Source organism: Gorilla gorilla, chromosome 1 (genome assembly GCF_029281585.2).
Source record: "Gorilla gorilla gorilla isolate KB3781 chromosome 1, NHGRI_mGorGor1-v2.1_pri, whole genome shotgun sequence".
NCBI classification, from domain to species: Eukaryota; Metazoa; Chordata; class Mammalia; order Primates; family Hominidae; genus Gorilla; species Gorilla gorilla.
Genome location: NC_073224.2, coordinates 150,228,284 through 150,367,246, shown reverse-complemented (window position 1 = coordinate 150,367,246; position 138,963 = coordinate 150,228,284). Strand labels below are relative to the sequence as shown.

General features: G+C 39.6%; 1 protein-coding gene, 1 long non-coding RNA gene and 1 pseudogene across 3 annotated transcripts; 1 reads left to right on the top strand and 2 right to left on the bottom strand.

Moving 5' to 3' along the window:
* Nucleotides 1-22,972: 22,972 nt before the first annotated feature.
* Nucleotides 22,973-106,606, top strand: LRRC8C (leucine rich repeat containing 8 VRAC subunit C). 2 transcript variants are annotated; one of them, XM_004026106.5, is made up of 3 exons: nucleotides 22,973-23,254; nucleotides 75,670-75,811; nucleotides 99,783-106,606. In XM_004026106.5, exons 2-3 carry the CDS (start codon nucleotides 75,674-75,676, stop codon nucleotides 102,054-102,056), a joined length of 2,412 nt encoding a protein of 803 aa, XP_004026155.1. In that variant the 5' UTR covers nucleotides 22,973-23,254; nucleotides 75,670-75,673; the 3' UTR covers nucleotides 102,057-106,606. The 2 variants fall into 2 exon arrangements, with proteins under 2 accessions (XP_004026155.1, XP_063553213.1); XM_063697143.1 differs by lacking the exons at nucleotides 22,973-23,254; nucleotides 75,670-75,811 and adding an exon at nucleotides 75,952-78,163.
* LOC101134741 (cytochrome c oxidase subunit NDUFA4-like) lies at nucleotides 51,050-51,296 on the bottom strand (annotated as a pseudogene).
* LOC129524796 (uncharacterized) lies at nucleotides 105,430-109,967 on the bottom strand. The gene is made up of 3 exons (XR_008668728.2): nucleotides 109,676-109,967; nucleotides 109,442-109,544; nucleotides 105,430-105,514 (listed from the first exon to the last, which is right to left on the bottom strand). It is a non-coding gene; the product is annotated as an uncharacterized lncRNA (long non-coding RNA).
* Nucleotides 109,968-138,963: the final 28,996 nt, after the last annotated feature.

The following is a 138,963-nucleotide window of genomic DNA, read 5'->3' as shown; positions in this document are numbered from 1 at the left end:
TCCTTGGAACTGGCAGCCCGGCCCTGAGGCTTCGAGTCCTCCCTGGTTTGAGGGTGGGGCTTCACTAGGCACCAGTCCCCTTCCACCCAGGAGCCAGTTGGCCTCCTGCTACTGTTCCTGACACCCAGGCTGTTCATGCCAAGGGACACCTGTAGGCCAGCACCGGGCTGTGCTCAGCATCCGCCTCGGCATCCCTCCCCACTGTGCTTGTCAGTGCCCAAAGTCCAGAGGGGGCTGAGGCGGCAGGGGCCTGGCATGTCAGCACTGCCTCATGTGTGTGTACACCCAGCCCGGCTGTGACATCGCCCACACTTGGCCTCAACTCCACTCTGTGATTGGAGCCAACAGCAGGGAGAGGCCAGGCAGTGGAAGCAGACACCTTCAAGCCTACGGGGGCTAAGAATGGGGATTCCCAGGTCCCCTGAGAGTGCAGAGATGCCCGGGTCTGCAGCTGCAACCTGGGCGGCCGTAGAGGCGCCTGGGAGGGTGGGGCTCCTGCCTGCTCCTCGCTCCTGCAGGCTCCGTGGAACGCTGCACCACTCCTGGCCCAGCTCCACCTCGGGGCTCCTCTCTGCGTGCCCTTCTGTGCCCAACCATGCTGCCCCCACACCAGGGGGCAATTCAGCCTGGCCCCATCGTGGAGGCTCCCAGGGCAGCAGGCTCCAGGGGGCTCCCAGGGGCAGGCTCCTCCGGGAACTATCCACCTCCTCCCCACACCTCGCACAGAGGGAGTAGGCAAGAGAGATGACACGGGGCCAGGGTAACAGAGTGGCAGAGGCTCTGGGCCTGGGAGTGGGTCCCGCCTGGCTGCAGCCAGTGCAATGGCAGCGGCTGCTCTGGATGGCCCACCACTGCCATCAGCAGTAAGATAGAAAAGGGCTGTCAACTTGCCTGCTGGCTGTTGTTTTGATGTGGTAAATGTGAGTTTTTCAGATTGTATCTCCCTTCCCTTCCAAGTGCATTCAAAACAACTAGCAATTCAGCTACTTTCTGCCCTTCTGCTTACCTGATCTCTTTTGTCCATTTTGTAGTATGGAAGTCACTGGGCTGGAGTTTTTGATACCAGTCAGACCTGCCTCCTCAACTTCCCAGCTGTGTTATCTTAGACAAGTCAGGCAACCTTTCTACAGCTCCGTTTTCTCATCTGCAAAATGGGGAAGAATAATAACCATGTTTCAAGGTGATTAAGAAAATTGAAACAACATATATAAAATTCTTAGTCATATCTGACACCCAATAGGTACCTATCACCTTATCTTCCTTCCCTTGAATCTTCTTCTTACCCACTTCTCACTCCCTATGCCTGATTATTGAGCCTTCTCTGGGGTCCTTGGTGAAATGATCACTAACAGAATCAATGGCTAATGGAGCCTGTAAGAAAGTGTCCCTGGGGAAACAATATTTCTAAACTAACATTCTTGTTCCAGGTCTTATAAACACTTGGGGTTTTGGGATATTTCAGTAAAAACAATAGACTCCTACTAGATATAGTTGCTAATTTAATATCTTAAGGTGCGTGTATGTGAGCTTGGATAGTCACAGAAAGTCTCCAGTTGATGCACAAAAAAAAAAAAAAAAAAAAAAACCACCTGGTAACATCGTGTATATTTTCTCTGCATATCTTTTTGTATTTTTTTGAATTTCGTACCATGTGCATGTATTCCTATTCAAAATTCAATTACTTTAAAAATGCTAGTGATGTTGGAGTACGTTTTTGCTAGGCATTGTAGTAGGAGCTCCCTAATGACCTGAGCCTGTTAATATAGGCTCCAAAACTTTTTAGTATACAGAGAAGAAAAACTGTAGTCCTTCAAGCTGAAAACCACTGTCTGAGCTAGGAGAGGAGGTTCTCACTTTGTGGCTTCCTTGCCACAGAACGTTTGTAACCTCTTCCCTCAAGATTTGCTAAGTAAATCTTGTTATTTGTCATCAGTAACAGTAGTGATCTATACTGAGAGCTTACTATGTGTCAAGCACTGTTCTGTGTAGCTTCTCAATTACCTCAAGTTAATTATCACACCAACCTTGCGAGGTGAGTTGTATTTTTATTCTATATTTTATATTTTTAAACGTTGAGTCTCAGAGAGTCTCCTAACTGGCAAGTGACAGAGCTGAGATTAAGAGCTGTTACTGTATAGGTTTGTGATAACAGACATGGGCTGTTATTAAAGCTAAATAAATTCATACATATGAAGTGCTTAGAAAAGCATTGGCTGTGGTGCCCTCCCTGTTAAGGGCCAGCATTAACATTTCTGGAGTTAGGGAGGGACTTTGTAAATTAGAAACATAATTGAGTCAGTGAAAGTACCAAGAGGTAATTTTAATCAACTAAAATGTAAATTAAGGTTCCATGTATTCTGTAATAAAGCCTAGACATTTTTCAAGATAGTTTTCCCCTTGTTTTTATTTTCTATGTGTGCCATTTCCTAGAAGACATCCTGCCACCAATTCCAAGTTGTCTGTGTCCTACTCTCAGCTTTTTTATGCTTTTTCATCACAGAGAGATTTTTAACATAAGATAACATTTTTGGCCGGGTGCAGTGGCTCACGCCTGTAATCCCAGCACTTTGGGATGCTGAGACAGGTGGATCATGAGGTCAGGAGTTCAAAACCAGCCTGGCCAAGATGCCAAAACCCTATCTCTACTAAAAATACAAAAATCAGCCAAGTGTGGTGGCACGCCCCTGTAATCCCAGCTACTCAGGAGGCTGAGGCAGGAGAATCACTTGAACCCGGGCAGCAGAAATTCCAGTGAGCCAAGATCACACCACTGCAAGCCAGCCTGGGCAACAGAGCAAGAACTCTGTCTCAGAAAAAAAATAAAATAAAATGACATTTTTAAATGTAGCCATTAGAATGACTACCCATTCAAGCAAACGTTTGTAGGTACAATATTGTTGGTATTATTGAATCTTTCGTTGGTGGTTTTTACTGAGTGATGTTTCTACCTGTGGGAGGTGAGAGCAAGTGGAGCACTAAAGAAGTTTTTGATCCTCTGTCTCCAACATGTTCAGGACTAGTAGCCACATAATGGCTTGCTATATAAAGCAAAAGAACAAGTAGTATCTGAACCTGATGGACAGAAAACACACCATGTGTCAGCAGTCAAATATCAGACTCAAAAATATAAAGCAAGGAAGAAAAATACCCCCCAATTGCCTGTAGGACTGCCCTGTCCAATGTGATCACCGCTAGCCACATGTGGCTATTCAGGTCTTGGAATGTGGTTTGTTTGAATGAAGATGTTCTATAAGCATGAAATACACACTAGACTTCAAAAATTGGTTAAAAACAAAATAAAATAGATCAATATTTTTATTTTGATTACATGATAAAAGGATATTTTGGCTATATTAGGTTAAATAATATATATTATTAAAATTAATTTCATTGATTTCTTTTTACTTTTTAAAATATGGATACTAGAAAATTTTAAATTACCTCTATGGCTTGCATCTTATTTCTACCAGGCAGTACTGCTCTAGAAGAAAGTCTAAACTTTACCTTGACCTGACCCTTAAATCTTCAGTACCATAGAAACATTAAGACATAAAGTCACTAAATTCAAGTCTGGAAATAGGGACATTTATTATGTACCTACTAAGAGTACAAAGATTAATAATTACCCCTTTTCCAACTCCAGCCTGTAACTACTGTTAAAAAAAAAAAAAAGGGTGGAAAGAGGGGTGAGGGATGTGTACTTTCTATATTATTTATTCCAGTGCCAGGACTTTTTTTATCTTAAATTTGTGAACCTTTGAAATTCCATTAGATCGACTGCAAGGAAATAATAGTGTCCATGCTAGAAAAGCACAGAAACTGAGTTATTTACTTCTCAATCAGCTCAGCTTCTCACCATAAAGCATCAGGAGAGATTACTTCTATTTTTCTCGAAGACAAAAGCAGAGTCTCACTCCTGTCACCCAGGCTGTAGTGGCATGATCACAGCTCACTCCAGCCTCAGCTTCCCAGGCTCAGGTGATTCTCCCACCTCAGCCCCTGGGACTACAGGCATGTGCCTCCACACCTGGCTAATTTTTCGTATATTTAGGAAAGACAGGGTTTTGCCATGTTGCCCAGCTGCTCTCCAACTCCTGAGCTCAAGCATTCCGCCTGCCTCGGCCTCCCAAAGTGTTGGGATCACAGGCATGAGCCATTGCACCCAGTCTGGACTTCTAATTGGCACCTCAAACTTAACATGTTCAAAGCACAATTCCAGATTTTCCATCCCTTCCACCTGTTCCTCTTAAACTATTTTACATCTCAGAAAATTAGCATTCCTTTCTTCCTAGTAACCAGGCTAAAAGCTTTGGAGTTATTTCTGACTCCTCTCCCTCTCTTAACCCACATTCAATCTGTCACATATTCTTAAAGCTCTACTTTCAAAAGAATATGTTGACCAGAATTCGGCCACTTCTCACCACCTGACATCAATTACCCTGGTGCAAACCATTATGGAGTCTCCCTTTGATGACTTATAACATCCTAACTTTGTCCCATGCAGTCTGCTCTCACCACAGCAGCCAGAGTAACCCTGACACAACTTAGATCACGTCACCTCTGCTCAAAACTTTCCAGTATGAGAGTGACAGAGACTACAGCCAAATTCTCTTTGGTGTTGCCCAAAGCTCTGCACTCATTGACTCCAGCCATATCGGACTCCTTGCTGTTCCTCAAAAACACCAGGGAGTCTCCCAACCTTAGGGCCTCTCCCAAAATGTTCTTTCTCCAGTAGCCACAGGCCCACCCTCACACCTCCTTCAGGTCTTTTTTCAATGGCCTCTTCACAGCGAGGACACTTCCCTGCTCAGCCTTTTAAAAATTTGTCATTGCCTTGTCCAAATACTCCCTTTCTCTGCATTATTATTCTTTATAGCGCTTATCACCAGCTGACATATTATGTCTTCTACTCATTTTTTATTATTTGTGTCCTCTGAAATAGAATATAAACCCCACAAAGGTGAGGATTTTATTTATTTATTGCTATCTTTCTAGTTCCTAAAATAGTACCTGGCCCAAAATATATGCTCAATAAATATTTGTTAAATGAATGAATGAAATTTTCAGATGAGGAAAAATGGGCAGGGCCTGGTGGCTTATGCCTGTAATCCCAGCACTTTGGGAGACCAAGGTGGGCAGATCACTTGAGATTAAGAGTTCAAGACCAGCCAGGCCAACACAGGAAAACCCCGTCTCTACTAAAAATACAAATATCAGCCAGGCATGATGGCATGCACCTGTAATCCCAGCTACTCAGGAGGCTGAGGCACGAGAATCGTTTGAACCTGGGAGGCGGAGGTTGCAGTGAGCTGAGATCATGGCACTGAACTCCAGCCTGGGTGACAGAGTGAGACCCTGTCTAAAAAAAAGGGGGGGAAAGAAATGACATAGGGAAGTTCAGTTTTAGCCCAACACCAATGGACTAGTAAGGTCAGGTTGACTCCTGAGGATTAGAACTCAGGTCTGACTGACTCCTGAGCCTGTGCTCATTCCAACTCTCTGTCTGGTTCAGGAGATAATAGGGGGCTCCAATATCCAACTATGAGAGCTGACAGGCTGTAAAGGGCCATGGGGGAAGCACACACCAAGGTTCAAGTGTAAATCCTGCTAGAAATACTGAGCTAAAACAGAACAACACTTTTGGCAGCATTGTTGACAGTCCCTGAGATGAAGGAAAGTAATTTGAGGGCATCTGCTGAAACTTTCCAGTTTTAAGACTGGCTTTCATTATTTTTCTTTTAGCTGTAGCTTTCTCAGATAATGAATGTACCATATGTCTCTATCTCCAGGTTCCCATACAAATTAGGAAACTAAATGCCAGATGATTAAAACAGATTTCTGCTTGTTTCCATGGGAAATCAACTGCTGGGAGCCCTCAAGAAATGAGAGGAAGAATGTTCAGCTGAAGGTGTTTGCTAGTGAGAACATGCACTCTGCTTGCAACCCAGGTACCAGTCCACAGACTGTTCAAAATTTTGGCCCAGGTGAGACACCATCCTGAGCTGCCTGCCCTGCTGGTGGCCAAGTGAGACCATGGAGATCATTGTGCCCTGTCCTACTCCCTTGTGCCTCCACCACCAGGGGGCTGGGCACTGTATGCCAGGTCCTTCATGTTAGGTCCCAGCCAATGGTGCCAGGAAGATTTACTAATGACAAACAGACAGTAATGCAGGGGCCCTAGCCTCATCAACCCAGTGTGAGTTCAGCATATTTTGAGCCCACTAGCAGGTCTTCTGGAAGACAGGGGGGATGTACTATCAAGGATTCTTGCTAGAAGGGTCACTTCTGGCCATCTACAACTAGACAGAGTTAATTCAGGGGCGTGGGAACAGCGTTCTGTAAAACACAGCCAAGTGTGCCCCAGGCAACTGTGCCAAGGATATCTCTAGGAGGCTGTGATTATTACTTGTTCCTGCTTGCCCCAGAATTAGCTCCAATTTGCCTGAAAGAGATAACATTGAGGAAGGAGTTTGCAAAGAGATTTCATTATTGTCTTGACAGTGAAAATCTCTGATTTGTCTGGGGAAAATTGGTTCAGGAGCTGACTCTAGTCTAACTTGAGTGTCGATAAATCTCATCCCACCTCTTGCAAATTTAGGGGGAAAAGACAACCTTTCTTGGCTTTATTAAACCAGAGTGTGACTTGGGCATGCCATAAGGAGGCTCAAAGATGGAAACTAGGCAGTAAAGGAGAGCATAAAGTTTAAATTTGGATTCAGACAACCCTGAATGCTAATGCTTGTTCTTTAACTTACTATGAGATCTCAGGGAATTCTGAGCCACTATGAGTGCCTACAAAGTGAGGATATGAATACCTACTCCTCAGGGAGGTTATGTCTTCATAACTTACGCTATATGTGTCTTCATAAGCTTATGTTAAATAAGCTAATGCAAATAAAAGCATTTGTTCTGAGCCTGCTAGGCAGTGGATACTCAATGCCTTGTGCCTTCTCTTTCCTTTCCCTCTGTTGCTATGTTTTACTGCCAAAATTGGAAACAGATAGCTTACTGAGCAATAAATAGGCAGGGCCCTCCCTCTCCCATACACCACTATCACCAGTACCAGCAACTTGATTTTTCTCAGAATTACTATCTAGGATATAGACAGAGCAGAGAAATCCAAATCTTCACACATAACATACCCACTTACTTATATCTTATCATCTAGGCTTGGGTATTTTTGCCTAGGTAGAATATTTTTCAGAGAAACTAAGTGATGAAGGACACTCATGTTGTCTTCTGCCTAAATAAACCATTAGCAGGACCCTGTGAAATTAAAACCACGGTTCACAATTCAGTCCAAATGCCTTGCCCTAAGCTAGTCAAAACTATGTTGACTCCTCCTGTCTTCAGACGATTCATGGGCATGATTCCTTAGCATGAGGCTATCCTAACATGTTCTAGGTAAGCCAGATTAGAGGAAGCAGTTTAATCATTTTGTGGTCCTGGGCAGGCCATTAGTAAATCAGTTTTTCCATTGCAGCTATGCTATACAATCATGCTCCAGTGGCTTGATCTACTTCTACGGATTCCAGTAATAGCTATTTAATACTGTCTGTGTTCTGTTTCCACCTGAACTGAATTCTGACACTAACTACCAGAATTGGCACAGATTAAGGGGCAGTGTCCTTCATGAGACTGCCCTCACTTAGGATGCCAGTCATGAGTCTCAGGAGGTCCCAAGGCCACTCACACTTCTGCCTAACTGGCTTCAAATTTAATGACTCCTATGACCCTCTCAGGTTCAGTCACTCACTAGAACAACTCACAGAACTCAAGAAAGCACAGAGTTGATTACAGACTTTTTATAAAGACTGTATCTCAAGATGAGCTAAATGAAGACAGACATAGGGCAAGGTCAGGGAGAGACCATACAGCTTCCACACTCTCACCCCATGGACCCAACGCACACACTATCTTGGTATAACTATATGTTCACCAATCAGGAAGCTCCCCTGAGCCTTAGAGTCCACAGTTTTTATTGGGCTTTCATTGTATATATATGACTGATTAAATTATTGGTCAAATGATTAAACTCAGTCTCCAGCCCCCTTCCCCTCCTGACTAGTTGAGTTTTTAACTCAGGTCAGGCTGGCCCAAAGTTTGAGCACGCTAATCCCATGGTTGGTCTTTCTGGTAACCAGCCTCTGTCCTGAAACTACATAGGAGGCTATGGTCAGACACGTCATTTGCATAACAAAGAGACCTCTATCACTTAGGGAATGCAGAGGGTTTTTAAAGCTTTGGAGTAGGAACCAGGGAAAAAGACCAATATAATCTTTATTATACCACAGTCTCCTACTGAGATTTACAAACCATGCAGGATTCAAGTTTAAGTTTTTCCCTTTGGACAGTGGGGAGTTACTTAAAGCAAGGGGAAATTGTTATTGAGCAGCTACTCTGGGCCAGCCATTCATTATATATGTGTTGAAAGCAGCACTTTGGGAAGATAAATCAGATGATTTCATGGAGCTTGAACTGGATAAAACTAAAATGGGAAGACTGGGAAGGAGACAGTGGCCACTAGGTAGGCATAAAGTGATGAGAGCAAAACTAGAGGAGAGACGTAGAAATGCAAAGGGAGGAAAGGAAGGGTTTGAGAGATATTTTGAAGTAAGATTTCATCTTATCTAAAGTTTTGTCACCATTACAAAATACTACACAATGGTTAGAGTAGTTAAAACTGCTTGAAGAGTTAAAACTACTTTCTAAAGATAGCCACGTAATATAGATAAAGTGGCTCCTCTGATTTACGAGACCTTAGTATTTTATCTCAAACAAACTTCAGGACCCGTGTCTTAATTTTTGGTGGCATACTCCCATTGGTTTCTGGACAGAAATATTGACACCTCTTGTTTTCAAATGGCTGAACTGTTTCTGTTTTAAAATTAATATTGCCCAATTTTACATTTCAAACAGCCTTTTGAAGTTTGTTTGCTTTAGAGTACGAGGCCCTCCCTACTCTGTAGATCACAAATTTATGAGGGATTTGAAGAGATCTTGAGATGTATCCCTTTATAGATCATGTAAAAAAGAACACATAACACTGGTGTGTTAAAACTAGCTATTTCTTCCTGCATGCGATTTCAGTAAACAATGAAAGTCTTTTTTCAAAATTATTGGTGTGTAGCCATTTTTCTATATCAGTAACTAGGACATTGACTCATTCATATCCACAGAAGTTCTACAATATGACAGATACTTTAGATAAGAATTTCTCAAAAATACAATTTCCTGTGTTTAAATTTGGGGTGGGGGAAAGAAATGATGATTTTAGTGTATCATGGGTGATATATTAAATTGAAATAAAAATGTAGAAACATTTGGTTATATTAGTTTTATATTTATATAAAATTTACCAATTTTAATAAATAAAAATAACAATTTATTTACATAAATGAATACAAATTTAAATAATCAAATAAACTTTTTATATAATAAATATATAATTATATGTATATTATATGTAATATTAATTCAAGTAATAAGTATTCATTATGTTCACTTTTTAAACATTTTATTATAACTAAGCTAACTTATAAGAAAACTGTCAATTAGTAACTCTTTACAATATAATTAAAAATTTGAAGAAAGATTCCCTTTGGCATTATACTATACATAATTAAATCAAATCAACAAATTTTAACCTCTACCATATGGAAAATAGAAAAAAATGGAAAACTTTAAAATAAGGATGCAATTAGCTGTTAAATATTAATAAAAATTAATGTTTGTCACATGCTTACAATGTGTCAGGCTCTGTTCTAATATTTTATATGTATTAAATAATCTAACCCTCACAACCAGACTATAAAGTAGACACTATAATTACCCCCATTTATTTCTCAGGAAACTGAGGCTCAGAGAAGTTAAGCAGCTTATTTAAGTTCTCATAGGTATGGAAGGTAAGAGTGATGATTAATGACTATAGAGTGGTTTAGTCCCTTTGGACTGCTGTGAAAAAATACCTTAGACTGAATAATTTATAAACATTTATTGCTCTTAGTTTTGGAGGCTGAGAAGTTCGGGTCAAGTCACCAGCAGATTTGGTGGCTGGTAAGGGCTTCTCTGCTTCATAGATGATACCTTTTTGCTGTCTCTTTGCTGCATCTTCATATGGCAAAAGGGATAAGCTCCCTAAAGCCTCTATCATGAGGGCATTAATCCCATTCGTGATGCTGGAAATCTCATAGCCTAATCACTTCCCAAAGGCCCCACTTCTTAATACTATCACACTGGGAATTAGGTTTCAACATATGAATTTTGAGGGGACACAAACATTCAAACCATAGGAAAGCATTTACAGAAAAGAAAGTGTGAGAAAAACTTTATGAAGATAGAATTTGAAGTGAACATTTAAAGACTGATGGAATTTGGAAAGAAAGAGAGTATAGTGATAAGGAGAAAAAGGAAGTAAGAAATTAGAAGATGATATAAAGACACATGCAAAATCAGGGAGGCAGTAAAGAACTATAAACCCATCAGAGCCATGTGCAAATTTGATTAAAGAACTGCAAAGTTCGGGAAGATGATTTTTCAAAAAAAAAAAATAGGCGATTTCCTACTGGGTCTACAGAAATTCAGTCATCATATATGTTATAAAAAATGCCAATGCAGGTTTAAATCCAGGTAAATTCAAATACTTCCAGTTAAAAAATGTCAATACTTCCTTTTAGCTACTTGAGATCTCACAAGATCAGGAGATTCATACTTGTTTCTCTTAAACTTCTTAATTCACTCTAGACAACAGAAACAGAAAGTAAGTTCCACTCAACTCTGTTCTTCAGGGTCTTAACAGAAAGACAGAAAAATATCCACCAATCTTCACAAAAGTTTTTCAGCAAAGACCATGACGACTCCTCATTTTCTTGTGAAAATGGTTGCATGGGATGCTAGAAGTGAAACTTGCTTTTGCATCTGAAATGTGTATCATACTATTTGTCTTCGGTAGCCAGGACACTGAGTAGATATAACGTTGCAGAGAATTTTGCATGAAGCCTTTTTATTGCTATTTTTTAGAAATCATTTTGGAGTTTTGAGAGGCTAGGCAGCAATCTATAAAGGTTGCATATTAAATGATTTCCTCATCATCCTAAGAAATAATCATAAAAGAGTTTAAAAATTCCTTTTGGCCAGGCGCGGTGGCTCACGCCTGTAATCCCAACACTTTGGGAGGCCAAGGCGGGCAGATCATGAGGTCAGGAGATCGAGATCATCCTGGCTAACATGGTGAAACCCCGTCTCTACTAAAAAAAAAAAAAAAATTAGCCAGGCGTGGTGGCAGGCGCCTGTAGTCCCAGCTACTCAGGAGGCTGAGGCAGGAGAATAGCGTGAATCCGGGAGGCGGAGCTTGTAGGGAGCCGAGATCGCGCCACTGCACTCCAGCCTGGGCAACAGAGCGAGACACCATCTCAAAAAAAAATTCCTTTCCCCTTAAAGCACTCAGAAGTCTTGCACCACTCCCCACCTCACCCTCCTTGGGAAACTGGAGAGGCTGAGCTGCCAGTCTGATCTGAGGAAAAGTATTGTGATGTGACTTGTAGCCTAGGCAGCATCACAATGTGCCCACCTGGGGAACCTGGAAATTGGGCAATTTGGGGCTGGCAGTAATAGTCTTTATAATCATGAAAAATGGAAACATCTCCAGGTAGAGAATTAGTAACTTTTAAAATATTGTTGCTCTTTCCTCCCTCTTTGGATATAGACTTAAAGACACTCAACATCTCTTGGTATTTGTTTTAGGTTACTAAATGATTTTTCAAATGCATCTATGTTAGGAGTCTGGGATACAGCAAAACCTTATGTGAAACATTTCCAAGTGGCATAACTAGAATGTCTCCCTACTCAAAATGGGCTATACAGTATCTTTTTGCTCAGTCAACATGGGCTGATGCATACCGATTCACCCTTAATGGTCCTGAAATATATTCACTGTAGAGAAATGAAGATCAAAAACATCGTATATGTGAAGATAATTAGGTATGAAACTCCAGATAAGCAAGACTGTTTATTTTTGTTTAGCACTCTAGGGGGAAAAAATGACATTTTCCAGCAGTTTAAAATACTGTGATGTTTTAAGATAGAAAGGGTGTGATAAGAGTGTGGGCTTTCAAGTCAAGCTGTCCGGGTTATACTCCTGGCTGTGCCACTTACTAGCAGCATGAGGCTAGGCAAGTGACATTACCTGTATGTGCCTCAGACTCCCTATCTGTGAAATGGGAATAGTAAGATTACCTGTTATCCTGTTGTTACATGGATGAAATGAAATGATACATGTAAATTTTTTTTTTTTTTTTGAGACGGAGTCCCGCTCTGTCGCCCAGGCTGGAGTGCAGTGGCGCGATCTCGGCTCGCTGCAAGCTCCGCCTCCTGGGTTCACGCCATTCTCCTGCCTCAGCCTCCCGAGTAGCTGGGACTACAGGTGCCCGCCACCACGCCCGGCTAATTTTTTTGTATTTTTAGTAGAGACTGGGTTTCACTGTGTTAGCCAGGATAGTCTCGATCTCCTGACCTTGCGATCCGCCCGCCTCGGCCTCCCAAAGTGCTGGGATTACAGGCGTGAGCCACCGCACCTGGCCTACATGTGAAATCTTTAACATCATGCCTGACATAGAGTAAATCCTCAACAAATGTTAATCAGCTACCTTGTCTGTATCATTCAAATCACTGCAGCAAGTTGTCAGCCTACCTCTTACAAATGTGCAGACCTGGTTGCTCTCAAATCAATACTGTTATACTTTAAAGTCTCTGACAATTTTTCAATGAAAAAGTGTTTGTTTCAAAGCAAATGATCAGATATATTATTATAGAAGGTATAATTTTGAATTTTGGTTAAGCCAATAAAATGAACAATTAATATAAAATGGTATCAGATCAGATGTAAATAGCTATTATCTGGAGCATTTTACAAGCTAAAGAATATTCGAGACACTTAGGAGATCAGAGATGTTTTCAGTCTCCTAAATGAGACCACAAGCTGTTTTCATGTTGTGGTTAAATGCTCCTCCTTTTGGTCACTGCAAGCAGTTCATCTTATCTGAACCCTAGTGTTTTCATTTTGGAAGCTATCAATGCAACTAACTCAGACACACACACACACACACACACACACACACATGCACGCACACACACACACACATTCTTTAATGTAACATGGTAATTCCTTTTCACTGAGAATTGATTTTTAAATAATTTTTCAAAATAAAATAGAATATAAAATATTGTCTCATCATTGTAATGAAATGTTATCATGCTGGACTTTAAATTAATGGTGCCTTTTCTTTGAAATTCCTTAATCAGAGTACATCACTTCTAATAGCTCTCTATTGAATCTTCCTCAGAAACAAGGATGGAAGGCTATCATAAATGCCACAAGAGAGGCTGGGCACAGTGGCTCACACCTGTAATCCCAGCACTTTGGGAGGCTGAAGTGGGCAGATCACAAGGTCAGGAGATCGAGACCATCCTGGCTAACACGGTGAAACCCCGTCTCTACTAAAAATACAAAAAATTAGCCGGGCATGGTGGCATGTGACTGTAGTCCCAGCTACTGGGAAGGCTGAGGCAAGAGAATTGCTTGAACCTAGGAGGCAGAGGTTACAGTGAGCCGAGATCGTGCCACTGCACTCCAGCCTGGGCAACAGAGCTAGACTCCATCTCAAAAAAAAAAGAAAAATGCCACAACAGGCCTAGAAAAGCATTCATAGGAGAGAATATTCATTAGGCCAGGAATGATTCAGAGAGGGAGGGTAGATAAGTATATCAAGTTATCCCATCAATTTCCACCTAGTAGAGAGGAAAAAGCTAGTTGTAAAGAAATGTGGAGGGTCTGAAATTTTCTTATCCTTGGAAACTAAAATATTAGCCTGCTACACTTTCTGGGATGGTGGTATAAGACGTGAAAAGTCCTGGGTCAGAGACAAAAGAAAGTTTACTACTCACTTCAGTAGCAGTATCCAAAGTATCAGCATTTTTATATCAGTTCCTGGAGACCCACTTCCCACAGGGAGATGCAAAGAGAGCGAGAAAGCACCTAACTCCACAGTGGATTGTGTTATAGGAGAGAAATCCTGAGCTAGGGAATATCAACCTTTTATGAGCAGTACGTATGCTTCCCATTTGCTTTGGAGAAAAACATTATCTTTATTATACTGGACAGTAAACATGTCTGGCTTTTGCTCCAGAGAAAGACATTATCTCTATCTTTCAAGGCTGTTCACTGTACAAATATCCTTGAACATTTATTTTGGAAGAAAGAGTACAAAAACACTAGAGACCCATAGAGAACTGTCTTCCAACAGTCACCAATAATAGACTATTCTATGTCATCTTTTTTGTGCTCAGAATATGTGCGTGTTCTATATCAGTTTCATCTATTTCTGAAAGGATGTCATGGAACCCAGAGGCTAACAAGAGTATGTAACAGCCAGGGAACTATTCCTCAGTGTAACAGAACAAAGCTGCACTATTACCAATGAGAATGGATACTCTTTGTCCTATTAAAGATGACAGGCACTCTATTATGACTGATGTTTGTAAGGAAAATAGCTGAAGAAAACATCTACCAAGAGGGCTTATCTTGACAGATATTCATTAAATGAGTTATAGAGGCCACAATTCCCTTCTCTTTCCAACAAGAAAAGTCTTATGAAGGCTCTGCAGTCTTTAACTCAAAAATAACAAAATATTCTATTCTGAGGAATTTTATTCTTTTGGAATGTTGATAGGTGTAATAAAGGAAATAGCTCCATGGCCAAGTGAAGTTAAAGAAATGCTAGGTTCAGCAAAGTTTAACAAGCATTTTTAATACAGGACTTCTCAGAGCCCTAAGCATATTAATATGCATTGTGAATCTTCAAGGAAGATATACTACTTTCCAAACAATAGGAACCATAGATTCCTATTTCTCAGGATGTCTCAAGGGGTAGAGTTCAATGGACAGCTGCTTAGAAATGCCTCACTAGAGGAACGGCTCTCTCAGTGGGATGGATGGTGGAAGACCAAGGTACTTCGGGAAGATACTGGCTGACTGGTCTGCCCTGCCTGTAGACAGAATTCCTGTAGATAGCAGCTAGCAGTGATGGATCACTTCCTGCTTCCTTGATTAAATGCTGGTGGTAATATCCATTACTGACTGAAATCTAAGGAGGATAAACATGTATAATTTTAATATCTATGTATAAAATTCTCACACCAAACAAGCCCTAAGAAGACATCTTTCCCAATCCTCTCATTTTCAAATGAGGACCGAGGATATAAAGATATTAAGAGATTTCTCCCAAGTCACAAAGTTGGTCAATGAAAGAAATATGACTGGAATCCAGGTCTCATCAATTCCAGCTTATGTTCTTTTCACTAACAGCAAAAGTGCCATTAATACATCACTGATACTGAGAAGGGAAATCAGGCTTTGTTGTTGCTGATGTTGTTTCCTAAAGAGACAAAAATATGAGTGGATTCAGGAAACTAAGAAGCTCCAAAAACGCTCAAAAAAAAATGCATCATACCTCAGGATGGGTGGTGGCTTTCATGGACAGAGCATGTGGGCATGGCTATGGCATTTCCTAAACATACAAAGCACCGTCTACAATAATTTTCCAAAGAGAGAATCATGTTTATGTGAGTAACAAGAGCATCTTCAATTTCACTGCCGTGATAAGGTTTCCTGAGCCATGGATCTTCATGCCTCAAAGAGAGGACAGCTTGTCATTCAAAACAAAGAAACAATTGCTTAGACTTAAAATTAGATGCTTCATCAGGGCTGATGCCACCGAAATTTGAGGCAATTCAATGTTAAGTTGTGATCTGACAGGCTCTATGGCATATTGTGTATGCATAATAAAATATGGTGTTATGAAAAGACTGAAAAATTTGAGCCCTGGAAAAAAATCAGTCACATTCTTTAGGAGATATTATTAATGTATTTTTAATCAAAAAATTTCTAAACCATTTAAATGTTCCATTGTCTTTAGAATAACTCACTTCATGGGTACAGCCAGTCATTTGTAGATTTAATTAATAGGTTAACACATGCAAACTTTTTAGAACAGTAGCTGCAGGTGCCAAATACATAAAAGCAAGCAACTATTCCTTAGTAACGCAGTTATAGCATGATATTTAGGTGCAAAGAAGTCACTCCTGACAATACAAAACTTTTTACTTTAAACTTACACTACATATGTATATAGCAAAAAACTCCTATATGCTACTACTCACATCAATACTTTTAGCCACCAAATGTGTGGGTTTTTCCTCACAATAATTCAGTTCTCCAATGGACACTGACTGGTATCCTATAATTTAACTCAGTTCTAATATTACCTGAAGATAGCATTAGACCCCACAGGCTAAGGGCTCAGTCCCACCAGACTGCTTCCCCATCCCCCAATTTCACAAGCCAATCATAAGTGGCAGATTCCCATGTTATATTAGGATATATACCACTTCTGTCCAACTTGTCTACAAATCAAAGGTTCCCATAACTCCTCCTCAGGTTTAATCATTTACTAGAATGGCCTACAGAGCTCAGGAAAAGTTTACTTTCTAGATTACTAGTTTATTACAAAGGATATATTAAAAGATGCAAATAAATAGCCAGATGAAGAGATATATAGGGTAAGATCCAGGGTCTTGAGTATAGAAGGGTCTTGAGTATAGAAGCTTCTGTATCAGTGGAGTTTTGGGGTACACCTACCCCTACAGCAGGTGAATGTGTTCTTGTTCATCAACATGGAAGGTCTCTGAACTCCATCCTTTTTGGTTTCTATAAAGGCATCATTACATAGGCCTGATTGATTAAATCATTAGCGTTGGTAATTAAGTCAGTTTCCAGTTCCTCTCCACTCCCAAAAGGTCAAAGGTCCAGGTGGGGCTGAAAATTCCAACCCTCTACTCTAGACACACACACACACACACACACACACACACACACACACACACGTTTAAGTTTCCATAGCAACCAGCTCCCATCCTGCAGTTATCTAGGGGCTTTCCAAAAATTGCTTCATTAACATAAACCCAGGTGTGGTTGAAGAAGACATCTTATGAGTAATAAAAGACACTTTTTTCACCTTTATCTGGAGCTATTTCAGGAACTAAGGACAAAACCCAAATATAATCAAAAATGATCCTATAGCTCTAATCACTTAGGAAATTACAAGAGTTTTAGAAGCTGTAAGCCAGGAATCATAGACATTGACCTATATATATATATTTCTTATTATATCATAATATAATAATATTTCTCATGTGAAAGTTACTTATCTATCGACCCATCTGAACAATGATTCTAAGAATGAGACTCTCTGTCTGGTTATAGTTCATGTTGCCTTAACTCGGAGCTACGGACACATTATGATCTTTCATTAAGAAGTTTGCTTTCAGTCGTAAAGTGCTTTTCAATTAAAGAGTAAGCTGTAAAACCAGCTCATGAAGGCACATATGGGATATGAGTACACTAGTGGAAAAAGCACAAATCAATGCAATTTTTAAATACTGAAAAAGTACATTATTAACCTTATTGAAATAACTGATGGGTTCCATTTAAAAATAAATACTCCTTTCCTATAGGATTAAGTAGTGAGTAAGCATGAGAACCCTGAAATTGACTTGCCTAGGCCCAAATCCCAACTCTTCTACTCACTGATTATGTGACCTTCGGCTAGCTACTGGATTACAATGGGCCTCTGTTTTCTCATCTGTCAATATGAGAAAATAATACTGCCTGTGTAATGGATAGCTATGGTGAATAAATGAGACAATGCATATAAAGCTAGTACACATTGAGCATCCCAAATCTGAGGTGCTCCAAATTTTCTGAACACTGACATGAGGCTCATAGGAAATTCTCATTGGAGCATTTTAGACTTTTGAATTTGGTATGCTCAACTGGTAAGTAAGTATAGTGCAAATATTCAAAATCTGAAATCCAGAACACTTCTGGTCCCAAGGAATTTGGGTAACAGATATTCAACCTGCATTTAGCACATAACGTGTACCTCATAAGTGTTTATTCTTTACTATTTCCAAAGAAAATTTCACAAGTTAGTGGAATCAAACAATTCTGTCTTGGGGTGGTAAAATAAATAAGGTTTGTTTTAGAAGAATCTGATTCCAAGTTTTATAGAATCCTATTTTTAGGTCCTTGGTACTGTAGGGAGCAGAAAGGGGTGATTCCTTTCCTTCCTATCATAAGAGTAACAGTTGACACCTCTCTAACAAAGGCAAATTAACAAGAGAAAAGCATAACAAATTTATTTGATCATAGTTTTATGTGACACAGGAGCCTTCAGAATGAAGACCCCAAGATATAGGGGCAACTATTCCTTTATTATTATTTTTGATTTAGGGTCTCACTCTGTAGCTCAGGCTGGAGTGCAATGTCCTGATCATAGCTCACTGTAACCTGTAACTTCTGGGCCCAAGTGATGTTGCACCTCGGCCTCCCAGAATGCTGGGGTTATAGGTATGAGCCACCTGCTCTTGGCCCATTTTTATGCTTGGGTTCAATGAAGTATGGAAAGCTGTGTAGAAATATGATTGGACAAAAGGGGTATGATCCAGTGCTAATAGGCTGAATGGGGGAAATCCAGAAAGGCCTGTCTGTTCAGATTTCTTCTTGGCCTTTCGGTATGACATTCCTTCCTCCCAGGTATGGGGTAGGACCCCCCTGGAATGAGGGTCTTAATTTCTTTATGGCCAGCAGTTAGCAAGAAAGAGAAAGGGAAGGGAGGGAGAAGATTAGAGTAAAATTTTTAGGCTCTAAGGCTGGTTTTGGGGAAAAGGTTCTGGTTTATATGACCCACCTCGGGGAAGAAGGATTCCAGTTTCTATGGCTTGCTTCAAGGGAGAATAAGAGGGTGAGAGACAGGAGGGCAGGAGAAAGCTAGACAGAGACTTTGCTTCTGAGGCTGCTTTTTATTCCTTCATTTTGGGGTGTCATTTTTAGCCCCAATAGACCACCGTCTCCTCTGGTACAAATTCAACTGCCATTTTGGGGTCAAGTCCACATTTGACATTACCTCTCAGGCAACTTTCTGGGCAAAAGAATTTTCTAGGGAAGGTTTTATTTTTCCCTGTCTAGCATTTTTAATGGCACAGAGTCAAGGATTTCAAAACTGTTGCTAAAGGTAGCATTTATCTTGCAGGTATTAATTCAGAAAGTGCTAATGGTTGAAACAGTCTAAACAACTGAAACTTAAAACAACAACGTTTTCTTTTAGTTCAGCCTCTTCCCACAAAGCTCAGAAATGGTATGGGGAGCAGATGTGCACACGGTGGACAGAGAATGCAGCGTAAAATCCTGCTGGTGGTTTTGGTTTAGAATGTAGATTTTACTTGCACTCTTACCAGGTGGGATCAACTGAAATCAAATGCAAAACAAAACAAGAATAGCAGGTTGGTCTGAAAGAACAATCCCAGCATTGACATCATCAAGGTTTAAGCAGATACATATACATAATACATAAATTTAGTATGAATTATTTATGAGCTAAAGGGTTCAGGTTTTAGAGCCTGTAGTATAATAAGAGTTATACTGAAAGTCAGAACCAATACAAGAAACTGAAACACTTAAAAACTCATTATTTCAATATTTAATATCAGGTCCTGTGCAGGGTATTGATAATGGACATAAAAGTGAATCAAGATACAGCCCTGCCCTGGAGAGGCTCCCAGACTCTGTAGTGAAGAGGCATGTAAAGAGACAAATGAGAGCATGCCATGGTTAAGTGCTGTGGTCACACAAGGAAGGAAGAGTTATACTTGCCTAGAACCTGTGGAGGCTTCATAGAGAAGGTGACTTTTAAATTATGCCTTCAGGCCAGGCGTGGTGGCTCATGCCTATAATCCCAGCACTTTGGGAGGCCAAGGCGGGTGGATCACCTGAGGTCAGGAGTTTGAGACCAGCCTGGCCAACATGGTGAAAACCAATCTCTACTAAAAAAAATAAATAAATACAAAAATTAGCTGGGCGTGGTGGCGGGCACCTGTAATCCCAGCTAGTCAGGAGGATGAGGCAAGGAGAATTGCTTGAACCTGGAAGGCGGAGGTTGCAGTCAGTGAGATCACACAGAATGAGACTCTGTCTCAGAAAAAATTAATTAATTACGCCTTCAAGGAACAACTCAGCCCAGCCTGAGTTTTCTTACAGCTAACAACAAAACAACAATGTAACATAATTGCTGTTACCATACAACCCACTAGAGGGGTTACAGATATTCTAAGTCTCACCACAACCCTAAAAGGTAGTTATATTCCAATAGACGGATAAGGAAACTGAAGTTCATAGCTAGAGATACAAGATTTAAGCCCAGACCTGTTTCATTCCAAATCCCTTACCACAGCCCTGCACAGCCCAGAAATATCTACTTCTGCTTCTACCACCAACCTGTACATGGTTAACTTGTAATTACATAGTCTTTAGTGTGGGAACTACTAACTCTGGAAGTCCAATTAGAATGTCAAAATTTAGCCTAAAGAATTGGGTATAAAGTGAAAGGCCAAGACAGAGTCTGTGCACCCAGTTCATCTAGCTCACAGTACCCTCTCCTTCCTGGAGATGTGCTGAACTTCAAGCACATTTGCTTCAAAATGGTTTATTCTGGTTTGTGTGTATGCATGATTCCCATGAACTATGAACACCCTGAAGTCGGAGAATAAGCCTTGTACTTCTTTAAGACCCTCACTCAAGTTGACTGATTGCTAATTCTACCAGTCCTTTACAGAGAGCTTGCTAAGTGTGGATGTTAATGTGAATTAGGTGGACTGAGGTGAGATCACTAGATTTAAGGTTTACATGCTACAAAATAAGAAAAGGTGAACTAACCAGTGTAGCATAGTTTTTAGACTAGTGGCTTTCAAGCATTAATGTGCATGTGAATCACCTGCCTACACGTGAAGAACTACCCAGTTGATCCAATTAGAAGGCAGACACAAGAGTAGCCAAATGTATTGCAATAAAGCAACTTGGGGTGGACTCAACTTGCAGGGGATTCAGATCCCAGGTTTCCAAACCTTTTTGCTATTCCTGGTTCTTTTCTTTCAATGAAGAGTAGTTAAGTACAATAGTAGCTCGCATTTACTGACTACTTACAAAGTGATTGGCACTGTTCTTAGTGCTTTGAGCATATTAGCTAATTCTCACAGCACCCTGTAGTACTATACCTATAGGGATGATAAGGGGATGTGGGTGGGGGGGAGGGGGCAGATAAAAAGAACAGTAAATTTCCTAAGTTTAAACTGGAAGAATAGGGATTTAATCCTGGTTCACCTGAGTACAAAGTCTAAGGTTCAATGATTCCTTGACACTGGGTAGCAAGGGAGCATTTCAGGGATGCCTAAGCTTGTGGTCAGCTGCCAACGGTACAAAGATAGAAGTATGTCAGAGAGCCCTTGCAGAATAAGGCCCTCCACAGGAGGGTTGTGACCTTGGTACTTGCCTCACTGTGTTTAAATTCAGGTAAGGTAAGAGAATTGAAGAGGTAAAGCTACCTTAGAGAGTATTGCTGCATCTACCCTGGTGACTTACAAGGTACTTGAATTTTTTTTTTTTTTTCTAGCAAACTGCTAAAGTTAGCCTTTGCCTTTTTCCCAGAGACTCTCTAGGAATTTTTCCCATCTGCTGACTAGGAGGTAAGCCGCGACCTAAATTTTTGTCTTGCTGTAGGCTAATTAAGACTGGTGTTAGATTCAGCTCCTAAGGCCTAAGAGAATTTAAGGTTGTCTTCTGGGAAGGACACCCAACAGCAGCACTGGAATTGGAAAAAAAGTGTAGGATTTTGCTGAGTGAGCAGGGGGAAAGCAATGTAAAGCCCAAGAGAATATCTTTTGAACAAACGTCCTTTTCATTTTGGTTTAGAAATAGAAACGTGGTAAAAGGAGGCGACTGCTTTCTGAAGGCTTGTAGCATGAAAACAGGCCAACTGGCAAGCAACTAGTTGTCTATCAGTTTCTCTACTCACATACATCTGCCTTTTCCAGACTGCCAGCGCGGAGCACTAGTTTGACTTTGGGTGCTCTTCAAATAGCTGGCATTGATAAGGCATTCCCAGAAGACTGTGTTACTTAGTAATCTTGTCGGTACATTTTTTCACTAGGCAGAGATTTTCCAAACAGAGAGCTGCCAGCTTTCAAGATGTCAGAGTGCTTTTTCATCCTGAAATTGGGTGGGAAAATGGGGAGAAGAAAAGCACGGTTCAGATCAATCAATGAGAGAGAACCCCTCCCTCCATACTCGTTAAACAACAGGTGGTTTTGCTGTGCACCGTCAACTCCTTTATGCGGGAGCTGTAGGCGGGGCATTCCAACTGAGTCGCCCTGGAATCTGCCCCTTAGCCCGTCTTGCAGGGGCGGTGCAGTTGGGGATTCCGGCCTGAAAGGAGACTTGGTTGTCAAGGGGCTCAAGGGCTTCATGATCCAAGGATATTGGGTTTTGCTTTTCTCCTTCTCCATCTTCCTCATTGTATCCCACCGTCCCCTCCCCACCCTTCTCTTAGGAGGCCTTCGCTTCTCCTGTGGAGGGGTTATCTTCATCCTGACCCCGGCCTTCGGAGGGGTTCCCAGAAGGGCTATTTTTAGTGGTGGCTGCTCCCCTCTAACTTACCCAGGGGAGGAGCTGCTGTGGCTGAGCCGACGCTGCGCGCACAGCCGCCTGTGGTTTTCCGCGCATTGTGAGGGATGAGGGGTGGAGGTGGTATTAGACGCAGCCGAATCCTCCCTCAGAGTCCGCCAGGTGGGCGTCTCAGGGGTGGGAGTGGCCGCGTCGTGAAGCGGAGAGAGGATTTCTCTCCTGGTCCTGGAGAAGGCCCCCGGCGGCCGGCGGCATCCCTCGCTGGCGAGTCCCGGGAGCGAGGTGGTCTCTGCAGGGGAGGAAGTTCCCGGGCGGCGCGGCTTGCGTCACAGCGGGGCTGGCACCGCGGAGTCGACTCGGCGGGCGGTGGCGACCCCGGGGCCGGGCGCTGGGCGGCGCTGGCTGCCGCTAGCCGGGCTGCGTGCGGGGCGGCGCTGGAGGCGGCTCCGTCCGCGGCCGGGGAGGCGGAGGGGAGGAGGGCTTGCGGGGCTGGGGCGTTAGCTGCGTCCCGGCTGGAAGCCCGCGAAGAGAACTAGGAGGAAGGCGCCGCCGTGGCCGCGGCCGCAGTGCTCGGGCGCGACAAGCCATGAGCAGCGACCCCGCCGTCCCTGGCAGCCGCTGAGCCCGACCCCCAGGCAGCTCGCCGCTCCCTAGCACCTTCTCCAGTCGACACTCTCGCGCCCGGAGGTAAGGGCGGGGGATCCGCGGAGGGATGGAGAGGGGCAGCCCGCAGAGGGCCACCCGCTCGGTCCGCTGGGCGCGCCGGACCGGGACTCGCCCCGCCTCACTCGCGTCCCTACCTCCCCCCGGCTCTCAGACAGACAGAATGTGGTTGCCCGCCCGGCGTGTGGTGGCTGGGAACCTTCCGCTACTGCGGCTCAGGAGCCCGCCAACCCCTACCCCACCCAATCCACGCTAGCCCGAGCGGCCGCGCGAGGATCTCAGCCTGGCGCCCAACGCCGCGCCGCAGCGGCAGGTCCTGCGGACTGGGCGCGGGGGTGGGGGGGCGGTCCGCGAGGGAAAATGCGTCCGTGGCCGGGGCGATCGTTGTTCTTTCCTACCTCGAAAATCTGAGACCCCGGGGCCAGTCCTTTCCGGTCTATCACCCCCCTGCCACCTCCGAACCCTTGAAGTTAGCACTTTTGGGCAGGGAAAGGAATTGGAAGGTTTCTCGAAGAAACGTGAGAGCACCGTGTGCTCACCTGCAGGACAGGAGGGAAGGGGTTCAGCTTGATCGGGCGGTCCCCAGAAGCCAGGTGTTTAGGCCAGCGGTTGAGGCCAAAACCGCTGCCTTCATCCCACGCCTAGGCTAGCTGATCGTTCCCTTTCCAGCTGGTTCCCACCAATGAGATGATTAGGGATGGAGTTAGCAACTCAGGAGCCTTAGATGTGTTCTGTGGACACGAATGCCTTTCTTTTCTCCCTCAGCCGGTTCTTCCCTCCCCAACCCCCACGCCTGCCCGGTATACAGCAAAGTCCAAACAGTTTCTTCCAAACCTCGCATCCTCCGTAGTTTTGCAATAGCCGGACACCTAGCCCGCATCCTAATGCGGATATTTCAGAGTGTTACGGCTAAACTTCCCTTGGTTTCAAATTCCTTAAACATGTTAAAGCCTCAGCAAACGTTAGGAAACATTTTCAGGTTCCCATCCTCAAAGTAAAAAATAAGAACCAATCCATCTTTGTTGGAGTGCCGGTGTTTGGCGCGGGGAGGCTTGAATTACCTCCATTTAAAGCAGCCTTTGAAGGAAGGAATAGGTAAAGGAAATCGCAGCCGTATTTAAGTCACATACATCTTTCGCGGTAGTGTGAGAAACGTAGCCTTAACCAACACTCACATTTCCCGACAGGTATGTGATGGTTTCCCAAAGCATGGATGAGGCTTCAGCGTGGGTAGGTCATTAAGATGCCATTTAGACGAAAAAGGAGTAAAAGTGGAGTAGTTCTCTTGGTTAGCACAATGCTGCAAAATCGCCAGAGCCAATAATTTTTATACATTTATAAATTCTGTTTATTTTTAAATAATTTGTTGAAAACCCAAAACGTAATCTGAGCTGCACAAAACTCGCTCAATTCATAAACAATGTGTTGAGTGTGTAAACAAACATTAAATGTATACAGCTCTAGTCTAGGATATTTGCATTTCTTGTGACTTGCTTTAACAGGGAAGGTCAAGGCTATAATTGGTTTGCTTTACTCTGGAGTGATTAAGTTCTGTCTTGGGGTCAGTTTGTTTCCTTTGAGGGGGATGTAGGGCAGTTTTGCAAAGATGGATATTTGCCATGGTTCACATAATAGATTGGCCACAGACAGGACCCATCAACCCAACAATTGTATCAGAGATACCAAGCATATTTAACAATTTTCTTATTAATAAAATCAAGCCTTTATTAATAGTACTAATCTATTATTTCTCAGATTAAGCACTTTAATGAAATGTGTTTTTAAAAGGGAATGCTTTTAGTGAAAATAATGCATTAGGAGCTGTAAGATAAATGAATGAAAATGTTGCACTTTATTTCCATGAAGTTTATCTTTTAAAAAACAATACAAAGTTAGAAATATGTTTAACTCCCAAGTGTTCAATTTTTACCAAATTGTTATGATTTTTTAATACTGTATAGTATTATTAAGTTATAGTCACCTATGACATTATAATAGAGCGAGCCTAAGTTTAAAATGAAATGAGGTGGAAACTATATTTATTTTGCCAAGAATTGTGTTAATGATCTAATATGGTACATTGCTATAACATAATCTAGCTGCATGCTAGATACCTAATACACATTATCTCAGGTTCTTACAATGAACCCCTAAGGTAGATGGTGCCATCCACATTTTACATAAGAAGGAAGTTCAGAGTTTCTGATTTGGCTGAAGACTATACAGCTAAGTTAGTGCCTGAACGAAGCCAAGCCTCATTAGTCTTAATGATATACTTTTTTTTTATTATCCAAAGCTGCTTATTTATTTTTTCTATATAAATTTGTTGTTAACTCACCATAGTGACTATATGAGGAAACAGAGATTGTAAAGTTTTCTGCCCAGCGTTTTCCATATAACAGAATTCCAATTTTGAATCAAGGCCATCTGTTTCTAAAACCCATGTTCTTGCCACTGATTTCTCTTAAACGACTGATCCAGAGCTTAACCGTATGGACAATTTACTCCTGCCAATCAGCTATTATCACTGACATGACAATGATGGTCTCATGGGCTGTAACACACTCCCAAGATTTTATACTTCATTTCTGGAGTGTTGACTGTATCTCCAGTTCCAGATCACTCATAAAAGCATATTACAACGAATGAGGGTTACATAACCATGGAGGTATCCTTGAATCTACTTGATTCCTTTTGAACTATAAATCGTTCTGGTTTGGCATGGGGTAAAGAGAATGGCCTCCAGAAAAAGCTGCTGTCAAATTCGGACTCTACCACGCAGTAGGAGTGCAAATGAGGTCAGATTATTCAACTTCTTTGAACCCTGGTTTCCTCTTGTATAATGGGGTTAATAAAGCCTCCCTAGCTGGATCACTGTGCAGATTACTTGTAATAGTGCATGTAAAGGACAGCTCTTGTCACCTAGTAGGTGCTCAGTAAGGATTAACACCAGTGTATCCTAGCACTGGTAGAAATTTCTGCTGTATTTCACTTTATGTATATTTTACATGCACGTAGTGATTAGTCATTGCTATCAGTGATTCACTCTTTATGTAATTATACAAAGGTCTAATCTGATTCTTAGCATCTTTAACTTTTGAATCACATCCTTTTTTGTTGTCTTGAGTCAGAAACATATACTCACATTCTATAGTTTTTCCTTTGCTCTTACTCTTTTATTTTATTTTTACTTTACTAATATGTCGATGGATCGGAATTTGTATTTTTTGGCAAACGTACTTTCCTTTTTTCTGCCTCTCCTGATCTCTTAGCCTTGTATATCACTCAGGGTACCATGACAATGCCAGTCTCTCCCCACCACACACCTCACCCTTGACCAAGCCTCCACCAGCTGAAATTCTGCATCTCCTACAAGGCTCAGCATAAAAGCTACCTCATTCATGAGCCTGCCTGTTTCTCTCCAGATCCTTGTCAGTTCACTTATAATTCAGACAACACGTACCCCTCCAAAAGTGCTGAGATTACAGGTGTGAGGCACAGCACCCGGCCCACTCCTAAAGCTATTTTAAAATTTTTTTAAATTCTTATTTTTCCAGGTAATATATTTGAAAGACTATAAACTCTTTGACGTCAGGGATTTTTTAAAAATTTCTTTATATTTTTGCTTGGGATAATACACAGATGGTTTCTATTTCCTGAATGAGAGACAAATCAGATATTCTGAGATCCTTACAATAATTAGGAAAGACACCCAAATTGTTGGTGGCACCTTCTTTGTTATCTTGAGACTTGTTCAACCGAGGCTTCTCCACTGGTTTAACTGGTATTACATTTGCTGGAAAGCTATCATTCTTAAACAAAGCCTTGGACATTAGGTACCATGTAAGATAGCTATGTTTCATTAATAAATTGCTTCCATGGTGATATAATAACCTCATTAGGTTGCAAATATACCGAGCATGTCAACCGTATTTGAGTAGTTTGGTAGTTTAGATGGGTAATGGTTCAAATGTATTCTTTAATAATAGAATTTACTTGAGAGGAAGGAACACCTACCTCAGAGAAGAGGTTGAGATAATGAGCAAGGAGGATTTCAGACTGCTTTCGTTGAAAATAAAACTCATCATGGCACAGTGTGGAGGCTACAACCAGAAGTGGCCTTCGGAGAGAGAATTAGCACAAGCAGAAGACCCACTATAAATATGACTCACTATAAATATGAGGGGTAGAAAAATAAAATGGAAGAGGTAAAATAAAGGAAGCATAACTATAATACCTTATGACTGAGGCCTGCTAGATATTGGTCATTCTTGGACTGTAAAAGTAGGAAAGAGACTGTGGGGTCAAGATGGGCAAGAAAGAGAAACTAATGTCGCCTTGGACATCTAGCACGGCAATAGACTTCCACTTGCTCCAGGGCCAGCACAGAGCAACAAGAGTGTAATCTCAGAACTTTGTTTGAAATACATAGTTTGGCAGGAATATATTGAAACTTTCCTGATGATTACAAGATAGAGAATGTCTAAGCTCTTTTCCGATATCAGGCATAAGACAAACAAAACCTTAGACTCTCTACTTAGGAGTGTAACATACCATCACAAATTTGAGGAGTGAATTTAGGATCATTTTCTGGTATTCGATGGGTGTTCTTTTAAAATACGGTTCTAAGTCTAAGTCTAACATTCGGTGTATCTAACCGAATGTTAATTGATGGAGACAAGGTGATACGGGTTCAGAAAATAGAATTCAGAAAAGAAAAGGAAGAATTGGTAAAATTCAGAAATCAATTTTAAGAAAAATATGTTAAAGCTTAGGGAAGTAACTGAAAATGTTCCAGATGACCAAAGTATTTTGAGTCAAAGAAATCCAGGAGAGCTATATGTTCTTTAAAGAACCTTTCTAAGGACTCAAGAGAATAAAAGCTCTTTCCATACCAGAAGAGGTTGTGAAGGTAAAACAAGAAGGAAATTAGTTTGTCTAAAACAAAAATCCATCCAAGGGCCGGAAACACTAGAGAGAACATAGTGGAGCTAATTTCATTTCTCAACCTTTTTTTGATTATTAACCTCAATCTGTGAACCTTTTCTCCATAAGTTGTAATAACACAGATACACTGTGTATCTGTTTATGTACTGTTACTCTTCAGTGGATCACAAACCATTATTTAAGGTTTTGTTACCCCGCCTTCACCTCAATCAATTTTTCCTAGGGGCAAGATTGTCCCCCGCATTGAGAACACATGGTGTAGCATGATTCTATATCATGTTTAAAATCACAAAAGAGCCATATAAAACTTAAAGACATGAAAAATAGTCAACATATCTATAAATTTTTATATGAATATATACAATACCTTAATTTACACATCCTCTGGAATTAAATTACTTTTTTTGCAAATAAAGCATACTTTATTGACCCTTCAACTGAAATTTACATGTAAAAATGTAAGGTTTCTAGTCCCAATTTTACATTGACAAAATTATTAAATTCATAAAGTTGTCTCTCAAAAGCCTCCCCTACCTGTATCCTTTTATTTCCTGGAAGGGAAGCCCTCCGCAAACTTCAGACATTCAACATCCTTTATATATTTCTGTTATGCTGGAATGCTGTGGTATTATTCATTCTTTTGACTAATCAATTGTATGAGTATAAATTGTTGTGTCTCTATTAGAGAATTTATGTTTTAAACTATAATTTTTTTATTTTACTTATTATTTGTTATGTTATGTTATGTTATGTTATGTTATGTTATGTTATGTTATGTTATGTTATGTTATATTTTAGACAGAGTTTTACTCTGTCTCTGTCTCCAGGCTGGAGTGCAGTGACGCCATCTTGGCTCACTGCAACCTCTGCCTCCTGGGTCCAGGCGATTCTCCTGCCTCAGCCTCTGGAGTAGCTGGGACTACAGGCACACGCCACCACGTCTGGCTAATTTTTTGTCTTTTTAGTAGAGATAGGGTTTCACCATGTTGGCCAGGATGGTCTCGATCTCTTGATGTCATGATCCACCTGCCTCAGCCTCCCCAAGTGCTGGGATTACAGGCGTGAGCCACTGCGCCTGGCCTACGTATTTATAATTATGAAACACTGCGTTCCATAACTAAGAGATTTCAGTTCACAACAAGTAGATCTGGGGGGAGGAGAGGGCCTCTGAAGAAATTCTTGGCTTTCTCATGTTTAGTGCCTTGCTCAGGTTCTTTAGGTAGCATGAGCCTATCATGGCAGCTGTGAGGACTGGAGGAGCTTGTCTCCTTTATATATTGGCTGCTTTCAGCATCTGGAGCCTGGCATGCTCCCTTCCCCCACAACAACTCATCCCTCATCTCCTCCAGCTTTTATTTAAACCATATTCTTTTCCTTTACCCTCAAACCTCCAGAAATATATTTGTTTTTCCACACATTTTCTCTGTTTGATTTTTGGAGCTACACTGAAACTGCCACAAGGGCAGAGGCCCTATCTGTCTTGTTCACTGCCATATATCTACAGCACTTGCAAAGTGTCTGGGGCATAGCTGCTCAATAAATAATCATGTTATAAATATATAATGACATAATTTACAGTAACATTTCTTACCTATTTGGAGTATATCCATTGTCTTTTCTACTATTTTAGATTCTGATGATGAAATTTGAAAGTATACTTAGAAGTCATACTTCTTAATAGGGACATTAAGAGACATGTAAATATTTCTATATGTGATTGAAAAGCAGGAGAAAGTATATAAATAATTATAAGTTAGGAGAAAGTATATAAATAATTATAAGTTAGGAGTAAGCATATAAAATATGAGTTAAGACATCAAAGTAAATCCTAGGTAACAGTCACTAAATAAGCTAAAAATATGAAAACTCATGCATCTTGTCAGTTCTCCTTATGTATTTTTTTTTTGAGATGGAATCTTGCTGTGTTGCCCAGGCTAGAGTGCAGTGGCACAATCTTAGCTCACTGCAACCGCTGCCTCCTGGGTTCAAGTGATTCTCCTGCCTCAGCCTCCCAAGTAGCTGGGATTACAGGCGCCTGCCGCCGCACCCAGCCAATTTTTGTATTTTTAGTAGAGACACGGTTTTACCATCTTGGCCAGGCTGTGCTTGAACTCCTGACCCCATGATCCACCCACCTGAGCTTCCCAAAGTGCTGGGATTACAGGCGTGAGCCACCGCACCCAGCCTCTCCTTATGTGTTTTAAGAATTTATCAAAATCAACAAAAATTACTAACTAGTCTTTTTCAAATATCTTAGAGATTTATGAAAACTAGAAACTGGCTCAAATATCTTTTTAATATGAAAGATATATCCTATAAATGTAACTTCTGGGAAAATACTGTAGAGAAATTACTATGAGAATGGCTTCATTAGCAAAACATTGTCAGGCTAATTTATATTATCTCTTGATATTAGCAAGGTTCAGTATAATATGCTTATCAGTAAAGTTAGGAGATACTGTCCAGCACACATAACTTTCTAGTTAGTGCACTGCTATGTGGATAACTGTGACCAGAAAGTGATTATCAACTGAGGAAGTAGCAGCTGGAGGTATGTCCAGGGTTTGGATCTGAGTTGGGTGTTTTAGAATTTTATCTGAGGATCTGGATGGCATAATAGAAAACATGCAGGTGATATTTATATAAGTGACTTGTGGTGTATAGAGTGCCTTGATTTTGAAGCAAGAATTTGAAATGAGTTTGGCAAAATAAAATATATAAAATTAAAGTGAAAGGAAATAATCGAAGATAAGCAATTAAATTCATTTAAGGAAAGTACAGGGTGGTACATTGAATAAAACCAAGCAAATGACATAAATATACTACATTTATATTTGTTTTGTTAAATTTGTTACTGTAGTTTCCAGTATTTAGAATAGTATATGACATGAAGCAAATGTTTAATAAATATTTGCTGAACAAATATATGAATACAATATAAGATGGAGGAAGACAACATGAGATTAGAGCAAAATTAAGATTATTCCTAAGGGGATGGAAATGCGTAACTACTAAACTGTTAGAAAAACTTTTTGGACAAATAATTTCTGAGCATGTGTTAAAATTTTATTTGTCTTACGTGTAAAATGTTTCTGGTAGATGGATTCAAAAATTCATTCTTAGGGACATTTGATAAGAAAAGTGAATGGTCAGATATAGCTAACCTAGATTTTAAAAATGTGGGTTCAAGGTCACTAGACTTTTCACTGACACCTAACAATTTAACTGGATGGCTAGGTAGCTGGTTTCTAAGAACAAGTGTTTCCCTATTAAACTTAATCAGAAAATTGCTTAATTATTAGGAATATGTGTTTCTTCATAGAAGGAGATTGTGAATTCTACTTCACAAATAGGTTCTGTTCCTGATCAAGTTAGAACCTTTTTTTTTTTTAATAGTCTCTCAATTTAGACAGTCTTTACAGGTCTGTCTTGGTCAAGGAAAAGTCTATCCATCTCATTGCATTTTTGCATTAGGGTCATTGAATGTGTTACCTACTCATTAACTTTTAGGTTTCTTTATTTACACTTTGCATCCAGAGTCACAGTTACAAGCACTATTTATATAAACACTGATAATACTTTGAACTGGTTTTCTATACCAGGGAAGATTTTCAAAGCATAATCTAAACTAACATAGTTTCAGTGTTATCTACTTTATATAATTTATGGTCCTGGGCTTCTATATTTCTGTGTTCTGTTCTACTTAGCATGCTTTGTTTTAAAATGTACCACAAGAGGAGCTTATTAATCCGTTTAAACGATCTTTTTGTGTGATCAAGGCATTTGCTGCCATATGATATTGCACAACCAGTAAGGCCAATGACTTAACATCTTTGTGGAAGCTTTGTGAAATCCCTGAAGTTATGTTTTTTATTGCTACTTTCACACTAGAAGTAATTTTTATAGTACTTTCCTCTCAGCTTGTCTACTCCAAGGCCAGAACTCAGGGAGTATCTAATTTATCTCCATCACTTTTTGCCTCTAGTACTTGTAACTGTGGTAACCCTATTTTCTTGAGGACGCTTTTTTCCTCCTCAGATTCTTATCCTGCTAGATAGTTATATTCCGTACTGCCTAAAAAGTTGAGATTCTTTTGACCGTAGAGTAGATACCAGACTAGTATCCAGGAAGGATGTTCTGTGCATTGCTACAATTTATGTAGTGTAGCATTAGTACCTTAATAGGATTTTCATGTCAAACTAAATTTATCTCTAAATGTGACACTTTGGGCACAGCATGTTAGAAATTAGGTTTATTCATGGCTGGGTGCAGTGGCTCCTGCCTGTAATCCCAGCACTTTGAGAGGCTGAGGTGGGTGGATCACGAGGTCAGGAGTTCAAGACCAGCCTGCCCAAGATAGTGAAACTCCATCTCTACTAAAAATACAAAAATTAGCCAGGCATAGTGGCACGCACCTGTAATCCCAGCTATGTGGGAGGCTGAGGCAGAGAATTGCTTAAACCCGGGAGGTGGAGGTTGCAGTGAGCTGAGATCGTGCCACTGCACTCCAGCCTGGGTGACAGAGCAAGACTCCATCTCAAAAAAAAAAAAAAAATACAAAAATTAACTGGGTGTGTTGGTGCGCGCCTGTAATCCCAGCTACTCAGGAGGCTGAGACATGAAAATCACTTGAACCTGGGAGGTGGAGGTTGCAGTGAGCCGAGATCACGCCACTGCACTCTAACCTGGGTAGCAGAGTGAGACTGTGTCTCAAAAAAAAAAAAAAAAAAAAAGGTTTATTCAATTATATACCAGTAGGAAGGAGGATATATTCTATTCTTTTTTGTTGTTTGTTTGTTTTTGAGACAGGGCCTTGCTCTGTCATCCTGGCCAGAGTGCAATGGCACAATCTTGGCTCACTACAACCTCTACCTCTAAGACTCAAGCCATCCTTCTACCTCACCGTCCAGAGTAGCTGGAAGCACAGGCACACACCACCACACCCAGCTATTTTTTGTGGAGACAGGCTTTCATCATGTTGCCCAAGCTGTTCTCAAACTCCAGAGCTCAAGTGATCCACCTGCCCTGCCTCACAAAGTGCTGGAGTTACAGGCATAAGCCACCATGTCCAGCTGGGAGGACATATTCTTAATGAACCTATACAAATAGCTACATTACCAGGAGCAGTAAAGTGTCTCAATGTGTATAGTAATGACTACCATTCTGCATGGTTTTGTGGACTAGGCAAACCTATTTATGTCACATTTTATAGAGAATTGTAGATTCCATGATAGTGGAGTTATATACAAAAAGTTGTGTTGCTTTTAAGTATGGTAAGAATAAGTAAAGCTTATGTAAATGATCATTAACAAAAATGAGTTGTGTTTTTATAAGTTTACCTCTTTAAAATTCAATTTTGAAAGGATTTTTAGGTTCTCCTGGGTATTCACTAGTTTATTGTCACAGCTTTTCCTGTTATTTCATACAGGATGTTTTCCTTCATAGTGATAGAATACTAGAAATTTTGTGAGTTCCAGAATTCTAAAGCATGTGCTCGTGCTGTGTAGTATTCTGAAGAATATAGTCCCTCACCCTCTAAAACTGGGCTTCTGACATATACGGTACTATTTGATAACATAACAATCAAACATTTGAATTTTGATATAGCTATAGGCATAACCAATAATCAGAGATGTTTAAGTTAGAATTTTTTTGTTTCAAGTTTTTAAAAAAGGTAACCTACAAATGCACTGAAATAACCTACTATATTAAGGGTTAGAGATAATAATCTAAGAAGAAAAACAGGGGCTTATCAAATACCTTTCAAAAAATAAAACATCAATGATAGGATAGCTTTGTATCAATTAACTCTTGAGTTTATAACAATTATAAACTGACCAAAATATAAAACCCCACTATTTTTTATTTAGTTGATTTATTTAGTTGAGACAGGGTCTCGCTCTATTGCCCAGGCTGGAGTGCAGGGGCACAATCTCGGCCCACTGCAACCTTCACCTCCCAGGCTCAGGCAGTTCTCCCACCTCAGCTTCCTGAGCAGCTGGGACTACAGGCACGTGCCACCGCACCCGGCTAATGTTTTGCATATTTAGTAGAGACAGGGTTTTACCATGTTGCCTACACTTGCTGCCTGCTGTGGCCTCCCAAAGTGCTGAGATTACAGGCGTGAGCCACAGTGCCCAGAAAAAACCCCACTATTTAAAGGCATGGGAATGCAACCAAAGCAAGTAGAAATGGAGGGGAACTGATCCTTGACAGAAAGAGACTCCACTGGGTGAGATTTGAATTATGACTTTTCTCCTGAAACCAGTACCCAGTCCATATGGTCTACAGCTACTAACTCTCATACCTGACACTGCAGTCATACATAGTCCAAAGGTAGAGTTTGAGCCTTGCTCTGTGGTTGGAAAGTGAAGGGGAAATCCTAGGGGGAAAAAAGTCACATAAAAGAGATTGCCCTCAAATCTGCATATAAACTCTTATCAAGTCTTTGCCTGACCCCAGAAGTGCTCATGAGAGGAGTTAGGCTCCATGTAAACCTAAACCCCTGAGCAGCAGGAAGCCTAAAATGCTTGAGCAGACATTTTAGCTGCTGCCCACCTTAGAGAAGACAGTTTAGTTTCAGTATAACCGAGTCAATGGCCTGCTAAAGCTAAAAATCAGTACTTTTCAAAGGGAAATAGTAGACTACAGAGCTTCCATAATATGTCATCCAGAATATCCAGGATAAAATCAGACTAGTAGGCCTGAAAATGCACGGGAAATATAACTCATTATCAAGACAAAATACAGTCAATAGAAATTAACTCCAAGATGATCCAAATGTTAAAGTTAGCAAATAATAAATTTTAAAACTGCTATTATAGTATTGTGAAAAGAAAATATAGTCATAATGAATTAACAGATGAGAACTCTCAGCAAAGAAATGGAAATTATAAAAAACAGTAAAATAGAAATTCCAGAATGAAAAATCCACTGGATGAGCTTAACAACAATTGGAGGTAGCAAAGTAAAGAGTAGAGAATTTGAACATGTATCGATAGAAATAATATAATTTGAACAATAGAGAGAAAATTATTGAAAAAAAATTGCACAGAGCCATAATGGCATGTGGGAAAATGTCAAGATAAGAATGTCCTGGAAAGAGAAGAGAGGAAAAAATGGAGGAAAAAAAGAGAGAAAAAAAGTGAAGAAAGAATGGCTGTACACTTCGCAATTATGGTGAAAACACATCAACTTACCAATCTGAAAAGCACATTATACCACAAGCAGGTTAAGTACAACAATACCATTCCTGGGTATATTACCACAGTCTAACTACTGAAAACCAAAGATAAGGAGAAAACTATAGAAGCAGCTAGAGAAAATTAAAATACATGTCATACAGTATAACAATATGGATGATGAGTGAGTTTTTTCTCAAAAAAGGACAAAACATTATTATTGAAATATTAGAGTGTTTTCTCTGAACCCAATAGAATTAAATTAGAAAATAGGAACAATAAGATGTTTAGAAGAGCCTCAAATATTTGTAAATAAAATAAGAAACTTCTACATATCTTATGGGCCAAAGAAAAATTCAGAAAGGTTAAAAATATTTCAAACTGAATGATAAAAATATAGCATTGAAATTAATGGGAAAAAATAATGAGCTAGCTAAAGCAGGGCATAGGTAGTTTGGTAGGAAGATGATTAGATAGATAGATAGATAGATAGATAGATAGATAGATAGATAGATATGGTTACTTAGAACTTGATATTCTATATTATGAAACATTTAATATTAATCATCTTAATTTCCACCACAAGAAGCTGGATTAGATTCCCAAAAGCATAGAAAGAAATACTAGATTTAAGAACAGAATAAATGAAATGGAAATCAGATGAGTGACAGAAAAATATTAAATAAGACAAATGTTGGTACTTTGAAAAGATTAATGAATCTAGCCAAACCATTAAAGAGGTGAGGGGGAGTAGGGGATGGAGAACCCAAATTACCAATATCAAGAATGGAAGAGGGGTATCACTACAGACCCTACTGACATTAAAAGGATAGCAAGGAAATATTGTGAAAACTATATGCCAATACATTTGACAACTTAAATGGGAAAAAGTTTCTTGAAAAGCACAATTACCTGACAGAAATTTTATTTATAACCAAAAACTTTCCCATAAGGAAAACTTCAAAGGGGATTTAATCCCAAGAATGCAAGGTTGGTTTAACATTCAAAAATCAGTCACTGTAATTCATCATATTAAATGATCATATGGTTTTTCTCCTTTATTATTTCAGTAGATGCATTCAATATTTTCAGCATCTAGTAATGATAAAGATTTTCAAAGATTTTCTATCAATCTCATACACATTTTATTTTAAAATAACCTACAGCTAGCATCATACTTAATGGTGAAGTTTTGAATGCCTTCCCCTTGAGATCAGAACTAAGCAATTATATCTTCTCTCATCACTTCCATTCAGCATTATACAGGAGGCTGGCCAGTGCGATAAGGATGAAAAAAATTAAAGATTAAAAGAAAGAAGTAGAACTACTTTTCTTTATAAGCTTTGTGGTTAGAAATTGGGATTCCATATTCTAGAGAATCTACAAAGCAACAACTAAAAATAATAAGTGCCACACTAACTTGTAATCGACATGAAGATATGTAAAATTTACCAAAAAATCTTACCAGTAAATCTGTTGACAATCACCATGTCAGTCAGCCCTTGTATGTGAACATGAATATGATTTTACTTACTCTGAAAGGGTATTTAATAACATGATAACATTAATAATATTTTACCTGTTAATTTATCTTTATCTGACAGCTTTCCCCATAATGTGAGTGCAATAAACAGAACTGCCTACTGTTGACCTAATTGAAGATTAAGGAACAAATCAATTAAAAGTAATTATTTCTAGCCTCTCTTTCTTGTAAGTACCATATCCTGGATTATAGGAGACAAAGCAAATCTTCAGTGCTACCTAGATGCTATTATGTATCAAACATGGAATGGGGTATCAAAGTGTCTCCTCCTTTTTATATAGCTCCAAATTAGGAACATGATCTTAAAGGAAGGCAGCATTTTAACATGTTGTCAGATAAGAATGCAGATGCCCAGGGAATTGAGAAGGTCATAGTATTGCCTAGCTTATTTACTAATAACTATATCAGAAAGTACATAAGAAATGTTAGAATTTTAATTTCTCTAGAGGCCAGGAATCTTTATTATTCTTGTTTCATTTCGGTATTTTGAAATACTAAAAAGCAGCACAAAAGCATGAAATCGACTTGCCGCTTCTGAAAGAACACATTTGGGTTGGGTGAGAAAAAATATATAACTTTTACTCTCTGGGTACAATATATGGTAAGTAAATAACTTTACAGATTTATTTCTAGAAAAGGCCATCTCAAAAATAATTTTTCATTTTGAGTTACCAGTTATCTATCCTACTTAGCTACTTCAAAAAACTTAATTTTATCTCAAAATGTGTTATTTTTCATACAAATCACACAGGCCAAACAATGGTGTGTGACAATTTTTAGTGTTAAATGTTAGTTTTTAAAATAAAATTACTAAAGTGGGAGGATCACTTGAGCGCAGGAGTTCAAAACCAGCCTGGGCAACATGGTGAGACCCATCTCTACAAAAAATAAAAATTAAAAAAATTAGCCGGGCATGGTGGCTCATGCCTATGGTTCCAGCTACTCTGGAGGCTGAGGCGGGAGGATGGCTTGAGCCCAGGAGACTGAGGCTGTGGTGAACTATGTTTGCAACACTGCATTCCAACCTGGGTGACAGAGCAAGACCCTGTCTCAAAAATAAATAAAATTAATTTTATAAAGCATGTTATGAAATAAGATTATAGTCTTATTTGAATATTATGAAGAACAAAATATGTTTATAAATCTAATACATAGGTTAAAACTATTGTGTAAGTATTTTGCCAAAGATTATTCATTGAATTCCTAATTTTAATATTAGCCCCTGCTTAAAATTAATTATCTAAAATTACAATTTAAATTACCATTTAAAATAATTACTGTTCGTATTCAAAGCCTATAAGAGAAATACAACATCCCATGATTTAACATTACTGCAACATTGCCTAAAATTTACAACCATTAAAGAACAGACACTAGTTATAATTCATTGTTGTTGGGTACATCTACAGTCTTAAATTTTTAGTATAAATAATAACCAACCATCTGACCTATGAAACAAATATAAGGAAGTTAATATCTTCTAGTTTAATACACATTGTATCAGAGAACAGACAGGGTGAACCAAAATACATGAATGAATTGCACAAACTAAAATACATTTTTAACAGCTTTATTGAGATATAATATACAAACCACATAATTGTTTACAGTATACAATTCAATAGCTTTTATCGTAATTATAGAATTGTGTAACTATCACCATAATCTAATTTTAAAACATTTTTATCACCCCAAAAAGTAACATCTATACATTAGCTATTACCCCTGCTCCCCATCCTCTACTCCCACAGCCATTACTCTATTTTTGTCACAATAGATTTGCCTGTTCTGGACAGCTCATGTAAGTGGTATCAAAAATACGTGTTTTTTGTGACTAGCTTCTTTCACTTAGCATATATTTAAGGTTCATTAATGTTGTGGCATATATCAATGCCCCACTTCTTTGTCAAATAATATTTCATAGTCTCAACATACCACATTTTGTTTATCCATCCATCAGTTAATGGGCATTTTGGTTGTTTTCACCTTTTAGCTTTTCTAAATCATTCTTTTATGAACATTCATGTATATGTATTTGAGTACCTGTTTTAAATTCCTGTGGATATTCCCCTAGGAATAGAATTTCTGGGTAATATGATAACTCTGTGTTTGACATTGTGATGTAAATGAGGTATAATTTTTGCATCCTATCCCTAACTAAAATAAAATCCATGCTAAGGCATTTAACTGTCTTTTTAATGATGTTTAACAAACTAATTTGTCTAAGCATTAATCATTACTGGAATATCAATTGAACTTCAAATTTTATATAATTAATTCATAGTTGTTTGCAAAGTACTATTAAAGCACTAGTAAAGCTCTTTACATTTTGGATTAAAAGTTCTAGTTAAATATGGAAAGAGCTGCTGAAAGCTGACAGGGTAGCTAGTTGCATTTTTGTTGTTCTTGTTCCTTATCCCTAGTGACCTGTACGTCATCTATTAACTCCAAACATTCCTTCTGTGCATTTTTCCCCTCCTTTTGTTGTGTGTCCAGGAAAAGATTTTTTTTTTAAGATTTTCTTATTCTAGATATAAATAACTGCTATTAGTTTCTGTCTAGAAAATGTGAACTCCATCTATTTGAAAAACTTCACAGTCATGCTAATTTCTCTCTGGAAGGAAGTAATTTTACCTCCTGGAGGTAAATAAAACACCTTTCCTTGAAACATTCTTTCAGGCACTATTCTTTTGCCCAGGGTGGTGGAGGAACTATCTTGACAGGCTGTAGATTCTATCTGTTTTGGTCTATTTAGAGATATTCTTTTAATTCACTGTCACCCAGACTTGGCAGAAATTTCCTTTAACTCTTTCTTGTCACACACCTGTGAAATCACCCAGGCAGATTTCCCCTCCTCTCTTCGTTTCAAAGTGAATTTATTTGTTTAATGAGATGTTCTTCAAAACACAGGACAAACTTTTGTGACCCCTTTAACTTTCATTCTTAGAGGCATTCCAAGCAAATGAGAAGCTCTCATTCTAGTAGTTGAGTCCTAGGTACTCAAAGCACTCACTGACCAAAAATATAGAACACTGTAAGTAACTGTTTACAGACACAGACAATTGTACAGGAAACCTCTGAACCCATTCCTGTAGGATACAATTTTAACTCTTCGACAAATGTAAATACTGATACAAATATATACACAAACCCACTGCAGGCAAAACACAAAATAACTTAAGATTTCTGTGAATGTTGTCATAGGATAATTTTCAAAAAGTTAAACATGACTCTTAAATATAGAATGAACAGTCAAAGATTTATTTAACTCATAAATGAGGGAGCCAGCAGGATGGCAAAACTGGTGCAAAGAGTGTTCAAGGAATTATTTTTGAAAGGAATGTTAGAATAACATTGCTAGATGTAAAACTAGGTAATGTCCTTCAGGAAAATAAAACCCATAATGTTTTTAGTTTTCTTTTCTACCAGCCAAAAATCTACAAGACTGGAATTTAATCAGTAGAAATTAGTAAGTAAAAAAAAAAAAGGTATATTTCCCCAAGTAATCCATGGGTGGGCCAATTAAATAATTATTCAGTATTACATTGAAAGGATATATTGCTCTACCTTTCCCTCACTTCCAAGTTTTGAATACTTTTTGAAACAATGTACACTTGCTCATCCTAAATGTTCTTTTTAAGGGCTTTGGTTGTTTCTTAGTAATATAGTAAACTTTAAGCCGTAGAATGTGTCAAATACATAACACCGGTGGTGGAAATCTTCAAACTTAGAACATGGGTTCTAGGAACAGAAGTTTTGGGTTCTACACTTCCACACTTACATCCCTCCAATATCAAATACTGCTCTGATTTCACCCTGGGGGAGGAGTCCTGTTTTAACTCCAACCCCAAGTTCAACCACTTCTTAGAGCTCAAACAGCTCTCCAAGCTCTCAACTTAGATGGCAAGTCATTTTAAGCCCAGTAGAATGGGAGTCCCTTCAGATGGCCATTAGACATTGACATTCAAGTGCTCAAATTGCCGTATCTCAGAAAAAAAAAATCCAGCGATCAAGAAGCATAACACAATGGGTAACAATAGCATATATGCCATGAAGTACCTTGATCCAGAGGCTGACAATAACTGTTTCTCTTGAGGTGAGCAGGTCTCCGAGGGAGTTCTGAGAACCATTGCAACAGGAATTGACAAGCTGTGGCCCATGCAGTTTGAGTGAGTGCAAACTGTTTTGGTATGGCCCACTTGCTGAGATTGGCTTTTCTATTTTTAAAGGATTGTTTAAATTTTTTAAAAAGAATATGCAACATAGGCCAGGCGTAGTGGCTCACGCCTGTAATCCCAACACTTTGGGAGGCCGAGGTGGGCAGATCATGAGGTCAGGAGATCGAGACCATCCTGGCTAACACGGTGAAACCCTGTCTCTGCTGAAAGTACAAAAAATTAGCCGGGCATGGTGGCCGGCGCCTCTAGTCCCAGCTACTCGGGAGGCTGAGGCAGGAGAATGGCATGAACCTGGGAGGTGGAGCTTACAGTGAGCTGAGATCGCGCCACTGCACTCCAGTCTCGGTGACAGAGCGAGACTCTGTCTCAAAAAAAAGCAACATAGACCGCATATGATTTATAAACCCTAAGTATTTGCTTTCCCTCCCTTTATAGGAAAAAGTTTATGGATCCTTGCATTTTAAAAAAGATTGACAATTTACTTGTTAGTGTGTGTTAAAGCTTTGTAATAAACTTGCTGTAAGGGAGGAGTTTGTTAGTAGGCTACTTCAGAGATTTGCTCTTGATAGGGACATTTTGTAGCAAAAGAGAATGGTTAGAAAAATTACTAGATTTGACATCAAAATAAAACAATATTTTGTTAAAGGTCACTAAATTCTTGGTTGACAGCTGGTCAACTGCATGGGTCATATCTAATTTCCCAAAATAAGTCCTAGTGTCATTAAAGTTCATGAGAATCAATTACAGAAGCATTTTGTCAGGAACACTCATTTCTTTCTGAGAGGAGGTTGTAAGTAATATCACACAAACAGGTTTGGGGCTATTTTTCTTTTTCAAGGCAATGTAGTATATTTTTAAAAGCATACACTGGAGTGCTGGGGTGCAGTAAAAGAAAAGTAAAACTGTAGGAATCTTTTGATGCCACACTAACTCATACCTTGTTGGAATTTAGATACACAATGAAATATGAAGATAAAACAATGGGAAAAGAATCAGAAGACCATCACAGAGTGGGTTAGAGCATTGAAAACAGGATCTGTGTGGGAAAGATGAAAGGAATTGAGATATTGCTGCTAAGATGGGGTCCAGGAAAAAGTTAGTAATTATTTCCAGGGGTATGAAAAGGTCTCTGAATCTGAGGAGCAATTTTGCATCTCTTCTGAAAAGAGATGAGTTTGACCTGCTGCACAAAGATTTTGGTGGTTAAGAATAATAATTTTCAAGCTTCAAGTAATCAACCTTTTCACAAATTTGCATAGTGGCTGGGTCTCTGGGATATCTTAAAAATAGAACAGAGTTGGGGCTCTCTGTCATGGGTTTAGTGTGGTCTTGCCTGAAGGTTTAGTCAGATAACCCCTTATGATCAGTCTTGCATTATCATTTAAGACCACACTAGGTATGAGGCTCTCAGCAGTGGATCAAAGGGAAAATAAAAGAGGACCACACTGGGTGCAGATCACCAGATCCACTGGCTTTCTAGGGGATTAAAAAGAAAGCCACTGTCCCAGAGGACTTACTCTATGACACAAGGATAGGGTAAACAAATATACAAGTGGCAAGTTATGGGGTCGCAGTATCACAGGAGAAGGGGGAATCGTTGCAATATATAAACATCTGAAAAGGGACACAATTAAAAATACAGCTCATAAGGCAAAGATCTGGAGGAGATGGGGAGACACAGATATCTATGGAGGAGAGGTCTGAGAAGAGGGGACAGCAAATATAAATATGTTCCCCTGGCATTATGGAGGAACAGCAAGAAGGCCAGTGTGGGTGCACAGCTCTGAACAATAGGGAGAGTGGTCGTTAAGAGAGGGTGCTGTAGGCTCATGAAGTGTCTTGTCCACCTCTACTCTGAATGAGATGAGGAACCATTAGAGAGTTCTTAATCTGACTTGCGTTTTCAAAGGATCACTCTGGCTGTGGTAGAGCAATCATTAGCTAACCTTTTGGTCTCAGGGCATTTGTACTCAAATTATTGAAAATTCTAAAGAACTCTAACCCCTAAGAGCTCAGAAATGTAAATCTGATTATTTATTTATTTATTTTAAAATAACAATAATGCCACTGAATGTTAACACAAGTAACATATGTTTTGAAATTATATTTTCCAAAACAAAAGAACAAAAAGATGTCAGTGTTTAAGTTTTTGCAAATGTCTTTAATGTCTGGCAATCAGTCTGTTCACTGTCATGTATCATGTAGCCTCTAGAAAGCTTCACTGTGCAGTCACAAGACAATGAATTTAAAAGGCCAATAATGTTTAGTATTCTTGTGAAAATAGTTTTGACCTCACTGATTCCCCAAAAAGGCACACTGTGAGAAACAATGGTAAAGAGTAGACTAACTGTAAGAGACAAGGATGGAACCTATTATAATAAATGAGACATGCTGGTGCCTTGGGTTATAGCAGGAAAGGTAGGGAGAACCGGTTAGATTCTAGATAGATTTTAAAGATTGAGCCTACAGGTTTTGCTAACAGAATAGACCTGAATGTGAGAGAAAAAAATTAAAAATTGACTCCAAGGTTTTGACCCAGAGGACCTGCAAAGATGGATTTCCTATGTACTGAAATATGGATGGTTGTGGAAATAGCAGATTTGGAGTGAAATGAATAATTATTTTAGACTCGTTAATTTCAATCCAGCAGTATCACTACTAGGTATCTACCCAAAGGAAAATAAATCATTATATCAAAAAGCTACCTGTACTTGTATGTTTATTGCAGCATCATTCATAACAGCAAAGATATGGAATCAATCTAAGTGTCCATCAATGGAAGACTGGATAAAGAAAATGTGGTATATATACACAATGGAATATTATTCAATATATGCACAATGGAATATTATTCATCCATGGAAAAGGGTGAAATCATGTCTTTTGATGGATAGACATGATAGAACATGGATAGAACTGGAGGCCATTTTCTTAAGTGAAACAACTCAGAAACAAATAGTGCATGTTTTCATTGAGAAGTAGGAGCTAAATAATGTGAACACATGGACATAGAGTGGAATAATAGACATTGGAGACTTGGAAGGGTAGAAGTGAGGAGGCAGCTAAGGGATGAGAAATCACTTAATAAGTACAATGAACATTATTCAGGTGATGGTTACACTAAAATCCCAGACTTCACCACTACCCAGTATAGCCATGTAGCAAAATTGCACGTGTACCCTTTAAATTTATACAAAAAAAAAGAGAAATGTCTACTAAACTTCCAGTTGGAAATGTCAAGTCGGCAGCTGGATATTTAAGTGTCAATTCAGGGGATGGACGTCTTACTCCCTTTATATTCCTCAATGCTTTTCAAGGAGAGAATACATAAAAATAAATTTTCTGTGTCCTTCTATGTCTGAAATACACTGTTTATTCTACTCTCAAATTTGAAAGTTAGTTTGGTTGGGTACTAAACTCTACATTGACAACCACTTTCACTAAGAATTTTAAGGCTTTTTACAACTATTTTCTGGCATACAATATTGTTGGTGAAAAGTGTAATACTGATCTGACTTTTGTTTCGTTGTATGCACCCTTTTACCCTCTCTATTTGCTGCCTCCTCCAAGCTTTTAGGATCTTCTCATTATCCCCAATGTTCATAACAGTATGGGTCTTTATTAATTCATTGTGTGCTAGCACTTTAGTAAGCCTTTTTTTTTTTTTTTTGATACAAGGTCTTGCTATGTTGCCCAGACTGGATTTGAACTCCTAGGCCCAAGTGATCCTCCTTCCTCAGCCTCTTGAGTAGCTGGGATTACAGGCATGAGCCACCATGCCCAGCTAGTCAGCAGCCTTTTTAATATGAAGTCCCATGTCCTACAGTTTGGGAAAATTTTCTTGCACTCTCTTCTTGATACCTCTGTGTCATTTTCTCCTTTCACTCTTTAGTTAATTTCCATTATTCAAACATTGAATCTGGTGTCTGTATATTATTTTTCCCCGTCTGTTTTTTTTCTACTTTAAGATGAATTTCATCAACATTATCTAACCGTATGCTGATTTTTTCATTATCTTATTTTTAATTTCCAAGTTTTTTTTCAGTGTGTTTATTTTATAAATACAGTATCTCTTGCTAGCTCTCTGAGAATATTAATTATAGTTAGGAATGTTTTTAAGTGTGAACTCCTGCTCTCTGCTTTACTTTTGGTTTTAGTGTGTCTTTATTTGTTCCTTTGATTGTGTATTTGTCTTATTTATATCTGTCTTTCTGTTGGAGGCATTCCTCAAATGACTGATGATCTATATCTGTATCTTCAAATGTCTTAGTTAGTTTTGTGCTGCTATAACAGAATACCAAGACTGGATAATTTATAATGAATATAAAATTTTGGGCTTACAGTTTTGAAGGCTGGGATCCCAATATCAAGGTGCAGGCATCTGGTGAGGGCCTTCTTGTAGCATTATCATATGGCAGAAGGCATCACATGGTGGAATGGCAAAGACCTAGAGAGAGGAAGAGCTAGAGGGGGCAAATCCACTCCCAAGATAACACTAATGCATGCATGAGGGCAGAACCCTCAAGACCTAAACAACTCTTAAAGATCTCCTTACTGCCCTTGCTAACATATATCCCTTACTTGTCTGTTGAGGATGATTAATACTAAGCCTGCATCCCATCTCAGAGGTGGGGAGGAAGGTATATGGAGGGCTCCTTTAAGGACACAACTCCAAGTTGAGTTCATCTTTTCTGTTTATATGCCATTGGCTAGGACTAAGTCCCACACCATACCTGCCTTCAAGGGGGCTGGAACATGTACTCTATTGTTACGTAAAAAGGAGAGGCTAAATACTGGAAAACAAGCAGCTGTGTCTCGACTGTGATGCTGCCATCTTACAGCGAGAGGTACAAAGAGCACAGGGACATTGTAGTAGCTCACAACAAAGATTCAACATGAGGGCTCTTTCAGTAACCTTTCCTGAAGATTGTATGACTCACCTTCCAAGAACTCTCCCTTGAGGGGACATGTTGATCTCACAGATTGCAGCTAGTTTCCTCAGCCTCAGCTGCTAACCATCCTGTAGACCCTATAAAGGCAGCTGTGTTTCTGGATCGCAGTGGTCAGAGGAACAGCCCTTCCATAAGCTGGCAATCTCCACATCATCGGGTCTAACTGCCTGTCAGGTGTGGGGTGGGGATGGGCCCTTGCTCTTAAGCACCTGTTCATTAACTTTATCATTATTGGTATTAGCTATCGAGGCTTTCTTAAAACTTCGGGTCATGCTCCAGAGATGCTAGGTACTGAGCAAGCTCAAAGAGTCACATAGTCAGTGGGGAATCTAGTAGAAATGCACATTTGAGACCTCTGGGTTTCCAGGCATGTAATTCAAGAATTGGGGCAGTTTGGCATTTCACAGAGTTTGGTTTCTATATATCCATGCAACAAGCATAGGTAACACATGGAGTTACAGATAATTGATTGGGAGGAATTGGCCTTGAGGCAATTCTTGAGGCAGTGGAAAAAATAGCAAATGTTTTCAAGAGGACACCACAATTTGGGGGTACTGTTCGGCACTTTCCATGAACAGAAGATATAGTGGAACATACAGTAAATTGGATTTTTTAGAATCCAGAAGATTCCCAAGAGAGAAGCCTAGCTATTTTTTTATTCAAAGTTTATTAAACAATACAAACATTGTTCTAAAAAGCAAGAAGTCAGGAAATATGTTCTTAATTAAATAATGTAGTTGACAATTTTCACATTTACTGCCAGCTACTTATCCAAGTGTGCATGATTCAAAGGGGTTAAATAACCTGCCCAAAGTCACTAGCTAGTAGCCATAGAGCTAGATTTCAAACCTAGGTCCTTCTGGCTATAAAACATACATTGTAACTATTTCATTATATTATACAAAATGGTGAGTAGAGATGGCTTCCTTTTATTTTTATTTTTTAGATTAATGTGACCACTTATGACTAAACTTAGAATTCTGAAAATGCAGATGTCCAATGAGGTAGCAGTATATACATCTAAGGCAAAAACAGGAGTCTTTTTTGTTTGTTTTACTGTTGACATATATTGCCTTGGACTAAGGACTTCATATCACCCTAAGTGTACAAAACTGTAATCAGTTCATAGGAAGAGAATTTGTACAAAATTAAAATTTTGTATTAAAGTGCTATTACTATATTGTTGGTATCCTAAATAGGAACATATCGTGTCTTTATGAATGGTTTGCCTAACGTGGTAGTGGGCCCATGAAGTAGTGACCATTGTGGTTTAGAAGATGCTTAGTATGGCTGGGTATGGTGTCTCACACCTGTATACCCAACACTTTGGGAGGCCGAGGCGGGCGGATCATGAGGTCAGGAGTTCGAGACCAGCCTGGCCAATATGGTGAAACCCCGTCTCTACTAAAAATACAAAAATTATCTGGGCATGGTAGCGCACGCCTATAGTCCCAGCTACTTGGGAGACTGAGGCAAGAGAATCGCTTGAACCCGGGAGGCAGAGGTTGCAGTGAGCTCAGATTGCACCACTTACTCCAGCCTGGGTGACAGAGCGAGACTATGTATCAAAAAAAAAAAAAAAAAAAAAAAAAAGATGCTTAGTATAATGAAAAGTTACTAAGAATTTCTGAAAAATTTTCAGGGGACCTATTCTTCAAAAGAAGGGAAAAATTTTAAACCTGAACTGGAGTCATGTACATATTAGAATATTTTATAAACAAAAACATAGTTGATAAGATGTGTCATTAATGTTAAGCAGCAGATTTACTTCCAGAGGATCTCAGGAATGAAGTGTATGACTGTGTGTAACTTTACATTTACTCAGCTGGACTAAGATTTGTTTTTTTATTGAAATATACAAAAAGCCCCCTTGTGCCACATCCAAGAGCAGAATAGGTTCCTTATATAAGGAAACCACAAATCTTGAAAACAGCAGTTTCCCTTGATGTTCTTTGGCCACACTACTGTTTGGTTTAACTAGCGTTTCTGGTATTGGAGTTGTTTGAGTCTCAGAATGACTTTGCTTAGAATTTTTATATTTCTGCCTGACCTCTTCCTGTTGACATATTTGAACTGAATCAAAATTATTTGAGTGATCATACAAGCATTGTTAAATATAGCTTTTGAAAACAGCCTAAGGGTCTGAAATATTAACTTATTCGGGTGTGTTTGCTTGGAAACCTGGAATGAAGACTGTTTGAAAATATATTTGTTTTTAGAATATAATCTAAAAAAGGCTTTAAAAATTCTGAGGCTCAGTAAAGTTTTAAAATAGTAATTATTCATATCTCAACATCTCAGACGCCAAGGCATTTTATGTAGTGGAAATGGGGAAGGTGGTAGAATCACTACATTTTAAAAATATGCAGCTATGTCCTCATCTTAAGGAAGATTATACCTAAATACCATTTCTATTTTTATATCAGGATCACCTATGAACAGGATTTAGGAAATCCTCATTATCTTTCCAAAACTACACAATTGATATAAAATTTAACATTTGTGTCATTATTTTTCATTCTGAGTGATAAACTATAAAATGTTTCTTGAAAATATGTATGTACCATATGCTGAAAACAGGCACATTTCTGACAGGGAAATGAACTACCTGTACTCTCATTTAGCTATTGGGTGAAGTGTAGATTCCACTGTTTAAATTCTTTAAAGTTTATAAGCGCCTGACCAAGAGGCTGTAGAGCTAAAAGATTTATAGCCAAAGAATTAGGAGCCACTGCTAATGGAAAAGCAAACAAATTTTTTAAAAAAGTATCTGAGTATGTGTATATTACACTCTAAGTATGATATATATTTTAAAGTGTCTCTGATATTATAATGAGAGTTAATAGGAAATTTTAGGTTGTGTCTTCTCCAGGTTTTTTTTTGTTTGTGTGTGTGTGTGTGTGTGTGTGTGTGTGTGATGAAGTCTTACTATGTTGCCCAGTCTGGTCTCAAACTCTGGGGCTCAAGCAGTCCTCCCGCTTTAGCCTCCCAAGTAGCTAGACTGTGTCAGCCCAGCTATCCCAGTTTTTATGAAACACTTCTGTAAAGGAAAATACCCTTTCCTCCTAACTAATTCCTATATTCATTCAAGAAGGAATTCAACTCAGTTTTCAATTGTTTTGTTCTGTTGTCTACGGAATGTTAGGTTTAGTGACTTAGATTAACCAATTCTAAAAACAGATTACCTGGGTTGTATGCAGGCCCCTCTGCTTACTGCTCTGTAACCCCAGGCAAGATACTGACCTTCCTAAGCCTCCATTTCTTGAGTAAGAGTAGGCTTATAGTACCTGGAGCCCAGAGATATTTGGGCGTTAAGTGATGTAATATGTATGATGCTCCTGACACTTCTAAGTACACAGTAAACCTTAGCTCGTGTTATGATGGAGGTGGGGTTTTCCTTTATACATAAAGAGAACTTCATTTTACAGTAACAGTAATTAACTGTTACTGTTAATAAAACTGTCAATAAAATGGTAATGAACTGTTACTCTAAAATAAAATGCTTATAAATATGGACCCCATCAGAACTACAGTTTTAATGTTCAAAGGATCATCTACATTGAGAAACTGTTTTGAGAGGTAAATCATTGCTGTACATGTGGACTAGCTCTGTGTCATGCAAAAGTGTTACTGCTCAGACAACTAGGTCAGGGGCTGGGCATGCCAAAATGAGCAACCTGGTCTCTGCCCTTACAGAATTTACAGTGTGGGAGTGGAGATAGTTGAGAATATAAATAACCCAGGGGAGTGAAGGGGTGAAGAGAGCAAGTAGGAAAGTGTTGATCTTGGACTGCTTATGAAAATACTCAGCCACGGGCTTCCAAAATAGGACACTGCAGCTGTGGTCTGAGACCCCTTCAAATATTATCCAAGCAGCGTGCTCTTCTTGAGAGAGGGTGGGCTGTGTGGGGAAGCCTGACAGTCCTGATGTGGTGATCTGGGAATGCGTGGTGTCCGGGTAAGTATTAACCAAAGATGTGATATTAAAATATAAATTCATGGAGTACTGAAATCATTTTAAGTGAGTAAACCCTGCCTTTGGTAGGCCCAGATAAAGCTCTGGTTTTTCCCTAAGACCTCACTTAGTGCGTAGCTGTACTTTTTATCACAAACAGAAGAAACAGATGTTTTGGGGGGAATAGGTCTCAACCTCACCTACATGTTGGAATCACTTGAGGACCTTTAAAACAAAACAAAACAGAAACCTCATGCCTGGGCCCCACCCCAGCGGTTCTGATTTAACTGCACCCAGGCATCAGTGTTTTTAAAACTCTCCAGATGATTCCAATGTGCAGCCAAGGTTGAGAGCCACTCTTCCTCCCTATCCTAGGTTTTATTTCCCCCCAGATGCTCCCTAATAAATTTCAGGAGACTAGCTCAGCCAAATTCTGTCAACAAGTTTTCCAATCAGAAGTTATTAATTTAATACCAGTCCATGTGTTTTCCCTTTGAAAACATGTGCACTTTCTGCATTTCAGTAAGTAATGTTGGCTCCTGGAGAAATACTCATCTTAAGCTCCTAGTGGAGCAAAAGAACCTTTCTCATCCAGCACCCTGCCTCCAGACAGCAAGCTCACCATCAAAACATGATTCACTGTCCTATTTTTCACATCTCCTTGGCATGACCAACCCTCAGATTTCGTCCTGTAACCATTTATTTGGTCATTTAACAATGGGTTGTTTCTTCCTAAATCTCTCATGCAGCAGTTTAAAGCCTGTAATGTGCAAAGTTGAAACATTTTGTATTTGGCACTGAAGTCTATCCATGGACATCCAGGCTCTGGACTCCTGTGGTAACCTTTTGTATTCCTTTGCTTGTCTCAATTTACATAGTGTTTCTTTTTGTTTTGTTTTGTTTTCCAAGTTTCAGTTATTTACTAATCAGTGCAATCGCCAATAGATTACATCAACATGATTTCATGCATTTAGAAGAGAAGTATTTCCTGGTTAAGCGGAAAATTGTGTGGATGGCTTCTGGAAGACCTTCATTCTAAAGCAGCTTTATAGTGAAACACTTGTTAGAAATCTGGACCTTCTTTCTTCAGTTTGCTGTAATCCACATTTACTGAGTAGAACTTGTATTGATCATTGGGAGCCAGTTTGTTCCAGGGCTCTGGATTATTCTTTCTGTCCCAACTAACATCTGGATTGAACAATGCCAGACAGGAGATACAGTGCTGCTCCAGTACCTCCAGCTCCAATGAATACAAAGAGGGAGATCAAGCTTAGATGCTTCTTGGACTGAGTGATGATCTGGTGGAGCATGTTTGCTGAAGAGGCCTCCGATTGGAAAGGAGAGAACCAGCCTAGCCACCAGGCTCTGGGCTAAGTAGTATCTCCATAGTGTTTCTTTATAGGTTCTGTTTCTACCACTTTACTCTTCTAATTAACAGATATCTAGTGAATGACAAATATGGGCCAGACACTCTTCTGGGCATTAGGGACAAAACATTTTGCAAATTGGGCAAAAATTTCTGCCCTCCTGGGACTTGCATTCAAGTGGGAGGAGAGAGAAAAGGAAATGCATAATTAGCTAAAATATATATAGTATGTTCAAAGGTGTTAAGTGCTATGGAGAAAAATAAGGCAGGGCAGGAGGAAAGGGAGTGCTATGGCTGAGATATGGTGTGATATTAAATAGGCTTTGCAGTATTATCTAAACAAGAGGAGGGTGAAGGCTTGGACCAGAGGAGTAGGGATAGAAATGGTGAAAAGTGGTTGCAATCTGGGTAAATTTCAGCAAGGCCTAAAGAAGGTGAAGGATTGAGCCCTGCAGATACCAGGAAGATGAGAATTCCAGACAGAGCTGTTGCAAATGCAAAAGCAGGAGTGAACCTGGGGTGCCAAGAAACCACTCTAACAGGGGCATCCGATCTTTTGGCCTCCCTGGGACACACTGGAAGAATAAGAATTGTCTTGGGCCACACATAAAATACACTAATGATAACTGATGAGCTAAAAGAAAAAAAATCACAAAATCTCATAATGTTTTAGGAAAGGAAAGCTTGCAAATTTCTGTTGGGTCATATTCAAAGCCATCCTGGGCCACAAGCGGTCTGCAGGCCACAGATTGGACAAGCTTGTGCTAGAAGGCCCAGTGTGGCTGGAGCAAAGCGAGTGTGCAGGAGAGGGCTATGAGACTGGTGTGGGGTGGGAGTGAGATTGCAGAGGGCCTTTTAGGACTTTTATAAAGATTTTGGCTTTTTCACAGAGTGAGATGGAGAATTATTAGAGGATTTTGAATGGAGAAGAAACCCAGGATCATTCTAGTTGCTCACTTGAGACGACTCTCTAGGGGTCATTGGTAGAAGTGGAGAGACTAATCAGGAAGATATTGCAATAATCTTGCAATAATCTAATTGAGAGATGATGGTGGCTTGGATCGGGGTAGCAGCTAAGATGGGTCAGAAATCGTTGGAATCTGAATATATTTTTGTAGGTAAAATTTTTTGCCCTTATGTCTATGTAATATTTTTTGATATTCCTCTTAAAATAGAGCCCTAAACTCCAGTAAGGGACCTGAATAATGCTAGTTATAGCAAAAGGTTAATAACTGTCTAACTCTTGAATACCACAAATTTAGTATTGTGTTTTCTGCCCCTGCCATGGGGTAGATATTATTTTCCTATGTTTCTTTTTTTTTATTATTATACTTTAAGTTCTGGGATACATGTGCAGAACCTGCAGGTTTGTTACATAGGTATGCACGTGCCATGGTGCTTTGCTGTGCCCATCAACCCGTCGTCTACATTAGGTATTTCTCCTAACGCTATCCCTTCCCCAGCCTCCCATCCCCCGACAGGTCCCAGTGTGTGATGTTCCCCTCCCTGTGTCCATGTGTTCTCATTGTTCAACTCCCACTTATGAGTGAGAACATGCAGTGTTTGGTTTTCTGTTCTTGTGTTAGTTTGCTGAGAATTATGGTTTCTAGCTTCATCCATGTCCCTGCAAAGGACATGAACTCATCCTTTTTTATGGCTACATAGTATTCCATGGTGTATATGTGCCACATTTTCTTTATCTAGTCTATCATTGATGGGCATTTGGGTTGGTTCTAAGTCTTTGCTATTGTGAAGAGTGCTGCAATAAACATGTTACATGTGGCCGGACGCGGTGGCTCACGCCTGTAATCCCAGCACTTTGGGAGGCAGAGGCGGGCAGATCATGAGGTCAGGAGATCGAGACCATCCTGGCTAACACAGTGAAACCCCGCCTCTACTAAAAATACAAAAAATTAGCCGGGCATGGTGGCCGGCGCCTGTAGTCCTAGCTACTCAGGAGGCTGAGGCAGGAGAATGACGTGAACCCAGGAGGCGGAGCTTGCAGTGAGCCGAGATCACGCCACTGCACTCCAGCCTGGGCGACAGAGCGAGACTCCATCTCAAAAAAAAAAAAAAAAAAAAAAAAAACATGTGCATGTGTCTTTATAGTAGAATGATTTATAATCCTTTGGGCATAGACCCAGTAATGGGATTGCTGGGTCAAATGGTGTTTCCGGTTCTAGATCCTTGAGGAATTGTCACACTGTCTTCCACAATGGTTGAACTAATTTACACTCCCACCAACAGTGTAAAAGCGTTCCTGTTTCTCCACATCCTCTCCAGCATCTGTTGTTTCCTGACTTTTAATGATCGCCATTCTAACTGGTGTGAGATGGTATCTCATTGTGGTTTTTATTTGCATTTCTCTGATGACCAGTGATGATGAGCTTTTTTTCATGTTTGTTGGCTGCATAAATGTCTTCTTTTAAGAAGTGTCTGTTCATATCGTTTGCTCACTTTTTGATGGTGTTGATTTTTTTCTTGTAAACTTGTTTAAGTTCTTTGTAGATTCTGGATATTGGCCCTTTGTCAGATGAATAGATTGCAAAAAATTTCTCCCATTCTGTAGGTTGCCTGTTCACCCTGATAACAGTTTTTTTTGTTTGTTTGTTTGTTTTTTGCTGTGCAGAAGCTCTTTAGTTTAATTATATCCCATTTGTCAATTTTGGCTTTTGTTGCCATTGCTTTTGGTGTTTTAGTCATGAAGTCTTTGTCCATGCTTATGTCCTGAATGGTATTGTCTAGATTTTCTTCTAGGGTTTTTATGGTTTTAGGTCTTACATTTAAGTCTTTAATCCGTCTTGAATTAATTTTTGTATAATGTGTAAGGAAGGGGTGCAGTTTCAGTTTTCTGCATATGGCTAGCCAGTTTTCCCAACACCATTTACTAGATAGGGAACCCTTTCCCCATTTCTTATTTTTGTCAGGTTTGTCGAAGATCAGATGGTTGTAGAGGTGTGGTGGTATTTCTGAGGCCTCTATTCTGTTCCATTGGTCTATATATGTGTTTTGGTACCAGTACTATGCTGTTTTGATTACTGTAGCCTTGTAGTATAGTTTGAAGTCAGGTAGTGTGATGCCTCCAGCTTTGTTCTTTTTGCTAAGGATTGTCTTGGCTATGTGAGCTCTTTTTTGGTTCCATATGAAATTTAAAGTAGTTTTTTCTAATTATGTGAAGAAAGTCAATGGTAGCTTGACAGTGATAGCATTGAATCTATAAAATTACTTTGGGCAGTATGGCCATTTTCACGATATTGATTCTTTCTATCCATGAGCATGGAATGTTTTTCCATTTGTTTGTGTTCTCTCTTATTTCCTTGAGCAGTGGTTTGTAGTTCTCCTTGAAGAGGTCCTTCACATCCCTTGCAAGTTGTGTTCCTAGGTATTTTATTCTCTTTGTAGTAATTGTGAATGGGAGTTCACTCATGATTTGGTTGTCTATTATTGCTGTATAGGAATGCTTGTGATTTTTACACATTGATTTTGTATCCTGAGACTTTGCTGAAGTTGCTTATCAGCTTAAGGAGATGATGATGGGGTTTTCTAAATATACAATCATGTCATCTGCAAACAGAGACAATTTGACTTCCTCTCTTCCTATTTGAATATCCTTTATTTCTTTCTCTTGCCTGATTGCCCTGGCCAGAACTTCTGATACTACGTTGAATAGGAGTGGTGAGAGAGGGTATCCTTGTCTTGTGCCGGTTTTCAAAGGGAATGCTTCCAGCTTTTGCCCGTTCATTATGATATTGGCTGTGGGTTTGTCATAAATAGCTCTTATTATTTTGAGATACATTCCATTAATACCTAGTTTATTGAGAGTTTTTAGCATGAAAGGGTGTTGAATTTTGTTGAAGGCCTTTTCTGCATCTATTGAGATAATCATGTGGTTTTTGTCATTGGTTCTTTTTATGTGATGGATTATGTTTATTGATTTGTGTATGTGTAGGCCTAGGTTAGTATACATGTTGGTGTCTTCGTTTTTAGTTAAAAAGTTTAAAAAGCAAAATATAATAATTTAGTAGCAAAAAACTTATTGAATAAGGAATAAAATATATTTTTGCGCAGCTATAAAATGTGTTTGTGTTTTAAGCCAAATGTTATTATGAAAGTGTCAAAAAGTTAAAAAGAATGTTTAAAGTTTAAAAAGCAAAAAAGTTGCAGTAACCTACAGCTTATTGTTGAAGAAAGAAAAATATTTTTTTATAAATTTAGTGTAGCCTAGGTGTACAGTGTTTATTATAAAGTCTATGGCAGTGCAAAGTAACATCCTAGGCCCTCACATTCACTCACCACTCACTTGCTGACCCATCCAGAGCAACTTCCAGTCCTGCAAACTCCATTCATGGTAAGTACCCTCTGGTGTACTATTTTTAATCTTTTATACATTTTTTATTGTACCTTTCCTATGTTTCGATACACAAATACTTACTATTATGTTGCAGTTACCTACAGGATTCAGTACAGGAAAATGCTGTACAGATTTATAGCCTAGGAGCAAGAGGCCAAACCCTATAGCCAAAGTGTGTAGTAGGCTATACCGTCTAGGATTGTATAAGTACATTGTATGACATCCACACGACAAAATTTCCTAATGATGCGTTTCTCAGAACATATCCCCATTATTAAGCAACATATGACTGCATTTTGACCCAAATGATCAATGATTGCTATTGCACTGCTGTTGCTTAATAAACATGTACATTCCCTTCTTGCAGTCTTTACCTTATTCCATGGTAGGTCCCTGGAAGTTGACAGAGGCCAGCAATGTGAGTAGAGGAAAAAACAGGATACTGTTAATAATATAAAGGAGACGAGTTAACGGGTGCAGCACACCAACATGGCACACGTATACATATGTAACAAACCTGCACCTTGTGCACATGTACACTAGAACTTTAAGTATAACAAAAATATATATATATATATAAAGAAGCCCATGATTCAAAACAAATGAGGCCCAGGACAGTTCTTGTCCCACTCCTCTCCTTTGTTCCTTCTCCCAACTCTCTAAATAAGATAGATTTGTCCTTTTCCAGCTCCATGCAGATCTCTCAGGTGGCCTCTTATGACTTCTTTGCTTCCTCTTTGCCCCTAAACAGGGTGCAGGTATCATGAGAAAATGCAGAGTAGTACAAAAGAAATCTGGTGTTCTCTTCCCCAAAACCAAGTGCACCTTACTCTAATTTCTGTTAGTCACATAAACATTTCTGTTATTCATTTTAATAACTGGAAGAATTTCAGATTAAGTAGATGCTCATTTCTCATTTCATTGGTTCAGCAATTACTTATTGAGTACCTTTTATGTGCCAGGTACTGTTCTAGGCTCTGGGAGACAAGAGTGAACAAAACAAAGTCCCCATTTCTTAGGGAGCTTACCTTATGATGCAGCAGAGAGACAGAAGTACAACTAACTGAGTAATACCTGTATAGTACATCTGATAAAGATAATGCTATTGAGGAAAGCAACTTAGGGAATGAAAAAGGGAGTGCTGGGATGGCATGCTCTTGCTTTTGGTGAGTTGGTATTAATATTTTCAATAGGGTAGCCAGGAAAGGTGTCTCCAATAATGATATATGTGCAGAGACCTGAAGGAAGTGAGAAAACAATATTCCTGCCAATATCTGGTGGCAGAACACTCCTTGCTGCAGGAAGTCCTTAGACCGTTTTCTCCTCTCTATATGCTGCCTAGGTGGTTTCATCCTATCACTTTTTATAACCCTAATGACTCCCAAACTTCTATCTCTATCCCAGATCTTTCCTATCTCTAGTCCAGTGTATCCAGCTGTTTGCGGAGCCCCTCCACTTGGGTGTCTAGTAGACATCTCAGATTTCAGATGTCTCTATCCAAACTCCTTATTCCCCACTCCCTAAACCTACTTTCTGTAGCCTCTCACTCCCTTTATAAAATGGCAACTCCATTATTTCAGCTTCTCAACTTAAAAATATTGGACTCATAATGATTCTTCTCTCTCAAACCTCACACCCAATCCATCAGCTAGAGCACGAGTTACTTATATTGGGAAAAACTAAAAAAGGAGTAAACCTAGGGCAGTGGGAGGAAGAAATTAAGGTAAAATACAAAGCAGAGCAGTAATAGAGCTACTTGCTGGGCAGTGTTTGATGGGATGAGGAAAATCTAAGCTGAAGGCATTTGAGCCTTGGAACTCAGGTTGCTGGGAAATCACACCCTAAGCCACATTCCCTTAAAAGAGCTAAAACTTTAAAGTGGTTTGCTATGTTTTGATATGTCTTAACATCAAGAGTGAGTTAGTTGGCAAAACTCAAGCTGTCAACCCATGGGTTAGAAAGAGACTTTAGGTACCCGTGAGAATATTTTACATAAAGTTTACCTAAAGTATTTTCCATTTCCTGCTTCTGGAAACATTGTGGGACCTGAATGGAGAAGCCAGAAGTGCAAAGTCATAATAATAATTTTAAAAAACAGTGAGCATTTGAACCAGTCGTAGAAAAATGAACGTTCTTTGTTGGCATATCTACAATAAAGCAAAACACTTAGCTGAAACATCAGGGAAAGGAAATGATAAATGTCATGGGGTAAAAGATGGTTAAATACTTAAGTATCTTGATTATATTAATTTGAACAATGAAAAGGAAGTAAGTAGTCACTGTCCTTCTGTTTTGATTTGGTATACATTTCCCAGCATTCAAATTCTCAGCACAGAAGGTTCTTGCTGTTTTGCTGCACCAAGTTCTTGGAAATCACATACAGATCCCCCTAAAGGAGATTGGAAGAGTGCAATATTTGGGGACTGCGTTCTCCACCCAAGGATTTAGCATCAGATGAAAAACAGGTATAACCAAGAGCATAACACAAAAGAGCTTCAGTGGCTCTGGTAAAATTTTATTTTTTTTAGCTATTTATTATAGAAGGATAAGTTTCACCCTAGTGACTCCTTCATGGACAGAAGCAGAATCCTTTATAACTTCTAAAAAGATCATTCCTCAGACTGGATTTCTCTCAGTGTCAGATTTTAGGCTACAGTGTTCAAGTCACAAATATGATTGCCCTGAATGCAATCCTGAAAGAGGTGAATTTCCAAATAGGTCCTTTTGCCAATGGATATCAAGTCAGAATTTCCCGTAAAGGAGATTGTTAGAGACTAAAATAATTTCCCTCTTTAAATGAAATGAGCTTGGACATTGGAATCTGAAAGCCCTGAGGTGGAATTTTTGCTATGCCCTTCACAGGCTTTCCAATCTTGGAGAAATTATTTAATCTCTCTTTGTATGTTTCCTCTTCTGTACAGCAAAGATAATACCTACCTCGTGGATTTAATATGGAGGTTCAACAGATAACATGTTTAATGTCTGGCAATTAGTAAGCATGATAACATTATATGTCAATTATATACCTTTTATTTCCTATTTAACCAACACAATTTTTTTAAGTTTGTTTCTTCTGTTTTTATAAATAATTCTATTTTAGTGTGGTACCTCAAATTAGGATAGAAGTCTCCAAACACCGATAAATTCTTATTCTCAAAAGTAAACTTCATTATTCACAATAACCAAGATGTAAAAATAACCAAAATGTCCATTGACAGATGAATAGAAAAAGAAAATGTAGTATATACACACAATGGAATACTACTCAGCCTTTAAAAAACAGGAAATTCTGCAATATGTGACAACATGGATGAATGAGGACGTTCTGATAAGTGAAATAAGCCAGTCACAGAAAGATATATGATTCCATATGTGAAGTATCTAAAATAGTCAAATTAATAAAATCAAAGAGAACACTGGTGGTTGCCAGGGGCTGGGGGGAGGGGGAAATGGGGAGCTGTTAATACTAACCAATGGGCATAAAGTTTCTGTTTGCAACATGAGTAAGCTTTAAAGATCTGCTGTACAACATTGTACCTATAGTTACCCAAACTGTATGGTATACTTAAAATTTTAAGCAGGTAGATCTTATATTGTGCTCTTACCAAAATAACATGTTTAAAAATCATAAAGTCATTATCATAGCTATCAAATTTGATTGTCATCTCTATTGCTCATATTAGTAGCTGTCATCTATTGAGTGCTAATTCCTTCCCAGTACCATGATTAGTGTTTGCCACTCTTACATGCTTCCCCAGCAATCCTGTGAAGCAAGATACTATTCTTTTCCCCATTCTCAAGATGAGAAAACAGAAGGATTAAGTAAGTTTCTTGTGGTCACCCAGCTTACAAGTGACAGAGCCGGGATACAGACTCAGGCACCCTGACTTCAGTGCCATGCTCCCAACCACTATGATTCTGAAGTATTATTTTTATATTCTAGTACTATATTAATATGATTGTCTGCCCTTGAGAGGAGTCATTTATTGCCTTAATAACCAATGACAGATCTCCTCCAAAAAAGTAGAGATTGGACATGGAAAATGTAACCTAGGAGGATGTTTCTATTTCTTATGTTTGTTTCTTTTTTCTTTTGCCTTTTCCTATAATAAAACCAGATATTTGAGTGGAGATTCTATGTCATTTGCAGAAAAGTGAGTGGGTGGAAATAATCCATAATGTTTAACTTTTTTAATTATTTAAGATTATATATCACCGAAGAAAATCTCATTTGATCCCTGCAAACCCTTTCCCATTCCCCTTATTTAATTCTGTGAGTCAAAGAAAAGAAAGGTCCAGAATAGTTATTAGATCAGCTTAGTTCTTATTATTAATACCATGCTTTCACTCCCTTGGATATTTTCTGTATTTAATCCGTTTACATGTTTTTTGCATGTTGCCATGGTAAAGCTCATTCCATGATGTGAGAGACCTTAGTGCTGAAGAAGGTTTTCTTAGCGTTAAACCTCGCATTTTCGTTTCCGCATTTTATCTTGGTGTTACCAGGGCAACCCAAATAATTTCATTTTCTCTTCGAAGTTGATGCCCTTAGCCTGTTATACTCTCATGCTGACTCATTCATGTTCTTGCCATTTTTTTTCTAGTGTAATTCTGGTAACTACTTTCTTTACAACATATGTTTTCTGCTTTTCTTTCTATAATCATAGCAGCTAATGCATTGTTGGAGTAGTGGTTAAATATTTGGAGGGATTACAAATCCCACTGAAGATTGGAAAAGAGCTGTGGACTTTCTCTTCAGAAAAATGTCAATTTAAAAAATAATGAAAATATTGAATATATAGAAGTTTATTCAAGTATCTCTTTACAAATCTATTTGGTTCTTAGCTTTTGAATAGCAAGTTGCAAGAGTTTATACAGCAAGGAATTTATCAAAAAAACTATCTGAATCTATTCCATCTTTAAATTTAGATTGTGAAAGTAAAGGTACCTGTTTATTTCTGTTTTCATATCTTCATCCCAGGGCAGTCCCATGCTTGGTTTTATACCCTGTTTGTCTCTGGCATGTCTCTTGGCAAACCACCTGCAGGAGTTAAAAAGCTAGTTGGTATGCATCTTTTCCAGTGCTGGCCTGGCTTATGCAAGCCCCTTGGGTTTGAATCAGTATAAAGAGCTGAGGAGCAAAGAAAGGGGATAATACATGTTTTGGTTTCCTTGTTTATAGATCTGTTACTCACATATGCTCTTTTTTTTTCTTTCTTTTTATTTTTTTGAGATGGGGTCTGGCTCTGTCACCCAGGCTGGAGTGCAGTGGCTATTCATGGGTACCATCATAGCTCACTGCATCCTTAAACTCCTGGTCTCAAATGATTCTCCCACCTCAGCCACCCCAGTAGTCACATACTCTACTATAGCTTTTTATTTATCTTCTATCCCCAGTGCTTGGCACTTAGTAGTTAGGTAAAATGTGTTGAAAAAGGTTAGGGAGGGAAGAAGGTTAGAGAGGAGGAAGGGAGAAAAGGAAAGAGGAAGGGCATACTCAAGGAAGGGAAGAAAAAGAGAAAAGTGAAAAACAGATCAAAGGAGACTATCCTCTGAGCAAAGACTATCTCTGTGTATAGCTCAGAAGTCAGTTCCTAAGGAGGAATTCTAGGTAGATTTCGAGTGAGGGGCCCTCATGGCGGGCTGACACACATTTGGATAAATGCAGGAGAGTAAAGACATGGTTGACCCATATGTTGCTGCGTGTGTTCAGTCTCAGGAGATTGTTGAGCAGCCCATGACCGGTGATGACCAGCCCACTGAGATTCTAACGGCCTTCAGTGCCTGTCATGAGAATTTTGTGAACTTGGTACAAACATAGGCTATTGAGCCAGATTTTAACATGGAATTGATGTTTACGCTGAATTAATGTGGAGGCATTGTGTGGAGGATGACCAAGTATAGGTCAGAGTCAGTTTGCATGTTCTAGAAGGCAGTTTTCTCCATTTAACAGCCAGATGCAAGGTGAAGCTGTGAAGCTTTACATGAATCTACAGAAAGCATGGGTAGATTTTCACACATACCGTACAAAACAACTTTTGGTGAATGAGTCTTGTGACTTTTTGCCAGTTCCATCTAAGAGCATGTCATGTGTTGCCCTCCTTGTCTCAGATCATCTGGACTGGCTCAGGCTACCCCTATCCTTATGTCTCTACAGATAGAAAATGACAGGGCCCAACCTTATTCAAAATAAACAGAAACAAAACATTTATGAGTAATGGATAGCAAAGTGAAACATTTTAAGAGGGGAAAAACAAACAACAAAAAAAGCTATTACGTTGCAGACCCTTCACTCTGTCTGAAATGTTCTCCTGGCCCTGGCCTCCAATTTTACCTAGCTAACTGTTACTACTTATACTATACTTCATACTTCCATGCAAGCATCACTTCCTAAACCCCCAGTAGTTCAGGTCCTAATGTATACTGTCAGAGTGACCTACACTTCTACTTCATCATGCTTGTCACAATTGTGATTAAATGGTTGTGTGTCATTGTTTACTGTCTGTCTTTCCACCATAATGCATGGTTCATGAAGACGGGGATTATGTCTCTCTTACTCATCACTTTATTCACATTAATGAGCTCAATACCTTGCAGGTAGAGCTATTCTAATACTTATAGAAAGAATAAATAAAGTTCCAAGCATTGTGGTAAGTGCTAGGAATATAAAGCTTTCAAAGACACTGCATCTGTCCTTTGGAAACGTTGTATTCCAGTAGCTATCTCCATTGATAGTCTATTCAGCCTCTAGAAACAGAAAGACCAAGGATACATTAAGATCCTAGAACTTTCTCCACCCCCATTCCCCTACATCCCATGTCTTTCTCACGATAATCCCAAGACTGGCCGTGCTTGTGTCCAAGGATGTTGAATAGAAATGTACCAACTTATCTTTCCACCAATTTCCATTTCTCCATTGACTGGATATTTGTTTATTTATTTATTTATTTATTTTTGTAGAAACAATTTTAATTTATATCTGTGTTACCTAATGTTTTAGGTTTCTAAAACATTAGGCTGTGTTAAGTTTTTAAGATGGGTCATTGGAAAAGAAGATCAAACATTACAAGAGCAAGTAAAAACAAACATCCCCACAGTTGTTTCATAAACCCTGTCCTTTCCCTTGGCCCTAAGCCTACTTTCCACTGCCCAAAACATCATCTACTTCATTCCTAAGTCCTTCTTCAGAACTTCCAAAGATCTCTCTTCTTTGAAGTGTTGGACTTTTAAAAGTGTTTTTTCTTCTTTCTTCCATACTTTTTTCTACTTGTCTAAAGTTTTAATTGAATTCCTATGACCTTTCTATGCTATTTTTTATTTTTTAGCATTTGTGATTAATATATTTAAACCTCCCAATTTAACAACTTTTGAGCCAGTTTTGCTCTTTTCAAGCACCCGCAATCCACCTTTTTAATCCTCCTGATGAAGTTGCTGAGAAAAATCAGTTCTGAAATCAGCTTTAGATGTCACCTTGCAAGTTGATCATTACTAGACTTCCATAGGTTTTCAACCGTTTAAAAAAACATATCTGCAAGGTCTAGATATCTTTGAGATGGTTTTCTCAGGAAGACCTCATCTGGCTCCAAGCCAGCTTTCTTACTAATAATAGCAACTCCAAGTGATTTCAAAATACTGTACCGTTTGTCAATGAAGATGGCACTGCTTTTGGTCTTGTTCCAAGTTAGCTGATGAGCTTTATATTTCTTCCTCTACTTTTTTTTTCTGACATAGGATGCAAATTAGTAAATCCAAGGTATTACACTTAGACCATTGTTGTAACTTTCTTTTTAATTGCTCATCTATTTACCCAATAAATATATATTGAGCACCTACTATATGCCAAATACTGTGAAGTGTTGGGAAAACAGTGGTGAACAAAACAAATTATTTCTGCCTTCATGGACCTTATAGCCTAGGGAAGACCAATGTAAATCCAAGAGCACAAATGAATGGAAAGTACTCTCTGACAGGGGTCATCAGGGGGTATCCACAATGAGAGCCTGAAACTCTGGATGTGACGGAGTCAGAGAGATTGGGGACAGATTCCCTGAGCAAGTGGTGCTAGAACCTGGGTCTGCGGTATGCATAGGAGTTAACAAAGCAAGGTGGGTGGGTATTGAAAGAACGATCCAGTTGTAGGATTAGTACCAAAAGGCCCCTGCCACTATTATTTATGTCTTCTTTGTGATGACTTTTCAGGATCTACATAGACTGTTGGCCTTTGCTATCATGCAATGTGTGTTACCTAGTTTCACTATTTCTTTTTGAGGGAGGATAGGTTTTTTATCTTTTTAAATTAAAAAACATATCTATCTTCAGAAACAATGTATTTTAATTAAATGATTCATATTTTCCGAGAATATTTTTCATATAGATGTTTGGCACAATATAGATTTGAGAGACCAGTAACATTTGGCTATTTCCACCTAGAGCCTTCCTATAAAGAAACTTTTCATGCCCTTTCTCAGCTTCTAGAATGTGTGACTCTATGAGCATCAAATGTGTTTGCATTAGATATTTAGCTCTGCTGTGAATAAAGAAAACTTAGAAGAGGGAACTCATAAAATGTCTAACTTGGAAAAGATGGCCATTAAATCAGTATGTTAAATATAGAGCCAAACCCAGCAATTATTTCTCCTTTAGATACAAAGCCTTGCATTAAATATTCATTAGCTGGACAGACAAAACCTAACATTCTGATTTTTAGGTACATTCTTATCAGTTTTAATGCTCCTGAAGGGCCATTTTTCCTGGAGGCTGGAGGACCTGAAATTTTTCCTTCCATCACAAACTTTACTGAGCTCATCCAACAGGAAAGACCAATCAACAGCTGGCATGAGATGGAGGGCAGCCTTCTTGAAAAGCTCCAAAGATAATTAGTCAATCATTAGTGTTTTTCTGCAATTATCAAACTTTCATGGTCCCTGATTCTAGATGGTACATTTTAAAGGTAGATTCCTGTAAAGATTAGCTTAATTGAAAAGGAAGATAAAAATGATCATACTCTAAACCCGTTAGTCTTTCAGTCTCTCACTTTAAACATCAGTCTCTTGGTTTCTGTGCAGTGTTACTTTGTTTCCTAGTTTTTTATGTTTAACCTAGCTGGAAATTTTAAATTTTACCCCTATTTAACAAAAACAAAAAACAAGTGAAAAAGCGTTTGACAAAAAGTTGCTTTAGCTTCCTTGTCACACTTTTTGGTTGACAGTTTGTATAAGTACCAGTCTACCATCTATTTTTATGGAAAGGTATTTGAAAAACAAGCTACATTTCTTGTCAGAACAGAAAAGACAACTTTCTCCCTATGAAATCATTAAGAGTTCAACTCAAAAAAACAAAAACAAAAACAAAAAACCTTTTTTTGAGTATTCTAGGCCCCAGAGCAAGGAATATAAAATAAAAGGTGATCCCTTGCCTTTTCAGAAAACTGTAAATTCCAGAAGTTACAAAATAAGCAAGAAACTTTAGTTTTAATGCTCTCAAGGGCAGGAGTCTTCTTGCCTTCCACACCCTCCTCTCCTTGCTGCCCTTCATCAGAAAGAAAGCAGCATTCCCCGCACATGGCTTTGCCAGCTCCTGTCATGCCTGGGTTTTCTGGGCTGCGCTGTGTGTTCGTGGTGTGCCTGCTGCTTAGAACCCTGTGCCCTCTTTGTTCAAGGGGTAAAACTGGAGTGGAGGTAAACCTCAGTCTCTTTCCGTACATTGAAGGAAGAGATCAATGATCTTCAAACCAATCATTACAGATTTCCCCAGTTGAATTTGACTTAGCTTTTGGATGTTGAGACTGATAAGGTGATTGAAAACCTGGCCTTAACCACAGCCAATGATATTGAGAGTTCAAGGAGAAACACACAGCCTTTTCAAGGGTTTAGAATCCGATTGGGATTGGGAAGGGGTGTATATCCACGCTACCTCATGGAAGAGTGTTTCTAGTTTAAAGGAGACAGAAAAGAAAAAAAAGAAACTGGAATGAAGAGGTGACTAAGAAGGCCAGTAAGATGCAGAGAGCTAAGCCATTTCTGAGAGAGACTATAGGTATACTCAGAATAATAGATATATGGAAAGAAATGACTGACATTTGAGGATAATCGTTTATGAACAGTTTTTGAAGGACTATTAGATCTCAGCTTAGCCTCATTTCAGTAAGGATTTCTGAATTTAAGTGTACTTGAATTGTGCGGAATAGGCATTAAATAATTATTACTATCATATACATATAGCTGAAACTATTTGGCAAAAATCCCAAAGAAATTAAAGCTTTCTTTTAAGATCTCAGTGAGATTTAGAAAAGCAATATTCCAAACCATTATTTTGTTAATAATACTTTAATGTTTAGATTTGTTTTCTATCACCTGTTTCTTAATAGGTTCATGTTCTGACAAGGTAGTCACAACATTTGGCCATTTTCTTGGGTACAAGCTAAGACCTCAGAAGACATTACTGATCAACACATCCTGTTTAGCAGTAGTGACAGAACGTTGTGCATTAAAAATTCAATGATATTTAACTTTGAAATTATAAATTATTCCTGACTTCTTTCCTCATCTCAAACATTCTCTTCAATAGTGGATGTTCTTTGAATAATCATTATTTACAACATGGAGCTATTTGGTAATAGTCTCTCTCTTATTTATTGCAATGTCAGGGTCTATCTAAGGGGATAATAACGTAATGAAAGAGTTGGTCCTTACTACAAAATGCTCGATTGGGTGTGTCTTTATCTGTGTGGGTGATAAGCATGGATAAGTCGATTTCAGTGAAACCAATTTGTATTGAGGGCTGCTTCTAAGACACTGTGCTACTTTCTTGAAGATACAGAGATGAGATATAAATTCTATCCTTGGTAAAATAAAAATACTGTAACAACGTCTTTAAATGCACCATTGGCACAGGAAACAATAATCAACCCCATTTACAAAGGAGTTTCGATTCATATTTTTATAGGAATTTCTTCAATGAATATTCTCCCGTGAGTGTATATGTGGGTGAGGGATTCTCTCAGCACCTAGCACAGAGCCTGACGTACAATTCCTTCTCATGATTTATAGCAAGCACATGAGTGAATGAAAGTGAATTATGCTTGTGAGAGGGAAAAAGCAGCTACTGATCATAGATTTTTAGTGAATTCAAAGGCCTGTGACTACAATAATATAGGTAACTGTGGAAACTATCATGTAAAGCAAAAGCCTTGAAATGTACAGCCTGAAGCACACACAATTAAAAGGATTTTTCTTTAAATATGTGAAGAGCATAATCAGAAAGGAATAATATCGTCATTGTTTGAGAGAACTAAAATTGCTAGGTAGAAGTACTTTTGCCACACCCACCAACACCCTTAGAAAAATAGGTTAAGCTCAACTTGAAGACTTTCCAAATAATGTAATTGGTCCATTAATTGAACATACAATATCATGGAGATATCCAAGGAAAAGATGGAAGTATTCATTGGGTTGCAAGTTCCGCTTACCTCTTAAGATTCCTTTGAGTCAAAAGTTCTATCATTTTATGATGCTATGAGGACAGTATAGCTTAAGAATCATTTAAATGTGTTAATGTTCGTTTATTTTTTCTTTTATATTGTCAAATAAGAAACATGAAAAGAGAAATTTGAGTACAGGAAAAGTTCTATTTAAACTCTTTGTTTCTTAGCACAGTTTAACTTCTTTCAGTTACAGTCAGCATCATGTGGCATTAGCAAAGAGCTCTAGATGGAAAGAAAAAGATTTGGTTAAAAGTTATAGTTCACCATTAGCTGTGTTCCTTGGGCAAGTCACCTAATCTCTCTTGGCTCAGGATTTTCACCCATAAAGTAAGGGGTCTGGACTGGATGATCTCTTTGACCTTTTTCAGGTTCTAAAATTTTATAACCCATTTATGCTTTTCTCATTTAATTAAATACATTTCTACAGAACCATATAATTATGTTCTGCTTCAGTGGATTTTTCCAGAAATATTTTGTCATGAATGCCAAAACTGTACAATAAAACACAATCTACAGTCATGCTCTCCCAAGGGAGAAAGGTATAATTTTTATGTAATTGGGAAATTTTGCCTTTTTTCTCCTGCTTTTTATTTCCATCTTTTCACTGCCAAAAGAAAAGCAATTTGTTTTACAACTGATGTTTTCAGCATATTCTGATGACTTTTTGATTTGTGGAGACTTTGGGTACAACTGAAAAGAACTCATAAATTTAAAATCATGGCATTTCTGTTCGTTACCTCTTTTGCCCTTGTTCACACTGGCTTTAGCTATGCCAATGTCCTGGCCCTGTGTGTGGGATCTTCCTACCATGACAGTGTCAGACATATACTTTGCTTTTAGCTTCAGTAATAAAAATTGCAAAAGCAATTATATCCCACTTTCTTAACTAAAATTACTATGTATTCACCCATTTATTCATCAAACATTAGTTGAGTATCTAATACATGCCAGGCATTATTTTCTAGGTACTTGTAACACATCGATGAACACAGTAGAACTGAAAAATTAAGTTCTGCCATCATGAAACTTGCATTCTTGTGGAAGTAGAGATGCAATACATCAAGAAACACAAGGCCAGGCATGGTGGCTCCTGCCTCTAATCCCAGTACTTTGGGAGGCCGAGGCCGGTGGATCACCTGAGGTCAGGAGTTCAAGACCAGCCTGACCATCATGGAGAAACCCCGTCTCTACTAAAAATACAAAATTAGCTGGGCATGGTGGTGCATGCCTGTAATCCCAGCTACTCGGGAGACTGAGGCAGGAGAATCGCATGAACCTGGGAGGCAGATATTGCAGTGAGCCAAGATCGTGCCATTGCACTCCAGCCTGGGCAACAAGGGAGAAATTCTGTCTAAAAAAAAAAAAAAGAAGAAAGGAAGAAACACAATAAATGAGGGTTTTTTGACAGACTACACGTGATTTTATGAGACAGAGAGGAGTCAAGGATAACTCCAAGATTTGTGGCTTAAGCAACTGGAAAGATAGAGTTGCTGTTTACTGAATAGGAAAGCTGTAAGTGGAGAAGGGTTTGCTGTGGGGATGGGGAATAGGGGACTGGGACAGGAGTAGGTTTTGGACAGGCCAAGTTTGATGTGTCTAGTGGATATCCAAGAGGAGATGTCGAGTACGTAGTGGGAACTGTGAGTCTGGATGGAGATATGAATTTGTGAAGCGTCAAGTATAGTTGGTGTTGAAACATTGAGGCCAGATGCAATCACAAGGGGAGTGAATGCATTAGGGAAGACAAGAGGACCTAAGAGTAAGCATTGGGATGTTCCAAACAAGGGGGTCGGGGAGAAGAGGAGGAAACAACAAAGGAATAGCCAGGGAAGTAGAAGGAAAACCAAAAGTCTGTGGTGTCCTTTAAAAGCCAAGGGAGAAATGGTCAAATTACATGAAGTGCTGCTCATAAATAAGATGAGGAATGAAAGGCTAGGCGCAGTGGCTCATGCCTGTAATCCCAGCAGTTTGGGAGGCCAAGGTGGGTGGATCACTTGAGACTAGGAGTTTTGTATTCGTTTTGATCAGGGCCATTCACTGGGTTACTGACAGGCTACCTACCATCATTTGAAATTGGTTCTTGTTTCCTTGAATGGTATATGATTGTGCTAAAGGTGATACTATTTACCCACTGTCAGAAAAATGTGGAATAAAACAAATGTTAACTCTACCCACCTGATAGCCATAAAACAGTGTTAGCAATCGTGTTGGAATCACACTAGAATAAGTTTCATATTCCTTAGGTCATGGATTGATAAATAGAGCAGAATACATTCTGGGATATTAATTCTAGGCAAGAAACACAAAAATTATCCTGGGGAGGAGGATGGGAACATGTTATTTTAGGAAGAGCCATATAAATAAAATAAACTCTATGTTTGTACCTAACTTTACCAATATTCTTTTTTTTTTTTTTTTGAGATGGAGTCTCGCTCTGTCACCCAGGCTGGATGGAGTGCAGTGGCGCAATCTCAGCTCACTGCAAGCTCCACCTCCTGGGTTCACACCATTCTCCTGTCTCAGCCTCCCGAGTAGCTGGGACTACAGGTACTCACCACTATGCCCGGCTAATTTTTTGTATTTTTAGTAGAGACGGGGTTTCACCGTGTTAGCCAGGATGGTCTCGATCTCCTGACCTTGTGATCCGCCCACCTCGGCCTCCCAAAGTGCTGGGATTACAGGCGTGAGCCACCGCACCCGGCCAACTTTACCAATATTCTTTACCAAAATATATATCTTTGAGAAGTAAAGTTATGTGGGATATGGATCTACTAAAATAGTTTTTTGTAGTAGTTTTTTTTTTTTTTTTTTCTGGTCTGGAGATGGCCACAGGATATTTGACTTGGTAGTTGATAAGTGCCAGGTGTTTCATGCTTTCATGGTTTTTTTTTTTTCTGTTTTGAGATGGAGCCTCACTCTGTCTCCCAGGCTGGAGTGCAGTAGTATGATCCCAGCTCACTGCAACCTCTGACTCCCGGGTTCAAGCAATTCTTCTGCCTCAGCCACATGAGTAGCTGTGATTATAGGTACACATCACCACATCTGGCTAAGTTTTGTATTTTTAGTAGAGATGGGATTTTTACCATGTTGGCCAGGCTGGTCTTAAACCTCTGATCTCAAGTGATCCACCCACCTCGGCCTCCCAAAATGCTGGGATTACAGGCATGAGCCACTGCACCCAGCCTACAATAAGTATTTTAAATAAGGAAATGAATCTGAATGTCTGCAAAAGGTTACCGAAGCAGAGATGTAATAATTTTCATTTTTAAAATTAGGATACCAGAATCTCTTGATTTAATTAAAAATATTATACTTCCAAAGACATTACTAATAAGATAAATTAAAATCCTTTGTAGCAAGTTGAAAATCAAGGTTGGAGGAAATATAAAATAGAAAAATGTTTAACTAGAAATAAAATTATGCTGATCGATCTTTATCTCCCTATTTAAACCCAGTAGTTTATTCAGAAGTGGCTCCCTTAGCTTGAAATGATAACTCTTGAAATTGTCGCAAATCACTTAGAAATGACAGCAGCAATGAAAGAGCAATTGATCAAGTGTGGCTGTCACTTTTTCAGAGGAACTGAAAGTTGTGAAAGAGAAGTACAAAAAAAGTTTTCATTGAGCAAGCAAAGGGTCTATCTACCCTCTCTTTAGATTTGTAGTTTTTTATTCAAGTCTTCCCTTACTCACCTTTTTGCATCAAAAACATTAAGGATTAATGCTGTGTTAGATATTGGTTTGGGGCCTTGTAATATGTTAATTCAATAAAATCTGGTACATCTGTGTTTAGTCTGTCCGCACGCTGCTAATAAAGACATGCCTGAGACTGGGTCATTTGTAAAGAAAAAGAGGTTTAATGGACTCACAGTTCCACATGGCCTCACAATCATGGTGGAAGGTGAAGGAGGGGCAAAGGCACATCTTACATGGTGGCAGGCAAGAGAGTGTGTGCAGGAGAACTGCCCTTTATAAAACCACCAGATCTCATGAGACATTCACTTTCATGAGAACAGCATGGGAAAAACCTGCCCCCATGATTTAATTACCTCCCACCAGGTCCCTCCGATGACACAGGGTGATTATGGGAGCTACAGTTCACATGAGATTTGTGTGGGGACACAGCCAAACCATATCAATCTGTATATATATTTATGTGTAGGATACATGTACATATGTGGACATGTAGACATACATGCACATACGCATATACTCAAAAGAATTTAAATGCGGCTGGGCACGCCTGTAATCCCAGCACTTTGGGAGGCCGAGGTGAGCAGATCACGAGGTCAGGAGATCAAGACCATCCTGACTAACACGGTGAAACCTCATTTCTACTAAAAATACAAAAAATTAGCCAGGCGTGGTGGCAGGCGCCTGCAGTCCCAGCTACTCAGGAGGCTGAGGCAGGAAAATGGCGTGAACCCGGGAGGCAGAACTTGCAGTGAGCCGAGATCACGCCATTGCACTCCAGCCTGGGCGACAGAGCGAGACTCCGTCTCAAAAAAAAAAAAAAAAAGAATTTAAATGCAATAATAGCTGTGTTGTAGCACTAAACTTTGCCATCTTGACCAGCTGATTCCCTATCAAGTCTTATATTCTATCTTATCTAGACTGTGCCAATATTAAGAAGCAGTAGATAATACTTATATTTCTTAGATGCCTTAGTTTGACTTTATTTCCCATATTAAAAGCATGAGGTCTGTGAAGCAACTCAGACAAGGACCCAGAGAACCTCACTTGTTGTGAGTATTCAGGTCTTTGTTTTTCCAAAGGAAGACTTAGATAAAGGAACAGTGACCCTCTACCTCAGTGGTTCTCAAAGTATGGTTCATGGAAGCCTGGCAACCTAGACCTTTTTAAGGGACCCCATGAAGTCAAAACTGTTTTGTAATGCTAAGATGTTTTTTGCCTATTTCACTGATGGTGCAAAAGCCATGGTTAGTAAGGCACCTTCACATTGCTCAAGATAGAGGCACCAGACTGTGCTGAAGGGATTGTGTTCTTCACTGGCACACACTTGAAATTAAAAAACCAGGTTCACTTGCTGTTCTTATTGAGGCAATAAAAATTATTGTTTTAATAACTTTCAACCTTTGACTGCATGTTTTATTAATACACTATGTGATGAAATGGGAAGAATACACAAAGCACTTCTGCTGCATTCCAAAGTACAATGGTTGTCTCAAGAGAAAGCTCTTGTGTAATGGAGTTGAAAGTAGAATGAGCTACTTTATCACATCATATTACTTTTACTTGAATAAAACAACTGATTATTGAGACTTGAGTATGTGGCATATATATCCTCAAAATGAATGAACTGATCCTGACACTTCAGGGAGAACAACTAAAGTATTTGTTGACAGCAATAAAATTCAAACTTTCAAGTGATAATTAGAATTTTGGAAAACTTGTGATCACCACCATGAGCTTGACAGCTTCCCAAGACTTAAACATTTTTCTGATGATAGCAGTGGTGATATTAATGAATGTGATTTTTAAATATTATTACTAAAATGTGTCTTAATATTTTATTATGATGAAATGTGTCAACATTTGGAAGGTTTGGATAACTCAGTGATCCAGTGTTTTCCAAATGACCAATGCATGATGTTACAAAATCATGCATGTGGTACAAAATCATGCATGTGTTACAAAATCATGCATGTGTAAAAAGATCCATTCAAAGTACAAGATAGACTAATTTTTTTTTTTTTTTTTAAGATGGAGTCTCGCTCTCCACCAGGCTGGAGTGCAGTGGCACGATCTCGGCTCACTGCAACCTTTGCCTCCCAAGCTGAAGCGATTCTCCTGCCTCAGCCTCCCAAGTAGCTGGGATTACAAGTGCATGCCACCACGCCCAGCTAATTTTTGTATTTTTAGTAGAGTTGGGGTTTCACCATGTTGGCCAGGATGGTCTTGATCTCCTGACCTCATGATCCACCAACCTTGGCCTCCCAAAGTGCTGGGATTACAGGTGAGCCACTGAGCCTGGCCACTAATTAATTTTAATATAATGAAGTTTAAAAAGTTGTTTGATAGAGTTTCCAGTTTCTATATCACAACTAAGTTAGTCAAGGTTTAGTATAGTATCAAAAATAAATATCTACAATGATATAAAAAGGATACTCGTCCCTTTTCCAACCACATGTCTTTGTGAGGCCATCTTTGGTCCATACATTTCAGACAAAACAACATATCATATCACAATAGATTGAAATTTCAGGCAAAACAACATATTATATCATAATAGATTGCAGAAGCAGATATATCTTCTATTCAGCTGTCTTTTATATTAAGCCAGGCATTAAAGGGATTTGCAAAAATTTAGAACAATTTCATTGTTCTACTAATTTTGTTTTGGAAAATATGGTTATTTTTCATAATGATGTATCTTGATGGATGAGTTTACTTTTTAATAAATTATATATATATTACATTTATTGGTTTTTCACTTCTAGTATGGTAAATATGTATAGATGTAACCCATGTAAACACTTCAGGGTTCTCCTCATTGTTTTAGAGCATGAGGGGTTCCTGAGACCAAAAAGTTAGAGAGCCACTGCTCTATATTGGTGCATTTTATTTCTGAAATTGTTGCTCACTTTTATAAATAAGTCCAATTTCCTCTGCGATGTAAAGAAACCTGTGGAGGAGACAACAACCAAATCTATCAAGGAGCAATAGACTATAACACAGGTTGTTTGCTAATTATCCCTGCCACTGCAGCTGATTAGGGTCACCCCAAATCTGAGTTGGACGAGCATTGCTTCACGAAAAAGCATCAGAATTTATTCAACAGACAGTTGTTACGAGCTTCTTGTTTTTCAGGCAGTATGGCAAGTAATGGGGATGCAAAATAGAGTAAGACAGTACCTTCTGAAGTGGAACTTGGAAGTCAAGATGAATTTGTGCCATCTGTTACTGCCACTGAGACAACTGTGACTATCAAACATTTGGGGCAGTGGGACTGTAATAATTTACTGAGAAAAAAAGAGGCCATCAAGTGTCAGGAAAATCAAAGTTTGGACTAGTCTGAAATTTTAATCACACTAGAAATATACAAAGTAATGTATTGAGCTTTTGTGCAGTTTGCCTGCAATACATGTTTTAAGGAGACACATAGGCAGAACATGTAGATTCTATCCTGAAGAAACTTGTAGCCTAGTGGGTGGTAACAGAAAAAAGTTAAGAAAAGTTGTGTTTCAGTAAAATGAGGAAATTGTATTCTGTATAGATGTCAAGTAGATAGGTCAGAGAGGAGAACATCGCCAGGCCGTTGAAATTTTCAACACCGTGTTAACAGATTCAAAAAGAAGACAAATTATTGTATAAGAAAGTCACAATGCAGCAAGACAGAATAGATAACATTGTAATTGTTGCCAAAGCTGTAATCAAAGAAGAGGCTTTGCTTTTATGTGGGATGTTTATTGTCTATCTAGTTCTTAATTCAGTATTAGGGAAGGAAGGTGAAATTTTTTTGGCCCTCCTTGGCCACCCTTATTCCTTGCCATAAGATAAAGAAAGGATATTTCTTCTCACGGTAGGAGGATGATTGCCATAAGATACAGAAAGAATATTTCTCCTCACAGTAGCAGGATGATTAACCTCAAGTCCTGGGTCACACTAAAGGCAGTGAGAATGAGTAAGAAAGGAGGAGGCAGATCAAGAAAAGAATGTACCTCTTTTTCCCTTTTCCCAGAGCCGTGGGTGCACCCTATTCATTTATCTTCTGTCGTTTGGTTAAAGATAGGAGTTTCCAGACTGAACTGTTGTCTCAGCGGAGAAAATTAGGATAAGTTTGGGGTTCACAGTGAAATGTGAGAAGTACAGGAAACAGAGAAAAAAATCAAGATACAAACATGGAGACAAAAAGGAAACAAGGAAGAAAAATTGAGGCCTCCTCAATCCACCACCATCAATAAGACCTTTCTTCTTAAAAGACAAGGACCACGTGGAAACACTGTTTTCCTTTCCCATGGAACAAGCAAAATGCTTTATAAATAGGGCTCAGTAAAGAATTAGCACAAAAGAATGCTAAAATTACACTTAAAAATAGTTTAAAGCAAAAAAAAAAAAAATAGCTTAAAGCAATAACCCAAGATGGTAAGATAAACAGCAAAAACATTTCAAAGGATGAGCTCTAGTCTTTCTGGCATCTTCATGTTCTGTTTAAGAGAAATGAGGGTTCAGGAAATAACTGGGACTTAGCAAGTGTCTGGCCATGTTCTTTCTGTCCCATCTGGAGCAAAAAGGGAACCTTGTTATTGGACAAGAAAAGGCAAGTACTTGCCTTTTCCATGTGGGTCTCCTTATTTCCTCAACTGGTGTTTTTATTCAGTGGCTCATCAAAACATTGATGTGTCTTGACAGCTCTTGAACTAACTCAGCCCTCTGCTGTGAGGAGTTGGAGCCACATTTGGTAACAACGCAGTATGTTGTACTGGAAGATAAATTGATTTACAAGTAATCTCTCCTTTCTCAGAAACATGATTCCCGTGACAGAATTCCGGCAGTTCTCTGAGCAGCAGCCTGCCTTCCGAGTGCTGAAGCCATGGTGGGATGTGTTTACCGATTACCTCTCAGTAGCCATGCTCATGATCGGCGTGTTTGGATGTACTTTACAGGTAGGTGCCTAGATCCCTGGCAAAATGGGGGCCAGAGCAAAGCACAAGTCATTGAAACCTCTTTAGGGAGCTGGCTGTGTGATTTTTAACCATGTAAGTATTAGTCACTGTTCTCTGTGGATGTATTTGTAATCATAGCAGAGAGCCTGAAACACCTATTTACTGGAATTTCCTCATACGGTAAATATGGTACTTGAAAGATTTCAATGAGCCCAAAGAGCAATTGACTGTAGTCAAGTAATGTCTGATGTCACTAACATCAAAGGGGGCCCCTTATCTTTCCAAATTGGCTTCACAGTGAAATGTAACATATGTCCAGCACCATTGATACTGCCAAAGTGGAACTTTTTGCTTTTATTCATCCTTTACCCTTACCCCTAATAAGATTTTCTGGAAGAACTAAAATTTTGATGAGATATCATTATTTTACTGAATGTTTAGTTCTGAATTTGAAAAGAACCCAATAAAAATTTATGTAGATGCCATGTATTTATGTATTGAATCCAGGTATTTTTTACATAGCTGCTATGTTCCAGGTACCATACTTTGAGGACATGGATACATATAAGTAGTTCATTTCTAGGGGAGAAATAAATAAACTAGCAATCAAAATAACTTGTGTTATACTTTGATAGAGGTGTCCATAAGGCACTAAGGGAATGCTGAAGAGAAACCCTCATTTTGGTTTGGGAATAAGAGAAAAGGTGATGGTTGAATTAAAACTTGGAGAACCAGCTAAAGTTAGTCAAGAACCTCTCCTTAGCTGAAAGTAAGAGGACACCAAGAGGAGAAAAGAAAGCTCTGAGTCATGGATGTGAGAAAGAACATGACATCTTTGGGAAACTGTCAGTAGAACTGGGACATATAGGGTGTTGATATAAGAGCTGAAGCCATGCTTGCAAACGGACTCATCCAGGGAGAATGTGATGAGGAAGACAGTGTCAGTAATAACATTAAAGAGTAAATGGAGAAGGAAGTGGGGCCCTTGAAGAAGACTGAGAAGGGGCAGCCATAAGGACAGGTGAAAACCAGGAGAGAGGCATAGGTCAGAAGCCAAAGGAAGCCATGGACAATGATGGCAGCCAACACAACTAACTCATGGACTAAGAAGAGGAAAGTAGCAACTACGTCATTAGAAATCTTAGGTCAGTGGTTGGAAAAGTGAATGGAAATCAACGTATTATAGAAGCTGTGGGGTAGATGTGATTTTTCGGGTAGATCAGCTGGAAAAGAAGGTATAGGGAGAAAGAGAAATCACTAGAAGTGGTACAGAGCAAAAATAAAGTACTTTTAAAAGTTGGCCTTAAAAATAGTGAACACATACTGCTTCCCATGTGTCAGGAACTCTTTTGAACACTTTACATGTATTTTAACAAATGTCATCCTCATGACAACTCTTATATATAGGTTCTATTACTAGCCTCACTTACAAATGAGACACCTGAGGCACAGAGAGGTTAAGGATCCTCCCAAGGTGAGTATTGAAGCCTTTATTCAATCCAGGTGATTTGGTTCCAAAGTTCCTGCTCTTAGTCCCTCACACCATGCTGTCTTTTATTTGGTCACTGAAAATATCTTGCCCCCTCCCCTCCAACAAAGGGTGCCAGTGAGAAGTTATGGTCTAAAAAAAGGGGCATAAATTCATTCATAAATTAAATAGTTGTTGAAGAACCTACTGCATATCAGGCACTGTTCTACTAAGAATTATCAACAAAGGAGAAAAAAGACAAAAATCCCAGCTTTATGGACTTTAAATTCTATGGGAAAAATAAGCAAAATAAGTAAAATCAATTAGTAAATATGTTAGAAGATAAAGGCAATGGGAAAAAATAAAGCATGCCAAGATGGTAGAAGGTTCCTGCAGGTAAGATAGAAGCTGCAATCTTCAAATAGGATGGCCTGGGAAGGCCTCATTGGAAAGGTGACTTTTGGCCAAGGAATTAAAAGAGGTCCAGGAGCAGGCCAGGCAGATGTCCTGGAAGGAGGCTTCCAGGCAGAGGGAACAGCAAGAGCAAGAGGCACATAGTGAAAGGAAGGCACAGGTCCCTTCCTTTTCTGCAGAAGAATTGGATTTTATGACTTTCTCAGTTTTCTAGTTTGGTTTCCCCGGAGACCTGATAAAGGTCAAATGTTAACTGTGTTACTAAGCAACATTACGGCATAAATGACTGCTGATTGGTCAACTGTTTCTGGGCTGGAAGAGTGATAAATGCCTGGTAGGAAGCTGTATCATTGGACTTCTGTGACTGTAGTGAAACTTGTGATTCAGCATGCTCCTTCACACATCAAAGACTGATCTATTGAGTTATTGGAGATATTGGTTCCTTTGAGGCACAAGGCTTTTAAGCCAGGGTAAGTTCTGAACCTACCTAAAGTGGATCTCTTTCCTTGCACTGGAGATGATATGGGGAGGAGAGGCTCAGGAGGACAGCAGTGTGGACGGCTACATGGACAGTTGTGAAGATTTTCCTAAAGGGGAAAGAAAGGCTGATGTTGCCTTGCTGGTGACTCTAATCTGTGTATTTCTAAAGTGATTTTGGTGCCAAATGAAGTTTATGATAATCTTATAAGTCTGCATGTTAAGGTGAACCTAGAAAGTCCCCTGGACATGTTACAGGCCTGAAGCAGAATTACCTCTATAATGTTGAAGAAAAGCCATGAGGCCAGTGTGCCAGAAAAACGTGAGTGAGGGGAAGAACAGTAAAAGGTGAGGCCCGAGACACAGTGGGTGCCAGATCACGTAGGGCCTTCTAGGCCACTGGAGGGCTTGGCTTTGTTCTGAGTGAGTTAGAACATGTTTGAAGGATTTATGACCAGAAGATTAGCATAATTTATGTTTTAACAAGACCACTACAGCTGTTGAGAATATACTGTAGGGGGTGAGGATGGAAGTGAGGGTGGTATTTGGAAGGCTAGTGCAATAATCCAGGCAAGAAATGAATTAAATGGTTTGAGTAGGGTGAAAGCAGTTGTTCTGCATGTATTTTGAAGGAAAACCCACCAAGATTTGCTGAAAGATTAAATGTGAAATACAAGAGAAAAAGAGAAATCGGCCGGGCATGGTGGCTCACACCTGTAATCCCAACACTTTGGGAGACCGAGGTGGGTGGCTCACCTGGGGTCAGGAGTTCGAGACTAGCCTGGCCAACGTGGTGAAACCACATCTCTACTAACAATACAAAAATTAGCCGGGCATGTTGGCATGCACCTGTAATCCCAGCTACTCGGGAGGCTGGGGCAGGAGAATCGCCTGAACCCGGGAGGCAAAGGTTGCAGTGAGCCAAGATCGCACCATTGCACTGCAGCCTGGGTGACAAAGCAAGACTCCGTCTCAAAAAAAAAAGAGAGAGAAATCAAGGATGACTAAGATTTTTAGACCTCAGCAACTAGAAAAGTTTGTTTGTAAACATGTTAGGTTTGTGATATATGTTAAACATCAACGTGGAGATATTAAGTAATCAGTTGGATGTAAAACCCAGGAGTTTGGGGTTAGTGATGGTCATTTTCAGGAGGAACGAGGTGAAGATCCAGGATCTATGTGGAAGGATTATCCCTGATTTGGGTGGAGGAGGCATCATCCACCAGAATGGGAATGATAGCTACAGATACATTTTTATTTGGTAGGGAGACAGAAAGACAGGCGTCTGTGCCTTATGGCTTGCTGTTTCTCTGTGATGGAGAAAACAACATTTACTGAGAGGTTGTGAGGGTGAGGAATGTAGTAGGAATTGGCAATAAGGAAGGTAGTAGAGCAGGGGTCTCAAGGAGAAGGTTAGATTTGGGGTGGCTAGCTTGGGAAATAGTAGAGGAAGGTGACATAGATTAGCGGGAGCACTATCAACCTGTCTTTATTACTGTGCCATGGCTCAGAGCGCTGCTGCAGGATCTCCCTAACAAGCACACGGAATTGTTTCTCTTGTTTACACATTCCATGGCAGGATGAAAAGAGAAAGAACACAGAAAATCTTTTAGAATAAATAGTTAACTTGCAATGAAATGAATGAAAATAAGAGTGTACCTATGAAAATGTCTATAATGAGCATCATTTAGGAGATGTGCCTGCGGTAAGTTCAGGAGGGAATTCAAGCACAAGCTAAACCTCTTTTCCTGTGTGCTGGTCAGAATCATCTTCCTGCAGCATAGCCCCACAGTGTCTCTCTATGGTCCAGAAGGCTTTTGGGCTCCCTGCTGACCAGCCTTCTCAGCACCACCACTCTTACCTCGCACAATCAGTGGCTCCTGCTCAGACAGGTTAACTAACCTGGGCCCTTCACACATAGGCCTTTTTCATCTCTTCAGCCGTTAAAAAGAAATCTGATGCCAGTTGACTGGGTACAAGAAGTGTTGTCTGAGATGACAAGGTTCTGAGAAAAAATGAGATGCCAAAAGAAATATTGCTTCAGAATATGAAGGCTGCAGGGCACAGAATTCATATGGGGTGGACTACTCAATTCAACAAATAATCCTGTGCATCAGCAATATATCAGACACTCTGTGGGGTGTTAGATGCTAAAAGAAAAACAGCATAGCCCGTGCCTTCAGATTGCTAATTGTCTGAAGACCATAGAAACACATAAGCAATGTTTTCCAATATGTAAATGCCTTAATGGTGCCTCAAGAGCATCAAATATGATGTTGTCATCTCAGTCACTGGAAGTGAGGGACTCAAGAAGATAATTGAGTGAAGTCTCTAAGAATGAATACACAAAACCAAAATATATATTTTAATAAGAGGCATGAAGGGGAAAACTCAGCATTAACAGAATATTTAGTGTGATCATTTTACAAAGCCCTCATGGATTGGCACAGTGACCGGAGGGCCCAGATGGCATTTTTCGGAGAGGGTGGGGTCAGGGATATTAAACATCCTGCAATCGGTGGGACATTCCCACACAGCAGAATTGTTTTATCCAGAATGCTAATAGCACATCCATGGAGTAACACTGGCAAGAGAACCTGTGCTAGAATCTGTATGTACTTTATTTAGTTCCCAGAACAAACCTGTGAAAGTAGATTAGTCCCATTTTTCAGATGAGAATTCCAAAGTGTAGAAGGTTAGATAACTTGCCCCAAAGCCAAGAGGGATGCAGCTGAGATTCCAATCTTAGGCTGATTCTCCATGAGGCGTCTGTCACCCCTGTGCACACTGCTGTCAAATATTATGGAACCATCACAATTGCACAGATTGTGAGGGCAAGGTTTGGCTTATAAAACAGGATTTTCAGTGTAAAAGCAAGTACAAAATGATAAAAAGAGAAAATTGTTACAAAAAGTATCAATTTTTTGAATTACAAATTAAAATTTTAAGGGGCATTCACTATATACCTGCTATTTAAAAAGAAAAATTTGCACTCTATAGTGAGCGTTAACAAAACAAGAAAGAATGCATGGTACAAATTATCAAAGTAAAACTACCTGGGATCCATATAACAAATTAATGTTCCATAGGGGAAGAATTTAAGCTCTTATTTTAGCTCTGCTATGATAATCCACTAAAAATGGCTTAATGACTGATAACTTTATAAACAAAGGATTCTCTGTGAAGCTCAAGTACCTTTCTCATTCCCAAGGTGATGTTAAAATTGTTAAAATATATTTTTATGTCTTGATTTTCCACTTGTAAATTGAACGTGTATCATTCTTTCTGATCTTATTTACAAAGCAAGTTAACTCCTAGATTGGAATACGTGACAAGGCAAAATCTAAGGTGAAGTTAGAAGAACACTCTTTGATGATAAAATAGTAATCCAACAGCTTTTAGAGTAACTATTTTGTAAGTTGCTTTTTTCATGTCAAGTTAACAGTTGATATCTGTTTACTCCTAAAAGATTGTATTCATATAGGTTTAACACTACTCAGCTTGGAAAATACTGGGGGATTAAAGAGATTATTATCTATCAAGGGGATGTTGATTCTTTCTTGCACTTATGTAAAAGGATTAGAACCAGCACTTTTGCCTTACTTGTCTGACAAATATTTATTCATTTCTGAGCAAGTAGCTCTTTTCAAGGCTGCCATGAAATAAGAGCATGTATAAAGAGCATTCCTTAGATTACATCAATCCACATAAGAACAAATATAAACTCACTATAAGCCAGGAGAGTGTAGGAGTATATGTGTCTGTCCTATTCCTGTACAGTCATACACCCTCAAGGACCAGTAGTGTAAACACCCAACTTTGTGCTATAAACAACACTATTCAAAAACTCAACACATTCGACAAAATAGACCATATCCTGAAAGGTCAACACGTTGCTTCCTGGAAAAATAAGATTGCTTTAGATCTCTGCTCAGTGACTCCAGGTTATCTTATTATGACCAAATCCAAAACAGCCCATGGGCAGACCATTACCAAATATAGAATTAGCAGTTAGAAACCAGAAACAGGAACTGGAAGATGCAAGCCCCCTGGAAGCCCTAGGGGACCTGCCTTGTGATTGTTACATAGAAAAGGCATTTCCTGCTTTCTGAATTTGGAGAGGAAAAAAGAATTATTTCAATGACAAAGCCACCTACAAAAAAATCCTGGAAGATTTAACCCAATCACTAGGAGCGAAGTGGCCAGCAGGGTCACACTATCAAAAAGGTTAGGACATGTGAGTTTGTTGGTTAGAGCTGATCCCCGCTTTGATTTTTAGGGCATACTGAAATTAATTTCTACTTCTCTGATTTAGAGCCATCAATGTCAGCTCCATGACAAATGACCTTCAGGTGAAAATGCTCATAGGCAGTTCACTGGAAAGTACAGGCAATCAGAATTATAGATTCCAGAATGATATCAGAAGACTTCATTTTGATAATGTGCCCTGAATTCTTGCTTCTACTCCCCCCATGCAGTCATCTGCTGTATACTGTCTGAGATTTCTAGTAGATCTTTTTCTTTGGCCAAATTTGAATTTTATAGATAGAAGCCCAGAAATTCTTACTTAGAATCAGTAATACTGATTACATCAGAATACTGATGAAATCACAGATAGAAGTGAAGGCTTAAAATCAAGACCTCATCTCAGATATGTTCCTTTTCTTTTATCTTTTCTTCCGTTTTTTTTTTTTTTTTTTTTTTTTGAGACAGAGTCTCACTCTGTCACCCAGCCTGGAGTGCAGAGGCGCAGTCTCACCTCACTGCAACCTCTGCCTCCCAGGTTCAAGCAATTCTCATACCTCAGCCACCTGAGTAGCTGGGTTTACAAGCATGCACCACCACACCCAGCTAATTTTTGTATTTTTAGTGGAGACAGAGTTTCACCATTTTGGCCAGGCTGGTCTTGAACTCCTGGCCTAGAGTGATCCACCCACCTCAGCCTTCCAAAGTGCTGGGATTACAGGTGTGAGCTACTGCACCGGCCCAGTTGTATAAAGTTTCCAGGTACCCACCTGACATCTCCATTCTACTAGGGTCTTTGGGGAATATAAAACAAAAATTACTTAGATGGTGAAAATAATTGTAAAGAGCAACCTTTGTCATCTCTGTGGGGATGGTAGTGAATGGTGTGAAAGAAACACTATTTCAAAACCTCTGTTACATCTAGTATCAAAAATATGCCTTAGTTGGTACCTTCTTTTTATGGTGGTTTATTTGAACTGACACTTTTGATCTTCCCTAGAATTTTACTTCTTGTCATCTATCACCTTGACAATTTTATGTGGACTGAATTCCAATTTTATGTGGACTGTATACAGGGTGGTTATAGGAATACAGGAATAAATTATATTCCAGGGAGAAAAAAGTGATATGGTGTATTACAGAAGATAAGACTTGTGGGGCATGGTAACATTCTACAAATGTCCACTTGGGGGTTTCTAGCAAATAAGGACTTTCAGCTCTGCTTCATTTTGTTTCGTTTGTTTTGTTATTTTGGAGACGAATTCTCACTCTGTTGCGCAGGCTGCTTTGAAACTCCTGGGCTGTAGTGATCTTCCTGCCTCAGCTTCCTGAGTAGCTGGGATTACAGGTGCGTAACACCATGCCTAGCTTCTTTTTTTTTTTTTTTGAGATGGTGTCTCACTCTGTCACCCAGGCTGGAATGTGTGCATTGGCATGATCTCACTGCAACTCCACTTCCCGGCTTCAAGTAGTTCTCCTGCCTCAGCTTCCCTAGTAGTTGAGATTACATCCATGCACCACCACACCCAGCTAATTTTTGTATTTTTAGTAGAGATGGGCTTTCACCATGTTGGCCAGAATGGTCTCAAACTTCTGACCTCAAGTGATCCACCCGCCTCAGCCTCCCAAAGTGCTGGGAGCCCAGCCCATGCCCAGCTTTTTCGTTATAATAGTACTTCCTGTTTCTAATAAAAGTATAAAGACTTTTTTTTTTTTTTTTGATACAGAGTCTCACTGTCGCCCAGGCTGTAGTGCAGTGGCTAAATCTTGGCTCACTGCAACCTCCACCTCCCGGGTTCAAGCAATTCACCTGCCTCAGCCTCCCGAGTAACTGGGACTACAGACATGAGCCACCATGCCCAGCTAATTTTTGTATTTTTAGTAGAGATGGGGTTTCACCATGTTGGCCTGGCTGGTCTCAAACTCCTGACCTCAGGTGATCTGCCCCCCTCGGGCTCCCAAAGTGCTGGGATTACAGGCATGAACCACCGCGCCCGGCCCTATATAAAGGCTTTTGAACATACATAGTGACATTTTTCATCATGTAATGACAAGTTCAAAATGTTAAGTTTCCTAAGAAGTGTTTGAACTACTGGCAGTAATAGGGTCAGCTATCTTAAAATAGAATTGGCGTCTCCCTACTCAAGTTATTTTAGTTCTTAAAAGCTGGTGAGATTCTTTGCACTGATATCCAAAGCTGGGGCTATGTGACCTTAAGTTCAATATGTTAACTTACTGTTTAGGATGTTGATGTTAAATGTTATAGGTGATAGATACTGGACTCAGAAAATACTTAATGCAAGCTGAGATAGTGTTGTAGTGATATTCACTTGTAGAACACTTGTATGCATGATTATATCAGTTAGTCGTCACTTGATTTTATATTTTTAGAATTCTGCAAAGATCTTTTGTCTAATAAATAGGCCATCAACTATCTCATCATTTTACCTTGTAAGAAACCTTATATGCACACTGGAAATAGAAAACCTGGATTTAAAAAAAATAATAATTTCAGCTAGATCAAGTTAATTTAAAGAGAAAAAACAAAATCTTTCCCCAAAACTTCAAACAGAAAACATGGGCTCTCTCATATGCTCTTAGTATGAGTTTAGGTGAAACACATGGCTTTTCTGAGGCCCAGTTTTATAAAATGAGCAGGATAGGCATCACTTCCATTTTACAGTTTTATTGTGAAAAAAATGGTGATAAAATAGAAATGTATTGTTTTTAGTCTCTTTAGAAACTGTAGACCTCAAAATGTCTTCTCTGGGCAATTACTCTGATCCTCCCCAATTGAAAAACAGAACAAAAAACTGCCTTCTCTTCATTTGGGGCATCTTCATATAGTCATAAGTGTGATTAGTTGAGCCTTGACAAACAGAGATTGAGAGAGGTCTTGAATCCAGGACCAAATGCCCTAATTCTGATAGCTACCTACGTCTGTCTCCCAGAAGACTTTGCAGGAGCTATACAGACATAGAGGACAAGATCAGGCAAAAGAACATTTAATTAAAGCTAAGGCTCTGGCCCTAAACCACATTATCAGTTTCCTGGTGAGCTAGGCCACACTTCAGATAAGTCTCAAGCACTTTCTTTGCCTAAGCTCAGAAAAATCTACGTACCTGAAAAAAAAGTGGGGGTGTGGTAGGGAGTTCTGAAAAAAACTCCTTAGCTTCTTTTTCTACACCTTAATCTCTGCTGTGCTCAGGTCAAAGAAAGGTAATCTGAGTAAAGAACAGACAGAGGGGAGAGGGGAAGGGGAAGAGAGAAGAGGGAGGAAGAGAGAGGGGAGAGAGATATTGATTTATTATTGATTCTTCCTAAAGGTCATCTGAACAATCCTCTTCAGGCCCTCCTAGGCTACCATCAACTTCCCAGAGAGAGGCAGCTTCAAACCTGTTGTGTCACATCAGTTTTAAGGAAAAAGGGAGACTTCCAAATGATGACTCCCTTTAGAAGCTCTAAAGAGAGAGTCAAAACAGACTGGTCCCAAGGTAGAAACAACCCCTTGTGACACCAAGGTTCAGTACTTTTCCTTAAAGGTCACCATCTCTATCAAGCCCTCTTTCACCTAGAAAGAAGTAAGGAGGAACAAAGAAGAGTCTTTTCTCCCCAGAGATCAGCCATTATCTGGATGATTCAGAAAAATGGAAAAGTGCATAGATGAAATTCTCCCTCTATAGGTAAAAGACCTGTTTGTCTGAAATGTGTGGAACCCGTCTTATCCAAATTAATATTTATGGAATCCAAATAATCTTAACTTCTAAAAATTATAATAATGATTGAAAAAAAAATCACTTGCCATCCAGCACACATAAATGACTAACAAGTGCCATGACTCTTGCTTTAACTGCAAGCCTTCTATGATGCCATAACAAATTATGGATATTATCTTTTAAGGATGACACTGTCTATTCCTTCATGTAGATTGGACCACAACCTGGCAGTTGATATCATCTCACTTGGGGAGATATTTTTATTTGCTAAAAATAAATAGCAAATTATTTTCTAATTATTGTAGTAAATTTCTAAAATAATCATTTAAAAATATCCTTTTAGAACAGTTTTATTTGCATGCTTCCCATGTTTAGAATTCTGTATCTTTGTCCTGTTCATACATCGAAGATAATCTGGATGATTTATGTTTCTCTTTGAACTCTCCCAATTTCTTTTATTCTACTCCTGCTCACAGATTTATCAGTAAACTGCAGGGTTTCTAGAGCTAAGTCAGCTGAGTACAGAACTGAGGTTTCAGTCCCTGGGCATTGCTTCAAAAAGAGTTTTTCCTGTATTATTTTAAGAGCATAATTACAGATAAATATTTCAAATTTTTCAAACAACTGAAACAAATAGTCTGTTATAAATCAAAACATGTTCTGTGTTTTTATGTATCCATTGAATTTTCTCACATGGTTGTTACTTTGAAATGGATGCTTTCCACATAGATCTTAAATTGCCATGGATCAAATAATTCACTGGTCTTTATGGCTTATGGAAAAATGCCATGAAGCAGAATGAGAAGAAGCTGCTTCAAATCTCACCCACCCCCTTCATTTCTGAAAAATTTTTTTTGTAATTCCTTGTTTGGCCTAGAGAAGCTTTCTTCAAAAGAAGAGGGGAAAAAAAACAATGTGGATACAACCAAGATAGAGGTAATAAAAGCATCCTTGATGGCTGGAAACCTTCAGTTTAATGAAGGGTTAAAAAAATGAACATTAATAGTATGTATTGTCATTCCCACCCTCAGAAAAGTTAGTATGTCAGTATTTACAGTGATAGGAGAATCATATTTACTAAGCAAAATTTCAAAATGTAGACATGATTCTAATGTGGATATGATGGTTTCTTTTTTACCTAGGAATAAACAGACCATGTGTTCCAAATCTGGTACTCTCTTTGTGTCTCTTAAATGAGTTAGCACTTAACTCTGGCTTTAGGAATCACTAGACTGATATCACTTGGCAGTTAGGAGAGTGTGCAAAACGAATTGTTTCATGTCAGAGGAAGGTAGCTAGAGGTCAAATATTTCCAGATGTTCTCTGGCATCTGAATATATGAATGCATATGCTTGCCTTAGCTGTGGTTTGTTCCTCCTTAGGGATATGGGGGACAGTGTTTATTTTATTTGTTCACTTCATATTTATTGCATACCTACTTTGTGCCAGACAATGAAAACTAAGCATGGTGTCTATCTTTAAAGAGCTTACTGGTCCTTATACTGTTATTTGTTCTGTATAATGATTTAAGATATGCTGTAGCTTTTTTAGTGCTTAATCTTTCTATCAGTGACATTTAATGTTCCTCAGGCATTTCTCACGGTGCATAACTCAAGGAGTTTCACTTGATACTAGCCTTTAATTATGTATTAATAAAACCTGTATAAAAGTACCATTATACTTTACCACTGAGAAAATCCATAAGTTCAGAAATCTAAGTTTTAATGAACTTATCTCTTCAATCCCTTGGATTTTTTTCCCCAAGCACTCCATGCCTCAAATGTGCCAAGGTATGATTTTTTTTTTCCCTTTCCTATTGCTGTTGGAGAAATAGGCAACTAATAAAAACAGACCTTTTACTCTGCTCTTGTAAATACCTTAGACTTTGGCAGTTTGCCTTAGACTGGTTTTTCTCTCACTTTACTATATGGGTGTAAACTTCCTCCCTGTACAGTGTGTTATTTCCTGGCCATGATATAAATGTTAAGCATCATCATCATTAAAAATAAGGGAGATTCAGACAAGTCCCGAAGGTGGAAAAAAAAAGAAATTAAAAAAGAGAGAGAGAGAGAGAGAGATGATCCAAGCAATGGAATGCTATATAGTGCTAAAAATAAAAAATAAAAAATAAACGGTCAAGCCATGAAAAGACATGGAGGAACATTAAATGTACATTGCTAAGTGAAAGAAGCTAATCTTAAAGGGATACATGCTGTATGATTCCAACTGTATTATATTCTGGAAAAGGCAAAACTACAGACAGAAAAATATCAGTTGTTGCTTAGAAAGGACAAAGGAGGGGAGGGATAAGTAGGTATAGCTCAGAAGACTTTTAGGGCAGTGAAATGACTCTGTAGGATATTACAATGGATACATGTTGTTATACATTTGTCCAAATCTTTATCCAACACCAAGAGTGAACCCCAAGGTAACTGTAGACTTTGGATGACAGTGATGTGTCAATGTAGGTTCATCGATTGTAACAAATGTACCACTGTGGTTGAGCTTGGTGGTAATGGGGAGGGCTATACATGTATGGAGGTAGGGAGCACATGGGAAATCTCTGTACCTTCCTTTCAATTTTGCTGTGAACCTAAAGCTGCTCTAAGAAAATTTAAAAGTCTTTTTAAAAAGTAGAAGAAAAGAAGAGAGCATGTGCACAGCAAACAGGAAATGATGCCACATACTTGCAGTTTTGCTTTTCCATTTCTGTTGGTGACAAGGACAGTGTTCGTCCTGATGATAGTGATGCAGCATGTGTGGTTCTCATAGATGTCTATTTCTGTGCTCTTGTGGCGATTGCCCCCAAATATGCTAATAGTCGACATAATGCACAGCAAGAGTTGTGAATAAGACATTTGCTAAGAATGAAAGCATTTAAATGTTCACTCCTTCAGAGCCATCTACTCTGCCTTTTCAGTTCCTTTTCATTCTCATTCTCACCAACATTTTTTGTACTTAAAATATTTTCAATAGTTCAGCCTTGAAACACAGTCTACATTTTCAGAGTTAATTCTATCACTGATGAGGGGAATCAATCTCATGCCTTTGGACAATGAGTGCTTTCTTTGTCCTCTAGCATCTTGTATCTTGGGGAAAGTGCTTAGTCAAGTTTGTACATTAACTGATAACTTAGTGACATGAAAATTAATTCCTTTCCCTTCTATTTCTATCCCTTTGCCCAGGATAAATGGGTCTACCTCAGCAAAGAAGAGTGACACTCCATCTTTTCAGTCTTTTTCCCTCTCTCTCCCCAAATGCATCCTTTTGCTCCTGCCTCTGGAACCACAGGCTCTAACCTAGTAGCTTCAAGTCCCAAATGAAGTTCCTTCTACTCCGCCAAGCCTACCCTGCTTACTCCAAGCCTGAGCTCTTACTGTAGATATTGCCATATTTGCGCTCTCGTTTGATTTTTCATGTGGCTGTTTATGTCCCTCTAGCAAGATTGCAAGTGCTTTTAGAACAGCAAATACTGGCTATGCCTCTTTGGTTTTCCTATGACGCTTAGCATGTATTACATTGGCACAAAACTAATTGTGTTTTTTGCCATTACTTTCAACGGCGAAAACCACAATTACTTTTATGCCAACCTAATAGTAGATAGTAGGTATTCAATATGTTTCTGTTGGTAAAGGATAGCCTGCTCTTATCTCTGAACAATCCCTGGAGAATAGATCTTTGGGATGTGATTTTGCTATATCCTTCTTAGATCAACAGGGAAAACTTGATTTGTTCCGTCAGACTGGGGGCAAGTCTAGATGATCAACTTCAGGGTAGAAATCTTTGGTACTACCTATATTTGAATCAGTGAGGTGGAGGGAGGATGAAGCATAAACTTAACTGCCTTATATTGGCCACTTGCCTTTTTGTGGCTCCACTCTACCTGTTTGGATCAAATCTGTCATAACCAAGTTAAAGTACTGTCTTTTTAAAGAATAAGACACAATCTAAAGACTACATCTGGATCACAAGTTAACATATTGGAATGGTACCACCTATTTTATCATACACTGCAAATTTTCTTACTTCCTCTTCCTATAACAATATAATCATAGCTATGTTTTAAAGTCCAAGCTGGTAGCTCATGCCTGTAATCCCAGCATTTTGGGGATCCAAGGCAGGAGGATCACTTGAGCCCAGGAGTTCAAGACTAGCCTAGGCAATACAGTGAGAACCCATCTCTATAAAATATAAAAATAGAAAACAGGTTCAAGCTGGAGAAATAATTTGGGGATTATAGTTCATAGAAAAAGAACAATGGGGCCAGGCGCGGTGGCTCATGCCTGTAATCCCAGCACTTTGGGAGGCCAAGGCAGGCGGATCACGACGTCAGGAGATAGAGACCATCCTGGCTAACACGGTGAAACCCTGTCTCTACTAAAACTACAAAAAATTAGCCGGGCGTGGTGGTGGGCACCTGTAGTCCCAGCTACTTGGGAGACTGAGGCAGGAGAATGGCGTGAACCTGGGAGGCGGAACTTGCAGTGAGCCAAGATCGCACCACTGCACTCCACTCCAGCCTGGGTGGCAGAGTGAGACTCCATCTCAAAAAAAGAAAGAAAGAAAGAAAAAGAACAATGGACTTTATTGTCGAGGATATAGGAAAGTTAAGTATTTTCATATGCTGTTGGTGGAACATGTGTAAAGAAATTCGGCCTTTCTGGTGGGGAGGGAATTTGACATATAAGTTTACCTTGTGTGGCACTACCCAAGCAACACAATTTTTCATAATAATTTGTCTCGACTAATTTTTGTATTAAGATACACACATCTGCGAAAGATGGTAAAACAGGTGTTACAATTCAAAACAGTCCTGTGTTCAATGTGTATAGTCATGATAGATATAAAAAGATAACAAAAATGCATACACAGACCCCAAAGCAAGATGAGCATTTCTGTGGAACACAAATGGAACGCTGAATGGGTCTGAATCAATTGCTGGGCTCTTATCCAAAACTAAGCAGTAGCAGCCAGGAGCTCAGCTCCTGCTAGTGAAGGGAACCATAAATGCACCAAGCAAGATAAGAGACTGGAGCCTGGTCACTGTTTCAAACCAAAAGTCCTCACTCCCAAAAAGAAGCTGAAAAAATATAGCGATTAACTGGATGCTGGAGCCGGTACTTCAGAGGAAAGTGTGCATCTGAGGTGCCTGCCAACCAGAAACTGAGTCAGCCTGTCCACTAGAAACTGAATCAGCCTGTCCACTGTCTTGCAGACTGACTCTGTGAGGCCTGACATCACAGTGGAACATCAAAATACCATGATAAGACCTACTGGTGGACTCTGGGGGGCTGGGGGCTGGGTGCAGAAAACCACCACTCAAGAGAAGCAGTGGAAAACATACACCTACTCAGGATGCGTCTACCACCCAGAACACATGAAAAAAACTATGTTAAGAAAGACTATTAACAAAATTAACAATTGGAACACAGATTCATGCAAAATGAAATTAAGTTTTAACCAGATGACAATGAATTTAAAATAAATATACAAAGAATGGTTAAAAAGATCAAGACATAACATTTAAAAAGTAGGGGCCGGGTACCGTGGTGAACACCTGTAATCCCTGCACTTTGGGAGGCCAAGGCAGGCGGATCGCTTGAGCCCAGGAGTTCAAAACCAGCCTGGGCAACATGGCAAGACCCTATCTCTAAAAAAATAAAAATAAAAAATAAAAAATAAATTTTTTTTCATTAGCCAGGCATGGTGGCACACACCTGTAGTCCCAGCTACATGGCAGGCTGAGGTGGGAGGATCACTTGATCCCAGGATTTTCGAAGCTGCTGTGAGCCATGATCATGCTACTGCACTCCAGCCTGGGCAACACAGCAAGACCCTGTCTCAATCAATCAGTCAATAAAGTAGGTAGATATGACTTAAGAGCTGATATAACAAATTTAGAAATCTTGGAAATAAAGTCAATGAATTATAAAATATCAACAGAATACCTGGACTGTACTCAGTAGCATAAAGAAGTAATGAATTAAACAAGAGTTCTCAGTTTACCCGGAGCCCAGCACAGAGAAAGACAGGAATCAAAACACACGCTCATGAAAGACAGACTGAGAGACACTGACATACATCTCAGAGGAGTTGTAGAAGAAAATAGAAGAAAGGATGGAGCAATATTTGAAGAAATATTTGCTTTAATTTCCCAAAATTAAAGAAAGTCAAGTCCTTAGCTCCAGATATGGAGTAGGATTAATCCACATACATTCAAAATTAAAGTGAACCTGCAGAAAATCCTGAGACTAAAGGTAAAATCTTAAAAGCTACCTTGAAGATAGATTGTGCACTAAATAACACAAACTGACAAAATTAACAATTGGAACACAGATTCATGCAAAATGAAATTAAGTTTTAACCAGATGACAATGAATTTAAAACAAATATACAAAGAGTGGTTAAAAAGATCAAGACATAACATTTAAAAAGTAGGGGCCGGGTACCGGGTGCAGTGGCTCACGCCTGTAATCCCAGCACTTTGGGAGACTGAGGTGGGCAGATTGTTTTGAGCACAGGAGTTCGAGACCAGCCTGGGCAACATGGTAAAACCCCATCTCTACAAAAAAATACAAAAATTAGCCAGGCATGGTGGTGCAGGCCCGTGGTCCCAGCCACTCAGGAGGCTGAGGCTGGAAAATTCTTTAACCCGGGAGGTGGAGGTTGCAGTGAGCCAAGATCACGCCACTGCACCCCAGCCTGGCAACAGAGCAAGACCCTGTCTCAAAAATAAATAAATAAATGGTTTTTTTAAAAGACAGATTTATGGTAGCAAAAAAATAAAATACATAGACATAACTTAATAATGCACAAAATCTATGTGAGAAAACTGTAAAACACTCTTGAAAGGCACAAAATTAGATGCAAACAAGTGAAAACACACACCATAAGGAGGAAGAATCAACATCATGTCAGTTCTTAACTTATAAAGTGATCCCAATAAAAATACTACTAGGGTTGTTTTTCCTGTATCTACGTAATCTGATGATAAAGTTTATTGTGAAAGACAAGCACAAATTTGAGCACTTATCACACTAATTACTGATTTATATGTCTCACTCCTGTGCTTGACTTTGAAGGGCTTTTTGTTCTTGTTGGTATCCCAAACATAACAACTGACATATAGTAGATACTACTGCAGAATGACTTTTCCTGAGGCACACTCAGAATTCAGCATTTATGTTCTACATGTCTGGCATGTAATAGATAAGCTGCCTTTGTTTATATGTTCTGTGTTATTTCAGGCAGTTTCTCTGAAGCTAAGTGGTTTTATTTTGTTTTAATCTCAGCCCCTTGGTGTCTCATTCATGCAAATGTGGTACCTTTTCAACTAGTTATCACAGGTGGGTTCTGCTTTTCACTTCCATACTTTTCTGGCAACTGCCTAAATAAGTGTCATCCTGATGTGTCTTAATGATTCTAACAAAGGACTAAGACTTAAATAACATACATCATACAAAAATGTAGCCATAAATATTATGACTTAAAATAGTGGAAATTTCTATTAAAAGGCCCAAATTTCACATTGACCATTCAAGGTATTTCAGTATGCAATAGAGCATGCACATACTCCACTTACAGTGCATCTCTAAATCTGATTGTTACAATTTAAAACATTTGATTTCTCTTCCTAGATTCGAACAGCATTTTCAGGCAGGTTTGGATGGGTTGTTTCTTTTTTAAGGAAGCTTGAATTTTGGCCTATGCTTCCCTTGAACACTTCCCCTCCCTCAGAGAAAGCAAAAGCAAGAAATTCAGCTTATTTCATTGACCTTAGAATTGAGGAAGGATCTTCAAGATCCTCTTTTATCTTTTCAAAAATAGCTGTTGTGTTTTCTCAACATGATGATTTGCAGATCAGAATTGAAGAATCCAAATTTTAGTGAATCCATTTAACCAATTATTGCAACCCTTGGGTTTCTTTTCCATAAGTACTGCATAGATATTATCACAGTCGTGGAACAACTTTATGTGTACATGTTTTTCTCCAAGGACTTTAATTGGGAAGACTTGAGGAGTATTTTATACTCCTGGATGTCAGTCGTTCCTAAAGATCCAGAGGATAGGCCAGGCGCTGTGGCTCATGCCTGTAATCTCAGCACTTTGGGAGGCCGAGGCGGGTGGATCATGAGGTCAGGAGTTCAAGACCAGCCTGGCCAATGTAGTGAAACCCCGTCTGTACTAAAAATACAAAAATTAGTCGGGTGTGGTGGCACACACCTGTAGTCCCAGCTACTTGGGAGGCTGAGGCAGAAGAATCACTTGAACCTGGGAGGCGGAGGTTGCAGTGAGCTGAGATCGCGCCACTGCACTCCAGCCTGGATGACAGAGCAAGACTCCATCTAAAAAAAAAAAAAAAAAAACAGATCCAGAGGATATTGGGTCACACCCCAGTCTAATGCCCCCAGCAGGTTCCTGGAAGGATTAGGTTCCCATGGTCCCAGTTTCTGCTTCCATGGAAATCTTCAGATTACAGATTTTTACCTAGCCCAGGTAAACTCTGTACAGCTTTGATCCCAGCATGAAATTTGCTGTGATTTCTACAAAATGCATTCATAAAAGGTGTGGCTGGTGTGTGTGTGTGTGTGTGTGTGTGAGTGTGTGTGTGTGTGAGTGTGTGTGTGTGTGTGTAGCAGATTTTACTAAAGATTTGAGAAAGATTGAAAGGTATTTGTATCTCAAAATAGAAATAATGAGCATATACTCCAGCCACCTGCTGTATGGCTTGACCTAATTTTCTTCTTCCCTTCTAACCTGTCCGTGCTCTCCTGATTCACCTCCTCCTACTTCCAAGCCTGTTCACTCCAATGTAAAGTAGGCAGTTTAGCTGTCTCTTTGTACCTTGGCTTAATCTGACCCTTGCTCTCAGTGTCTCATTCTTCTGTGTCCCTCTCCTCCTCCTTCACTTAGACATTTCCTTTCCATAAATGATTTCATTCTAAGAATTCTCAGAATTCTCATAGCAGCTTTTAGAATATTAACTTTTCTCACTTTTATGCATTTTGGATGAGGTTCTCTTGTTCATTTTGATTTTTTTCTTCACTTCTCCCCCCAGTTTCTTCCCCCTTTTTCTCTCCCTCTTCCTGCATAAAGACACCACGTAACTCCATTCTCAAGCCTTTTTCCTCCAAAGGCAGCTGAGAGTTGTCCTTGAAAGAAAATGGCGGAATTGCTCCATGTGATAATGTGTGTGGATGAGCTGCTGGTGATGCACTGAACCTCAAGGCTTTGTAGAAGGGGATGCGGTTGGGCACTTTCTCCCTGTCCCTATTCCAAGCACTCTTTCTTAGTCCTGTACCAACAGCCTGGAACCCTACAACTATTCTTTTGAGATTTCTTTAAGGCTTGTTTTGCACCCTGATCTTTAAATTACTGGGTAAAGAAAAAGAAACGTGAAGTATAGGTCTGATTAGGCAGACTTCTGAAAAGGATAGGACAGATAAAACAAAAATTTCCTAATTCTCACAGGCTGCTGTTACAAAGATATGGCAAAAACACTGTTTAACCTTTTGAAGAAGAAGAAGATGAAGAAGAAGAAGATGACGAAGAAGAAGACAAAGAAGAAGAAGCTGCCTGCCTTATTTTTTTTCTTATTTTTCTCTTTGAAAATACTGATCCTTTTCCCAGTTCTTCCCCACATTGCAGTGTTCAGAAATACAGTTTCTATTTAACATGGAGGGTAACTTCCTCTCTCTTATAGCTATTGCACTGTTTAAATCTTCATACTGTTTACTGTTGGACCTCCTAACCTGGCTATTTATTTCTGTAGTCCTGGATTTGACAGCCAGCCCTCACATTCTTTTGGAATTCTACTCAGAGCTGACTCTCTGCAGGAGTCTTCTTGTGATGTGTTCCCTCAGCAACATGAGATGCTACTGTTCTTAGTAACTGGATTCCAGTATTTTTTTTCTACTCAGCGCTCATTTCTGGGTGATTAACAGCTTTTGGAAAATAGATTACTGTCTTTATTCTCCTGAGATTTGAGTAGGCACACTTCAAAAAATATCTTCATGAAGGAATGAAAGGGAAATATGAAGTCAAAAGAGTGAACAGAACTTCTGGAGATTGCCTGTGGTATAAGCCTCCTACGCTGGGCTGTTCTCTACAAAGCCATCCTAGCAGAAGCTAGGTGAAATGAGAAGAATGTGGGGAGTGGTGGAAGAACACTAGGCTGGAAAGAAAAGACAGGTTTAAATTCCTGTTCTGCCATTTCCTAGCTGCGTGAACTTGTGCAAGTCACTGAAGTTTTCTGAACCTTGGTCAGTTTCTTCTTCTGTAGAATGGAGAGAATGTGACCTACTTCTCCAGCATGGCAGATTCCAGCTAATTAGACATTTTTGTGCAAAATATAAAAACGCAGTTGCACTGTGTGGACATAACCCCAAGTGCACACAGCTGAGTGAGAGGTACACAAGCTAGATTTCAGCCTACACTTGCACTTCACCTGGGCACCCTGGTACAGTGCATAACCTAAAATCCTGTACAGCAGCCAAGTTCCTTAAGTCCACCATCTTTCATTAGGAGCAAGCCTGGGGGAGGGTTCAGGCAGGGGTACAGAAATGGGGCCCACTTGGTTGCTTAGCAGGGACTTAGCACCTTAAGAAGATGCCTCCCTTTTTACCTTCTATTTAATCTTGCTTTTACCTGATTCCTTTGTGTTTTTTTTTTGTTTTTTGTGTGTGTTTTTTTGTTTTTTTTTTGTTTGAGACAGAGTCTCGCTCTGTCGCCCAGGCTGTAGTGCAGTGGCGCGATCTCGGCTCACTGCAAGCTCCGCCTCCCGGGTTCACGCCATTTTCCTGCCTCAGCCTCCCCAGTAGTTGGGACTACAGGCGCCCACCACCGCGCCCGGCTAATTTTTTGTGTTTTTAGTAGAGACGGGGTTTCACCGTGTTAGCCAAGATGGTCTCGATCTCCTGACCTCGTGATCCGCCCGCCTCGGCCTCCCAAAATGCTGGGATTACAGGCGTGAGTCACGGCACCCGGCCTGTATTTTCATCATATCATTAACAATATCATATTAACAATAGTTCAAGGGTGTCAGTCTTGAAGAATGTGCTCAAGGAAGCACATTCCTTTTCCCTGCTGATCTCTGGCCCCCTCCCTCTGCCTACTTCCCAAGTTGTTGGAGCATTAAATGAGATCATGAACAGGAAAGCGTCTGGAACATGATCCCAAGCCCTTCTGTTTTATGTTTCTTCAAGATAGTCTAGTATTTGTCTAGGCTTTCTCCTGGTGGTTTTGTTTGTTTGTTTTTTATTCCAGGGGTTTCCAAAGTATGGTGCTTGAATCCCGAGAAATATGATGAATGCTCCATTGAGATGTGAATAAAAGTGAAAACTTTTCTTTATATTTATTTTAAACATGAAATAAGTTAACTTTTTGATTATTTGACATATTGATTGATGTGGATATGCAGTATCTATAGGAAGACATAAATATAGTGGGTAGGCATACTCAACATTTTCCTGTAAGTAATAGAAATGTTTGAAGACCACTGCTGAATTCTCACATCTCAGTAGCCACCAAATCCTCTAAATGCAATCACATTTGTTGTTCTTACCTGCATTCTTTTGATTTAAATAGTAAATAGTTGCCCCCCTGCTTTATCTTCCCAAGACAGAACTTTATAAATCTTGTGGTGAAACCTCCTCTCTTCCCGCAGCCTCATTTCTTGTTATCTGCATAGGACATGGCAAGCAGTAAGCCTTTTCTGTAAAATGTGACTTGTTTGTGCAAAATAATTTGTTAAGATAAAGTCAAATTGGGATCCCTCTGGCTTAATCCTAGACATTCAGGAAAATACGAATATGGGCTCTGGGTCTAGGTAATTCTGAGCTAGATGACATTAGGCAAGTTACTTAACCTGAGTCCATGCCTCAGTCTCCTCATGTATAAAATGGAAATAATAAGAGTACTTGATGTCATCCGATTAAGATGGCAATTAATAGAATTAATGCCCATGACTTTATGAAAAGACGGTCAGTTGCATATTAAGCACAACAGAAGTTTGCTGCTGTCATCACTATAATCACCATCTTCATCTTCATCCCTAGAAGAGGTGTCCTGCACACCCAGACTGATACAACCCTGAACTAGAAGGACTATTGGCAATTTTGGATTCACTCCCTTTCTCAGAAAATATACACTGGTGGTCTTCCATGTACCAGACACTTTACTAAGTGTTGGGTGCTTCATTCTGTCATCAGCCTCATGCTTCTATATGGTAGGCTGCTAGTTCCCTTGTCACCAGCTCGTGGTCACCTTACTATGCTATAGCAGACCACTTTACAATGGGTTCAGTTTCTATGCCTATAATCAAGGTAAAGGACTTTGATGTTGCAAAATCACTAACCACTGCTGGTGCAGAATCACTAAACATTGTGGATTTTCAGCCATTTGACATTTTAAGGTACAAATAGACTTTCCCTGCGTTATTAATTCCACATGTCATTGCTGAATACTCTTTGGTTATTCTTCCTTTGAAATGTCAACTTTTTGTTCATAGAGTTCTACTAACATAGACCTCCTCCTGAAGATGATTCATCTAGGTTGATTCAATGTGTATTCTGTCACATCCTACCTTATCTTCAAAAAGGGTGCATTCATTCTCTCTTTCCCAAATTGCAATTTTTTGAGTCTGCTGGACATTCTTACAGCTTAATATTCTTTTCAACAAACTGAAACGTTGGTAGAAGGATGGTGGTTCTCAATGTAATATTTTGTGTGTAACGCTAGCAAATCTAAACAATTATTTTACTGTTGAACACTTCTGTATTTTTTTATCTGTCTCTGAAGGAAGAGTTTTTATAAAAGCTTAGCAAAATTTCCATTAAATTCATTCATATTGATCTATACATACAGTCTAGAATATGTGTAGAAAAAGAAGGGGAAAATAAGACAGGAATTCCTTTCATAGTTCCTCCTTCTTATCTTTCTGCTTCTCATACACAGACTGATACAATCTTTGAGGACATCTAACTCAAGATTGAGTCTGAGAAGATGATATACTTCCCAGACTGATGACTGATTCTCCCAGAATCCAGTGAGAGAATTGATAATTTTTTTTTTTGAGACAAAATTTTGTTCTTGTCGCCCATGTTGGAGTGCAATGGCACGATCTCGGCTCACTGCAACCTCCACCTCCTGGGTTCAAGCAATTCTTCTGCCTCAGCCTCCCAAGTACCTGGAATTACAGGTGTCTACCACCATGCCCAGCTAATTTTCATATTTTTAGTAGAGACAGGGTTTCGCCATGTTGGCCAGGCTGGTTTCAAACTCCTGACCTCAGGTGATCCACCCGGCTCGGCCTCCCAAAGTGCTTGGATTACAGTTGTGAGCCACTGCGCCTGGCTGCTAATTTTTTAAAAATACATGAATGTTCCCTAAATATTTATTTTCTTGTGAGTTGTTCTATGACCTGAAAAACCACTGTTTTATGTCGTAACTTAGACATGATAAACAAAGTCAGATATTTCATTTTTCCAATATATGAGCTAAGAATAAAATCTTGATGCTGGAATTGAACGTTGTATTCTCCAGGCAGAGGAAATGGACATTTATTGGATGTTACTGCTGCTTTCTTTGCAGTAATGACATTATGAAAGCTCTTTGAGTAATATAATTTGAAAATATTATTTCCGTGTTTCAGGTCATGCAAGACAAGATAATCTGCCTTCCGAAAAGAGTGCAGCCTGCTCAGAACCACTCTTCCCTTTCGAATGTCTCTCAAGCAGTTGCCAGTACCACTCCACTGCCTCCACCTAAACCATCTCCTGCTAACCCCATCACTGTGGAAATGAAAGGCCTGAAGACAGATTTGGACCTTCAGCAGTACAGCTTTATAAATCAGATGTGTTATGAGCGAGCCCTCCACTGGTATGCCAAGTATTTCCCTTACCTTGTCCTCATCCATACCCTGGTCTTTATGCTCTGCAGTAACTTTTGGTTCAAATTCCCTGGCTCCAGCTCCAAAATAGAACATTTCATCTCCATTCTGGGGAAGTGTTTTGACTCTCCTTGGACCACACGGGCTTTATCTGAAGTGTCTGGGGAGGACTCAGAAGAAAAGGACAACAGGAAGAACAACATGAACAGGTCCAACACCATCCAATCTGGTCCAGAAGGCAGCCTGGTCAACTCTCAGTCTTTAAAGTCCATTCCTGAGAAGTTTGTAGTTGATAAATCCACTGCAGGGGCTCTGGATAAAAAGGAAGGTGAGCAGGCTAAGGCCTTATTTGAGAAGGTGAAGAAGTTCAGGCTGCATGTGGAAGAAGGTGATATTCTATATGCCATGTATGTTCGCCAGACTGTACTTAAAGTTATCAAATTCCTAATCATCATTGCATATAATAGTGCTCTGGTTTCCAAGGTCCAGTTTACAGTGGACTGTAATGTGGACATTCAGGACATGACTGGATATAAAAACTTTTCTTGCAATCATACCATGGCACACTTGTTCTCAAAACTGTCCTTTTGCTATCTGTGCTTTGTTAGTATCTATGGATTGACGTGCCTTTATACCTTATACTGGCTGTTCTACCGTTCTCTACGGGAATATTCCTTTGAGTATGTCCGTCAGGAGACTGGAATTGATGATATTCCAGATGTGAAAAATGACTTTGCTTTTATGCTTCATATGATAGATCAGTATGACCCTCTCTATTCCAAGAGATTTGCAGTGTTCCTGTCTGAAGTCAGTGAAAACAAATTAAAGCAGCTGAACTTAAATAACGAATGGACTCCTGATAAACTGAGGCAGAAGCTACAGACAAATGCCCATAATCGACTGGAATTGCCTCTTATCATGCTCTCTGGCCTTCCAGACACTGTTTTTGAAATCACAGAGTTGCAATCTCTAAAACTTGAAATCATTAAGAACGTAATGATACCAGCCACCATTGCACAGCTAGACAATCTTCAAGAGCTCTCTCTGCACCAGTGTTCTGTCAAAATCCACAGTGCGGCGCTCTCTTTCCTGAAGGAAAACCTCAAGGTCTTGAGCGTCAAGTTTGATGACATGAGGGAACTCCCCCCCTGGATGTATGGGCTCCGAAATCTGGAAGAGCTGTACCTAGTTGGCTCTCTAAGTCATGATATTTCCAGAAATGTCACCCTTGAGTCTCTGAGGGATCTCAAAAGCCTTAAAATTCTCTCTATCAAAAGCAACGTTTCCAAAATCCCTCAGGCAGTGGTTGATGTTTCCAGCCATCTCCAGAAGATGTGCATACATAATGATGGCACCAAGCTGGTGATGCTCAACAACTTAAAGAAGATGACCAATCTGACAGAGCTGGAGCTGGTCCACTGTGACCTGGAGCGTATTCCTCATGCTGTGTTCAGCCTACTCAGCCTCCAGGAATTGGACCTGAAGGAAAACAATCTGAAATCTATAGAAGAAATCGTTAGCTTTCAGCACTTAAGAAAGTTGACAGTGCTAAAACTGTGGCATAACAGCATCACCTACATCCCAGAGCATATAAAGAAACTCACCAGCCTGGAACGCCTGTCCTTTAGTCACAATAAAATAGAGGTGCTGCCTTCCCACCTCTTCCTATGCAACAAGATCCGATACTTGGACTTATCGTACAATGACATTCGATTTATCCCACCTGAAATTGGAGTTCTACAAAGTTTACAGTATTTTTCCATCACATGTAACAAAGTGGAAAGCCTTCCAGATGAACTCTACTTCTGCAAGAAACTTAAAACTCTGAAGATTGGGAAAAACAGCCTATCTGTACTTTCACCGAAAATTGGAAATTTGCTATTTCTTTCCTACTTAGATGTAAAAGGTAATCACTTTGAAATCCTCCCTCCTGAACTGGGTGACTGTCGGGCTCTGAAGCGAGCTGGTTTAGTTGTAGAAGATGCTCTGTTTGAAACTCTGCCTTCTGACGTCCGGGAGCAAATGAAAACAGAATAACTTATTTTTCGTTAAAGTTTGACTGAAACACGCTTCTACCAAATACAGTATAAATAATTAGGTAGTCTTAATGCCTTTCCTATTTTTTTTCCTTTTCACACAAAACAAAATGTACACAAAGATCGCGTAAGGAGTATGTATTTTTAATAAAAATTTAATTGTATTTTTTCAATATTAATATTTTGAAGTTTTATTTGTCTTGAAACACAATGTATCTATTATCTACTGACAGACAGAGATAGTTCCAGTTGGTTTTTTGTTTTTTGTTTTTTAGTTCATTCTTGTGGAAAGGAGGGAATTATAAGTTGCATGCTTTTTGGCATTTTTTAAATAGAGGAAGATATTTTGCCAAGGCCATTTTTAACTTGTTTACACCTGTACAGGGTTCTTATTTTTGTTTTCATTGTGTGTGTATCAAGGAATCTGTGCTAGTTATTTTAATACCAGCTGCCTTCTCCATTGGCCAAGACCTTCATTCAGTGGAACTTCACATAAGTGCATTGTCATAGAGTATTTTAAATGTTCCCCTGCCTCCAACAAAACCCTAAACTGTGTTATTTCATATACCTGACAGTTATTGTTATCCTTAGGCAAGGTTTTTGTGAGTGAAGAAAATAATCTTTAGTGGCTGGTATGTTTGAATTAGGCCTTTATCATTTAACTTATTTGCATTTTACCAACATTTTAAAAATATTTAAAACCTAAATACAGAGGCTCCTCCCACCTTAATCTCAATACTGCTATGTAGTACTGGTGAACAACTTTGGAGAACCTAGATTTATTTTAATATTCTAATAGATAATTAAATTTTAAAATGATAGAATTAGAAGCCTGGTTTTTGAGTAATTTAATCATCTTTCATATCTTGATATGCAGCTGCATCAGATGGAAAAAAATTTACTAAAGCACCCTGTTAAAGAGCTGGTGTGCTCCAGTGAGGCCCTCTCCTTTTCTCAGCACAGTGTGGCAGTGGTAATCTATTCAAATTTTGCCTGTTACACAAAATAATCCACTTATATATACAGTCAGCCTTCTGTACTTGTGGGTTCTGCATCTGTGGATTCTACCAACTGTAGATGGAAAATATTCAAAAAGAAAGTTGTGTCTGTACTGAATATGTACAGACTTTTTCCTTGTCATTATTCCCTAAACAATACAGCGTAACAACTATTTAAATAGGATTTACATTGTTTTAGGTATTATAAATTACCTAGAGATGATTTAAAGTATATGGGAGTATGTGCATAGGTTATATGCAATTTCTGCACCATTTTATGTCAAGGATTTGAACATCCTCAGATTTTGGTGTTCGAGGGCATCCTGGAATCAATTCCCCATGATACCGAGGGATGACTGGATATTAATCGATTTCCCTCAAGCCTGCCCTTGCTGTGAACTAGTGCTACAAGCACGGGAACTCCATCTGCTCTCTGGCTTAAAATATGTATCTCATCTAAAATTGTTCGTTAAAGTGTGAATAAATTGCTAAGTGGTTGTTGCTTAGCAATAATTTTTGCCTGACCATCAGCAGAGCTTTTATTTACCTTTGTACTTAAAATCCAACATAGCATGGGCTCTTGGGCAAAATATTTCACTGACTATTAAGCATGTAGAACAGGAAAATGAAATACACTATTTGTGCCCTTGACCTAGAACCAGAACCACTAATTATGAGAACTTTGTTTTATGTACCAAATTCACATTGACCATTTTCTGAGCTCTAGACTGATCTTAGTAAGTTTTGTGACTTAACAATGAAAGAAAGTAGAAAGATGCTTTGGGTTTTCAAAATGTTGTTTTTTAAAATTGCTCCTTGGGTGAATTTACTCAGTGCTGCTTTGAGTTGTATACAGAAACAAATGATGGGAATTGCTCCTCAGAAATGTGTACCTAAGTTGTGTTTTCAACTTTACATCATGGGGTGAAGCATTAGGGAAAGAGATTCTTTCGATTTGTTTAATAATCTAATTATACAGACCAAAGTGCTTTACGTTTCTGCTCTATGTTAATGTTTTAGAATGGTGATTTTGCTGATTAATTTAGACCTGGAATTGAAATAATGTGCTCAGAATAATAACATGGTTATAGTTCTTGTATGATAAAGTATTCAATTTCAGAATAGTGTTGGAATCCTGAGTTTGAATAATGTGTTGTATTTAGAAACGTAGCCCTATCTGTTTTAAACAAATAATTTGTTGGCCGATTGTCCATGGTTGAGCATGACAAAAATACCTTGTCGAAAGGCAAGCTTAGGTAACTGCTGGCAAAACACTGGGTGCACTATTTTTCTGGATAAAATTTATAGTTATTTTCTATATTACCCTTCAAAAGGGATCTCTTCAGGTTAAAAATCACGCTTATGCTGAAGTCTTTATCTGGTGTTAACTAAAAATCTCATATGGGTTCATAACTGAGGTCACTAATAATTCATTTTTATCACTTGTAAAAATTTGCTCAAAATTCCAAAAAAATATTGATTTGTTTTTTAATGATTTTGCAGGCTGACCCCCAACCTAAGTTTTGATAACATCTAGTAAGTCAGTATAGTTCTGTGACTTCATGTTTTAACTAAGAAGGAAAATTCATAGATATTCCTATTAGATTTTATAAACCTTCAAAAGTCTCAAACTTAATTTTGAGTCTAAATTTTCTGACACTGGCCCTTTTTAATATTGTAAGTTTTTGTTCACTTTCTTAAGTAAAAAAACATTTAATTACTAGTTAGCCCTTAACTGGGAAACTCAGGTAATGAACTGCTGACTTTTCTAAAGTTCTTTAACTGATCAATTCTGTATAGAGGGATATTTATCTAACCACTTTCTGTATTTTACAAGTGCTCTTTCTAAAAAGGAATAACTATTATAGCTCTATTTCCCCAGTCTCTATAGGACTCATGAGAAATTGCTTGTGTAAATATAAAAGCACCATATGTGTTCTTAACTCCTATGGCTTCTTGAAGCTCATGATGAAAAAGTCTTTTTGTCAGTTTTAATTGTTAAGTACAGAACAAACAATTGTTTAGTGATGGCCTGGTTGAAAGAGAGCTCCCAGTGGAACTCACCAAAGAAGACCACACCTCAGAAATTATTGCATTTTCTCATTATGTGTTGGGTTTGATTTGCTTTTGTTTTTAATGCAGCTCTTTTAATATAGAGATTCTTGACACAGTGAAATATCTTATTTCAAGTGTAAGTTATTCTTCACCCACCCCTTCCCCTGCCATTGTATTTCCCATCTCTTTCAAGGAGTTTCAACAATTTACATTGCATCGTATACAGTAGGTACTGCTTTTTCAGAAAGACCTGGAAAACATACCTGCTATGAGTATTTTGTTCAGATGTAGCCATTTACCTGGCTGTCAAGTCATCTTTGTGGAGAGGGTCTTAGACAAAAATCTTCCTTGTATTTACTTGGGTTAAGTGAAGTCCAAATTCTTACAGTATGCTATTTCAGGATTTCTGATATTAAAAAAGAAAAAACAAAATCTTTATATCTCTTATTAACACTTCTCCCAAGAAGGGTTGTGCTGTTATTTATTTTCTATTATAAGAAAAGTTCATTCTTTAAGTAGTTTCTTTTACCTCTAATCTAATTTCATACCAAATACCTGATCAATAGAAATGATATATTTAAGCCGCAAAGATTCCTAATCCATCATTATGAAAAGTGTCAGCAATACTTAGTAGTGAACAGATAAAGTCAATTTGAATATAATTCCACTTTGTTTTTAGAGACTAAATTAAGATTCAATTAACATTCTCCTATGAATTCTGAATATGATAATGTGATTCAAACAGTCAAATTTTATTAAGCTCTTAGTAACTCAGGATAGCATTCCATACTAACCTCAAGTTAGCAAAACAAATTAGTTAAACAGCTTGGTTCTTAGGAGACTGCTTAAAAGATCAAGAAAATTTTCTCATCTTTTCTTTCTACTTAGAAACATTGCAAGAAACCTTGGATAGTCTTCACCAGACCTGCCATGATTTTATAAGATTTAGGCCTCAGTGATATGCTTCTGAAAGTTTCCTGCCAGCCATCCAAACTAAGCATCCACTCATTCCATCTTCCCAAAGTCACTCACCGATAAAGGTAGCATCCTTAAGTTCATTTTTGAAAGGTGGAGGAGGATCTCCCCCTGCCCAAAGGAATTTTTTTATCAGAATACCTTGAAAGGGGGGTATATAAATTTGGAAAACTTAATTTCTTGGCTGGGTTTGATAACAGTTCCTATGCATGGTTTTTAATGTGGTGTAAATTTGTTTCTTTCTTTGGAATACCTCTCTCCACTCCCCACCTTATTCTTCCTCTTTAATGAATATTTTTATTGGAGCTCAAACCCCATGACTTATGTGCTCACTAAGTTTTCTTTTTTCCCCTTGTTTACTCTGTCTGTATGTATGTCAAAAGCTGGCAAAACCTCTAAAACTGTCAAGAAAATGCTTGAAAGTTGATTTGTCATAGTGCAAATTCATGATAAAATGTCTTAATGTTATTTGGATATGTAGTACATAGAAACAGAAAAATAAAGTCATTTTTATAACTTAAAATAGATATTTGTCCCTCTCTTACCCATTTTTAGAAATCATGTTTATCGTTTGCATTTCTTAAACTATTACTAAAGCTCCCTTTTCTCTGCAGGAAATAAGCTGCATGCATTCTTTCACTTTGTGTTGAGCTAGTTTCTGTAATTGTGACTAATTATTTCCTTCCTTAATTCACTCTACTGTATCTACCTAAGGTGCCCCTGGAGTTTCATTTGGGTAATTAGTGCCTTAATATGTAATCTGGAGTGCAATTTCTGTACATTTGCCAGATCAGATTGTACAATGGCTGTCCAGCTCAGCTTTCAGTAAATAGTCTTATAGTAACGACTGTGGTTACTTAAAGGAATCGGCATGATCCTGTACAGCTAGGAGGCCTCCTCTAATTAACCACATTCACTCCAGGCTTAGGGAAGCCCTCTACAAGGAAACTTTATGACCACTTACGCATAAGAAATGATGGGTAATTTTCAAAGTTAAATAGTCCCTTTACACATTTTTATTAATAATAGTGTTTATTTTACTGATCATCAGCCCTCTGGAGAAGGACTGTTGAGATAAGGAAGGGTGGTGAGTGTGATGGGAGAGGCTATGTAAGTGTGAGTAGCACAAATTAGAAGAGATCATGTGAGAGCTCTGGAGAAATTCTGGAAACGAGCTAGGGAATGCAATAGATTAGAGACATCTGGCGATTTCAGTGCAATCTGCACGTACAGAAAAAACTGCCCACTGCCATTCTCCACTGTCCCATCTTCTAGTCCTTTCACTTACACAGAGTATTGAGATAAACTCTGAAAAATTTTAAATTGGTTTAGTTATTATTGGCTAGCAACATAAGCTTTTCGTTTGGGTGAAGAAGTAAATGCATAAAAAGGAAGTTATTAAAGTTCATTTGAGACTCAGTGGAGTATTTACACGGTCAGAGCACAAGGGCCACGTATTTCTGAATGTAAGTTTGAATGTCATCCTAAATTTGCAAGTAGGAAAAAAGTGAAAGCTGTTCATTAACTACATAATTTTGTGTGCGCATAGATATTTGAATGCAGACTATACTGTAGGTTTCACATTTAAACATATTTGAACACATTTAGGGACAAATTATTAAAATAGTTGTATGATCAGGCATATCATAAGTGATAGAATATTCCCAGAGTTTGAATATTTTGCATAAAAGATACAGGGTAGGCAATGATATCAAACATCTAAACCAAATTGGCCATTCCGATTATTTTAATCCAGGGATTTTTCTGTTATAAAGTTTGAGAAGTAGAAAATGGGCTTTCTCCTTATTTTTTAATCCTTTACAGAATTAATTTTATTTCAACTCGAGTTACAGCTGGACTTTTGCCATTAAAAAAATACTGTTTGGTTCAATCCTTATTAGTCTCAGGTAAAAGACATCTCAGGAAAAGTGACACAAAAGAGGCAACCTCTAAGTTTTACATTTTTTATCTCCTCCACAGTTCTTCTAATTAAAAAAAAATCAACTCCCCAGAAGTGATGCTGATATGGCAAAAAAAAATATAGCATTTCTTCACTTTGAATTGGGAAGGTTCTTGGGATTTCATTGTAATTTAACATATACTATGTGTGACAATTTTGTTAAAATCATACTCTAATATTCAGACAGCTTAAAAATCTTTCTTAGGATGATTTAGTCCAAGAATAATGAAAACCAATGCAAAAATGTAAAGATGTACTCCCTATGCATTTGAGCAATAAATGTCCACAAGCTTATGAAATGAGTTCTGTTCATGTCTATTGAGCTGTATGGATAAATTATATCTTAGTAATTTAAATTTCTTTGTGAAAACTAGGTTGTCAAAGTTGCCACTCTTAACAAAATTCTAAAAGGCCATGTACAACAATGATCTCAAAATGAAAACCAAGTTTTATTCAATGGGTGCAGGGCGTTTCTGTGAGCCTTACCAACAGGAAGTCAATTTGTTCAAAATTAGAAGACTATTTTTTCTGAACTCTCCCCCAGGTTCTAGCCTCTGGTGTTGTGACTCATAGACTTTCCTGGTAATCACACTTTGAGCCTTAACAATATCAGCATGCTAACAGATTTAGTAGTTTTATGCATCTAGAAACAAAGACAGGATGTTGACAGCCTTAAGTGATGAGGTATTTAAAATAAATTCATACTTGTAAAACTAAAAACTAGAGATTCCAATCTAAACATTTAGCTACGTAAATATTTTCTTAAGTCCAGGTAACCGCTCAAAGAAACTGATTTCATGTCAAATGGGAAATACAAAGAATGTCAGATTAAACACCTGGTTTATATTAAATAAGGCTGTCATTTGTTGGGGGGCAAGGGGAGAATGGAGCTTAGAAAGCAGACTCCTGATAAGGGGTGCTTAACACACTTTCTAAAATTCAGAATGATTTGTTGCCCTTCAAATTCTACCAGCTTTAAAATAATCAAATCTCAAGTACAGCAAACCAGCTAGGTAATTATTTTCAGGTAACGTTCCCTAACTCAGAAACTACTAGTGACTATTAAGTGCTTCAGTTATAAATCTGATCAAGAACTTGCATCAAAAATGCCAGGAAGTTAACTTCAAAATCTTATGGGAAAAACTGATAATGACATTCTCCATCCCCCTCCCCATCTCCCCACCTGCCGAACCATATCCTGCATGGATATTCCTAATAGCACTGCACTACACTATGGTAAACAACTGTAAGACAAAAGTTGCATTCTGGGTTGTTTTCAAATGTTTAGAATCATTTTTTTTTTCTTATATATACACGGAGGAAAAAAATTATACAAAAATTTATCCAGGATTCTACCAATGCTTTAAGTATGCTCAATAATAAAGGAGTTATACTTACTCTATTTATGTACTTTGATCAGACAGGGGCACACAGAGTATTGGATATTCATAGACATGCCCTTTCTGTTGTCAGTCCGTCCATCCAAATCCAATCTAGGGCCCTGCATGTATTAAAATCCATGAGACTTTTTAAAGAGTTTTCAAGACTTATTTAGACTTTCTCTTAACACTTTCTACCTGCCTCATTATTTAGGACACTTACCACTTGGATTATGGTTGTTTTAGGACTTACCATATCTTTCTTTCCAAAGTTGGAGGCCCAGTGAGTGCAGAAACCAAGACTTCTTTATCTCTGTATTTCTCTGTGGTGCTTACCCTTGTGACTTGTACCCAGTTGGCTCTAAAAAAAACACTGAATCAATCAAAAGGCCTAACTCCATTAACTGAGGGACTTAGAACATGAGGGACCATCATCTCTGTTCAAATTCACTCCTAGGTGCAAGAGTTTCTTAGGGCTACCATGACAAAGTACCACAAACTGGATGGCTTAAACAGATTTATTGTCTCAGTTCTAAAGCACTATGTTTGCAGCAGGGTTGGTTCCTTCCAAGGACTGTAAGGGAGAGTTTGTTCCATCCCTCTCTCCTCATTTTTGGTAGTTTGCTGGCAATCATTGATGATCCTTGACTTGTAGATGCATTACCTCCATCTCTGCCTTTATCTTCATGTGGCATTCTCCCCATGTGTATCTATCTCTATGTCAAAATGTCCCCTTTTTATAAGAACATAGTCATACACCCTAATGACTTCATCTTAACTTGATAATCTGCAAAGACCATGTTTCCAAATAAGGTCATATTCACAGGTCCCGAGAAGTAGGGCTTCAACATCTTTTAGGGGGACAGAATTCAATCCATAACACTAGGCGAGATTCTTCTCTTTCTTGATGAAGCTCTTAAATTCTAGTTTTGTTACAAGCAGAGATTTTGGAGCCATTGAAGAGTAGTTAGTCCAGAGGTTTTCAAATAGTGTTCCAAGAATCTATAACTCTCCAACAAAGTATCTTAGAAGAACTCGGGGAGTGAACAGGGCTCCTGGTTTTATATCTGTTGCAATTAATATTTCCATGTAACAAACCAGGCCAAAACTTAGCGGTGTAAAGCAACTACATTATGACACTCAGATTCTGTAGGTAAGGAATCTGGCACAGCAAAGACCTCTCACTTATGCTCCATGATGTGTGGGACCTCAGTTGGCAAGACTTAATGGCTAGGAGCTACAATCATCTGTAGGCGTCTTCACTCCCATGTCTGGTGTTTGATTCTAGCTGTTGGCAGGAACCTCAGCTGGGGCTATCAGCCATAGCAAACCTTTCCATGCAGCCTGGGCTTCCTCCCAGCATGACAGCTGCAGGGTAGTCAGGCATCTTACACGATAGCTTAGGGTCCAAAACAAGTATTCCAAAAGACAAAAAGGATGCTGCATCATCTTTCATGGCCTGTCCTCGAAAGTCACATTCCTCACTTCTGCCATACTGTTATTAGTTAAAACAGTCATAAATCTTGCCCCGTTTTGGAGCAGCGGCAGAGAAGACATAGAACCCACCTTTCAATGGGAGAAGTGCCAGTGTCACATCTTAAGAATATGTGGAACAGGAGATATCGTTGTAGCCATCTATGAAAAATACAATCTGTCACACAATCTCACACCAAATTCTCCAACCATGGAGCAGCACTTTTAAATGTTTTACATGTAAGGACCTCTAACTCTTTAATGTTTGCTAACATTTATAGATAGGAAATATAGGATGCATAGAGGCCAAGAAACACTCATGAATTTCATACAATCTTTCAGCATATCCAGTAATTATTGTAGAAAAGCAGAAAATTGACAAACCTAGTGTTTTCATTTCTCCTTTTCTTTGGGCAAGCAGGGAGAACCTGGCAGAATGCATATTATGAATAGCTGCAAGAAAGCCATCATTTCATTTTATTGCCTCTTTAAAATCATTATCTTTTTGACAGGATTTCAATGAGGCACTTTTACAAATTTTGGTTAACGCTCTTACTTCTCCTAGTGTAAGCCAAAATTTCCTAAATGCTCAGAGACGGGTGTGTACATACACCTCTTGTCTATGACTTACACAAATGAAAAAGAGGAAATGTCTCATCAGTCTCTGTGGTGAAAATGTGGAGAGACCAGGGGTGGGGCCTTAGCCAAGCCCCTGAGCTTCCATTTTTATCCCAGCACAGAAGTGTGCTCAGGGCTCTAGCTTCCTGCCCTCCCCAGCCTGACCCTAGTGAAGGTTACAAACCCTCCCAGTGACTGCCGGACAGGCAGTGAGGGCGGGTCTCTAGGCTTCTGCCTCCTTGCTTTGTGGCAGCCTTCTCAGTTGGGTCACATCATTCTTCTAGATCAGGAGGAACATTTAGGGGTTGGAAAAAGTTTTCTAGGAAAGAATTACTCATGAGCAAAGGGAACAGAAAAGTCCCAGAGATGTTCTTCAGCAGACAATTTAAACTAATGACTCGCTGCTGGGCAGCCTGCCCTATAATGGCTGATGTAAACTGTGTCTATGTAATGCTGTATTAAGATCTGCGTTCTCCCTCCAGCCTACTAAATCTCCAAACCAAATCATTGAGGGCTTGCGTCACTCATGTTTAATCTTGTAAAATCCACCAACACATTTTGCTTGTTCAGAAAGAATATTCAATAGTTATGATCGTCCATGATAAGGTTGCAGTGCAGATGTCGAACTGGAGTCTGTATGTCCCTTAAGATTTAGATGAAATTGGCTATACCCCCAAGTCCATTGCCCTCCCAAAGGTTTCATAAGTTTCCAATGTGTTTACATTTTCAGGCCACTGACTCTGAGCCTGTCTCTATGGAACACCTTCCATTCATCAGCTCACCATTGCTTAGGTTAGATCTCCATTCTAGAGTTTGATCCCTGTTCTTGAGTAAACCACTGCCCTCTTCCTGGATCTCCCCCAGCACTCACACTAGGTTTTTGTGCATTTTAGAAACTTTATTGAAGGTTTGGAGAGACAGCAGAGCATTCATGAGAGCAGTGCAAGCTACTCTAAAACCGCATGTTTGTGAAAGCCATCCCCATCTTCCCCCTCCCAGCCCTTCCGCCCTTCCGTCTTTTTCTCTGCTTCACAACACCCGTCTCAGGTTCCTCACTTCTGGCAGAGGGCCCACTCACTTTCTCTCTTGTTTGCTGGTCTCCCACTCTCCACCTCCTCACTCTCACCCTTGGCCCTCCTAGTGGCTTACCCATGTATTTCTCTACACACTTCCATCCTGTAGGAGGGATTCTGGTGTCTGCTGTCCAGTTGTTTGATCAGCCTGATACAAATCGTTGCTTGACCTCTACCTCTTTCCTGTCTTTCACAGTCCTCCTTTTCTGCCCTCTGCATATGCCAAATCTTCAAGCTTATCCCTCAGCCTTTTGTACCCCTTTGTCCTTACCCCAGCACTTGGTGGCCTCATTTACCTTCAGGGCTATGTCAGCAGCCTTTCTTTGGCAACTCCCAGATTTCTAGTTCTGGTTAGCATCTCTTTTCCACCTCCCACCTCCAGCTGCCTTATGGACATTTCCTCCTGCCTGTCATCTCAAGCTTCATGTGTTTAGAAGCAAACCTCTTCTAGGCACAACTCTCGTATTTGCAACTGCCTCCTAAATAATTTCGTCATCAGCCACTCCCACTTCCACACTAGACTCTCTCCTCTTCTCCACCTTTAGACTAGTGTTCCCAACTGTAACTCTGACCTTATTGCTCCTCTGCTCAAAAACCTTCCCAGTGTCTTCTTGATATTGTCTGTGGGCCTTACCCTGACTTTCGAGGTGGACCACAAGATAGGCTTGACCTGCATTTCTAGCACAAGCCCTGGAGTCCAAAAGGAGTTCCAATTCTTACTATCCATTTACCTGATGCATGACTTTGAGCAAGTTTATTTAAACTCTCCAGCCTCTGTTTATATTGAAGATATCCAAGTATTGACCCTTCCCAGAAAGTAGTAAAATGTCTTGATGCTGGTCCCACCCTCAGCCAAGTGCCTAATTAGCTATATCATGGAGCAGTTAGGTGGGCTAGGAGAAGAACTGAGTGGAGTTGGGGAAGACGGTTTGTTCCCTTTTCTCTGAAGTTCAGATGTTGACAGGTAGCTGGCATTATAGGCACTAAGGGCTACAGCAAAAACTTTGGCTGCATCAGAGAATCTGAGCCTGGGAGGCCCTGATGTAATGCATGGCCATTACACATTTGGTCCAGAGTTTACATCCCATCTCTGCTGCTTTCTGCATGTGTGTTTTGGAGCAAATCACTTAGCTCCTTGAGCTACATCCTCCTCATCTGTAAAATGGAAACCCACTTTAAAAGTTCCTGCGAGGATCAGTGGCCTGAGGTATGTGATGTGCCTAGCTCAATGCTTGTACTCAGAAAACTTGCTAGTCTCATGATGACTATAGACTGAACTCTGGCTCTGGATAATATAAAAATTATCTACAATACTGCACATTTTCCTAAAGTCAACATTTTTTAACACCCAGAATGTGCTAGACATTGTTGCAAGGGCAGCAAGTTTGTATCTTTGTCCTCAAGGAGCTAGAGCATCATGGAGGAGTCGCAGCTAAACAGCTACCACTGGGCAGCAGGATAAGTGATGCAGTGAGTGTGTAAGTGAAGTCCTCTGGCAACACAACTGCTTTCTCAACCAACCAGCATTTTCTGGGCACCTTCCAGGTAGCACATACTGTTCTAGATACTTAAGGACCAAAAATCAATACTGTGATCCTTGTCCTCAAAAAGTTCATAATCTAATAGGAAAAGGCATCCATGCATTCAGATAGCTACAGTGTGTTGTAAGAGCTAACCCAGAAGTCTGTTCACACTAGGAGCAGCGGGGAAAGTGGGCCAGAGTCACCTGGCCATGGGAAAGGTTTCAGGAGATGAACCTGAACTGAGTCTTGATGCAGGTGATCCCCAGAAGAGAAATGAGAGGACGTCAGGGAAAGAGCTTTTAGGGTGGGGACAGAGGCCTGAGAGATCACGTGATGTCATTTGGAGGGCTCGGTGCCAGGGAAGGGTCACAGCCATTGGATGAGAGGTAAAGATGGAAAGATGTGAGGATCAGCTTGAGGGTGCCCTGTGTATTCCACCCATGCCAGAGAGCTCTTCATTTTATCCTCCAGCAGTGGGAAACTGGGGAAGGTGTTTAAGCCCATCCTCAGTTAAATTCAAAGGCAGGATAATCTTACAGTCTGTCTGGAGCCTCTTCCCTGTGTTCAAATTCTTGTAAAAAGAAAGAAACTACCATCTCGTTTTTTAGAAATCCAAAGGCTGCAGAGAGAAGCCAAGAGTCGGCAGATTAACAATGCCCCAATCAAATTTCATGGTGCATGAGACTCATAAACACTAATGTGTTACTTCAGCTTGTTCTTGGCATCACTAGACCTCAGGAAAACTACCCAGCAGGCCCATTGTCCTTTGTCCCTGCCTCTTCCTCCTTATTTCACACCCCGGTTTCTTCCTTCGCTTTGCTGCTGTTTTCCAGCCGATTAAAGGGAATTTGCCCTGTTTCATGTCTAGAAAGTCAAAAGGAAACCACCCAGTTTACCTGAACTCTGAGCGCCATTCTCAGTGCAAAGCTCTCTTCCTCCCTCTGCCCCTTATCGTACCGGTGTGCTCATTTGTGAGGTGCCATTCTCAGGGTATATGAGGATGTACAAAAGTTTGTATCTGCCTATCTTCCTTCAAGCCTGCTCCCCAGGTAAGTCCAATCTGCCTGCTTGGAGCCCTGTGGGCTGGATAACCCAGGGCGAGAGACACAGTGGAAGACATAGCTTGGTTAGCCAAGTGTCCCTATTAGGACTCTTGCTCTTTTTCTGTCTCCAGAGGAAAGGTGGAGCTTTCCTGCCCATGGAACTTAGTTTCATTTTCCCATTCATTCTAATGCTGTGTTCCTGCCCTACCCTCCTGGGTAGCACGGGTCTTAGTGTTTCTTCTGGACAGCACTCTGCAGAATGCCTTGGTTCTCCCAACCAAGGGCTTTGATGCTAATGGGAAGACCACAGGTTGAAACCCTAGAGAGCACACTTCTCCTCTGATGGTGCCATTGCTTAATTATTTTGCAACGCCTGCCTCAGCCTGTGGCAGGACCCTCTCTGCCATAGCAGGGAGCCACAGCATCTCTGGCACCCATGCTCCCTTGACCACACCCTGGGAGACTCTGACTCTTCCCACCACTTTCTGTTACAGAGGAAGCACCGCAATTTGGAATATGAGACTGGCCCCTACAGTGGCTCTACAGAGGGACCAGGTGACACAACCTGAAAGTGAGAGGCAGTTTATGCCCATAGGGTGGAATTTGACCAAATAGAGAAAAAAATAAAAACCCTGAGGGGACTGCCAATAAATTATATGCCCTCCCTTCCTCCTGTGGGTGATTCCTAGGCTGAGTGGTTTGGTTTGTCCTGCCAGGGATGTCTCATACCACCAAGCAACTGGCTCTTTTGTCATGAAGCTGTGACCAACTCATTAATGAATATTCACTTTCCTTCCTCCCAGCCTGGATTTTCCTTTTCTCTTATTTTTGCAACCCTGCCATGGCGCCTCCCAAAAAAGCATTAGCAGGTAAGCTTTTTTGGAGAATCCACTAACCCTTGCCCTCTGAACTCAGAATAACACTCTGAACCCATTAATATGGCTTGTTTATTCCTGGGTTGGTCTAAGCAGGCTTATGATCACTTTTCCCTGACACCCACTAAGGCCCCAAAAGGAGGTCATTCCTTGTTTCTCCCTTGGAAGGGAATAGAGTTAGATTGGCAGATCCCTGGAAAACACTTAGGCAGAGGGAGAACCATCACATCACCAACATGATGGGTGGGGAAATGAAAACAATCTAAGCTTCCAAAAATGAGAATGATACATTTTTACAATAAAGCACTAGGTAGACATTTAAAATAATGTTACAAATATATTTATTGACGTGTAATTCATTATGTGTTAATTGAAAAAAGTAAATTTTTAAAATTAAGCACAGTGTAATCTCACTTATTCAAGAAAGAATATATATATATTTAAAAATTGGGGCCAGGAACTGTGGCTCACGCCTGTAATCCCAGTACTTTGGGAGGCTGAGGCAGGCGGGTCACCTGTGGTGAAGAGATCGAGACCATCCTGGCCAACATGATGAAACCCCATCTCTACTAAAAATACAAAAAGTAACTGGGCGTGGTGGTGCACGCCTGTTCTCTCAGCTACTCAGGAGGCAGAGGCAGGAGAATCACTTGAACCCGGGAGGCAGAGATTGCAGTGGGCCAAGATCACACCACTGCACTCCAGCCTGGGCAACAGAGTGAGACTCTGTCTCAAAAAAAAAAAAAAAAAAAAATGGAAGAAGATATACATCCAAATGCAAACAGAGATTGTCATTCAGTGGTGGGATTATAAGTGGGCTCTCTTTTATTCTTTATATATATCAGTATTTTAGAATTTTTCCTCTAAGAATTATATATTAATTGTGATTTTTTTATTTAAGAGAGAAAAAAGTATCTAGGCTTGGCACTCGCAGATGCACATTCTGCCAGCAATATGCTGTAACATTAGAAGGGAAATTAGGTGAAGACCCGGAAAGACTCTGGAGGACTAAAGATAAAAGATATGCTTTCACATAGGCTTTTATTTATGAATAAAATAAAATATGAATTTTATGTATTTTATTTTTATTTTATTCATAAAATAAAATATGAATAATTAGAATGATATTGTTTAGAATTGTTCCAATAATATATACTTGTTCAAGCATAAAGGTAATACGTGTGTATATATGTGTATAAACAAGAGCAATGTTATGGTGGTGTTGTGGTCACTGTCCTTTGTGAGGCAGCTCATAAAATATACGTGTGTATTTCATTATTTTATTATTCTTAATAATTGAATTGTCCCTAATACAAATACGTTGCTCCTTGAATTTTTTTTGTTATGTTTTTAGTTCTGGAGAATTTTTAAGGATAAACCATTGCCTCTGCACAGGGTAGGGCAAATGGTGAGCAGTCTATTTATTCAGCATACACCAAGTTCTGTCTACTTTTCAGAACTTAGCTGGGTACTAGAGAATCAGAATGTAAAGGCACATACAATTCCCTCAGTGAGCTGGTAGGGGACAAGAACCAGTGAACAAACATCCAAGATGGACTACAATGAGTACCCTATGCCCAGGCCTCTAATGGGCCCAAGAAGGGCATGCAATCCAGGTGGGGAAACATGTAGTCAGGAAAGGTTTCCCCAGAGTAGGTGACATCTGAGCTGTATGTTGAAGGACAAGTGGTATAGGAAAACAGCCTATTGCATGGCAAGAGTGACGCCATCTTGAAGTGAAATCGCCGTGGTGGCTAATATTTGACTCCTCCATAGCAAGGTTTTATGCAGCAAGGTCTTTAAACAATGTTATAGTGTAGATAGCCTGAAAAAGATGCTTCCCTAACCTTCCCAATAGTCACAAGTTTCACAAGAAAATCTGAAACATGACCAACTGCACATGTTTTACTCTAAAATCTTGCTACAAGTGTAGGAATCCACCGTCTCATGGCCACCAGAGACCTTGCTTCTGTTCCTAAGTCCCTAAAAAAAAATTTTTTTTTTCCGAGAAACTGGATTTGTCAGCCTCTTTGGCCTGTCAGCTCCCTTGGCCTTTGGAGTTAGGTTTGCATAGACCTGTTCACCACATGGAATAAGTGAGAATTAGCCAAAGAAAGGGAGAAGGGTATTCTAAGAAGAGGCTAGCACATGTGGAAGGGAGCAGGTCCAGGGATGGGAACAGTTAGAAATGTTGATCAGTGCTGTCCAGAACTATCTATGAAAGTCCTACATCTATGATGTCCAAATGGTAGCTACTAGTCACATGTGGCTGTTGAGCAAGTGAGGAAGTGAAATTTTAATTATTTTATTTTTAAAATTTAAATGGAAATAGCCACATGTAGCCAGTGGCTACTGTCTTGAACAGTGTGGCTCTACCTAGTTTTTTCATCTGAAATAGGTTTTGTTTTCATTTGAAAAGTGAAAAAGAATCAGTATAAAATTTCAAAACAGAGTAATTACATGAGTAGATTAGGAAGAAAGACTACTTGCAAATTTGAAAGCAGAGTAATTTGGACAGTTTTTAAGATGCATTCACTTTCCATGACCTTCTTAGGAAGATTTTTTTTTAAATGAAGCATATATAAAACAAACTGCCATAAAATTCATTTTTGGAGCAAAAATGGACAAATAGGACCTAATTAAAATAAAGAGGTTCTGCACAACAAGATAAACTATCAAGGAAGTAAAAAGACAACCTAAAGAATGGGAGAAAATATTCACAAACTATGCATCCAACAAAGGTCTAATATCCAGAATCAAGAATGAACTAAAACATATCAACAAGCAAAACACAAATAACCCCATTAAATAGTGGGCAAAGGGTATGAACAGATACTTCTCAAAAGAAGACATAAAAGTAGCCAACAAACATGAACAAATATTCATCATAACTAATCATCAGAGAAATGCAAAGCAAAAGCACTGTGAGATGCCATCTCACACCAGTAGAATGGCTTTTGTTAAAAGTTAAAGGATAGATATTGGCAAGGCTGTGGAGAAAAGGGAACACTTACACACTGTTGGTGGGAATGTAAATTAGTTCAGCCACTGTGGAGAGCAGTTTGGAGATTTCCCAGAGAACTGAGAGTTGAATTACCATTTGACCCAGCAATCCGTCTTCTGGGTATACACCAAAGGAAGATAAATCATTCTACCAAAAAGACACATGCACACATGTGTTTATCACAGTACTTTTCACAATAGCAAAGATGTAGACTCAAACCAGATGCCCATCAACTCTGGACTGGATAAAGAAAATGGAGTACGTATACACCATAAATAAATGAAATCATGTCCTTTGCAGCAACATGGATGGAACTGGAAACCATTATCCTAAGCAAACTAACACAGAATCAGAAAACCAAATACTGCATGTTCTCACTTATAGGTGGTGGCTAAACATTGGAAACACATGGTCATAAAAATGGGAACAATAAACACTGGGAAATACAGGAAGTGGGTGGGGGTAAGTGTTGAAAAAAACACCTATTGGGTGCCATGCTCACTATCTGAGTGATGTATGTATTCGCATTCCAAACCTCAGCACACGCAGTATAGCTTTGTAACAAACCTGCACACGTACTCCGATTCTAAAACGAAGATTGAAAAAAATTATTTTTAGAAATGATCTGACAGTGGAAACTACCAAACAATTAGCTCACCTGCAAACTGAAAGGTAACAGATAACCATCCCAGTAGGAAACCAAGAAGACAGAATTAGGGAACCATTCCCTAGGGCCTGCATACAAATGGCCAGTTACACATATGAAGCAGGATTCAACCTCAGTAGGATTCTAGGAAATTTCAGTAAAAATGAGATTCTCATTTTCAACTGTCAAATTGGTAAACTTTCACTTTGAAGACTGAATGTTGTTGAGAATGTAGATAAAGAGTTACTCCCTTTAAAACTCTTTAGGAAAAAAAATTGGTGCATCCTTTCTGGAGGCCAGTTTGGCAAGATTATAGCAAAAGACTTGAAAATGTTTAAGCTTTGTCAGCCAGCTATTCCATTTCTGGGAACTCTCCATTAGGAAGTAATTAGAGATTCTTGAGAAGATTTACACATAAGGCTGTTCCGTGTCTGTGTTACATACAACAGTGGGAAAAAATGACAACGAATTATTTGTGGTTCCCAACAGGGGATTTCTTAAATAAATTATGATACATCTACACAACTGAACGCTACATAGCCATTAAATATGTTGTACATGAATACTTAACTGCATGGGGAAAATGTGTGTGATATATTGTTTAGTAGAAAAGTATCAAAACCCTATTAGAATATAAGATTTTAGTTGTGTATATTTTTAATCATATGAATAGAAAAAATACTTGAGGGATATTCACCAAAATGTGAATGCCGTTTATAACCTAGTGGTGTGATTATAGGTGATTTTTATTTTCTTCTTTGTGTTTCTCTGTATTTTTAAATTTTCTACAATGAAAATCTATGACATTTAAAATAGAAAAGCATTTTTTTAAATTAAGGTTGTCGATTATGTTGGTAGTGTTAAATTGTAACAGAAGTAATGGAAAGTATGCAACCGCCACCTGCAGAAGTGCCACACTAGATAAAATGATTAAAGTAGCAGCAGGCATCGGCTAGTCTAGACTTGTAGGCAGAGAGCTTTTAAAGAGGCTAAGTGCCTTTGGAGTCCTTTCCAGAAATTCCTCCCTGCTTTTTAGTAGCAGCAGAAGTGCTTTAATTAATCAAGATAAAATGTTTTCAGCAAGAGATCATTATGTATATGAAGTTCATCTTGCAGCCAAAGATGCGGATGGCTTGTGAAAATAGAGGGAATTTTCCGCTTGTTAGGTTCTTGCTAATATTTTAACCCAGAAAAGTTTCCCAGTACCTGGAAAAGGAGAGAGGAGAGTAGCAAGGAAAGGTTTAGCCAGACTCAACAACCAGAAACCTCAGCTAATCTGAAATTCTTCTGCCTTTGACTTTCAGAAGAAAATGGAAGATCTCAAGAAAGCAACTCTGAATTGAGATTTGCCCATAACCAATTTTCAGGCTATTTCTCAGGACTTTACCAACTCAGACTAGTCTCCAGATTTTCTATGTCAATATGCTCATCCTATCCAATGAAAATAATTTCTAACAGTAAATGTGAGATTCCAGGAGAATTTTCAGAATCAATGAAAATAGATTAAATCATGTTCTACACACTCTACTTACCACGCAGAAGGAAGAGAGGGAGGGAGAAAGAAAGGATAGAGAGGAAGGAGGGGAAGGGAGGAGGAGGGAAGAAAGAAAGAAAAAAGAAAAGAGAGTGACTATGTAGACTGGGCCCCACCCAAAAACTCGCAAGACTGTGTCAGAAATCTGGCTTCCAAGTGTGAGGTACACCCTATGCAGTCTGGCCAGATGCCTAGCATCACACTTTGGTAATTTCCTTGGAAAATGAGAGTCCTGCTATCTCACAGCCTCCCTCCTCCTCCAGAGAGAAGGAAAGGGCCTTTTCCTTCACAAACTGGTTTGGAGGCTCATGGTCATTGAATGGCATTCCCATTCCTCATGCCCATCAGTCATTGCACCTACCTTAGTTTCACTGCCAATGTTGCTTCTCAGTCTCCCTGGATGCTCTTCTAGGAGTAGCTGATGAACTATCTAGACAATTCTGCTTGGACATTTCCCTTCCTGTTGCCTTTAGTTACAGAAATTTTTGTGCTTTGGCATTTGGAAACTTAATTAATGACTTTCCCTTCTTCTCCTGGTTCTAACAGATAATGTCTTCTATTTCTAAAACGACTTGGGTGGGTAATGGGGTTTGGGTTTAGAAGCAGCGACAGAGGACAGTTGATGGACATATGATGGCAACTATGGGTCTCAGAAGATGATTATTCTGTCGGAGTTACTATTATGTGACCAAGGCTGTGTGGAACAGGACTGGATTATATGTGGGTCTCAATAGATAGGGAAAAACAAGGACAGCAGAAAAGAACTGTGAAGAAACATATTTGCTTATATTATTTCAAAGTGGATTGTAAATATTTGAGATTGGTAGATGCTGTAGGCAGAGGCAGCATAAAATGAATGAAAACTTTCACATGTCTGAGAGGTCACACTGCAAGTCTAACCTGCCTCAGTTGGCAGCAGGGTTCATCCAGAGGCTATTAGATTTCTGGCTCCTGTGAACACCTGGAACCCAGTTTCCTGCCCCTTCCCCCACTTAATGTGTGTGTGCATGCACACACAAACACACAGACACACGCACCCAGCATGTGGCAAATACAAGTCAACAGCAACAGCTCCTGCTCCAGGAATGACATTCACCTGCTGTGTCTAGGTCTCCAGTGCAATGGTCTCTGACTCCTGGATTCTGAACCATGTGTACCCAGAGCCTTGGTGCCTGCCTGAAGGAGTCTCAGCTGATCTGAGATTCCGTCCTGTACATTCCAGGATTTTGATGCCAATTGGGTTTGTTCCTTGAAGCTTAATTTCTATTTACAAAAGACTTAAAAATATTTAAGCTCTGTCAGCCAACTATTCCATTTCTGGGAATTTGCCATTAGGAAGTAATTAGGGATTCTTGAGATTTATGCATAAAGCTGTTCATGTCTGTGTTACATACAACAGTGAGAAAAATGACAACAAATTAATTATAGTTCCCAACAGGGGATTTCTTAAATAAATTATGATACAACTACATAACTGAACACTACGTAGCCATTAAATATCATATTGTATGTGAATACTTAACTGCATGGGGTAAATGTGTGTGATATATTTTTTAGTAGAAAAATATCAAGCCCTTATTAGAATATAAGATTTTAGTTGTATATTTGTTTAAATGATATGAATAGAAAAAATACTTGAGGTATATTCACCAAAATGCTAATGCTGTTTATTACCTAGTAGTGTGATTATAGGTGATCTTTATTTTCTTCTTTATGTTTATTTTCTTCTCATGCTGTACTGAATACTGCACCAGTTACTGTCTGTATGTTGGTATATTCAGCACCTATGGTAACTACAGTTCATATCTTAACCAGATGGCAGAAACATACCTTAACAGACATGTTACTTCAGTATTTCACTCACATGAAAACACATGTCTCCTGAAACCTAAGTGATCTCTGCAGTTGACTATGGTGGTCTTCCCCAGACATTGAGGACCTCACCCTTTACAAACTATAGCCCAGATGGACTAAGAAGGTTCTGCCTTTCCTACATTTCTAACCTAGGCTCTATTTCCATTCGTTCTGAATTTAGCTTCTCTCTGGTGTGATTTACCTTCACCTTTGCCAAAAAGCAGTATGTATAACTTTGTACTGTAAAAAACACTCAGAGAAAACTATTAGTAATCAAATTCCTGTTGGACATGAATCGTAACTAGTGAGGCAGAGTAACCAGGTGGAATATCACACACCTTGGAATGAATGAGAACTGTTTTCCAACCCAGGCTTGTGAGCTGTGAGATTGTGAACATGTTTCCTAACCTCTGTGAGCCTCTGTTTCCTCATTTATGAAACAGAAATAATAATACATGCCTCACAGGGTTCTTAAGAGGGTCAAGTGACACAGTGCATGTCAGGCTGTTAGCAGTATTAGGTGACAAGGCTTCTAACTATTGAATTCTGTTTCCCTCTCCCCTTTTTCTAACTTATCTGTGGCTATAAATAGACACTTTGAGGAATTTAAATGTACAGTGTATATGTTCCATGAGACCCAGAACTTATCTGTATCCCCAAGGAATATTACTTAGCACATAGTTGAGGTTCAATAAATATTTGTTTAATGAATGAATGAACCATTGGTCTCTGCCTTTGCCTAGGGAAATGGCCAGTATCTGCTCTTTGATGGATTACTTAGTCTAAGAGGGCACTTCACCTTAAGCAAGTTCTCAGCTAGCCTGCTGCCTGACGGACCATCCTGCCTCTGCACAGCACCCTCTTAGTATAGTCATGTGTTGCTGAGTGACAGGAATACCTTCTAAAAAATACAATGTTAGGTGATTTCATCATTATGGGAACATCACAAACCTACTTACACAAACCTAGGTGGTATGGTCTGCTATACACCTAGACTATGTGGAATAGCCTATTGCTCCAAGGTACAAACCTATAGAGCATGTCACTCTACTGAATGCTGTAGGCAATTGTACACAATGGTAAGTATTTGTGTATCTAAAAACAGAAAAAAGGTACAGTAAAATATATTATAAAAGATTAAAAAGCATACATTTGTATAAGGCACTTACCATGAATGAACCTTGCAGGACTGGAAGCTGCTCTGGGTGAGTCAGGGAGTGAGTGGTGAATGAATGTGAAGGCCTAGGACATTACCATACACTACTACCATAGACTTTATAAACACTGCACACTTAGGCTACACTCAATTTATAAACAAATATTTTTTATTCCTTCAATAATAAATTAGCCTTAGTTTACCGTGACTTTTTAACTTTAAACATTTTTTAATTTTTTTAACATTTTGTCTCTTTTATAATAACACTTAAAGTACAAATATATTGTACAACTGTACAAAAATATTTATATCTTTGTTCTTTAACCTTTTTCTATTTTTTTTCTTTTTAAACTAAAACACAAACACACACATTAGCCTAGGCCTCCCCACAATCAGGATCATCAATATCACTGTCTTCCATCTCCACATCTTGTCCCACTGGAAGGTCTTCGGGACAGTAACACACATGGAGCTGTCATCTCCTATGAGAACAATGCCTTCTTCTAGAATACCTCCCGAAGGACCTTCCTGAGGCTGCTTTACAGTTAACTTTTTTTAATAAGTAGAAGGAGTATACTCTAAAATAACAACATATAGAATAGTAAACACATAAACCAGTAGCATAGTCATTTATTATCAAGTATTATGTACTGTACATAATTGTACGTGCTATGCTTTTATATGACTAGCAACAGGTTTGTTTACACCAGCATCAGCACAAACACGTGAGTAATGTGTTGCACTACAATGCTGCACTACATTGTTACAACAGCTACAGCATCACTAGGCAGTAGTGACGGCATGGCTCCACAGTACTTTCGGGGCTGCGAGCCGTGGGGCTGAGGGCAGCAGGAATTTTTCAGCTCCATGATAATCTTATGGGACCACTGTCATATATGTGATCTGCCGCTGACTGAAACATCGTTATGTGGTGTGTGACTGTACAAGAAGACAGGCCAGTTCTGCGCAGTTCTCTTAGCCAGTTCCCTGGCAGAGTGTCTCAGACAGGTAAAGTGAAGTTAGGGAGTGGGTGGGGCCCTCTCTGCTCTGCCTCCAGCCCCAGATTTCTTTCTGAAGGCCAGAAGAGCCCTGACTGTCCCAGTGACCTCAGGACCAATTCGTCCATTAGGAGCAATAGGCACAGAGGGCTTTTAGAGGCCCACAGAGATGTTTTAATTTCTTTTCAAATCAGAAGAAAAACAAATTGCTTATATAATAATAAATCTGGCCTGTATTACATTAATTTTTATACCAACAGTCGTAAAATTTTTAAAAATTTTAATGGAGGAAAAGGCTCATGAAGGCAAAAGCCATCAGCGCTCATGAAAGCCATAGTGCAGCCCTCGGTGACCTGAGCAATACAGCAAAACCAGCCAAGCACTGAACTGCCCTGGGAGGGGCTGCTCCCAGGCTCTGCCTGGTCAGGGCAACCCTCGGTTTAGAGGCAGAAGGCCATCCAAACTACCTCAATCTCTTAAATAAGGTGTACTGGGCCCCGTATACCTCCTCCCCTCACTTAATGATACAAAATAAGGGAAACAGCATGATCTCACTCATTCGTCTCCCAAATAACACAAACCCAGGTGTGACCTCATCCCCTGACTCTCAAGTAAGGAAAGCTCATCAATGATCTCACCTTTTTCCTCAAAAAGCAAGCTCACCCATGGCCTCCCCCTAGTCCAGGCAAGATCAAGCCTGATGTCACCCCCCACCTCCCAATCCCTCCACCCCTATCTGGCTGGGTTCCTCCTCCCCCTCCCCACAGCCTAAGTCTCCCCATCCCACCCTCCGGCAGATGACACACTCCTACCCCACTGCTTCTCAGAAGCGGCTCTGTCTGAAGGTGTGGGTGTCTGGCTGGACGCTGCTTCCTCTCAGCCCCAGGGCCAGGCAGCCCTCTAGAGACAGCATGGACCTGGCACCTAGGCAGTGACTCAGCCGTGGCAGCAGACAAAAATTTATTCAAGGCTCAACACTAAAAGGGGAGTTTTTAGGCAAGTCTGAAGAAGAGACTGAGCCAACTCAGGATGAGAAACTAAAAAGCAAAAGGGGAAATCCAGGGCTGAGAAATTCCTAGAAAAGAATTTATAACTTTGGCTGGGAGAAGGTTCTCTGAGTTGACAGTACGAGACAGGAACAGCCCTCAGCCACACAGCTTGCAGCCCCGAGTACTGTGGAGCCATGACATCTGTTTGCCCATGTGCTCTGCTCACCGTTGTACATCCTCTGCAGGTACTGCGCATCTGCAAGGAGAGAATGGCAGGCCCCTGAGAGCCTGGGCAGCCCAGGTAGGCAATGGGGGACTCAGGACCCAAAGAGCAATACCAACGGAATCTGTAGCCCGGATTTGATCTGTGAGAAAGGGGCAGGACAGGGAAAAAGTTAACCTTGTAAATAAGTCTGTTCTGGCAATATGTCATTAGTTGGGGAGATTGTATGGTGTGAGGGTAGGGGGTTTGTGGGAACACTCTGTACTTCCTGTTCAATGTTGTTGTGCACCTAAAACTGCTAAAACAAAAACAAAGTCTAATTAAAAATTGGCTGAGAAAACTACAACATAAAGCTGTTCTGTGGCCACAGAGCCCTGTCTAGCATCAGAAGTGGTTTGTTCTAGGTCAAGAGGAAGACTAGATACGCAGGACCCACCAAACAAGGCATTGTGATTGTAGGAGTCCCAAGAGATGAAAGCTCTCCTCTTCTCTCAGACCTTCAGCACAACTTTTGGTGTTAAAATTCCTTAACCATGTACAAATTGCTTTGCATTCTACTGCTAAAGAACAAGTGCCATGCAAATACTTAGGGAAGAGATAGACTCTAACATATGAATAGCTGAAAACAGATCTTTTCCTAAGAAAAAGATTTCATATTCTAAGCTTCAGTTTCCTGATCTGTGAAATGATAACAATATAATCTGTCTGATGCAATGTCCTCTGGATCAGTTTGTGTTTGTTGTTTTAAATACAGATAGGCTCTCGCTATGTCTCAAATTCCTGAACCCAAGCGATCCTCTAGCCTACACCTCTCAAAGTGCTGGGATTATAGGTGTGAGCCGCTGCACCTGGCCCCAGATCAGTTTGAAGTGAGATCTTTACCAGGTCACCACATTTAAAAGAGCTACTTTCCCCTCCTCAACTCTCACCAGCATTTCCTAGCACCCTTCTTTGTTTTATTTTTCTATATAACATTTATCATCATTTCCATATCATATACTTTACTTTTTAAATTCTCTTACCTCTCTCCCTTTGGAATGTAAATTCCATGAGGGCAGGGATTTTTGTCTGTTTTCTTCTATATCCTCAGCACCTGGAATATTTTCTGGCATATAGTAGGTCATCAATAAACACTTATTGAATGAATAATTCATATAACATCCTCAGCACAATACCAAGTATGTGATCCTGTTAACAATTATTTATTTTCTTTTCAAAGCCCTGACAAAGGTGGCATTGTCCTGATGCTTTGGGAGGACCAGTGTGAAACTAGTTGTTTGGTTTTTCATCTCTGCTCCTACTTTCCTCACATGGAGGTCCTCTCAGGCTTGAGCCAGGTAGACCAGCAGCTGAGCTAGCCTGAAGGCAGTCTCTGAAGTCTGGGCAAACTGTCCTGGCTTGGCTTTCTCAAATGAAAAACAAACAAACAACAACAACAAACCCTTTTCTCTATTCACACTTCTGATGCCAGATGTGTGGGTCATACTGAGCAATTCTCCAATTCTCTGGGGACACCAAGTGGGTGTTGGATGTCCACTTTACTTCAATTATGACACTGGTTAGCTTGTGCTGACAGTTAACACAAGCCCCACAGATTAAGGACTCAGTCCCACAAGACTGCCCCCCAAGACTGCCCCCACTTCATTTGCCAATTGCAAGTAGTGGGTCTCCAGGCGACCCCTAACTTCCGACTTGCCTACAGATCAGGGGCTCTCACAATCCCCTAAGCTTTCATAATTTTCTGCAGTGGCTCACAGAACTGAGAAACATTCTACCATTACTAGTTTATTACAAAGGAGAGTATAACGAATATAAATGAGCACACAGACAATGAAGTACCTGGAGGGAGGTCCAAAAGGGTACCAAGTACAGGAGCTTCTGTCCCCATGGAGTTGGGGTGCACCACCCTCCCAGCACGTGAATGTGTCCACCAACCCAGGAGCTCTCTGAACCCCGCTGTTTAGGGTTTTTATGGGGGGTTCATTGTGTAGATATGGTTGGTTCAATCACTGGCTGTTAGTGATTGACTCACTCTCTGGCCCTTCTCCCCTCCCAGGAAGTTGAGGTGGGGAATGGGGAAGGGAGATATGGCTGAAAGTTCTAACCCTGTCATCAAGGCTTGGTCTTTCTGGTGACCAGCCCTCATCCTGAAGCTGGCTAGGAACCCCAGGTACTAGTCATCTCATTAGCATAAAAAAGACACTCATCACTCTGGAGATTCCAAGGTTCTTAAAAGCTCTTGTGCCAGGGAACCGAGAATAAGACCAAATATAACAAATGATGCTCCTCTTACTCCTATCATTCAGGAAATGATGAGGGTTTTAAGACCCATGTGTCAGGAACTGGGGTAAAAGACCAAATATATATTTTTTATTATGTCAGAAAGCTATAGGCAGATGATTCAAGGGGCACAGTTATACCTCTAATGCCTTTGTGCAAATTATAAAAAGGTGGCTCCTTCAGGCCCATGGATTGGGAAAAAAGATTTTATTCCTCTGGGCTGAAACATCTCTGAGACTGGGGAGAAAAACAGGGCTATAATTCAGCCCACTGTCTTCCCTTCCCCTCGGCTGGATACTTTAGTGCAGTACAGAGACGGCACAGCTGTACCTGGGGCTATGGGAGAAAGTGGTACTAGGGGGCCAGGGATATGTGGAAGACAAAGTGCCTCACCCTTACTGTGCTCACCCCAAGGATGAGACTCTTTTTCTTTCCAACTGCAGTTTAATTGTTGTAGGGTCTCCTCAGGATGATGCTCACCTCCTGATCCTTCTCCACCGTGCCTTGCCCTGTTCCAGGCCTGTGGTATCAATACTTAAACTGAGCTGACCTAGGAAGAATGCCTTTCTTGGGTGTAAAGATTGAGCAAGCAATGGACAGAGCCATTTGAGGAGGGGCGATGTGTTGTCATGGAAAGGCCACACATCCTGGAATCAACTGACCTGGTATGGTGGCTTGATGGGTGTCAACTTGATGAGGCTGAACTGCATTTCCCAGAATTCCCTTTGCTGCATGTTTCCCATTAGTGTGGACCACAGGAGATATTGTGTGAAAGTTGGAGGGAAGTAGTGAAGCCACAGCCATTAAGTAGCTCACACATGTCTATGTTGGCATGAATCTGCTGGCTCATTTGCTGGGTCCTCCAAACACATGGATGTTTTTGCCTTCCCAGAGCTCTCCACTGTGAGAGCACTTGCTGTTGTGCACCGGCCCCACCTCCTAATACTCCACTTTGGAATTAGGATTTCAATACATGAATTTGGGAGAGACATAAACATTCAGTCCATCGCAAATCTCTTGCACTCTTAGCAGACAGCTAAATAAACCAACCCTGTCCCTGTCCATTGATCTTCTTCTCCCAGTTAAAATACCAGCATTTTCTCAGGATATTTGAAAGCTAGTGCTTTTACTCAAAGAAAGAGTATGGGTAGAACCTGTAGGCACCTTACTAGGCTAGTTGGGGAGGTATTTTGCGGTAGTTCTCTCCCAATCCTACCATGAGCAGCATCATATACTTTATTTGGATTCATAATAAAGGTGATTATTTGTGATCTTATTAACAGGGAATATAAATGCCTCAAAGAAGGCTTCCACTGTTTAAAACTATTTTCCAATTTTATGAGTTTGCTGGAATATGAGGTTATTCAGAGAAGGAGCCCTCTTGCAACTCCCTGGCATCTTACCCTCAGTTCCATCTGCATTTTCCACTCTCAACATCCACACATAAACAGCCAGCATCCAGCCACTCTCTCCCCTTTTATCCTGCTGTGTTATCACCCTGTCCTCCCTCTGTCTTGTCAAAAATGAGCAAAGGCGTATTAGCCACCCTGGGACGGCTTGACACGGAAAAGGTGTCCTTTCAAAATCTCAGAATGTCACGATGAACTAGTTGAGAAAACAGTATGATGGACTGTACTGGCTTCTCCAAAGTCAGCCCCTGTGGAAAAATATTGAACATTTGACTCATTCACTGACATTTGGGACAGTTAAATGGGAGAGGAAAAAAAAGAAAGGAATGAATAAATTGCTTCTTTTTCCTCCATAGGTATCTGATTCAGGCACCTAAGCTTATGAATCTTGGAATATAGTCAGCTACAATCATGGGTTATTCTCCAAATGAAGAGTCCAAACACTGGCAAAATAAAAAGCACATTTGGTCCATCACATTCCTAACTATAATGGATGCTGAGAAATGGATGCACTGTAACAACCCGCAAGTTTCCTGGTACTGCTGCTGTCATTGCAAAACCATGGCTCCTTCAAAGTATCCATCTCTTGCCTCTGCCAGAAAAAGCCAGCCGTTAACAGAAACTAAACCCAAGGTCACTTACTTTCACATAAAGAGAATATTTTGGCAGCTGCCAAAATTCATTTTTCTAATGTGCACTTACCCAATAACTTAAGCTTGGCATCCTGGGCGGAATCCAACTTAGGTAATTCCATTTTCACAACCGAATTCCCCCAAGGAGTTCGAGCTGAACATCACATTATTCTTCACTTCTCCGGCTATCCTCTCAGTAATCAAACGAGTGCTTTTCATCCCTGAAGCGTCATGGAAATATAGGGGTGGGAGTTCAAAAAAGGGTTTCTTCTTGAGAATATAGTGATGAGAGGTTCCATTATACGAACTTAGTAAAGTCCTTTGGAAGTCAAGACTGGTTTCATTTTTTTAATTATTATTTATTTATTTATTTTTTGAGATAGAGTCTCGCTCTGTCACCCAGGCTAGAGTTCAGCGGTGCAATCTTGGCTCACTGCAACCTCTGCTTCCTGGGTTAAAGTGATTCTCCTGCCTCAGCCTCCTGAGTAGCTGAGATTACAGGTGCGTGCCACCACACCTGGCTAAATTTTTGTGTTTTAGTAGAGATGGGGTTTCACCACGATGGCCAGGCTTGTCTCAAACTCCTGGCCTCAAGTGATCCACCTGCCTCAGCCTTCCAAAATGCTGGGATTACAGGCATGAGTCACTGCGCCCAGCCTGGTTTCATTTATTTAACCAACAGGTATTGAGATTTGTGCCAAGTGCTGGTCTCAATATTGCAGGTGCAGCAGGACATAAGAAAAGGTTTCTGCCCTCAAGAAGTAAATATTAGGATAAGTATATGAAATAGGGCTGGAGAGAGACACAGGAATCAGACCATTAAGGCCATGATATGGAGTTTGGATATTATTATAAGTACAGTTGGAGAGTATTAGTGGAGTGATGATCAGATTCAGGGTTTTTAATAAGATCACTGTGAAGAGGAAGAGCCATTGTACAGGATACCTGTGGAACCAGGGTCTTAACCTTCTGTTGTTTTCCATTGGAATCTAACCATTCTAGGAGTCAACACAGCTATGGCCAGATTTTCCTCCTTGCCATTCTTCAAACAGCCTTGGATTCTCGGTAACTCAAGAACCAAAGAGTACAAAGCCATGGTTTGACCACATGGATCATCAGCACCACTCCACGACTGATGCTGCTTTCCCTTCTTCTCTAGCCAGCTGTACTTCGTGAGCTCCCTTTGGTCATTCAGGACACCAGAAACAAATAAACTAAGAAGCATTAGTTCATCTCCATGAGCTGCTCCAAGAGCTTTAAAAGTAGGTCAGTTGCAAAGTCCAGGAGCAGAAGTATGTATACATATATGAGACTTATTAAATGGTGGCATTCTGGGAAGAGCATCACCACTGATAAAGAATCATTGAAACTTTCTATTTCTGTGAACAGTGGTAAATATAAATCTTAAAGTCATAGAATCTGAGAGTGGTAGAGGACTTCAGTGGTCATCAAGTCCAACCTCCCACCCAAGGTAGGATTATTCTATGTGGCCCTGACAGGGAGTCTAATAATGTCCTATATCCTTCCCATATCACATAAAAATATCAGAGGAGTCAGTTTAAATGCACACTGTTCTGTTGGCTAGGGAAGGCCATCGACTGTGACATCTGTTGCCCAAAGTTGCAGTCTGAAGGGCCAAATAGCAGATAGAAAAAGTTATGTCTTAAAGAGGAGTAAAGGTCACAACCTAGAAGGAGAACACCAAATAAGCTTGTCAATCTCAGCATCAAGTTGGAAGAAGGTTATCAAGTATACAGAGCCAGAACAAGAAGATACCCAAGATGCTGATGGGTGACAAATATGGACTAAGTGGATTGGAGGTGAGCACATTTGGAGGGATTTCTGCAGGTTCTCATGATAAATTTTTTATATAGTTCTCACACAGATTTATATAATTGTGCCAGGTACTTTTGGAGGATCTAGAAGGGAACTTCTGTCTTGCTTCTGCTAAATGATCCCTCTCTCACACGGTAGCCCATTCCATCATTAGGAAGTGCCGACAATCAGAATATTCTCCACACCCTCTTCCCTCTGGCCATAGATCTGTTCTTGAGTGACATGCAGAGCAAATCTAAATTTCTTTTTCTCATGATGACCTTTCAAATAATTAAAGCAGATCCTATGTTCCCGTTCAATATTTCCTGCTCTAGGCTACATCTCTCCTGATTCCTTCAACTGTTCTCAGATGATGTAATTTTGTAGCTTCCAAACTTTCAAGTTGGAAAGGGCCTCAGAAATTCAAGTACAGATCTCCCTCTTTGCCCGGGAGGAAGATAAGGTTTAGAGAGAAGAAATGCAGCTTTGGGTAGAGGTGGGGAGTAGATTTTGCCCAATGTCATCTGGAAGTGGCAATTTCAAAACTTAAACCTGAATCTCTTCATCTGAAGTCTAGTGTTTTCCCCATATCTTTCAGCAAACCTCAGGATCCTACTCACTTTCCTCTGGATTCATTCCAGCTTCTCAGTCTTCTTCTTTAAATGGAGCCCCTTTTGTTGAACCCACCAGCAGATGTGGTCTAGCCAACCAAGAGAACAAGGGGATTGTTATCGATTTTATTGTAAACTTCATACATCCATTAATGCTGCTATGATTACTTTAGATTTCTTTGGCAGGCCCTGGTGATTCATACTGAGCATGTGGTTAACTAAAACCATTTGTTTTGTGTGGTTTTCTTTTACTTGAAATGTGTCAAGGAAGGTATTTTCCACCTTGTACTAAAATAGTTCATTTTTAATTTAACAAAAGTGTAGGACTTTATATTTAATCTTCCTAAATATCTCTTTGTTAATTTAGTATATCTTTCCACCCGGTTGAGATATTTTTGAATTTTAATTCTATCAAACATATTAACTAACCATTCCATGTTTTATGATATACATAGATTCAATAAGCACACTGTGGCAAAGACAATTCTTGCCAAATATGCCATGTACTCCCTTACTTTACCCAAACGCTGTTGCAATTGGGTTGGAGCCATGTGACTTCCTCCAGCCAATGGACGGTGAGTAAAGGTAATGTCATTTCTGGGCCAAGGCATTTAAGAGACAATCTGATTCTTCTATTCCTCTATTCCCCTGATGCAGAGACCTTGAACGCCATATGTTCTAGACATAACTGTAGGTGGAGCTTACATGAGCCTGTGGCAATACATTAAAGACATTTGACTATATTCTATTAATTCAAATTTGTATCAGCTACAAATTCATTTCCACCCAAAAACATCATTAAAAATTTAGGTAAATGTTGAATATGTCAAATTAGCTTGATTTAGCCATTCCACAATGAATACATATCAAAACATCGTGTTATACACCATATGTGTATGTGTGTGTGTATATGTATATATATAGTTTGGTTGGTTTTTTTTTTTTTTTGAGATGGAGTTTCGCTCTTGTCACCCAGGCTGGAGTGCAATGGCATGATCTCGGGTCACTGCAACCTCTGCCTCCCAGGTTCAAGTGATGATTCTCCTGCCTCAGCCCCCCAAGTAGCTGGGATTACAAGCGCCCGCCACCAAGCCCAGGTTGTTTTTTTTTTTTTTTTTTTTTAGTAGAGACGGGGTTTCACCATGTTGGCCAGGCTGGTCTCAAACTCCTGACCTCAGATGATCCACCCACCTTGGCCTCCCAAAGTGCTGGGATTACAGGCATGAACCACTGCACCCAGCCTAGTTTTTATTTATCAATTTAAAAAATATTTTAGTTAACTGCCTTGTTAAAATCTAAATACATGCAATCCCAAGAACCATGGTAATCCACTAAAGGTTTATAAGCATGGGCATGATATGATCAGATTTGCATTTTAAAGATGCATCTGGGTGGGGAGTGATTGGAGGGAACTAAGACTAGGAGCAGGGAGAAGAGTTAAGAGGCTGGTTCATGAGCATTTGAAGAGGGAACTGTGGTTATTGGAGCCAATGTGAGCTCACTACAACAAAGTTCTGTCAAAGTCACCTCTTTTTATTTTTGCTAGTGTTGCTAGACTGGTGTGTTAGAGAGATGACAAAGTTCATAGTCCTGAACTTCTTGCCTGCTGCTCAGTTTTGTCCTGCCACTCAGGTTTGTCCTGTCCCATTCTCCTTCTCTGTCCTCTAGCCACATGGACCCCTTTTGGTTTACTTCTGTGTCTTGAGGAGTCTCTCGGATGCTTTTGCAGAGGCTCTTCCCTCTGTTTAGAATGCTTTTCTACCCTGTCCCCTTTTCCAGGCTAATTTCATGCTTTAGATCTCAGTTTTTTCAGAGAAGCCTCCCCTGATTCCCCAAAACTAAGTTAGATCCCCTTGCTTAAATCTTCATTGCTCCAACCCCTTTCAAAGCATTCAGTGCCACTGTAATCACTTCTTACAAAATCACTTTTTCTTTTGACACTAAAAATTCCTTGAGTACAAAGGCCACTTCTGTTGTGTTTACCATTAGGAACTTAAAATAGTGCAAAGTAGGTGTTCACATTTGTTATATAGGATTATCTAATCATTTGTTCTGGAAATGTGTCAGAAACCTGTGCTAAACCATGTGAACTACAGATTTTAGAATCTTTTTGTTCTTTGCCCTTCTCCAGATTCTGAGCATTTCCTCTTTCTTGCAGCATTTTTCAGAGATTACTGACAGTGGTTCTGTGTTGCAACAGCAAGTTCTCTCAGTTGTCTGGGTTGTCATTGCTTTAGTGCAGGGTTCAGCAAACTGCAGTCCAGTGCAAATCTGGCTAGCAGCCTATTTTTGTAAATAAAGTTTTATTGGAACACAGCCATGCCTATTTGCCTATTTCCAAACTGTCGATGGCTGCCTTCACACTATAACAGCAGAGTTGAATAGTTTCAACCAAGACCATATGGCCTGCAAAGCCTAAAATATCACTTCTATAGAAAACAATTGCCGACCCCAGTCTAGTATAAATATTTGAGCTCATTTAAGACAGCTAGTGATTTCTTTGTATTACCTCATCAATATTTGACTTCTTTTCATCTTTGCCCATCTTTGATCTGCCTTTACAATTTGGAAATTATTCTATTGAAGAATTCAGAACAAAATCAGCAGCTGCTGCCCATAGTCATCTGCTGACATAAATCTTCTGCCCCATGTGGTGCCTGCTCCACGTTGTTCTCTTTGCTCTATATATGTCTAACAAAGCCCATTTTATTGCCCTTAGAATTTTTATAAAATGTATTTCACACTCTGCTTCTTTTTGCAGGTTATATTCTGTCTTGATTATGCATTCCTCCTTCCTACAATTCTTCATGACCCTTTAAGAACTCACCAAAGAGCTCTCTTGGTAGCCAGACACTCCCTTTGTTCAGAATCACTTCCACTTGTGTTATCGGAATTTTATTTTTGAAAGTCATCTATCTCTCATTAATGAGTCTTTAGATCAGGTCTTTAGATTATACCTGTGAGTTTTTCTTTCTCTTTTTCTGAAATATCCAGATGTTTCCATGAGAGTTTTGAGGGCATGTCAGAAGTCCAGATATCCTTAGCCATTTCAAACTCTCAGATGACAATCCATTCCACTTCTATTCCTCCTCAACCAGTTATTCTGCTTGGTCAGTGTTATGGTCACATTGTAGTCCCTCAAAAAGATATGTTGGACCCCCAGTACCTCCAAATATGAGTTTATTTGGAAACAGGGTCTTTACAGAGGTCAAGTTAAACTGAGGTGAAAAGGGTGAGTGTCTGTGAGCACAGGGTTCTGGGAAGCATAGAGACAGATGCCTGACTCAGAGTCTGAAGGCGGGGAGGTAGAGAGGAACGCCTTGTGGAGAAACTTCTGTTTCAATTGAGACTGAAAACAGTGAAGAGTGTTTAGCAAAGGCACCACTAGCAGTGCTCTGGAGGAGCTGGAGCCTTCCCTGTGATTTCTGTTATTCCCCGCACCCCATCCCCAGCAACCTAATAGTAAAAACTAACATTTATTGATATTCATGTACCAAGCACAGTAATCAGAAGATAACTTAACAGTCATTATTTTATTTAATCATCGCAAGAATCCTGATATTACTATCCTAAGTCCATAGAAAGAGAGACTGAGATACATGGAGGCTAAGAACCTTGTCTGGGATCACTAAGCTGAGTGAGACACCTAGCACTCGAACTCAGGCAGGCTGCTTGCAGGAGCTGTGCCCTTATGCTACGTTTCCTGCGAAGGAAAGGAGCTTACCTGCTCTGCCAGGCAACTTTGAAACATGTCCTCTAGCATCGTTCTACCCACCTTAGCGCTTCAAATAGATGGCCACCACTAAGGCCCTCCTTTAGAGAAATTCTAGAATGCTCTTGAAAATGAGCCAAACAAATAAAAGAAGTATGGGAAGTTGGGAGAAGGGAGGAATCTTCAGGCTCTTCAGAGGAAGATTTTTTTTTTTTTTTAGACAGGGTCTCACACTGTCACCCAGGCTGGAGCGCAGTAGCATGATCACGGCTCACTGCAGCCTCAACCCCCCTGGGCTCAGCCTCCTGAGTAGCTAGGACCACAGGCATGCACTGCCACACCCAGCTAATTTTTCTATTTTTTGTAGAGATATGGTTTTGCCATGTTGCCCAGGCTGGTCTCAAACTCCTGGGCTCAAGTGATCTGCCCACCTTAGCCTCCTAAAGTGCTGGGATTACAGGCCTGAGTCACTGTGCCTGGCCAGCAGGAAGATTTTTAATAAGAGCAAATAGCTAGAAAGTGGGCTGGGGTCGAAAGTTCCTCAGCCCTGATCCTGTCCTACTAAGAAAGTGCTTCTCAGCAGAAAGGATGAGACTTACTAACATCATTCACATGTAAGAGCATGTCCAGGGACACATTCAAGATGTGCCTAAGAGCAGGGTCTTGGCGGGTGGGCCTCAGCTGACCCACTGGTCACTCATTTCATCTCTGACTCTCCCCTTGCCTGCTCTCTCTCCATCTCCCCAGCTTCTCTTCTGTGCTACTCAACCTGCCCCACAAGCCACAAAACAACCTGTTAATGTTCTTGGCCTGCAGTTTTTCAGATCTCAACAGGTGAAACTTCAGGGTCAAAGCCTGATAGCATAGCCCCAGACCATCCTCAGCCCACTGCAGCCATTCAGGATGGCCTCACAGAAGCCTGCAAGGAAATCAGTTCCTGGCTGGAATTAAATAACAAGGAGCCTCTAGAAATCAAGATTTGACACTGACAACTGAAGAACTTAAGTCACTGGGGCATAAGACAGCATGACAGACGCTACCGCAGTCCTAGGCATGTGGACTTGCCTTGAGCACACTGTAAGTGTTCAGACAGCTTTGGACAAATGCTGTCTTGAACTGCCAGGTTGCACCTTCGTATTTAAGAGACCATTGCTCGGCACAACATGGCAGCTAATATTTAAAACAAATGGTAAAGAGGAAAGGCAATCATTTCCTCACTAAATGAAAAAGGAGATATGAATCTGAGGAACACAATCTGGCACTGATTGAAAGTAAATTACCAGTTGATTAGACGGCTGTAAATTCAGGGAGAGAAGCCTCAACTGGCAGCTGGATATTGTAAGGAAGAAGGCAATTAGAGAGGGCACAGACAGGGCTCTGCACAGAGCGGACAGGGCAGCTTTGCACCACTAGGATTACAAAGGCAGGAAGGGGTTTGTAGGAAGTGTTCTGTGGATGGAGCCTGCAAGCAAGGGGAGCTCCCCACTCCCACTCGCCCTGCCCCACCTCCCTAGTGAGCAGGAAGAGGTTAAACTGCCAGTCCCCTGTCTAGCAGCAGTTAGGACGGGTGTTTGTTATTGCAACACAGGAAGCATCACGATTTCTCTTCCTTTTTCAGGCTGTACTCAATCTAGAAGCTTTTTGCTTCCTATCAAAAGCCAGGGACTTGAAAACTACTCAGGTCCCTGCAGCCCACAGGGACAAAGTTCATGCAGATTTCAGTGGGAGATGCCATCTCCGGATAGCAACTGGGGCCAGTTTTTGCAGATGGCAAGCGCTTAAAGATGCAAGCCTCCATGATTACCACGAACTGAGAAATCTCTGCAATTAGCAGGAGTGTAACTGGAAAACCAAGGGCTCCTCTGTGCCTTACCAAAAGACATTCCCTCTTCCTCTGGCAAGTTGAAGAAGATAATTTGGCCAGCCTAGGAGGAAGTGATAGATTGAGACAGAAATGGTGGAGAGAAGGATGACCGTGATTTTTACTTTGGTGATGGGCATGAACAAAGCAAAGAACAGATGGTGGATGCCTTAGTCCCACTGGTGTTATCAGTTCCATAGCCCTGAGCCCTG

What these genes read in the sequence shown, in the direction of transcription:
- LRRC8C (XM_004026106.5), top strand. Translation starts at nt 75,674, where the DNA reads ATGATTCCCGTGACAGAATTCCGGCAGTTCTCTGAGCAGCAGCCTGCC. An exon ending in TGTTTGGATGTACTTTACAG is followed by an intron (nt 75,812 to 99,782) that starts GTAGGTGCCTAG and finishes TCCGTGTTTCAG; the next exon opens with GTCATGCAAGACAAGATAAT.